Source organism: Nicotiana tabacum, chromosome 24, assembly GCF_000715075.1.
Source record: "Nicotiana tabacum cultivar K326 chromosome 24, ASM71507v2, whole genome shotgun sequence".
Classification (NCBI taxonomy): Eukaryota; Viridiplantae; Streptophyta; class Magnoliopsida; order Solanales; family Solanaceae; genus Nicotiana; species Nicotiana tabacum.
This window is the reverse complement of record NC_134103.1, coordinates 39588333-39732511: the sequence shown is the minus strand read 5'-3', so window position 1 is coordinate 39732511 and position 144179 is coordinate 39588333. Positions and strand designations below refer to the sequence as shown.

Sequence of the window (144179 nt, the reverse complement as noted above, 5' to 3'; positions counted from 1 at the left end):
ATACAATTTGTATACAATTATGTTAGTTATATATATTTTATATGCCGTTTCTGCACCCGACATACAAAATATATACTCATCAAGTTTCAATATGAAATTCTAACCAAAACCGCCTCGTAATTTTCTCAAAATTGAGATATAATTTTCAAAGGATATTTTCAATCATTTGCAACAATACTCAATCCAAACAAATAATAATTTTGCAAAATTTAATTTTCGAATTCAAAGCTTTGAAACTTTTTAATGGCTGACAATAGAGTTTAGACTCATGTCTTCAATTTCGTTGGCCCTTAAACTAAACTGGCATCCAAATTAGTAGAATCCAGTAGTCTAACTTTCAGCTTTAGATAATAGTTATCATATTGCAATCATCATTCAAATTTGAATAGGAATTGGTGTTGTTGGCAAGCATATTAATGGAATCAAAACCATAATAACCACGACTTTTGTTTCAGGTAATCTCAGTTCTGTATGATTGGTTTAATGATTTTTATACTATGTCTTCTTTTCTTTCCGAATGAACATTTGCCAATTTATGCTAATTATAGATTAACAATGTACTTATGACTCTAGGCATGATCTGGTTATCCTTTGAGAAGTAAGCTAAACGGGTGATCTTTAAGGAAGATTGGAGTCTAATACATTATTTTGTATATATATAGTAAACTGTATATTAATTTCTAATTAAATTAAAATTTCAATAGTAAGAATAAATAAATTTTAAAAATATTATAAATATGTAAAATTCTCTTTCCAGTTTCACCAGCAGAAGCCCAATATTATTTGCAACTTAATCTTTTACTCTCTTTTTTTACGTCTTTTTCATTCTCTATTCTAATTTGTTAGGAGAGGTACACTTGGAGTAAATGACAGGTGAAAGAAGGGAATGGTGAGATTGAACCTTGCCCCAACATATTACACCACAAAATAAGAAAAAGTACAATTGAATCTGTACATGTAGTTTATAAATACGTGGATTAAGTTGGTACGATTAGTAAATAACGAAGAATAAAGAAAATAAAACAAAGATAATTTAGGAATGAACTAACCTGAAATTCAGATTGATTCCACCGAAATCAAGGATAATTGGAAAACTTTGGCATTAGCCTTGTATAAAACTTAAGAAAATGAAAGAATGATTCTAGTATTAGTGTGTCTTAACAATGAGTACAAATGTTGCTATTTATATCTAAATAGAAGGAGACAAGGTCTCAAAATTACTCTCTCTTAAAGATGAATAAAACACCTCATGATAGCTGCATTACGTTGGGAATAAATAATGTGATTTTTTGTAACGGTTGCTCCTTTAATGCTGATCTTTTCAACCGTTACTTTACTTTCAAATTCTCTTCCTCAATCCTTGCGTTCTCGGAATCTACACGATACAGGTCACATGATTGTATCTGGTATTAACTATCTGCTGACTCATTTTCACCCTGTCATCACTGCTATATGTCTGCTTGAGAGACGCCCACGTGTTAACTGCAAATTTTACCCAATATGCTACACCATACTAAAAAATTTATATAAGGAGATTTTTAAAAAGTGCTAGAATATCATATGAGAGATTTGAATTTCTGATCTAAAAGAAATTTTCGAATCCCCTTTACTACAATACTAAACTTTTTGCTTATATCAGAATGAATTAAGAATTCAAATTCCACCCGCGATCTACACAATATTAAATTCACATATATCTATTCCAACTGAATTGATAATATGACGTAGCTAATCAAGATTCCAAGAAAGTACATTATGATCTAGCATTATTTGCTGAGAGAGTTTCTGGATTTTCAAACTTTCAATATACTCTCGCTCATCACAAAGTCCCAATTGATTTTAAGTACGTTTAGAATAAAGGGGGTGATTTTACAGAATACAACCATAAAGCTAGGGAACACATTCTCTAGCCTAGTGGAGAAATAACTAGTGGAAGAGAGGAATAAATACTCAGCAGAACCAAGCTCTTCTTCCCCTGAAAGAGTACAAGGTGCAGGGGAGCTAGGACTTGGCAAAGGTGGGAGGCCTCCCCCATCCTAATGGATAGCATTGGCTTCTGGAACACCAGAGGACAAAATAAACCTACCAAACAATAGGAGATAAAGATGTTCATTCATAATGCTAGGGTAGCGGTATTTGGTCTTCTGGAAACAAAAGTGAAGAGAGCAAAAGCCCAACAAGTCTCTTTTTACCTCTGTCAAGGCTGGTCGTTTGGCACAAACATATCCAAACATCCAGGTGGAAGGATATGGATCCTATGGAATCCTATGCTATATGGAGTCAATATAATCAAAGTAACAGCACAACTAATTCATTGTGAGTTACACTATAGAGAGGCTGATGAAACATTACATGTGACTATGATATATGCATTCAATGATGCTACACTCAGAAGAGATCTTTGGTGGGCAATTAAATATATTCATGATCAGATAAAAGTCCCCTAAGATATAATTGGGGGCTTTAATTGTGTTTTACATAAAGAAGAGAGAATGGGAAGCCCTGTCACATTGGCAGATATAAGAGACTTTAAGAAATGTGTTGAGGATTGTTCATTGTTGGACCTTAAATCCACTGGAGCTTTTTTCACATGGACAAACAAGCAAAGTGGAGGGGATATAGTACTCAGTAGAATTGATAGAGTAATGGTGAATGCTGGGCGGGGACTAAACCTACCTGCATCAGTAGTACATTACAGGAATGAGGGGTTGTTTGATCACTGTCCAGCCATTATCAGTTGGGACAATGGCAGCTAACCAAAGAATAAATTATTCAAATACTTCAATATGTGGAGCTTGGCCCCAGACTTCAAGGAGAAAATAAAAGCAGGGTGTTGGACTAATAGGAAGGCACTAAGATGTATGAATTAGTAGGAAAATTAAACAAAATCAAACGTACATTACAAGAGCTGAACAAGGACAGGTTTAGTGAGTTTGAAAGGAAGGAAGATGATGCAATGCAAAAGCTTCAAAAGTGCCAAGAAATAATACAATTGGATCCATGCAACATCTAATTGATAGTTGAAGAAACTAACCTGTCCTGAGAATGTAAAACTTGGAATAATGCTAGAGAGAAGTTCTTGAGGCAAAAATACAAAGTACAGTGGCTGACTCAAAAAGACATGAACACAAAATTCTTTCATAGTATGATGAAAGTAAGAAGGAACTCCAATAGAATATTCTATATTGATAATGTAGAAGGACAACACATCAATGATCTAGAGGGGATACCTAAGGCATTTACAACCTTCTATGAAGGGCTGTTGGGAACTAATAAAAGGAATATGGAGCATGTATGAAGCAGCTTGGTAAGACAGGGTCCTATTATTTCTGCTATACAAAGAACACAACTAGAAGAGCAATTCAATGAGAATGAACTAAAGAAAGCATTATGGGCTATTGCTGGAGATAAGGCACCAGGCCCAGATGGCTTTGATAGTCAATTCTTTAAAGATGGATGGGAAGTTGTAGGGAAGGATGTGGTTGAAGTTGTGCTAGAATGTTTTTAGAAACGAAAAAATGCTTAAAGCATAGAATAACACAGTAATTATATTGATACCAAAGAGTGCACATGCATCTAGTGTGGGGGATTACAGGCCAATAGCATGTTGCAATATAATCTACAAGATTATATCGAAAATACTTTGTAATAGGCTCAAACTAGTCCTCCTTCATCTAATATCTGATAGTCAAAGTGCATTTGTAGCTGGGAGAAGTAATGTGCAGAAGATTCTCATTTGTCAAGATTTAGTAAGACTTTATAATAGGAAAGCCACTACCAAGAGTTACTTAATTAAAATTGATCTCAATAAAGCATATGATTCAGTAGAATGGGGGTTTGTGGAGGAAATGTTATATGCTATGAATATTCCTGTGAAATTCATTAATTGGGTGATGAATTGTATATCTACAACACAGTACAATATTGCTTTGAATGGGGACTTGTATGGAAATATTCAGGGCAAACATGGATTGAGGTAGGGGGATCCATTCTCCCCACTTATTTTTGTCATTTGCATGGAATACTTCTCCAGAATAATAAAGAGAGTAGCAAGTATGTCAGGCTTTTTGTATCATACAAAATGTCAAGGGTTGAAGCTAAATCACTTATGCTTTGCTGACGATGTCCTTTTATTTTGCAAAGGGACTTACCAGTCAGTCTTGATGATGCTAAGAGGTCGTCAGTCCTTCTCAAGGGCTTCAGGATTATGCACCAATGCAGGGAAGTCTAATATTTTCAGTGCCAATATGGATGAATAATGCCTGATGGATTTATGTGACATAACAGGATACCAGAAGGGGTCTTTACCATTCAGATACTTGGGTGTTCCAATTTCAACTAAAAAGCTCACTGTCGTAGAATGTGAGATATTGGTTGACATGATGACAACAAAAATTAGAGTATGGAGATCAAGGCACCTATTATATGGAGGTCGAGTGCATCTTATTAACTCAATGTTGATGCATGTTCACACATATTGGGCTTCCATATTCCTCCTACCTAAAGCAATTTTGAAAACAATTATAGCAATCTGTAGAAACTTTCTATGGGACGGGAAGGATGTGAGTAACAAAGCACCACTGGTAGCATGGGACTTAGTATGTAGACCAAAGAAATGGGAGGACTGGGGTGGTATGGAATGAGGCTGCAATAACCAAGTATGTATGGAATATTGCATGCGAGGCACATGATCTATGGATAAAATGGATAGATCACATCTTGTCGCGCCCCATTTTTTTCTCTTCTCGCGAAAAAAGGGCTTCGACATTGTGACAACTCCTTTTTAGAATGGTAGATAGAGTGTTAAAGGAGAAGAGTCGCTGCCTAACGATTTTTAAAGGTGCGTTAGGACACCTATTACACAAATAACTCTATTTGACTAGTCAACGTCACTAAAGATCGGGTAAGGGCTCAAGTTACCTTAAAGAGAAGGTATTAGGCACTCCTCGAGGTCCACAACTGTGGGTCCCGACCGAACTTAAGATTATGTGGATTATGATTAAGCTAGGTGATCAAATAAATAAAGTGAGTTCAAAAGTCACAGAACTTTATTACAACATGATTAATACAGATCTTAGTGCGAACATGGGAATACAACTATTTAGATCGAATAACAACATATAAAGAGGAAGGGGGGTCCGAAGTTTTTTTAACCTAAAGGATCACCCCGTGCAACATAAATAATACTTCTTAACTCCCTCAAGATGGGGTGTTACACATATTATTCAGCGAGCACAGACTATCATCTTCAGCTACCCGATTACTATATTAAAGTTATTACCCAAAGCACACTAATTCAATTATAAGTCGTACCTGATGTATGCACTACCCGTCCTATACCTATGGTCCAGGAAGTATTGGACCTCTATTTTGGGTGATTCTAGACCTCACTTAGGCTGCTCAGAAATATTAAAACTAAGCGACATAAAAAAACACATTGGACTTCAAATATGGCAATTTAAGGCTCAAGTTTGCCTCCATACTTAAACAACAAATGTACGTGAAACATGTTTTTCATGTTAGGCAATTCAGAATTAAGGAACTTAACTCCCTATAGGCATGATTTCTAGGTGACAGGCATCAAGACACGCAAGCAGATTCAGGAACCAACGAGATTCATAGACAGGATTGCATAGGTTATTACACACTGGTTATTGAGAAGGCAAATTTCTTAATTACTAGCCCTATAATTGTTGCGCCTAGGTGAGTTATGTGATAGAGGGAGATGAAATTCAGAATTACACATACACTTGATAATGGCCTAAGTGGGTGATGTGTTTAAAGGGCGTCATTACCAGTTACTAAGGCGAGCGGTGGCGTCCTATAGGCAGGATTTCGAATGATTAACAATTGAGGAGTCTGATTTTATTGCTAGACCTTATAGGCAGTTTTCTCAAGGTGAAATAAGCAATACCATAACAAATGATATGATTAGAGTCCTATAGGCACGATCTCTAGTAATGCGAATTAACAGGAAATTCAACAATATTTCCTACGGGCAGGTTCTCTAATCAACATGTAGCTACAAAGATATTGAGACATTTGAGTTCGGACATTACTAATAAACAAGCAGTGCAAGTGTGTGTGTTTCCCTAATGGAATGCTTTCTACAGTGTACATAGTGAACGAACAACATAAGGCAAAGCATCATTCAATCCTATTGATATATTTTCTACCCATCATACGTTAATATTAGAATCTACCCCATCCCCTTTTACTAACATCTATATTGTTTATACAAAGATTATTATTACATATCCAAATTAATAATAAATTAATAATATTACATGGCAATAGACAGGCCTATAGCAGGCCCAAATAGAATAACTAAATACTTAGCCTTATTGGGCCTTCAAAACTTCTGGCATAGCGGACTTAGACCTTCAACAAAGAACCACACGATCACAGGTCCATAGGGGAGTTCAGACCCCTTTCAATGAGCCATAACATCAAATATTACATCACTTGGAGCAACCAATATAGAATACAGTACATGATAGGGAAGTAGAGCATTAGAGATAGTTTGGAGGTTAAGAGGAGTGACTAGGGTCGAGCTCCTAGTGCGTCAGAGTTCACAAGGGCCTCAATTGGACCCTAAGCGGTGCTCTCACTAGGGAAGCCAACAGAGAACCTAGGTAGCCTTGGCTTTCAGCCGGCTAAGAATAGGAATTCAGAATACCAAAGCAACAAGTAAAGAGAATGGACAGAAATTCCCAGAGTGATCATACAGCATAATTGGGCAGGTAGACCAGCAAAATTCAGCAAAGTTCAGTAGCAAAGCATCATATATACAAACATTATAGGAAAAGGAAAACAAGTTTGCAAACATACCTAGATTGCACTAGTTGACATTTAAGGGCCTAAATTAAGTCAAGTCTCTCCTATGGCCATATCAATACTTGGACATAATGGAGGTATACATATATTGATTATTACATAAAGGAAAAAGTAGCAAGTGAACCAAGGCATACTGAAAAAGCATGTTAACCTAGGAGCAAGGTCCTAGTTAGTTGAAATAGAATGTTTGCCTTTAGAAAAATCAGGGTAGCAAGACACAAATTTAAAACAGATTTTTGGGCAGTATTACAAAAGGCACTCCAACATACACAAGACTTAGTAAAAGTTCATTCAAGTAAAAGTTAGGGCATTATCTAAATACAATAGGCAGAAACAATATACAACCACAATATAAAAGTTCAAAATTAACATGTAAAGATGTTAGAGGGTGCAGAACTAGTCATAGGAGATAGGGAATTGCAAAGTGCAAATCATAGTGTGTCATGGCATGAACAGTAAACTACTCCCATGCGTCAATTAACACAGAATGACATAAAGTTGAACACCATCATAGTTGAACCAAAATTCAGATACATATGCAGAAAGAAGGGAAGAAAGCAAACATTATGGTTGTTTAAACACTAACCAGTAGAAGAATTAAAAGAGTGCAGAGTGTAATAGAAAAAACCCAAAATCCCTGATGCTTCAGAGTTCGCAAGAGCCTCGAAAATGAGCTCCGATCAGTGCTTGCACCAGAGAAGGTTATTCAACAATTTCAAACTGTTTTAGGGTAGTGAGTGAGAAAGTTGTGAAAAACAGTAGCCGAAATTAAGGTTCAGAAATCTCTCCCTTAAGGGGTTTCATGAGAGGGTTTTATATAGTGTAGAAATCAACCAAGTAAACAAGGAAAACAAATTATTCTAACACAAATAAGGAAAGATATACTAGAATCAATTAGAATCAGTTTTTAGGGCGTGAAACAAAGAGGTTCAGTAAATCAACAGGGAATAGAAATTATCACGCAAATAATACTAAAAATAGAGGAATACAGAAGAATAAATAGAGAATAAGAAAAATATGATACCAAAAATCATTTAGAGACAGATTTAGGGCAAACTAAAGTAGAAAATAGGGAAACATGGAATATTAAAAATAAATAAGGAAATAATAGTCAAACACAGAAAAGGAAAAGTTTCAATCAAGAATCAGTAAGGAACAAGGGATAAATTCAAACCCTAGTTTGAAAGGAAGCATAGATAGTTGAAGATCTCGCTAAATCGGGCCATATAGAGTGCATATAGATGAAATATTGTCTAAATCTCATAGATTGAAGGCGGTGGAATCCCGTTTGGGTACTGGTACTTGCCAAAATTGGGGCAACTACCATATAACATCATAATATTGCAGACAATAACGAGGTAACACATAAAAGGTAAGTAAATCATAGAGGGAGTCCATGATTTACTCGGATTTGGAGAAGATGGGGGAGGCGGCTAGGGTTTCTGAAGGAAGGAGATGGGAGGTTATAGAGGCGGCAGGCAAAGGGTGAATGGGGGTTAGGGTTAGGAGTTAGGATAGTTAAAGGGAGGGTTTAATTGTGGGTCGTTGATCTTGAGAGATCAACAGTCAGGATTAAAAGAAAGCAGGGACGGGTCGTGTAAAGAAGGTACCGACCGGGTTGGGGTTAGTGGGTTATTTGTGTTGGGCTTGGGGTAATTGGGCTAAGGTCTAGGTAGTTTTAGGTCCAAAAATTGGCCTGTTTTGGGCCAGCTATTAAATACACGATAATTATTTTAAAAATAGTTTATAAAATAACTAATAGATAATAAAATGTTACTTGTGCAATAAGATCACTGAAAATAATAAATCAATATTATAAAAATATAAAAATGATACTTCGGCATAAATAACATAATAAACGCAATTATTTGTAAAATATAGGTCATTATTGCAAAATTAGATAAATAGCTTAAAAATGCTAATGCAATTATAAAAATAGAAAAGAAATGTTTGAAACATGTATTATGGATGAAAACAATATTTTTTGCTAATTAAGTCATCACAAAATAATTTAAAGGATAATTACTAGATATTTATATAATAAAAATATAAGAAAATTAATTTATGGAACATTATGGAAATATGCTTGTACAAGTTTGTAAACTACCTCATGATGCAAATATGCCATTTTCAAAGTATATATGTATTTTTAAAAATATGAGGGAAATATTGGGTGTCAACAGCTGCCCCCCTTTACCCGGGAATGATGAAAGAGTTGCCGGATAAAGAAATGATGACCGATTTTGACCGAATGGGGTGATTTGAAAAAATGGAGGTCGAACCTAATTCCTGATTTGCCTACATATCCCTGGTATTACGAGAATCATGCCGTGTGTAGTTCTGGATCCAACGGCGAACGAAACCGATGGAGTTGTGATAAGAATGGTCGAATGTTTCGAAAAGGTTCTTTTGGGTAGGATATTATTGTAAGTAACGGAAAATTTTAGATGGGGTCATAAATATGAATTTTGGATGTTACGAGTGTATGAGGTAAATGTTCGAACAGTCATAGAGTAAAAGGTAGTCAATTACTGGTAGTCGGTTACGTTTGAAGCAATCGAAGGATGTGAATGCTGTGAACGGAAACCGGAGCGATGATTTCTCCCGTTTGTAGAACGGTTACCTCCTAGATTACCTACAAAACATAAAACACAGTGCGTGCAAATATATATATATGGGTTATTGCGAAAGTTTAAACATGATGCAAATTTCCTTTTGGACCATGAAGATTGTCTTTGGACGAGGAGGATGATATCCTTAGACCATGATTTCCTGGGCCATGAAGCATATGACAAGGGATTCGCAGGCCATGAAATGGTGTCCTCGGGCCATGAGGATGGTGCCTTTGGACTATGACACCTTTGAATAATGATGTGCAATTTTAAGAGATCCTCAGGCCATGGAATTGTGTCTCCCGGTTATGAGGATGATGCCTTCAGACTATGACACCTTTGGACAAAATGGCGATATTTCAGCCTATGAAATGCAAAGATAGGATGCTTAGTCATGTGCGGGGATGAGATAAGACAAGGCTTAGTCTCGTGTGAGACGAGGGCAGTGCTTAGCCCTGGGTGAGAAGAGGATAATGCCAAGTTTTAGATGGCGTAATGAAGAAAGCATTCAGTCTTGAGGAAAAGGCAATGCTTAGCCTTATGCAAAAAAGGGTAGGCAGGGCTTAGCCTCATGCAAAATAGGAGACAATGCTTAGTATCATGCAAATAAGGTAGTGCTTAGCCTTGTGCATGAAAGGTAGTGCTTAGCCTTATGCAATTAAGGAGGCACGACTTAGCCTCATGCAAATAGGAGACAATGATTAGTCTCATGCAAAGAAAGGCAGTTTTTAGCCTTATGCAGTTAAGGAGGAAATGCTTTGCCTCATGAAAATAGGAGACAATGCTTAGTCTCATCCAAAGAAAGACAATGCTTAGCCTTGTGCAGGAAAGGAAGTGCTTAGCCTTATGTAATTAAGGAGGCAGGGCTTAGCCTCATGCAAATAGGAGACAATACTTAGTCTCATGCAAAGAAAGGAAGTGCTTAGCCTTATGCGGTTAAGGAGGCAATGCTTAGCCTCATGCAAATAGGAGGCAATACTTAGTCTCATGCAGAGAAAGGCAGTGCTTAGCCTTATATGGTTAAGGAGGCAAGGCTTAGCCTCATGCGGGAAAACAATGAGTGATAGCAGAGCATTTCTTAGCTGAAGATGTGTTTGCGTTTGGCAATTTTGTCATTATGAAGGTAGTGATTCTGATGTGTGTATGTATTTGCGCATATTCCTGTTATGTTCATTGTGCCTACATCCAAAAAACAATCGTGTGTTTGCGGGGAAGGATGGTCCATTTTAGAGACATTGCAACCTCCTTGCTTTAGAATTTTGAGGGTCTTCCACAAAATTCTTCCCCAGTTTAAAAGCAATTCTTTTACTGTTCTGTGTATGACGATGTTGGCTGAACTTGCTTTAGAATTTTGAGGGTCCTCCTCAAAATTCTGCCCTAGTTTCTGACCATGGCAAAATGAAGATTTTATTGAGATGTGACCGAACCCATAGGGCTGCCTACGTATCCCCTCTTAAACGGGAATCGGGTCAAGCATAGTTCAGTTACATCAGATGAAGAAATGTAAACAATCTAAACATAGTATCTCTTGACTGCGTCTGAGTTGATAGGTTTTGGCCAACTTTCTCCATCCATTTATGCAAGTATAAGTGCTCCTCCTGTTAGTACTCTGTGAACCATGTAGGGCCCTTACCAATTGGGTGAAAATTTCCCTTTGGCTTCATCTTGATGCGGGAAGATTCGCTTTAGCACCAATAGCCCTAGCATGAATTGTCTAGGCTTGACCCTTTTGTTAAAAGCTCTGGACATCCTGTTCTGGTAAAGTTGACCGTGATATACTTCGTTCATTCCTTTTCCGTCAATGAGAGCCAGTTGTTCATAATGACTTCGTATCCACTTTGCATCACTGAGTTCAGCCTCTTGTATGATTCTTAAAGAAGGAATTTCTACTTCAGCGGGAATGACGGCTTCAGTACCATAGCCCAGCAAATAAAGAGTTGCCCCAGTTGATATGCGAACTGTGGTACGATATCCAAGTAGGGCAAATGGTAACTTCTCGTGCCATTGTTTGTGATTATCTACCATTTTCCTTAATATTTTCTTGATGTTCTTATTGGCGACTTCCACAGCTCCATTCGTTTGTGGCATGTACGTTGTGGAATTCTTATGCTGGATCTTGAAGGTTTCACACATGGATTTCATCAAATCACTGTTAAGGTTGGCGGCATTGTCGGTGATGATTGATTCTGGTACCCCGAATCGACAAATAATATGATTCCTAATGAAATGTGCTATGACCTTCTTAGTTACAGCCTTGTAAGATGCGGCTTCAACCTATTTTGTGAAGTAGTCTATGGCCACTAGAATGAATCTATGCCTATTCGAAGCGGCAGGCTCGATCAGGCCTATGACATCCATACCCCATGCCGAGAAAGGCCAAGGCGCACTTGTTGCATTGAGTTCATTGGGTGGCACTCGTATCATATTAGCATGTACTTGGTATTGATGACACTTTTGGACAAGACTAATGCAGTCTGTTTCCATAGTCATCCAAAAATACCCTGCTCTTAATATCTTCTTAGCTAAGATGAAGCCATTCATGTGTGGTCCGCAAGTTCCGGCATGTATCTCTTCGAGCAATTTGGATGCTTCCTTGACGTCGACACACCGTAATAACCCCAGATTTGGAGTCCTTCTATACAGAATTCCTCCGTTTTGGAAAAAGTGGTTAGATAACCTTCAGAGTGTGCGTTTCTGAGTATGATTTGCGTGCTCCGGGTATTATCCTTTTGCCAAATATTCTTTGATGTCATGGAACCATGGATTTCGATCAACTTCTTCTTAAACATTAGCATAATAAGCTCGCTGATTATGAATCCCTACCAGGATAGGGTCGATGAAATTCTTGTTTGGGTGTTATATCATGGAAGATAGAGTGGCCAATGCATCTGCGAACTCATTCTGGATTCTCGGAACATGTTTGAACTCTATCTTTGTGAATCTCTTCATTAATTCTTTTAAATAGTACAAATACGGCATTATTTTGGTATTCTTTGTAGCCCATTCTCCTAGAACCTGATGTACCAAAAGGTCTGAGTCACCAATTACTAGCAATTCCTGAACATTCATGTCAATGGCCAACTTGAGTCCTAAGATGCAAGCCTCATATTCTGCCATATTGTTGGTACATGTAAACCTGAGCTTTGCGGATACTGGATAACGTTGACCTGTTTCTAACACTAAAACTGCTCCAATACCTACTTCTTTGAAGTTTGTAGCTCCATCGAAGAACATTCTCCAACTGTCATAGGTTTCGGTGATATCTTCTCCTACGAATGATACCTCTTCATCGGGAAAATACATTTTCAGTGGTTCGTATTCTCCACCCACAGGATTTTCTGCCAGATAATCTGCCAACGCTTGCCCCTTGACCGCCTTCTGAGTTACATAGATGATGTCGAACTCACTCGGTAGTATCTGCCATTTTGCCAACTTTCCCGTAGGCATGGGCTTCTGGAAGATGTATTTTAGCGAATCTATCCTTGATATGAGTTATGTGGTGTAGGCACAGAAGTAGTGCCTCGACTTCTGAGCTATCCATGTCAAAGCACAACAGGTGCGCTCCAGCAAAGAATATCGTGCTTCGTAGGGTGTGAACTTCTTACTTAGATAGTATATGGCATATTCCTTTCTTCCCGTATCATAGTGTTGTTCCAAGACACAACCGAAAGCCCCATCCAGTACAGATAAATAGAGTAGCAGAGGTCTCCCAGGTTCCGGTGGGACTAGAACGGGTGGTTTGGATAAATATTCCTTGATCTTGTCAAAGGCTTTCTGGCATTCTTCAGTCCAACTTGTTGTAGCGTCTTTCTTCAACATTTTGAAAATCGGTTCACATATCATAGTTGATTTTATTATGAACTGTAGAGAAAAAATATAAAGAATAATAGTAAATACTAAAAATAACAATGCATTAGATAAATTTTGAAACGTCAAACAAGTACGGCTCGATGACTCGAGCAATTATTTCAAAACAAAATATGCTTAAAACAAAATACTGAAAATGTCTTAGATGCTCATAAAATTGCTTTCAAAATAAATGATGTTAATTTTCAGGCTACCCAGGAACTCGACGGGTCCTTGATGGTGCAACCGTCCAGTTCTTAAGAATAACTCCCTTCTCCACGGTCTGAATAATAAGGCATTCCTCCTCCTCCTCCTCAACTATTGCACTGCAGTCCATGTCTTCATCATCCAGAAACAAATTCCTTATGCCAACCAAAACTTCATCTTCTTCGGACCCCCACATCATGTCAGCTTGATGAAATGACTGGTGCAACTATGGTACCGGTTTTTCTAAAGGGTAATAAGGACCACTCCACGGTGGCGACCAATTCTGATACTCGTGCCAGGTGTATTCATACCCCAAGCCCAAAAGTTGTGCCGTCACGCTTTAGCTGTATCGATTTGGTGATCCCCTGGAGATTCTTACCGAGACCTTTGCCAGATTCATACCATGTCCATGCCAATATGCCTTCTAGATTATTGCTCTACCATTTGTCCATTTCAATTGCGTTGACGCGCTCGATGCGATGGTATGTTTCTCCACCCATCTTCCTTCTATTCTCGATGACCGGAACAGATTGATTGGTGTAAATGGGATTACTTCCATATCCATGGATGATCACTTACTGATGGTTCCATTCAAACTTCATGACCTGATGTAGAGTAGAAGCTACGGCCCCAGCGACATGTATCCAAGGTCGTCCCAACAATAGGTTGTAGGTAGCAGATATGTCCAACACTTGAAACTCAACATCAAACTAGGTTGGGCCCATTTGTAGGCTGAGGTTGGTCTCCCCAATTGTGGCCTTTTGGTACCCATCAAATGCTTTCACATTTATACTACCTGCTCGTATCCCGTGCAGGCCTTTACACAATCTTTTCAGAGTAGTTAGTGGACATATGTTGAGACTCGAACCCCCATATATCAGGACTCTGGCAATGAACTTGTCCTCAAACTGCACTGTGATATGCAATGTCTTGTTGTGACTTAGTCCTTCTGGTGGCAGCCCGTCTTCATGAAAAGTGATCTTGTGGACTTCCAACACTTGCCCTACCATGTTGGCCATTTCTCCGATGGTGATGTTATTGGGTACATAGGCTTCATTCAACACCTTCATCGGGGCATTCTTATATGCCTCGGAGTTTTGCAGCAGTGATAAAATGGATATTTGAGCAGGGTTTTGTTCAGATGATCGACTAGAGAATATTCTCTTGTATGCACCTTTCTCCAAAGGTCGTCTGGGCGAGTCTCAATGACAGGCGATTTAGATGTCGCTTCTTTGTTCGTTCCTCTCAAATGCTCGGGTGTATAAATCCTACCAGTTTTGGTCATGCCTTGCGTTGCACCTATTTCTTCCATTTTTGCCTTTCCTTTCCTTCTTGTTTCCGTAACATAATCCCACGGTATAGCATTAGACTTATAAGATGGCGTAGGTGCTACCATCACTGTGAAGAGCGTTGTTACTTCAACCTCAAATAGAGTTGGTGCAACTATCTCAACTTTAATTGGTGCCTAAGTTTATACCATGATAGGTGTGAGAGTGACTGGAGATGTTTCAGGATTATCCCCTTCTCAAATAAGTCCAATTGACCCCTCTAAGCCCCATTCTTCATCGGTCTCTATCATGTTTACCCATACACCTTTGTGATCCGGGAGAGGATTATTACAAACATTGGGTGCAGCCTCTTTTGCCTGTATGACTTTAGTGTCAATTAATATCTGAATCTTATCCTTCAAAGTACGACACTCATCAATAATATGACCTTTCATGCCTGAGTGATAGGCACATGTCTTATTTGGGTTATTCCACTGGGAGGAGTTTTCCCTATAAACATTGGGAATGGGAGTGATATAACCGGCAGCCTTCAGTCTCTCGTATAGTTGGTCTATGGGTTTAGCAATTGGGGTGTATTGTCTGGGTGGTCTGCGGACGAAATTTGATCTAGGTTTTTGGTAGTTTTGGCGGGCTGGTGGTGAGTGGTAGTATGCTGGTTGGGTGTTGTAGGTATGGTAAGTGGCGGTAGGTTGTTGGTATCTGGGAGGCGAAGATTGATATATGGGTGGAGGTGTTTGATATGTAAGGGGAGACTTTGGACTTTGGGCTACCATCACCGCACCTACTTCTTTTTTCTTAGATATACCTCCTGACTGTAAGGCTTTATTTGTGGCTTGGAGTGCTTAAAAATTTGTCACCATTCCGCTTTTCATCCCTTCTTTTATTCTTTCTCCCAATTTGATGATGTTAGAAAATTTGTGGTTTTCAATAACCATCAGTCTTTCATAGTATTGCGGGTCTTAAGCTCTGACGAAGAACTTATTCATCTGTTCCTTTTCCAGTGTTGGCCAAACTTTTGTAGCTTCAGACCTCCACCGAGTAGCATACTCGCGGAAAGTTTCCGTTGGCTTCTTTTTGAGATTCTGAATATAGAAAACACCTGGTGCATTTTCTGTGTTAAACCTGAATCTATTCATGAAATCCGATGCCATGCTCACCCAACTAACCCACTTCTTTGGGTTCTGATTGATGTACCAAGACAGAGCATCTCCAATGAGGCTCCTCATGAACAGCCTCATGTGGATTCTTTCATCCTTGCCAACTCCTACAAGCTTGTCACAATACGTTCTCAAGTGTACATTCGGATCACCAGTCCCGTCAAACATTTCAAACTTAGGAGGTTTGTAACCTTCTGGCAGTTCTACACCTGGTTTAATACACAAATCTTCATAATTCAAACCCTCAATGCATTTGCCCCCTTCGACACTTTGAACTCTGCCAGTAAGTTTCTTGAGTTCTTTCGCTATGTTCTTGATGAGTAGGTCCTTCTTGGTGGATTCGGGTATGTATAGGGTCTGTTGAGGGGTATGGGGGTAAAGTTTCCACATATATGGGATTGCTTTGGTGGACTCCGGGAATCTGGGCGTAATGGTGGTCATTGGTTGAGCTTTGCGGGTCAGCAGTAGACTGTGGTGCATTCTGAGAGGTGTGGTATGTGGTTGTTTGTGGGTATTGAGTTGGGTGGTGATGGTGTTGTTGAGGATTATGTACCGGTGGAGGGTTGTGGTTCTAAGAAGGTATGGCATATTGATGTGGTGTGGGAGGATCTTGCAGATTTTGTGTGTTTTGGGGAGGTACCGGGTTTTGGGCGTTTGTCTTTTGTTGGTTAAGGTCGGGGACATTTAGGGTAAGGGAAAGTTTTGCCAATTTTGGGACCTGCTCAAGTTCCCCATGTAGCTCCAATATTTTCTATTCGAGACGTAGGACCAATTCATTCTGTGCTGGAGTATTCCGACCGTCCGAGGTTTCAACGTTCTCTGCATTGTCCTTTCTGATACCGCTTAAATCGTCCATTTTTTCTTTATCTTTGCTTCTGCCTTTACGATCACTTGGTGGAGGAGGAGGTGGAGGACCTTTGGATCTAGTGTGATATGCGGATGATGCCAGTATGCACCAACCAACATTTGGGGAATGGGAATAAATAAAAGGAAATAAAAAACAAAAAGGTAACCAAGTAAGTAAGTGATATTAAAAGAATGCTTGCAATATTGAACATGCTTTGCAAAATCATGTAACAGACACGTGTACTAATTTGGGGGACCTCGTTGTGCCCGGGGAAGACCTAAGCGATACATAGACTTGGAGAAAATTGATGCCAATAATTGTGTCATATCATTAATGCGAAAATGGATTAGATCCATACTAAAACGACAATAATAAGAAAATTACTAATGGCATTTGCCTTATTACAGTCGAAATCTAAAACTAAGCTAAAAAGTAGTAAAGAACATCATTTCCTAATCTACTTGGCCCCGGAGGGACCTTCTCCGTGCTTGGCCTTCTTGGATCCATCAACCAAGTTCCTCAGGTCGTGCATGTCCAACAATAGGTAAGACCGTTCTAGATTCCCTCCCTCATTGCCTTCCGTATTATGACAATCCAAGAGCCTCTTCCTCATCCTCCCCTCAAGTTCCATTAACCCTTGCTCCAAATATTCCAATCTTTCTGTTGATTTAGTGGCAATTTCTTTCCATTAGCTGATGGCTTCTATATCCACTTTGTGTTGTTCCAAATGTCTAGCTTCAGACTCAAAAACCCTCTTGCGCAGCATCCTATACTTGACTTGTGCTTTAGCAGCGTTATCTATAACCTTATTTTTCAGATTAATCCCTGGCTTGACATCTCCCGCTATATCATCTACCACCATGATGGGTAGAAGTATACATGACCGGCATGGTACCTGTCTGGCTCAATAGTGTCTTTATCTATAATGACCTTTTGATTCTACATATGTTGTGCCTCCAACTTGAACGGAATGATGTTCCCTTTAAAGTCTGCTTTGTACTGGACCATGTTGGAAACTCGTGGTATAACCTGCTTTCTTCCCGCTTGCCTCATTACCCTTATAGGAGCATAAGGATAGATTCCTCTTAACCCGATCAGCACTAAATGGTTTCTCATGACCTGATGATGAATTCGCTACTAGGGAACCATTCGAACATCCAATGTACCTTTTCGTCAGTCAAATTGTTGAAGAAATGCACACAACTCACAGCATTTCCAGGTTGCGCGAACCTATCTGGGATAAATATCATTCTTTTTGGATGATGGTAGGCTATGTAGTCATTCAATGGTCATCGTAGAAGTTCCTGACAATATTCACCTCTCTAGAAATATTCTAATAACCAAGCCTGCAGCAACAGATTACAGCCCTCGAAATATCTGTATCCCTGCTTACATCGATCTAGAGCTCGGTACATTTCGTCCAAGATCATGGGGATGATAGTGTAAGTTTACCCTTCAATTCCTTCCTAGTGACCAAGGCTAAGCGAGTATGGATCCCCCCCCCCCCCCTTCATCGAAAATATCAGCAACCCCAAGAAACAGACAATGAACACAAAGACTCGGCGGTATGTCCAACCCAAAGAAGTAATGGTAAGTTCATCATGGTGAAGGCGATATACTTGCTATGCCTATAACATTCATAAAGGAATTCAAATGGCATGTAAGACTCCTTCAGATAGAGTAATTCATCATTTTTCTTGAAACCCATCATTTACAAAAAACCGCGGGGAGTGTGATTTTTTGGTACTAATAAACTTGGACTATCCCATAGCAGCCTAACGAAGCCTCCTATTTCCTCTAAGAGAGGAGTCATTTCTATATCACCAAAGCGGAAGACAGCTCTTTTATCATCCCAAAATATAGTGGCGGCCTCAATCAATGCGTTATTTGGCCGAATGTCCAATAAGGAAGGTAAATTTTCGAGGACCCTTTTCACATGATTCTTGTCACTAGGTGAGAGGTTGTTCCACCAATCAAGTAGCAAAGATGGGATGTTTTGAACCATGCCGAACCTAGGAACTTCGTACCTCATTTTTTGCAAAACAAATCGAGTTAGACCTTTCTCCCTCCGGGTCTGACTATTTACACATTAATGATCAACATATCGGCATGTTTTCTCCAAGTAATGCACATAACGTGATGCTGTCAATTGAGATTATGGAAATCCCGTCGGACTTTGGACAAGGCTTATCTTAGTGGATTATCTTTGGAATTTGACATGATGCATGCACAGTTGATATTGGAGTGAGGTTTCTAGAAGGGTCTACAACGGTACCCTCAAGTGGACAACTTGAGAGAGAAAGGCACGGAACCATCGACTGCACCGTTGATCGACTAATTTACCGCAAATAAGCCTTTCCAATTTAAAGGATAATTTTGGAAGACCGCGGACGCTCATCAAGTGTCGCTATGGTACTAGTTGGGCACGAGTGGAATATGATGTGGAGCATGCTTTATGCAAAGATAATAACACATTGCCAAGTATTTGCATGATAGATATGTGAAAGCAATAAATGCAGTATTAAGATAAAATATAAAGGACGTAAAAAGAAAGACAAAAGAAGAAGTTAGTTCGTGGAACATAGGAAATATAATAAAGTAAACAGGGGAGTAGGGGTGGGAGAGACGTGATATAGCTAATAAATAGCAGTTAGAGCAACTAAGGGTGAATAGGCAAAGGGATGTGCATGTTATAACAAATTTAAGAAAATAAAGGTGGAGAAAGGAAGGGATGTACATGTTATAACGGTGTTAAACAGGTAAAGGTGAACGGGAAAGGGATGTGCGTGTTATAGCAAATCTAACAAATAAAGATGAAAAAGGAATGTGCGTTTTATAACAAAGAAAACTAATCCACATAAGCCAAGTTCATTATGGTAAGAGCCTAAGTGTAAATCCCAACAGAGTCGCCATGCTGTCGCACCCCATTTTTTTTAATTCTCACGAAAAGCGGGCTTCGACATTGTGACAACTCCTTTTTGGAATGGGAGATATAGTGCTAAAGCAGAAGAGTCGCCACCTAACAATTTTTAAAGGTGCGTTAGGGCACCTATTATGCAAATAACTCTGTTTGACTAGTCAACGCCACCAAAGATCAGGTAAGGGCTCAAGTTATCTCAAAGAGAAGGTCTTAGGCACTCCTCGAGGTCCACAACTGTGGGTCCCTGCCGAACTTAAGATTATGTGGATTATGAGTAAGCTAGGTGATCAAATAAACAAAGGGAGTTCAGAAGTCACAGAACTTTATTACAACATGATTAATACAGATCTTAGTGCGAACATGGGGATACAACTATTTAGATCTAATAACAGCATATAAAGAGGAAAGGGGGTCCTGAGTTTTATAGCCTAAAGGATCACCCCGTGCAATATAAATAATACTTCGTAACTCCCTTAAGATGGGATGTTACTCATATTATTCAGCGGGCACAGACTATCATCTCCGGCTACCCTATTACTATGTTAAAGTTGTTACCTAAAGCGCACTAATTCAATTATAAGTCGTACCTGATGTGTGCACTACCCGTCCCATACCTATAGTCCAGGAGGTATTGGACCTCTATTTTGGGTGGTTTTAGACCTCACTTAGGCTGCTCAAAAATGTTAAAACTAAGCGACATAAAAAAATACATTGGACTTCAAATATGGCAATTTAAGGCTCAAGTTTGCCTCCACACTTAAACAACAAATGCACGTGAAACAGGTTTTTCATGTTAGGCAATTCAGAATTAAGGAACTTAACTCCCTATAGGCATGATTTCTAGGTGACAGGCATCAAGGCACGTAAGAAGATTCAGGAACCAACGAGATTCATAGACATGATTGCATAGGTTATTACACACTGGTTATTGAGAAGGAAAATTCCTCAATTACTAGCCCTATAATTGTGGTGCCTGGGTGAGTTATGTGATAGAGGGAGTGGAAATTCAGAATTACTCATACACTTGATGATGGCCTAAGTGAGTGATGAACAGTGTTTAAAGGGCGTCATTACCAGTTACTAAGGCGAGCGGTGGCGACCTGTAGGCAGGATTTCTAACGATTAACAATTGATGATCCCGATTTTATTGTTAGACCTTATAGGCAGGTTTATTTAGGTGAAATATGCAATACCATAACAAATGATATGATTAGAGTCCTATAGGCACGATCTCTAGTAATGCGAATTAATAGGAAATTCAACAATATTTCCTACGGGCAGGTTCCCTAATCAACATATAACTACAAAGATATTGAGACATTTGAGTTCGGACATTACTAATAAACAAGCAGTGCAAGTGTGTGTGTTTCCCTGATGGCAGGCTTTCTACAGTGTACATAGAGAATGAAAAACATAAGGCAAAGCATCATTCAATCCTATAGACATGTTTTCTACCCATCATACGTTAATATTAGAATCTACCCCATCCCCTTTTACTAACACCCCAATCGTTTATACAAAGACCTTATATACATGTGTTGATTGATCCAGGTATCTCGGCCAACATCATTTGGGCGAGGGTCGTGGAACAACTCGGTCTATGAGACAAAGTCGTGCCTGCAGCCCGAATTCTAAACGGGTTCAACATGGCATGTGAAACCACTAAGGGGGAGATACCATTATCGGTCAATATTACTGGAACCATACGAGAGGCCAAGTTTTATGTACTTGAAGGAGACATGAGGTACAACGCCCTTCTAGGAAGGCAGTGGATCCATAACATGAGGGCAGTGCCCTCAACTCTTCACTAAGTGTTAAAATTCCCAACTCCGAAAGGGATTAAGACAGTCTACAGGGAACAACCGGCCACAAAAGAGATTTTTGCAGTCAAAGACGTGATTCCAATATCAATACTCACAACATCGAAGGAACCAAATTCGAGCGCAAACCAAGAGGCCAAATAGCAGTCACCGACACTGGCGGCGACCAAATCGGATAAGCGGGGAACTTATGAAGACGATGATTACGGGGTCCCCCAATTTTTTATAATCCCCGATGACTCCGACGCAACCAAATCAATGGTCGAAGAACTGGAACTGGTTATATTGGTCGAGCATCTGCCCTATCGGAAGGTATACCTGGGCACGGGGTTAACTCCCGAGCTCAAGAAAAAACTTATTCAATTCCTTGTAACTAATCTAGATTATTTCGCTTGGTCCCATCTTGATATGACAGGGATCCCACCAGAGATAACCACTCACAAACTAAGCCTGGACCCAAAAATCAATCCGGTCAAGCAGAAGATGAGGCCGCAGTCTGAGGTCAAACATGCTTTCATCAAGGACGAGGTATCTAAACTCCTTAAAATAGGGTCCATTCGGGAGGTTAAATACGCGCATTGGTTAGCAAACGTAGTGGTAGTCCCTAAAAAGGGAATAAACTAAGAATGTGTGTAGATTGTAAAGATTTGAATAAAGCATGCCCCAAAACTCATTTCCTTTGCCCAACATCGACCGTATGATCGATACCATGGCCGGCCACGAGATCCTTAGTTTTCTCGATGCATATTTCGGGTACAACCAAATACGGATAAACCCAGGTGATCGGGAAAAAAACCTCCTTCATCACTAAATACGGCACATACTGTTATAATGTAATGTCATTTGGATTAAAAAATACCGGCGCCATATACCAACACTTATTAAATCGGATGTTCGAAGAACAAATAGGAAAATCGATGGAATTTTACATTAAGGATATGTTGGTTAAGTCCCTGTTAGCAGAGGACCATTTAAAACATTTGCAGGAAACCTTCAATATATTGAAGAAGTACAATATGAAGCTGAACCCGGAAAAATATGCGTTCGGAGTTGGATCGGGTAAATTCCTCGGGTTCATGGTATCCAACCGAAGAATCGAGATCAACCCCAACAAGATCAAAGCCATAGAATATATCACGGTCGTAGACAACGTAAATGTCGTGCAAAGGCTAACCGAGCGCATAGCCGCTCTGGGGTGATTTATTTCAAGGTCGTCCGACAAGAGCCACCGATTATTCGCACTGTTGAAAAAGAAGAATAAATTCTGATGGAATCCTGAATGTCAACGAGCTCTGGAGGAGCTCAAAAGATACCTTTCGAGCCCACAGCTGCTTCACACTCCAAAGATAGATGAATAACTGTACTTGTACTTTGCGGTCTCAGAGATAGAGGTAAGTGGAGTCCTAGTTCGGGAGGAACGAGGTACGCAATTTCCGATTTATTATGTTAGTAGGACCTTAAGTGAGGCCAAAACTAGGTACCCTCACCTAGAAAAACTGGCGCTCGCCTTACTAAGCGCCTTCAAGAAAATAAAACCATACTTCCAATGTCACCCTATATGTGTCGTAACAACTTACCCGTTAAGGAACGTGATGCATAAGCCCAAACTCTCGAGCCGATTGGCCAAATGGGTCGTGGAAGTAAGTGATTACGATGTTGAGTACCGACCCCGGACCTCCATTAAGTCCTAATTTTTGGCTGACTTTGTGGCCGACTTTACGCCGACCTTAATACCCGAGGTCGAAAGAGAATTATTAATTAATTCGGGGACTTCCTCGGGAATCTAGACCCTCTTTACGGACGGCGCTTCAAACGCAAAAGGGTCCGATCTTGGCATCGTACTAAAGCCACCAACATGTAAAATAATTAGGCAATCTATTAGGACTGTGAAATTGACTATCAACGACGCCGAATATGAGGCCATGATTACAAGCCTTGAATTAGCCAAAAGCTTGGGGGCAGAGGTGATTGAAGCCAAGTGCGACTCACTCCTTGTGGTAAACCAAGTTAATGGGACATTTGAGGTCAGGGAAGAACGAATGCAGAGATACTTGGATAAGTTACATGAGACATTACGTCGGTTCAAAAATGGACTTTGCAATATGTACCTCGGGATCAAAAAAGCGAAGCTGATGCCCTCGCTAACTTGGGATTGTCGATCGAAGACAACGAGATCAACTCGGGAGAAATTATACAACTTATAAGATCGGTGGTGGAACAAAGACATGGCAAGATCAACTCAACGAGCCTAACTTGGGACTCGAGGAATAAGTACGTGGAATATCTCAAGATCGGAAAACTGCCCTCGAGCCCAAAGGAATCGAGGGCCCTACAAATGAAGGTAGCCCGGTTTAGTTTGTCGAAGGATGGAACCTTAGTCAGAAGAACGTTCAACGGCCCGATCGCAATATGTTTGGGACCAGGAGACACCAAATACATTTTGAGGGAAATCCACGAAGGTACTTGTGAAAATCATTTAGGCGCCGAATCATTGGTTCAGAAAATAATCAAAGCTGGTTACTACTGGATCGATATGGAAAAAGACAAGAAGGAGTTTGTTCGAGAATCTGATGGATGACAAAGGCATGCTTCGATGATTCATCGAACAGGAGAGCCACTACATTCGATTTTGTCACCATGGATGTTCATGAAATGGGTGATAGACATCGTTGGCCCCCTTCCACGGGACCCAGTAAGGCTCAATTTATTTTATTTAAGACTGACTATTTTTCAAAATGGGTGGAAGCATAGGAATATGAAAAAGTCAGAGAAAAAGAAGTCATCGATTTTATCGGGGACCACATTATATGTCAATTCGGAATACCGACCGAGATTGTGTGCGACAACGGAAAATAGTTTATTGGCAGCAAAGTAAGCAAGTGTTTTGAAGACTATAAGATCAAAGGGATCTTAGCCACTCCTTACCACCCTAGTGGGAACAGACAAACAGAATCCACCAATAAAACCATAATCCAAAACCTCAGAAAGAGTTTGATCGACACCAAAGGAAAATGGAAGGAAATGCTATCTGAGGTCCTATGGGCGTACCGTACAACCTCGAAATCTAGTACCGGATCCACACCGTTTTCTTTGGTTTATGGCACCGAAGCTTTAATACCAGTCGAGATCGGAGAACCAAGCATCAAATTTCAACATGCAACAAAGGAATCGAACGACAAGGTTATGAGTACGAGCCTGGAACTATTAGATGAAAGGCGCGAAGCAGCCCTTGTTCGGTTGGCCGCCCAAAAACGGTGGATTGAGAGATATTATAATCGAAGGGCCAACCTTCGATATTTCAATACCGGGGATTTAGTACTAAGAAAAGTTACACTGAACACCTGAAATCCGAACGAAGGGAAATTGGGGCCAAATTTGGAAGCATCGTACCAAATTATCAAGATCACCGGAAAAGGTTCCTAGAAGCTCGAAACAATAGGTGGCGAATAATTGCCGAACAACTGGAAGATAACTCACTTAAAGCGATATTACTGCTAAGGTAAAACACTATTCTTTCTTTTATTTTATATTTCAAACTAACACTTGCAGGCGACCAACAAAGGATGGTGCGTGATCCTAGGTCTGAAAGCACGGGTTGCACTCTTTTTCTCTTAAACCGGCTTTTTCCCAAATGGGATTTTCGGCAAGGTTTTTAACAAGGCAACAAGTAAATCATGCTAACTTAGAATCGAAAGCCGGCTACATTTTGGTGCCAATGGTCGCAACAGCATTCGAGGCTTTCTTCAGTCAATTGCGAACACTGGGGGCAATATCCTCAGATATCGAATTTAACAAAGGAAGATACTTCGTGATTGAAAGGTCTCGATCAATAGGATTTATTGTAAGAGCCAAACGGTCAAATTAACCATGCCCGCTCAAACCGCTCGAGCCCTGGCACAAAACATGTATACATGTACTACTATTATGCACAAGAATAAAAAAGAAGACTCTTCTTTGCACATAAACATCTTGTCCTCAAAAAATGTTTCTTGCATTTCTCAAGGAATTTCCTACACCCGAGCCCCTAAAGATATCGAGCCCAAGGGACACCTTAATCCGAGTTCGAACATTCACTTCACTCGAGGACTATAGGAATTTCCTAAATTAAAAGGCTAAGGTCATTCCGAGTTAATAACACTCGAGGGCATGAAGCTTATTTGGCATTACCCGAATTAAATTGTTAAGTTGTTCCGAGTTAAAAACACTCGAGGGAATGAAGCCTATTTGGCATTGCCCGAATTAAAAGGCTAAGGTCATTCCAAGTTAAAAGCACTTGAGGGCATGAAGCTTTTTTGGCATTGCCCTAATTAAAAGGCTAAGGCCATTCCGAGTTAAAAACACTCGAGGGCATGAAGCTTATTTGGCATTTCCCGAATTAAAAGGCTAAGGCCGTTCCAAGTTAAAAACACTCAAGGGCATGAAGCTTATTTAGCATTTCCAGAATTAAAAGGCTAAGGTCGTTCCGAGTTAAAAACACTCGAGGGCATGAAGCTTATTTAGCATTACCCGAATTAAAATGCTAAGGACATTCCGAGTTAATAAAACTCGAAGGCATAAAGATTATTTGGCATTTACAGAATTAAAAAGGCGAAGGCCATTCCTAGTTAATAAAACTCTAAGGCATGAAGCTTATTCGGCATTGCCCGAATTAAAAAGCTAAGGTCGTTCCGAGTTAATAACATTCGAGGGCATGAAGCTTATTTGGCATTGCCCGAACTAAAAAGGCCACGGCTATATTAACACGGCTCGGATACATCCAAGACTCGTAACGAAAACAAGGCCTTCAAAAAATTCTTATAACCGGTTCTAAAGGTTACCCTCGACGATCTATAAACCTAAATTATTTTGGGGAAACGTTTTCGGTAACACCGAATCCCTATAATGCCTTGACACAAAGTAATGTTAAAGGCAACGTTTGTTCGAACCTTCGAACATAACCTAATTATTTCATGCCAGACATTTCAACCTTTGCGAAGACATATAAAAAAGCAAAGGAAAAATCCAAAAGTGATGAAAGGGAAAAGCCTTATATATGTATATCAAAATTTCTTTACAAGAGTTGAATAGCCCTGATACGTATTTTTTACAAAGGTCGGACGGCCTCAACAAAAAGATAGTACAAAAAGCAAAAAGATCCTAAATGGCCTAATCTTCATCGGGTGCTACATCATCGCCTACGGGGTCTTCGCCATCATCAGACCCACAGGACTCTTCAGACCCCTCGGAATACTCCTCGGGATACGCAAGCTTCCAGGCCTTGGCTTCGCATATATTGGCATTCTCGATTTTAGCCAATATGTCAAAATTCTGAGTATGGACTCCCTCGAGGGCCTCCCTTCGGTATTGCCACCTTACATGTTTAACATGTTTCTTGCTTGCTCCTAAATGGCCTCGACATCGGCCTTAAATTGGGCCACTTTATCATCGGCCTCAGTCTTGGCCACGACGACCTCTAACTTGGCCGCCTCAAGCTCCTTGGCCAGGTTCTCTTGACCAGAAACAGCCGAGTTTAACTAAGATTGGAGTCCCTCGATCGTATTGACCTGCACCGAGTATTTTTTTCCCTTATGGCCCGAAGCTGAACCTCAGCCGAAGCCAACTATGCCCAGGCAGTCTCTTTTTTCGAGGCCAGGCAGTCCATATTTTTCTTCCATTCTTCGGCCTCAGCCTTCACCATGTCCACCTCCACCTGGAGCTGCTCGACCAAATCGATATGTTCGTTCCGAGATGCTTCTAACTCGGCATGGAGCCTCTCACTAAGAAGCATGTAAGCATCCTTCTTCTCAGCAAGCTCCCGAGTTACGGCCTCGTGACGCTTGAACTGCTGCCGATATCGGAGAAAGTCCTCGTGATGAATCATTGAGACCTGCGAGCACAAAGGAAATTTTACGATTCGTGATTAAATCTAAGTACATAATGGAGGGACATTCGAAATTACCCGATTCAGCGTCTGTTGAGCTTTGTTGAATTGGTAAGGCGCTTCTACCTCGTTCATTCTAGCTTGATCCTCTTCGCTCACCAAGCATTGAAGGTAACTAGAAATCCCCACCGGGGCAGAGAGAACTCGGGTGTCCTCCGAAATGGACATATAAATTGCTCGTCTCAGAATAGGATCAACACTCGGAGCTAGGAACTGATTCACTAATTTTGGGATTGAAGAATACCCGCCAGCTCCCGGGGATGGTATCTTCTTTGGTACCGGTAAGTCGCCCAACTCGGTGACATCCTACGAAGTAGTAGAATCCAGGCTATCAAAGAAATTATAGAAAGAATCAGCTACTCTTGGGCCCCTTCGCAGGTTACCTTTCAACGTCTGAGCCTCGTTTATCATAGAATCGGTAAACGAAGTCGATCCAGAGAGATCGATCACCCCAAGAGCCTCCTTAGGCACATTACCTTCTGACCGAGAAGTACCTGTCACAATTTCTTTTTGACCTCCCTAGCTCGGGGCAAAAAGATCGAGACCCTCCCTAGTTCGGAAACTTCAGCCACTACTTCTTCTACGGCTTTCATGGCTTGAGGAAGTTCGGAACTGCTTCTCACACGGGTCACCAATTCATAGTCTTCTTCTTCTTCAGACTCATCCCTCAACTAATGGAGTGAGTCCGATGAGAGTTCTCAGGCGCTGGCATTCTTAGGTTTGCACGCCAGCCGCTTCCTCGGTCTCTTCTTTTCAGGGCTCGAGGAACTCGGAGCTTTTACTCTTTTCTTCTCTTTATCCTGCTTCAGAGCAGGGGGATCGGCGTATATGTCATCGTCGGCTGATGGAGGCCTCATTTTGACATCTTTTGGTAAACCTGCAAAATGAAAGTAAAACGATTCAGAGATCGATGATGTGAAAGTAAGATCAAATATAACTTAGAGAAAACATTCTCACCATGTTTACGGGCCTCCCATCGGCCCTTCGAGAGCTCATGCCATAAGTGCTCGGAATACGTTCTCTGTGTCGCAATGCCCTAGACCCACTCCTTGAGTCGAGGAACGGCATCCAGCATCTGGGCAACAGCTGCATCATCACATAACATCGATGAGAAGGGAGGGAAACGAAAAGAAATAAAAGAAATTTTGAAGGCGAAGTTACATTTACGTTTCATGTTCCATTTCTCGGGAAATGGCATGTTCGCAGCAGGGATTAAGTCTGAGGTCCTCACTCGAAAAAATCGGCCCAACCAGTCCCGGTCCCGATCCTCGTCGATGCTCGAGAATAAGGCCTTAGTGGATCGATGTGCGAGATTGATTAATCCCCCTCGGTAAAGTCGAGGGCTATACAGGTGCATTAGGTGGTCGAAGGTAAATGGACACCCCTCTAGCTTGCTCACAAAGAAACGAAGCAGAATAACAATCCTACAAAATGAAGGATGGATCTTCCCGAGCGTCACTTTATACCTTTTACAAAAGGCTATAATAACTGGGTCTAAAGGACCCAGCGTGAAAGGGTAAGTGTAAACACTTAAAAAACCCTCCACGTATGTGATGATCGATTCCTCGAGGGTAGGGACCACTACAAGTTTATCTTCCCAGTTATAGTCCTCTTTGACCTTATCGAGGATGCTGGCAGTAATAGTACCTATATACCTCGAAACTGGCTCGTACCGACACGGTACCAAGGGGGTTTTCTCGATCTTGAAGTCGGACCCGGTTGGGCACCCCGAAGGGACAAACAAATTTAGAGAGGGTTCTGGTATTGGTTCCTCAGTAGCAGCAGGCAAAACATTTTCAGATGGTTTCAAGGAAGAAGGGATTTCTTTTTTAGGAACATATTTTGAAGTCTTTGCCATTTTTTATAAACAATGTAAAAGAAAGTGTTGGTAAAAGAGGAGGCGTGCTTAGCGAAATAACTTATGTAAACTTTCAAAACTACTAGAAAAGAAGGTATAATTATCAGATAACTTATAAGAACTCTCAGAAAACTAGAAGGGAAGAAGTTTGAACTTAAGCTTTCATAAAACCAGTAGATGAGAGTGATGAAGTTTTCTCAAAACACAAGAGCAAATATTTAAATGAAAGTTATAATGAATGAATGAATGAAGGGGGTATTTATAGTTTTCTCAAACGGCGGTTCGCTTCCTGTAGCGGCCGACCATCAACTCACACCCATTTAATTCCCTGAAGACTGGACCGACAGGACGTTTTCAACTGTTCTTATCACTTACATCATGAATCTATCGTCATGATTTATCGGAGTGAGAATCGGGAGCGCATATCGTTTCTCATCATTTACTCTCCGAAAAACAAGGGGATTTTACTACTAAAAATCTGCTAAAAACCGACCAAATATTTCCGACCAACGTTGGTCTGTCAAAAAAAGCGACCAAAAATCGTCCAGCTTGGACGGAAACTGGAGAAAAAAAATTTACATTTTTTTTAAACTAAATACTGACCAACGTTGGTCGGTAAATTGGTCAACGAATTGACCCAGCTGGTCAGACAAGAAAATTTTGGATTACCGACCAACGTTGGTCGGTAATCTAGACCCAATTTTTAAATTTTAATAATTATTTTATTATTTAAAATATTTTATAATATTTAAGAATTTATATTTAAAATTACCGATCAACGTTGGTCGGTTAATGCAGGGGAAGCATTTACCGACCAACTTTGATCGGTAATTGTTATTTTTCGCAAAATAACCGACCAAAGTTGGTCGGTTATTATGTCAACATTGGTCAAACTTTCGAATTACTTTTATATTTACTATCTAAATAATATAAATGTAATTCGTTAACACTTTTGTAATACAAATAATGAATACACTAACATTGTCACGACCCCAAATTCCCTTCGTAGGATGTCGTGATGGCAACTAGTCTTTAAGACTATGTAAGCCTATCAATGCAGAATAATAATAAATATCTTAAATAAATAAACTACAATTCAAACAATTTTAACTCCCAAAACCAGGTAGAAATAAGTCACAAGCTTCTAAGAATTTATTCTTTATGTCTCTATACATCAGAGTCTAAAGCAAATAAGGAAGACAACATAGTAAGATAGAAGGGGACTCCGGGGTCTGCAGACGCTGGCAGATATACCTCGAAGTCTCCTCGTATAGCTAGTTTATTGATGCATGGTCCGATAAAATGTACCTGGATCGGCACAAAAAGATGTGCAGAAGCGTAGTATGAGTACACCACAGCGGTACCCAATAAGTGCCAAGCCTAACCTCGGTAGAGTAGTGACGGGGTCAGGTCAGGCCCTGCTGGAGAATAAATAATGGCATGGTAAAATGTTTAAACAATATTATAAGATAAAATGACAATGAAAATAAATCAAGTAGTATGTCACATTTAATTACATCAAATAATGACAAATAAATACCTCGTTGAAACAAAACAGAATTCTTTTCAACTTTAAGAAAATCACAACAATAATCAAAGGCAACTACGTCCATAAATCAATATCAACAAGGGCACTCCCGAGGTACCGTCTCGTAGTCCCAAATCATAAATAAATTCACAATATCTCATTTCCTTATATCACCGCGGGAGCTTTCACAATTTATTTAAAGAAAACATTTTTTCCCGAAATAGCATCCCACGTTTTAGCCACCCTTATCACACCGCATGACTTCTAGTAGTCACCCGTACTAGCCACGCGTATCAAGCCACCCTTATCTCACCGCATGCGTTTCAACACCCAGACCTTATACCACCGCATGCGTATCAATATCACAATATATCACAATTTGCATCTCAAGTGCTCAAATAATTTAACTTGCCAAAATAATTCAACAACAATATTTTTCCACAATAAAGAGCTCACGGCTCATGCCAAAATAAATCATCAATAATAGTTTTTCACAATAAAGAGCTCACGGCTCATGTCAAAATAATTCATCAATAATATTTTTCCACAATAAAGAGCTCACGGCTCATGTCAAAATAATTCAATAATAATATTTTTCCACAATAAAGAGCTCACGGCTCATGTCAAAATAATTCAACAACAATATTTTTCCACAATAAAGAGCTCATGGCTCATGCCAAAATAAATCATCAATAATAGTTTTTCACAATAAAGAGCTCACAGCTCATGTCAAAATAATTCAACAATAATATTTTTTCACAATAAAGAGCTCACGGCTCATGTCAAAATAATTCAACAATAATATTCTTCCACAATAAAGAGCTCATGGCTCCCTCACAATGAGTATAAAAATATTCAGGAGTAAATAATTTAGGAAAATAATATTTTAAAATCTTTACTACGTTGCTTCAATATCAAGTTTAAAATGTCAAATACTTCATATTAATAATATTTAATTTAAAGAAAATCAACCTTCAAATAATGCACAGAATAAAAGAAACCAAGTTTCAACTAAACAGGTAAAACAATTAGTAAGAAAAGATCAAATAAATTTGAAGTATATATCTCAGATCAATGATGAAGAATATAACAAGATAAAATAATTTAATAAATGCGCAACAGTGATCTACACAATTTAAAAATATAATCTTTCGTAATTTAGCCCGTGTACACACTTGTCACCTCGTGCACACGACTTTCAACATATTTCAATAATCACATCAATACCAATCCTAGGGAAAATTCTCACACACAAGGTTAGACAAGTCACTTACCTCGACTTGCTCCAATTTAATCAAGTATTATATTTTTTCCTTGATTTTTCGACTCCGATCGACTCGTATCTAGTCATAATTAATTCGATACAGTCAACAAAAATTATAGTAATCAATTTCAAAAGAAAATATTACATTTTCATTAAAATCCAAAATTTGCTCAAAATTTGCCCGTGGGACCCACATCTCGGAATCCGGCGAAACTTATAAAATCCGATAACCCATTCAATTGCGAGTCCACCCATACCAATTTTACCAAAATCCGATAACAACTCGACCTCCAAATCTTAAATTTTCGTTTTTGGAAGATTTTGCAAAAATCTTGATTTTTCTTCCATAAATTCACGGATTCATGATATAAATGAGTATGGAATCATAAAATATAATCAATATAGGATAAGGAACACTTACCCCAATATTTTCCCGTGAAAATCGCCCAAAAATCGCTCAAGAACCGTGCTCCAAAAATCCAAAACGAAATGAATAAAATGACCATTTTTGGTTTTTAAATTTCTGTCAATCCGTCACTAAAAGTCCATTTTCCGTCACTAAAAGTCCATCAGAAACTGCTCTACCAGCCTTCTTTCAATCCGTCATAACTTTATGTACAAATGTCCAAATAATTCATGGTTTAACTTTCTGGAAACTAGAATCCAACGACTACAACTTTCGTGTTTTACAACTTTTCTGATTCCTTATGAATTGCGAGATATAAGCTCCCAAAGTCGGCTCCATGCATCAGAATTTCTGGCGAAACTGCTCTACTAGCCTTCATTCAATCCGTCATACCTTTCTGTACAAATGTCCAAATAATGAATGGTTTAACTTTCTGGAAACTATAATCAAACGACTACAACTTTCATGTTTTGAAAATGTTCTGATTCCTTATGAATAGCGAAATATAAGCTTCCAAAATTGGCTCCACGCACGAAATTTCTGCAACAGAAATATCCAACACTCTTTGTCCGAAATCCATTCCGTTTACCTTTCGAAATCCACCTGAGACCCTCGGGACCTTAACCAATTATTCCAACATGTCCCAGAATACCATACGAACTTAGTCGAGTCTTCAAACTACATCAAACAACATCAAAACGACAAATCGCACCTCAAATCAAAATCAATGAACTTTAAACTTTCAAATTTTATATCTTGTGTCGAAACACATCAAATCAATTTGGAATAACTTCAATTTTTGCACACAAATCATAAATGACATAACTGAGTTATGAAAATTTTCAGAATCGGATTTCGACCCCGATATCAAAAAGTCAACCCCTCGGTCAAACTTCCCAAAAATTCAACTTTCGGCATTTCAAGCCTAATTCCACTACGGACTTCCAAATAAAATTCCGATCATGCTCCTAAATCCAAAATCACCATACGGAGCTGTTGGAATCATCAAAATTCTATTCCGGGGTTGTTTGCACAAAATTCGACATCCGATCACTATTTGAACTTAAACTTTTAATTTTTCATCAAAATTCCATATCTCGGGCTAGGGACCTCGGAATTTGATTCCGGGCATACGCCCATATCCCAATTCACGATACGGACCTATCGGAACTATCAAAACACTAATCCGAGTCCTTTTGCTCAAAATATTGACCAAAGTCAACTCAGTTGTGTTTCAAACATCTAATTCACATTTTAATCCATTTTTCACGTGAAAACTTTTCGGAAACTTTTTACGGATTGCACACTCAAGTCGAGTAATGAAAAATAGTGCTTTTCGAGGTCTTAGAACACAGAATTAATTATTAAATTTAAAGATGACATTTTGGGTCATCACATTCTCCACCTCTAAAACAAACGTTCATCCTCGAACGGAGTTAGAAAAAATACTTGAGCTTGTGAATAAGTGTGGATAACGGCTACGTATATCATGCTCGGTCTCCCAAGTCGCCTCCTCTACCGGATGACCCCTCCACTGAACCTTCACGGAAGCAATGTTCTTTGACATCAGCTTTCGAACCTGCCTATCTAAAATAGCCACTGGTCCTCAATATAAGATAGATCCTTGTCCAACTGAACCGAACTGAAGTCTAACACATGAGACGGATCCCCGTGATATTTTCAAAGCATAAAAACATGGAATACCGGATGAAATGCAGAGAGACTAGGTGGTAGCGCAAGTCTGTAAGCCATCTCTCCAACTCTTTCAAGAATCTCTAAAGGCCCAATATACCTAGGGCTCAAATTGTCCTTCTTCCCAAACCTCATCACACCCTTCATAGGCGAAACCCGGAGCAATACCCGCTCACCAACCATGAATGCAACATCATGAACCTTCCGATTCGCATAACTCTTCTATCTAGATTGGGCTGTACGAAGTCAATCCTGAATCAACTTAAACTTTTCCAAGGCATCCTGAACTAAGTCTGTACCCAATAGCCTAGCCTCGCCAGGTTCGAACCAACCCACTAGGGATCGGCACCGCCTACCATACAAGGCCTTATACGGAGCCATCTAAATGCTTGATTGGCAACTGTTGTTGTAAGAAAACTTCGCAAGTGGTAAGAACTGATCCCAAGCACCCCCAAAATCTATCACACATGCACGAAGCATATCCTCCAGTATCTGAATAGTGCGTTCGAACTGCTCGTCCGTCTGAGGGTGAAATGTTGTACTGAACTCTACCCGAGTACCCAACTCACGTTGTACTGCCCTCTAGAACCGTAATAAAAACTGTGTACCCCGGTCAGAGATGATAGATACCGATATGCCGTGAAATCTGACAATCTCGCGAATATAGATTCGAGCCAACTGCTCGGAAGAGTAGGTAGTCATCATAGGATTGCAATGAGCTGACTTGGTCCATCTATCCACAATCCCCAAGCTGCATTGAACTTCCTCTGAGTCCGTGGGAGCCCAACAACGAAATCCATAGTGATCCTCTCCCATTTCCATTCTGGAATCACTAACTTCTGAAGCAATCCACTCGGTCGTTGATGCTCATATTTCACTTGTTGACAATTTAGACACCGAGCTACATACTCCACTATGTCTTTCTTAATATTCCTCCACCAATAATATTGCCTCAAGTCCTGCTACATCTTTGCAGCACCCGGATGTATGGAGTACCGCGAATTATTAGCCTCCTGGAGAATCAATTCACGAAAACCATCTACATTAGGCACACATAGCCTGCCCTACATCCGTAATACACCGTCATCTCCAATTGTGACTTCTTTGGCATCACAGTGTTGAACTGTATCCTTAAGGACCAGCAAATAGGGGTCATCATACTGACGCTCCCTAATACGATCATAAAGAGAAGACTGAGAAACCACACAAGCCAAAACTCGACTCGGCTCGGAAACATCCAATCTGACAAACTGGTTGGCCAAGACCTGAATATCCAAGGCCAAAGGCCTCTCTGCTACCGGTAAATATGCTAAGCTGCCTAAACTCTCTGCCTTATGACTCAAGGCATCGGTCACTACATTGGCCTTCCCAAGATGATAGAGAATGGTGATATTATAATCCTTAAGCAACTCAAACCATCTCCGTTGCCGCAAATTAAGATCCTTCTATTTAAACAAATGTTGTAGACTTCGGTGATCGATGTAGACCTCACAATGGACACCGTACAAATAATGCCGCCAAATTCTTCAAGGCACGAATAATAGCTGCTAACTCAAGGCCGTGGGCCAATTTTTTTTTTTTCATGTACCTTTAACTGTCTGGACGCGTAGGCAATCACCCTACCGTCTTGCATCAACATCGCGCCGAGACCAATACGCGACGCGTCACAATACACAGTATAAGACCTTGAACATGTAGGTAATACCAACGCTTGTGTCGGAATCAAAGTGATCTTGAGCTTCTAAAAGATTAACTCACACTCGTCTGACCCTGTAAATGGGGCACCCTCTTGGATCAATTTGGTCTTAATAGTTGTTCATAATCAATTACAGAATCATCATTTAACCTCAAGTTAACAAAAATCTCGTTGCAAACCTTCACAATACTGATAACTAGATGCGGGGCATGAAGACCTCATAATTAGTTATCCGAATTAACGAGTCACATTTAACGCCACCTGGGCGAGAACCTACCTCATAGGTTAAAACTCAATAATTACAACACAAAATTGGCAAGTATGCATAGAGAATTTCATATAAAATTTTCAAATAAGCCTAACAGGCATGACTCCCTATTAGTACTATAGTACAAATTTAATTTCACAAGGGAGAACTTAAACACAAGAATTTTCCTCACAAGGATCTCGTCCTTATATAACTTCCACCGTAGCTCGTAGCCCGGTTTAAACATATCAATTTATATAAAAATGTGAGGATCTCGTCCTCAGTTCTGAATCACAAGTAATATGCACATCGTGCCAATTGAAAATTTTCATTTTCTCCTTTTAAATAATTTTGGTTATACGAAATCACAACACATAATGAACCCCACACACTAGGACATATAATTCACAATTTGCAATTAATTATTCGGAATGTACATCAAAATTTACCGAAATGAGTAACAGAAAGGCACATTTAGACTCGCAACTCTTATTATGACCAACACGAAATGATAGGCATAGTTATCTCCATAAAATCTCCCAACAAGGGTAAACACATAAGTAGATTATAGAATTATGAAGCTCACTCATAAGTGGAGCACAATAGGAGGACTCGTCTCGATACTCAAAACCGAATCAAGTTAAGAAAATTATTCCTTTATATAATATCAAGGTCGTACCTGTAACGACACCAACTGATGTAGCGACCTCCGCCATACCATAAACGAAATATATCAATGGATGGGTCTCCACCTCTAGGACGCCTTCTACCCGTCTGTCCTCCACCCCTAACTGGTCGTGTGGGTGGTGTAGTAACTGCAATGGGGCACATAGCCAGAGTGCTTTGATGAAATAAGTCTCTCCCAAGTTTGAAATAATTTTCTCATGATGTGCCTAGTATCACCGTATTCATAACAACCCTTTTGCGGGTTAGGCTGCTCATATTGAGTCTGTGCAGATAACTGGAATAACCATTGTAGGAACTCATGTCGGTGGTGCATTAAAAGAACTTACTGGAGCACCCCGAGTAATCCGATGTGCGGACTGGGCTGGACGACTGCCTGAGCCCCCGCCATAATGATTTATACTTGTAGAGTAGAATCTACTAAATCCCCCAAAACCTCGAGATGTCTTGGTCTCCTTAGTTTCCTTTTTTCTTACCCCAAACACGCTCTAATATCTTGGCAATTTGAACAACAAGCATAAATGAAGTATCAGCTTGTAGCTCCCGAGTCGTACAAAATTTTACGATTATAATTAAGTCCTTTAATGAGTCTGTGGACTCGCCCTCTGGCTGTAGGAAGCAAAGTAGGAGTATGACGGGCTAACTTATTAAACTTGATGGCATATTCTGACATCGTCAATGGTGACATGACGCAACCGTTCAAACCATATGCGTCACGCATTACGGAGAGTCCGGGAAACAAACTCTTTCAAAAGCGTTTCTGAGAACTAAGCCAAGTGGGCAGTGTTGCATTGGATGGTCTGCCCTCTTCATAGGCTTACCACGAACACCGGTGGTGAATTATCTCTCCCAAGGCAAATTTCTTCTTTTGTTATGCTGACTCAACACTGTTGAGCTGACCCATTTCTTAACATACTCTTCGACTCTTCTTTGGGGTAACCCTTACCGCTATTTATACACAACGATCACAAAAGTAGAGCTCCATACAGACAAATCTTGTTATGAACCACATAGTCCAGACTCTCGTCAAAAGTGTACTTACTCCGAAGCACCCCAAAATCTGCAACAGTGACGTCCACGCTGAGTAGACCTTCTACAAATTTAAAGTTGTTTCTATAACTCCTTTGATATTGAAGTATAGGATTATTAAGGAGGCGTACATACCGCAAGTCCTAACCTTATCCTCTACAAAATCCCAGGTCTTAAACATGTATAAATTTTAGGGAACCTTTCAGTACCACATATATACATTTCAGGCCAAAACTGATATAATACATGACCCCGCAATCCACCCATTGGTAGTGGACTCCCCCCACTCGGCGCGAAGTCATAGGTCACAATGTCCAATGATCCTCAATAATAACTTTCACAGCTTGTATAAATCAACCAAACGCCAACGTCCGTTGCACCCCCACATAATTCACTAGGTGATCTCTCAATACGTCCACATCTTCAGTCGGAACCACACGTTGAGGCAATGTTTGAGCATCTCTGGCTCCCTAATAGTCCATATACGGCATTACAACCGTCGACGCACAATTGATACCGAGTGCACAATGTCATACACGAGTGGATACAAAGGAATATAAGATATATGTTTCAACCTAAATCAATGTCGTACGATAAGGAGTCAAAGAAGTGAATATTTTCTAACAATTCCATAGCCTCTCGAAGATAAGTACAGACGTCTCCGTAACGATCCGCAAGACTCTACTAAACCTGCTTGTGACTCATAACACCTATGAACCTAGTGCTCTGATACCAACTTGTCACGACCCCAAATTCCCTCCATAGGATGTCGTGATGGCACCTAGTCTCTAAGACTAGGTAAGCCTATCAATGCGGAATAATAATAAATATCTTAAATAAATAAACTACAATTCAAACAATTTTAACTCCCAAAACCCGGTAGAAATAAGTCACAAGCTTCTAAGAATTTATTCTTTATGTCTCTATACATCAGAGTCTAAAGCAAATAAGGAAGACAACATAGTAAGATAGAAGGGGACTCCGGAGTCTGCGGACGCTGGCAGATATACCTCGAAGTCTCCTCGTATAGCTAGTTTACTGATGTGTGGTCTGATAAGATGTACCTTGGATCTGCACAAAAAGATGTGCAGAAGCATAGTATGAGTACACCACAGCGGTACCCAATAAGTGCCAAGCCTAACCTCGGTAGAGTAGTGACGAGATCAGGTCAGGCCCTGCTGGAGAATAAATAATGGCATGGTAAAATGTTTAAACAATATTATAAGATAAAATGACAATAAAAATAAATCAAGTAGTATATCACATTTAATTACATCAAATAATGGCAAATAAATACCTCGTTGAAATAAAACAGAATTCTTTTCAACTTTAAGAAAATCACAACAATAATCAAAGGCAACTACGGCCATAAATCAATATCAACAAGGGCACTCCCGAGGTACCGTCTCGTAGTCCCAAATCATAAATAAATTCACAATATCTCATTTTCTTATATCACCGCGGGAGCCTTCACAATTTATTTAAAGAAAACTTTTTTCCCGAAATAGCATCCCGCGTTTTAGCCACCCTTATCACACCGCATGACTTCTAGTAGTTACCCCTACTAGCCACGCGTATCAGGCCACCCTTATCTCACCGCATGCATTTCAACATCCAGACCTTATACCACCGCATGCGTATCAATATCACAATATATCACAATTTGCACCTCAAGTGCTCAAATAATTTAACTTGCCAAAATAATTCAACAACAATATTTTTTCATAATAAAGAGCTCACGGCTCATGCCAAAATAAATCATCAATAATAGTTTTCCACAATAAAGAGCTTACGGCTCATGTCAAAATAATTCATCAATAATATTTTTCCACAATAAAGAGCTCACGGCTCATGTCAAAATAATTCAATAATAATATTTTTCCACAATAAAGAGCTCACGGCTCATGTCAAAATAATTCAACAATAATATATTTTTCCACAATAAAGAGCTCACGGCTCATGCCAAAATAAATCATCAATAATAGTTTTCCACAATAAAGAGCTCACGGCTCATGTCAAAATAATTCATCAATAATATTTTTCCACAATAAAGAGCTCACGGCTCATGTCAAAATAATTCAACAATAATATTTTTCCACAATAAAGAGCTCACGGCTCATGTCTAAATAATTCAACAATAATATTCTTCCTCAATAAAGAGCTCACGGCTCCCGCACAATGAGTATAAAAATATTCAGGAGTAAATAATTTAGGAAAATAATATTTTAAAATCTTTACTACGTTGCTTCAATATCAAGTTTTAAAATGTCAAATACTTCATATTAATAATATTTAATTTAAAGAAAATCAACCTTCAAATAATGCACAGAATAAAAGAAACCAAGTGTCAACTAAACAGGTAAAACAATTAGTAAGAAAAGATCAAACAAATTTGAAGTATATATCTTAGATCAATGATGAAGAATATAACAAGATAAAATAATTTAATAAATGCGCAACAGTGATCTACACAATTTAAAAATATAATCTTTCATAATTTAGCCCGTGTACACACTCGTCACCTCATGCACACGACTTTCAACATATTTAAATAATCACATCAATACCAATCCTAGGGGAAATTTCCCTCACACAAGGTTAGACAAGTCACTTACCTCGACTTGCTCCAATTTAACCAAGTATTATATTTTTTCCTTGATGTTTCGACTCTGATCGACTCGTATCTAGTCATAATTAATTCGATACAGTCAACAAAAATTATAGTAATCAATTTCAAAAGAAAATATTATATTTTCATTAAAATCTGAAATTAGCTCAAAATTTTTCCGTGGGGCCCACACATCAGAATCTGGCGAACTTATAAAATCCGACAACCCATTCAATTACGAATCCACCCATACCAATTTTACCAAAATCCGATAACAACTCGACCTCCAAATCTTAAATTTTTGTTTTTGGAAGATTTTGCAAAAATCTTGATTTTTCTTCCATAAATTCACGTATTCATGATGTAAATGAGTATGGAATCATGAAATATAATCAATATAGGATAAGGAACACTTACCCTAATATTTTTCCGTGAAAATCGTCCAAAAATCCAAAACGAAATGAATTAAATGACCATTTTTGGTCCTTAAGTTTCTGTCAATCCGTCACTAAAAGTCCATTTTCCGTCACTAAAAGTCCATTTTCCGTCACTAACGTTATGTACAAATGTCCAAATGATACGTGGTTTAACTTTCAGAAAACTAGAATCCAAAGACTACAACTTTCATGTTTTGCAAATTTTCTAATTCCTTATGAATTGCGAGATATAAGCTCCCAAAGTCGGCTCCATGCATCAGAATTTCTGGCGAAATTTCTGGCGAAACGGCTCTACTAGCCTTCATTCAATCCGTCATAACTTTCTGTAAAAATGTCCAAATAATGAATGGTTTAACTTTCTGGAAACTATAATCAAATGACTACAACTTTCATGTTTTGAAAATATTCTGATTCCTTATGAATAGCGAAATATAAGCTTCTAAAATTAGCTCCACGCACGACATTTCTGCAACAGAAATTTCCAGCACTCTTTGTCCGAAATCCATTCCGTTTACCTTCCGAAATCCACCTGAGACCCTCGGGACCTTAACCAATTATTCCAACATGTCCCAAAATACCATACGAACTTAGTCGAGTCTTCAAACTACATCAAACAACATCAAAACGACAAATCGCACCTCAAATCAAAATCAATGAACTTTGAACTTTTAAATTCTATATCTTGTGTCGAAACACATCAAATCAATTCGGAATGACTTCAATTTTTGTACACAAGTCATAAATGACATAACTAAGCTATGAAAATTTTCAGAATCGGATTTCAACCCCGATATCAAAAAGTCAACCCCTCGGTCAAACCTCCCAAAAAATTCAACTTTCGGCATTTCAAGCCTAATTCCACTACGGACTTCCAAATAAAATTGCGATCATGCTCCTAAATCCAAAATCACCATACGAAGCTGTTGGAATTATCAAAATTCTATTCCGGGGTCGTTTGCACTAAATTCGACATCCGGTCACTATTTGAACTTAAACTTTTAATTTTTCATCAAAATTCCATATCTCGGGCTAGGGACCTCGAAGTTTGATTCCGGGCATACGCCCAAGTCCCAATTCACGATACGGACCTACCGGAACTGTCAAAACACTGATCCGAGTCCTTTTGCTCAAAATATTGACCAAAGACAACTCAGTTGTTTTTTAAACATCTAGTTCACATTTTAATCCATTTTTCACCTGAAAACTTTCCGGAAACTTTTTACGGACTGCACACGCAAGTCGAGTAATGATAAATAGTACTTTTTGAGGTCTTAAAACATAGAATTAATTATTAAATTTAAAGATGATATTTTGGGTCATCACAAATATATACTATATATAACATGCTACCAACGTTGGTCGGTTAATGTAGGGGAAGCATTTACCGACCAACTTTGGTCGGTAATTATTATTTTCTGCAAAATAACCGACCAAAGTTGGTTGGTTATTACGTCAACATTGGTCAAACTTTCGAATTACTTTTATATTTACTATCTAAATAATATAAATGTAATTCGTTAACACTTTTGTAATACAAATAATGAATACACTAACATATACTATATATAACATGCTATTTGTAAATTGATTCATCGACTTATAACTTACTTAGATGCATCGATGAATATTAAAAACAAAATGTTTGACCTATATCGACTAATAGTAAAAACAAAACGTCTCGACCTATATCGATTAATCTAGTTATGCCATGCATTATTAGTGATGAATGAATGAAAAATAAAAGAATTAATACTAAACATCTTTGACATATATATATATATATATATTAGTATTAAGTAAACGAGTTAACAAATTAAATAAATGAAAGAAGTTATTAGTATTAAGTAAACGAGTTAAATTAATAGGTCAAACATGGTCAAACTTTAACAAGCTATATATATACACACTAACATATACTATAACAAGCTATATATATAGTTAAAGTATTACAGTGAAGTGTGTTTGTGTGTGTGTGTGTGTGTGTGTGTGTGTGTGTGTGTGTGTATAGGTATAGCCGTATATATATAAGAACACGAAGCGCTAGGACTACAAGGTCAGGTTCTTTTAGGGATAGACTTGAGAAGATACTAATTAGTATATATACTTTATCATCAAATATATCTATTTGTAAATTGATTCATCGACTTATAACTTACTTAGATGTACCGATGAATATTAATCGATTATTCATCAAAACGTCTCGACCTATATATCGATTAATCTATGTCATGCATTATTAGTGATGAACGAATAAAAAAAGAAGTTATTAGCATCAATTACAATATAGTGTATGTGTGTGTGTGAGAGAAATTACTCACATACTTAATTATAACTTAGAAAATTTACTTAGATAGATGCTATTATAATTTATTAAAATTAAATAGTTAATATAATTATTTATAAAGATTATGCTTATAGTTTATAATTATTTATAATAATTGCATAGTTAAATAAAATAAATTCTTGTAGTTTATAATATATTTTTTATAGTTTATAATATTTTAAGAAAACAAAACACACAAAAAAAAGAATTTAATTTTGTTTTTTAAAAAACGACCAAAGTTGGTCGGTTTTTGGTCAAATGGTCAACACTTAATGTACCGACCAAAATTACTGACCAACTTTGATCGGTAATTCTGAAATCAGAATTGAAAAACGGGGGAACCCCCATTTCTCTCTTATTTTCCCCTCTCCTTCTCTATTTCCCTCATTCAAAACCTTCCCCTCTCCTTCTCTATTTTCCTCACATAAATCTCATTCCCCACCCCACGTCGCCACCGCCCAGCCCTCGGCGTCGCCGCTGCCACTACCACTGCCGCCCCTCTCCTTCTCCATCTCCTAAAAATTTTAGGTTTGAATTACAACTCATTTATTTATTATTTCTAGGTTTTTTTAATTAGTTATAAATTAGTTTCAATTGATTAGTGTTTCAATTATTTGAACATTGCATTTTATTGAGGATTAGGGTTTAGGTCTTGTTTTAATTAGTTTTGTTAATTAGTTTTAATAACTAATTAATTTTGTTAATTAGTCAATTAGTTATGAATTAGTTTTAATTGATGAGTGTTTCAATTTTGAGTTTGTATTGTCTTGAATAGTTTAGTTAGAATTGAATTATTAACTTTGTATTGTCTTGAATAGTTTAGTTAGAATCTAGGGTTTACGATTGTTCTTGTGAATCAAACTTTTAGGGTATGGGTTGAATTTCTTTAGTTTAGTTAGTTTATGTTTAAACTCGTAGGATATGAATTGAAATTTTAGTTTTTAGGATTTGTTCTTGTGAATTGAACTTTTAGGATATGAATGAACTTATAAGATATGAATTGAACCTTTTGGATATGAATTGAACTTTTAGGATATAAATTTGTGTAATTAGGAAAAAATAATTATCTTGAATTAACTAAAAAAGATATAATTAATTTATAATTATAGAATAAATTAATTTATTCTTGTGAATCGAACTTTTAGGGTATGGGTTGAATTTCTTTAGTTTAGTTAGTTTATGTTTAAACTCATAGGATATGAATTGAAATTTTAGTTTTTAGGATTTGTTCTTGTGAATTGAACTTTTAGGATATGAATTGAACTTTTAAGATATGAATTGGACCTTTTGGATATGAATTGAACTTTTAGGATATAAATTTGTGTAATTAGGAAAAAATAATTATCTTGAATTAACTAAAAAAGATATAATTAATTTATAATTGTAGAATAAATTAATTTATTCTTGTGAATCGAACTTTTAGGGTATGGGTTGAATTTCTTTAGTTTAGTTAGTTTATGTTTAAACTCATAGGATATGAATTGAAATTTTAGTTTTTAGGATTTGTTCTTGTGAATTGAACTTTTAGGATATGAATTGAACTTTTAAGATATGAATTGGACCTTTTGGATATGAATTGAACTTTTAGGATATAAATTGGTGTAATTAGGAAAAAATAATTATCTTGAATTAACTAAAAAAGATATAATTAATTTATAATTATAGAATAAATTAATTTGTTCTTGTGAATCGAACTTTTAGGGTATGGGTTGAATTTCTTTAGTTTAGTTAGTTTATGTTTAAACTCGTAGGATATGAATTGAAATTTTAGTTTTTAGGATTTGTTCTTGTGAATTGAACTTTTAGGATATGAATTGAACTTTTAAGATATGAATTGGACCTTTTGGATATGAATTGAACTTTTAGGATATAAATTGGTGTAATTAGGAAAAAATAATTATCTTGAATTAACTAAAAAAGATATAATTAATTTATAATTGTAGAATAAATTAATTTGTTCTTGTGAATCGAACTTTTAGGGTATGGGTTGAATTTTTTTAGTTTAGTTAGTTTATGTTTAAACTCGTAGGATATGAATTGAAATTTTAGTTTTTAGGATTTGTTCTTGTGAATTAAACTTTTAGGATATGAATTGAACTTGTAAGATATGAATTGGACCTTTTGGATATGAATTGAACTTTTAGGATATAAATTGGTGTAATTAGGAAAAAATAATTATCTTGAATTAACTAAAAAGATATAATTAATTTATAATTGTAGAATAAATTAATTTGTTCTTGTGAATCGAACTTTTAGGGTATGGGTTGAATTTCTTTAGTTTAGTTAGTTTATGTTTAAACTCATAGGATATGAATTGAAATTTTAGTTTTTAGGATTTGTTCTTGTGAATTGAACTTTTAGGATATGAATTGAACTTTTAAGATATGAATTGGACCTTTTGGATATGAATTGAACTTTTAGGATACAAATTGGTGTAATTAGGAAAAAATAATTATCTTGAATTAACTAAAAAAGATATAATTAATTTATAATTGTAGAATAAATTAATTTGTTCTTGTGAATCGAACTTTTAGGGTATAGGTTGAATTTCTTTAGTTTAGTTAGTTTATGTTTAAACTCGTAGGATATGAATTGAAATTTTAGTTTTTAGAATTTGTTCATGTGAATTGAACTTTTAGGATATGAATTAAACTTTTAAGATATGAATTGGACCTTTTGGATATGAATTAAACTTTTAGGATATAAATTGGTGTAATAGGAGCCAATTATTATCTTGAATTAACTTAAAAATATATAATTAATTTATAATTGTAGAATAAATTAATTTGTTCTTGTTTTATTTGTATAGATGGAACATCGTACTTGGATGTACAATAGGAATTATCCTAATCGGCGGGGATTGCGGGAGAATTTTGTAGAAAGGGTTGATGACTTTATTAGACATGCAATGTCACTTCCACCATACCAAAGTGAAGGAGTAATTAGGTGCCCTTGTGTCAGGTGCGATTGTATGAAGTTTAAAAAATCGGAGGAAGTTAAGCTTCATCTTTATAGGAAGGGGTTTATAGAGAATTACTTTGTGTGGACTAATCATGGAGAGATCGATGGTAGCCGTGGGATATTTCATAACATGGTTGTTGGTGAAAGTAGTAGGTCGGTGGAGAATACAAATCTTGATTCTAGAATTCAGGATATGGTTGCGGATGCTTTTGGGATGCACTTCGGGGGTGAGCCCAATGAAAATGTTGAACAAACTCCTAATGATGACGCAAAACGTTTTTATGAACAGTTAGAGGAAGCTAGTCATCCACTACGTGAAGGAAGTCCGCACTCTGAGTTGTCTGTTGCAGTTAGATTACTAAGTAGCAAATCTGATTGGAATATTTCTCAAGCAGCCATGGACTCTTTCATTGACCTTATGAGTGAACTAGTTGACCTTAATATCAACTTACCTGGTGATTTCTATAAGGCAAAGAGATTAGTTTCTAAGTTAGGACTTTCGTCAATGAGAAATGATTGTTGTGAAGATGGTTGCATGTTATATTATAAAGATGATGCAACTTTAGACAATTGTAAATTTTGCAAAAAGCCTCGTTTTAAGAGGCTTTCCAGCGGGAATATAATCACTGTCAAGGCGATGCATTATTTACCTCTTATACCTAGGTTAAAGAGGTTATATGCGTCGATGAGTTTTGCTCCTCATATGAGATGGCACTTTGAAAATAGAAGACCACCTGGTGTTATGTGTCATCCTTCAGATGGAGAAGCTTGGAAGCACTTTGATAGGACATATCCAGATTTTGCTAGTGAACCAAAGAACATTCGGTTAGGTCTGTGTGCGGATGGCTTCACGTCTTTCTCTATATCTGGGACACCATATTCATGTTGGCCTGTCTTTCTTACACCTTATAATCTACCACCTGAGTTGTGTATGACTAGTCCATATATATTCTTAAATTGTATTATCCCCGGTCCACGTAATCCAAAAAGTTTGATATATGTATATTTGCAACCTTTGATTGATGAGCTAAAACAATTGTGGTATGATGGTGTTGAAACGTATGATATATCAACCAAGCAGAATTTCAATTTGCGTGCTAATATAATGTGGACTATTAATGATTTTCCTGCGTATGGAATGTTGTCTGGGTGGATGACTGCTGGAAAGCTAGCTTGTCCTTACTGCATGGAAAATAGTAAAGCGTTCACTTTGAAAGATGGCCGAAAGCAATCATGGTTTGATTGTCACCATCAATTCTTGCCTGATGATCATGAGTTTAGAAGGATGAAAAATGCATTCAAAAAGAATAAAGTGTAATAAGATTCTCCACCTCCGATACTTTCAGGTGAGGAAATTTGGGAGAGGGTCCAGAACTTCAGTAAAATTACTGAGGCTCCACCTTATAGATTCCCCGAATATGGTGTTAATCATAATTGGACGAAACAGAGTATATTTTGGGAGTTGCCTTATTGGAAGGATAATTTTCTCCGACACAACTTTGATGTCATGCATATTGAGAAGAATTATTTTGACAATTTGTTCAACATAATGATGGATGTTAAAGGTAAGACAAAAGATAACCCGAAGGCTAGAATGGACTTACAAGAATATTGCAGGCGGCCTGAATTATACTTGCAGACAGCAAAAAATGGTAAGGTGTTCAAGCCCAAAGCAAGTTACACATTCACTTTGGAGGAAAGACGACAAATTTGGGATTGGGTTACGAAATTGAAGATGCCTGAGGGTTATGCGTCGAATCTTGGAAAAAAAGTAGATATGGAGGTAGGGAAGTTGAGCCATTTGAAAAGTCATGACTACCATGTTTTCATGGAGACCTTAGTGCCTATTGCATTTTGTGGTTTGCCTGAAAGAATCTGGAAACCCATCACAGAGATTAGTTTGTTTTTCAAAGACTTGTGTTCTACCACATTAAGGGAAGAAAACCTACTTCGGATGGACCAGAACATCCGTGTAATTTCTAGTAAGATGGAAAAAATATTCCCATGTGGTTTCTTTGATGTGATAGAACACCTTCCAATACACCTTGTACACGAGGCACGACTTGGAGGGCCTGTTCAATGCAGATGGATGTATCCCTTTGAGAGGTAATATTATAAGTTTGATGTAATATTCTATTTTATTTGAATGTTCTTGGCTAACATGACATTATGTAGGACAATTGGTAAATGCAAACAATTTGTTAAGCAGAGGAATAAGATTGAAGGATCTATATGTGAAGCCTATCTTGCAAAGGAAACTGCACATTTTTTGTTCTTATTATTTTGAGAGTAACGTGCCATGTTCTAGGAATAGGCCCAATAGGCACACGGTCGAATGTGTGAATGATCCATTATATCCACCAATGTCCATATTCAATCAACCAGGCCGATATTCTAAGGATTTTAGAAAGAGAAGTTTGTGTGATATGGAGTACAAGTCAGCTACACTTCATGTGTTGCTAAATTGTCCCGAAGTTGTACCATTTCTCAAGTAAGTATTGATTTATTAGTTATCAAAATGTAAAATTTACTGTGACTACATATTGATTTGTGTAAAATATTTGATGTGTCACAGTCACTTCGTGGGTCAATTTGGCCATGATACTGTATATACGAGATTTGATACGTGGTTCAAACAATTTGTAAGTTTCTCCTTAAAATATTCTAACACTATGTAGGTAAACAATGTTGAAAGTTATGCTATAAGTTGTGCTAATTTTGAATTTTTTTAACACTATGTAGGTAAATAATCCAAATAATGGTGTAAATCAATTTTTGAAAGATATATCTTGGGGACATGGGCTTCAGGTCACAACAATGTCTAAGTACGTAGTGAATGGTTATAAGTTTCATACAGAGGATTGCTCTAAAAATAAAAATAGCAACAACAGCGGGGTGTGGGTTCAAGGTGGTAATGGCAACCAAGTTGGAGATATTGATTATTATGGTGTGGTCAAAGAAATATTACAACTAGAATATATAGGTTGGCCATATAAGAAATTGATACTCTTTAGATGCAAGTAGTTTGACCCAAATCCAACAAGAGGTACAAGAGTACACAACCAATACAACATAATTGAGGTTAATCATACGAGGGAGTATGATCGCTATGATCCTTTCATAATTGCACATAACGTTAGGCAAGTGTATTATGCTCCTTATCCATTGCGGCGGAATAAGTCCGATTGGTGGGTTATAATAAAAACTAAGCCTGTAGGTAGGGTGGAAGTCGAGAATGTGTTAGATGTTGCAAATCAAAATGATATCTCCAATGTTCACCAAATAGTGGACGATCAGTTAGAAAATGATTTGGAACATCCTGAACGCATATTGGAAGAAGTTGATATAAATGAAGTAACAATTATAGAAAATGAGGACGAAGAATCAACTGATAAAGCTCAAACAAGTGAGGACGAAGAATTCTCGGACAAGGAACAATACGTCGATGAGGATTAAAAAGTTGGTTTTTTAAAGGACTCTCATTTTATAGCTAGTTTCTTATATGTTTCAATCTAAATGTGTATTATATTATGCAGATGGCAGTCAAGGGTCAAGGTAACAATGACCCTACTAGTTCTCGGGGTCGAGAAAAGGGTAGGAAGGGAAAGAGGAGGGTAGAAAATAATACTCCCTCTTGTCCACTCTTTTTAGAGATGCCTATGTCTTATCCTCCACCACACGGCTATACTGAGCTGCCACAGCATCATGAGCCGTACACCTTCATTCAGACACCAAGTCTTCCATCACAGGGCCATAGGACTATACATCCGACATATAATTCAGCTGCCTCACAGCTATCTGCATCGCAGCCATCTACATCACATCCACATGGATCACATCCCTGCATATCACAGCCACATGGATCGCATCTATCCATATCACAGCCACTCCGGTCACAGCCATCGGTATCACATCCACTTGGGTCGTATCCAGCTATGTCGCAGTCACAAGGATCGCAACCATCTTCATCATCGACTCCATCTATTACAGGCCTTCACGTGCGAGGCAGTAGCTCTGACCCGCCTACACCGTCTTCACATGCCTCTGATACACATGCTTCGGATGGTGATGACGAGGTAGTGCATTATGATCAATATGGCAAGATCATCATAGTCCCTGAGGGTGATGGGTAAGTGTTATTCATTATTTTTGCATCTATTGATTTGTAACATTTTTACTAAGATATTAATGTATTTTTATTGTTAAATTGCAGGTTTAGGCCGGGTAATAAGAATATGAAGATAATCACCAATGCCATCAGAAAGCTTTATGATGGCCCTTATGCGACTTGGACTGATTGTTCATTCTCACTGAAAGAGCAAATTTTAAATCAATTTAAGGTATAAATGTTCTTTTAAACAGTTTAATAATTTATATTTATGATGTTTCCATCTAATATTTAACTTTTGAAATACAGAGCAAGTGTGTATGGGAAGACCGCTATAGCGCGGAAGTGGATGCAAATTTTCATCATAAAGCTCGCAAGAGATTGGCGGATGCTTTCTCGGATGCTAGAAAGAAGATCAAGAGGCCTGGCTGGATACTTGAGAATTTATGGAATGATTTGCAAAGGCAATGGCTTACCGCAGAGTTCTTAGAGAGGAACGAAAAAGAAAAAAAAAAGCTCGCGCATCCGAGAAGGGAGGCTCCTTGCACACTGGAGGTGCGATCAGCCTAGGGACAATAAAAAGAAGATTGGTACGTAATTGCTTAAATTATTTTACTTTTCTAAGTATATCTATTTTGTTTATTAACTAAATTAATTTGTTTTCAGGAAAAGAAGTATGGGCGTCCAATGAGTCATGATGAGCTATTCAAGGAGACGCATATTGTGAAGAAGAAGAAAGAGGGGGATCAAGATAGGTGGGTCGAGGACCGGGCCTCGACTGCATATGTAAGCTTTCAATTTTCTTTAAGTATTATAATTTACTTTTATAAAAATTTTGAAATACTGATTTAATTTAAAATAATATAGGGTCGCTACCAAAATAACGTGGAGGAATTCATCCGTAGTCATCCAGCTGGTGAATCGGGTGAGCCAACCCAACCTTCGGACGAGGATGCTGAAAGAATATGGTTGGAGTCTGTTGGCGGTCCAAAATGGGGGAAGATATACGGGCTTCCTACTAAAAACTTCCATCGCTATAAGTGTGGAATGCGAGGAATAGGGACTTCCTCGCAAGGCGAGCAACTTAATAGGAAGAGCCTCTCCGCTATGCGGGAGACAGTGACAAAGCTCACATCCGAGCTAGAAGCGACCAAGGAAAGAGAAAGGCTTAGAGATGCTCAATTCCTTGGCATGCAAGCTCAGATCAGAACTCTCCTATCTAGTGGAGCTTTTCTGTTGCCCCGATCTCGTGAGTCATCTCCAGAGGGTCGACCTTCACGTGATCATTCCTCCCGTCCTGCTCGTGATCGTTCCTCCCGTCCTCCCCGTGATCGTGCTTCCCGTCCTCCACAAGACCGTTCTCTATATCGTCTTGTAAATGAAAGTTCATCAGACGGTGATGATGATGTTGTAGAAAACACTCCTTGACTTTTATATACTTTGAACTAGACAAATAGAACCAGTTTTGAACTAGTTGTAATTAGTTTTAACTTGGTTTTAAATTTTTATGTTCAATTGAACTTTAATTTGTTAGTTTTAAAGTATTTATTGAATGTTTTGGTTGTTGTTGTGTTGTTGTTGTTGTTGTTGTTGCTGCTGCTGTTGTTGTTGTTGTGTTGTTGTTATTGTTGTTGTTGTGTTGTTGTTGTTGTTATTAGGTGTATTGGTATGCTGGCAGGTGGTGTCGCTGCCAAAATAGGTATTTTATGCCAAAATTAAACCCAGAAAAACCGACCAAAGTTGGTCGGTTTTTAATAAAAAAATAAATTATTCCGAAATACTGACCAAAGTTGGTCGGTTAATGAACATTGAATTCCCAGAATTCAACATTACCGACCAACTTTGGTCGGTATTTTGCCTGCACTGTTGAGATTACCGACCATAGTTGGTCGGTAATGTTTAATTTTAATTATTTTAAAAATATATATATTTTCAATTACCGACCAAAGTTGGTCGATTTTTTTAAATTTTAATAATTAATAAAAAAACATAATTTAGTTACAACCGACCAACTTTGATCGGTAAAATTAAATTAATAAAATATGTTTCCGACCAAAGTTGGTCGGTAAGTACTTAAACTTGTCAGATGGTCGTTTTAAGTTACCGACCAAAGTTGGTCGGTAATTTCCGACCAACTTTGATCGGTAAGCCATTCCGATCATCAAAACACCGTCCACACCCTAATGGTCGCGTTTTGGTCGGTAATTGGCCATAACCGACCAAATTTGATCGGTTTTTAACGAATTTCTAATAGTGTTTGGCGTCGTATTTTGTCTCTTACATCATGATATGTCGAAATGAGAATCTGAGACTCATATCTTTTTTCGTCACCTACTCTCCAAAAAACAAGGGGACTATCTTTGTACAGGTAAAACCGAGCTAGGTGTTCAATCGAGCTTGAGAAACGGAGGGCCAAGGTCGGTACATCTGTAATAGGGTAAAAATCGAAGTCCAAGGTTCGATCTGACATCCAACATGGTCAGCCGAGGGCGGAATATAATATTCAAGATGGGATCCAAAGCATCATCAAAACTAGCCATCAAGATTATCAGCTTTGCCCTCGAGTCTACAGAAGGCGTAACCGGTCCTGTTTCTAATGGTCTCGAAGAAAGCTCTGCCAACTCATCCGACAAGGGTCCGTGATTCTTGCTATTAACCAATCATTATGGCAGAAATTACAGAATTAGTCAAAAAGGGAACCAACGGTCTTGAAAATCAAGGACTTTTATTTTTTATAGTACAATTAAATAATACCCTAAAGGGTAGGTCTCCCTCAATATATAAAGGGGACTTGATAATCCATGAAGGACATTGTAACATATACTGATAAGCAATACATTCTTTAAGTTCGTATTCTTTGATATTTTGGTGTCAAATAAAGTGCATTCAATTCAAGGGTGACTTGCTTTCTTAAGCCGAAATCATCCAACTCACGTGTTTTGCGGTTAATCTATCGTTATTTATTTCAATTACAATCTAATTTATCGCTTTGTATTAAGTTAATCCACGTGTTCTTATAACCACTAACAAATTCAGTTGTTATCCGATTTTGAGGGTAAAATACTGTGATTAAAAATTAATACTTTATAAAATAAACATCAATTTGATATAGGAATTAAATCGTTACTGGCCATAATACACAAACATGAAGTAAAATATATACTTTAACTCTGACAGGTTTCCCTTTATAACCACAACAACCGCAAGAATAAATTTAAGATAAGATAATTGAAAAGGCAACATGAAAATGAAGGTCTATGCAGTAACTAGGAAAGTAACTTTGACTATTCCAAATGCTTCTTGACCCAATTATCGTCTGTTTCAACAACCAATGAGCTACAACTTCATGCCAGCAAAAGGTAAAACCAATCAACATGAAGATCAGAATTTTCCCAATGTTATGCTTTCTTTAGACAAATTGTTGAGGGATGCAGAAATAAAGGTTAAAGGTGCAACAATTATTCCTCTTATTAAAAGTTAATGGCATGTTTTATTCATCAAAAATATACATAACTACATATTAATAAATTTAGTTCGTGGCATTTCCAAACACTAATAATAGGAGTTGAAGACTAAAGTCATAGAAATATTAGAGCTTAGCAAGCCAGCAAAATACTGTATGCTCCATTTACTTTATTTTGGTGTGGGATATTTCTTTCAATCGTTGACAAAAAGGTTCTTTCCATATAAGAGCAAAAAAGAAATCGAAACACAACTTTTTAGGTCACCGAATTTAGAACGTGGCTTAACGATAGTCGTGTTTTGTGCATTTGAGTTAGTAAGATAATTAGTAAATTAAGTTAGCCAAAACCAACAAAAGTTTCTTTGTTTGAAGGTATCCTTTGATAATGACTCTCCCTCAATTCAAAGACTGCCACGAGAGTTTTGACTTAACGATTCAACTTTAAAGGGTGACAATCACTTACTTTTTCTCTTAATGCTTCTCCATTGTTGTGGGGATTTTACCTTTTTGCTTGACTAATCGGAATTTTTAGTATATCGAAGTCACTAGTTTGGCCATGATAGTGTGTTATTTTTTTATTTGAAAAATTAATCAAAACAAGCGGTCATCCCATAGTTTAAATGAAAAATAGCTAGCGGATAAAAAATAATAGTATATAATTAGTATATAAACTATGTATATATACCTGCTATAAAAATAAAGAGTCAATTTGGTCGGTTGTCCGTAAAAATCTCTTTTTATTTTCCAATTGAGCATGCTAATAACATTATTACTTTTTTCAACAGTATAGTGATATGGCTTACTTCTTTATTTGGATTATCATATATATTGGGAAAAGGAGAATTAAGATTCTGGAGAAACTAGTTCAACGTCTGTTGACTTTAATTTTCCAGTGAAACCAAATATATTCTATTAAATTGTACTAATATACTTTGTGTAAGCGCGTAAACTATCACGAAACCACTTAGAGTTCGTTTGGATTGGCTTATTTTAAGTGTTTTAAAGTCAAAATAACTTTTAAGTCATTTTATAGTGTTTGGTTAGAGTAAAAAAGTATTTTTAAACACTTATTTTTAAGCTAAAATGACAAAAACAAGCCAAAAATAAAAAGCTAGAATTCTAACTTATGACTTAAAAGCTATTTTGACTTAAAAGTCACTTAAAATAAGCTCATCCAAATGGACTCTTAGTTTTATATATTTTAGTTTTGCAGCACATCCAGTCATGTAAAGATATAATTTCCTTTTTTTTTAACTAAGCAAAGACTAAAGACATAATTTCTTTACATGCTATTATATATATCTCACATGTAGATTTATATGATATCATGTTTTATTCGTTGGAAGGTATTTGTGAAATCTTTTAAAAGCAATTTTTTTCTACGGTCCAAAGTAGGCATTTGACTTCCATTTATGAAACACTTTCTATAAATAATGAACCCAAGCCAACGCACTAGAAAAATATAAGGAACTCCAACAACCATCCGAGTCTCGAGTGTTCTTTCCTTCTTCACCCCAACAAAAATAACTTCTGTAATAATATATCTTGTTCGGAGAAGAATCCATGAGTTAAAGTCAACACGATTTAGAGTACGTATGATTTATATACGCTTTACACTAATGCAATATATATATATATATATATATATATATATATATATACACACTATCTAACAGGCGTAGTTGTACCTACTCGAACACTAGATTTGTCCCTTATTTTTTTGAGTAATGCTAATAAATATGATCTTTTATATCACTTCTTTGCTTTTCTATTTTTGTTTTCCCCTTTTTTGCAGCGTATAAACTTTTCCTACCTTTTACAGAACTTCTGAAGAAGGCCTCTGCTCTTGTATTTCTTTCATCAAGACATGAAGTAACACAACATTTAGGTACGTAACTTCTACATGCATGCATTTTTTCCTTTTCTGATCAAAACCATCTCATGCATCCAAAATGAATTGGCTGCATGTTCAAAATGAGAACTCTTTTTCCAGTGCTAGTAGATCATCTCGAAAAACACTGTGGGCCATATAGTTTGACGTTTGTCGAATATGTAGAAGGAATTTTCTAGTAGAAGGAATTTTCTAGAATGTGAAAGAAAGGTTCCACAAGCTTTGGCCATTGGGATCAAGAGAGATGAAAACGGAAAAAAGAAAAATAATCCAAAAAGAAAATTTAGCTAAAACCCTCCCAACGGTGAGAGCAAGAGTATTTTACTGTTTTAGCTAAAATTTAGGCAAAAACAGTAATTATTTCACAATATTAGTAGTTTGGAAGCATCCGAGCCAAGACCATAAAAAGGAGTAAAAACTGAATATGATTAGTAAAAACACTTCAATGCTGTAGGAAATTTTGGATCCACTCATGAGGTTGCTTTAAGGCCTAATAGGGTTATTAGTTAACCCTAATATTTTATATATAAGTACACATACATTATACAACAAAAAGAAACAAAAAAACATTATTTTTCCACGCTCTCTTCTCCCAAATCAGACGAGGGGTTTAGATTGTGATATAGGGGATTGCTCCGTCACAACGTGACAAGCACCACCGACCAGTGATTCCAGACGCAGTTCTGCTTCCGCTCACGAAGAACAAGTAATTTCTCGTTTTACGATTTACGCGCAAATCTAATGTGTTTAGTTTATTGCGTTCCTTCAAATGAAATTAAAAAAAATGTATAATAAGAATTTATACTATGAGAGTGTTTGAGTGGTCATGGAGTTTGAATAAAAGAATTTCAATAGTGGTCCAAATTAGCAACCCAATTCATTGTTGTGGCTATAATTAAAAGTATTTCGTTAAAAATAAATGAGAAATTTCAAGGAGAAGCTTAAAATTATAGCTAATTTGATTCGTGGTCCGGTGGTCGTGACCTTCTCAAAATGCTAAAGCTCAGAATAAGCCTGTAAAAGTTCTGGTCAGCTCGTGACGTAATGAAACGTCTTTCTGCATGAGGGAGCAAAACCTTGTTCACCATCTCGAACAACAATTGGTACATGGGAAGGAGGGCCTTCTTGTGTACCCATTCCCCTGATGTACTGCATCATCCTTCAAAATGGCACTTCTGAAGTTTGATGAGAAAGTCCCATCAACGGATGATATGCCACCAGTAGGCACTCCCATAATTGTGCACAGTACAACCTTATCCATCACAAAATCAACACCATTCACCTTCAGGCATATGTTATCATCTTCTACATTGAGCATATCAGTATAGAAACTGCGCACCTTCGCCTCATACACCTTAGGGATCTCAGTAGTGAACAAATGTGTCCATTGTTTAAATTCACAGATATCAACCAGTTGGCGCATCCCTGTCATATCAAGAATATCGGGAGCAAATATTCTGCCCCACAACACTTTCTGGTTTCTCAGATTTTCTCTTCCTTCATCCTTGGCCACACCCACCCTGGCCTTCTTGGAGGAACCTGGTTCCTCATTTGCACCAGCCTTTCGTTTCACAGATTTTCACACTTTTTTCTTTCTTTGCAGATTTCTCAGACACCTTCTTACCAGACTCCTCTGTCACATTTTCACGAGACTTTTCCACTTAAACATTGCTAAACTCCTTCATTCTCACAGAGGACTCTTTCCTAGATTTTGGAACAGTAGGTTTCTTAGAGGACGTACGAATTAAGAAACTAGGTTCCTCATTCACCTTGTCATCAACGTCAACAATAAGTGGTGGAGGCACTACCTCTTCATTTATTAACTTTCCACCCTTCACCAACCTCCTCTTCTTCTTTTCTTCCTTATTTTTCTTCAAAACTGATTCAAGAGCTTGTTTCTTTTGCAGCCTAGTAGTAGGTCCTTTAGGAGTGAACGTTTTGAGAGTTGCCCTACTACTTCTAGCAGCAATAAAACTAGCAACGGAGATATTGTCATAATCTTCCTCTCTATCTGCATTCTCTTCCTCAAAGAGAGATTTCATCTCAGGAACAACAATGATTAATGGCTCAACATCGAAATGCGGAGAGGGAGCGGGATCAGTACTGACCTTGGATTCTTTTGAAGAACATGGGGTTTTATCCCAAGTAGGAGAAGAGTGCTCATCTTGAGTTGAGGGATCAGGTCCCTCATGTAGTTCCACACTAGTACTTTGAGGTGCCTGATTTTCAACAAACACCAGTTCCCTACCCTCTACCTGTAGACTATCACCTTCCCCCTGAGACCCAATAGTTTTAGAAGCACCTTCAAAACAACCAACTAAACTCCTCTCGGAAGCTATTAACAACATATTCTCTATGGCCTCTTGTTCATTCAACCCCAAAGTAGATTTAGAAGGCACATGAAGAGTATTACATGTAGGGTTGGCAGCATTCAAGTCAAGATTTAGGGTAATCGGTGTTGATTCATCACCACTACGAATCACACACTGTTGTGCCTTGGTGCTTTCTTTAACTTGTAGACTAAAAACTCCTGATTTTCATCTTCCTTTACTGTTTCTCCCTAAGGCATTTTTTCCGGAGAGGCAGAGGGAGAGGTCGCAACCACAAACCTTTTTGGGTTCGATGTTTTGTGACTCCGATGAGAATCAGAACTTGATTGGGTTGGAGAAGAAGCAGAGGATAGTTGAGAATCTTGTTGGGGGTTTGGATTGGATTACATGGGAGACTTAGACTTTATTGCCTATGCTTTTTGAGATGGAGAGACAGTGGGGACGACATCTGGAAGATTTGAGGCTTCTAGAATTTTAGACATGGTGGGGTTTTGTAGTAAGAAGAAGGAGTATTTGGTTTGGAGAGAAAAAAAAGGGTTTTAGCTTTTGATGTGAATAGTGGTGATAAAGACACCTTTTGGATTTATTTAAGGAAGGTGAGGGACCGGTTGGAATGGGTATTAATATTTTTGGGTAGACGGGTCGCTTACTAACAGGTACGACTATTGGGTTCCAAAAAGGGAAAAAGGAGAAACTAATATTTTAATGATATGGCACTTTCTCAGCCGTTAAAAAGTTATGCGTGAGAGTACAAAGGAACTACTAACCTGTGTCACGGGAACCAGTTTCCCTGACTGCTTTTGTAAATATTAGTCACATCCTTTTTCCAACATGCAATACCATTGGCTTCTTGTGTGCTCTGTAATTAACTTGTGTGTCTGCCTGTAACGGTATAGAAATGAGTTAGAGCTTGCCAGAAAATACTTTTTATTTGTTTTACCTATTCATTTCTTTCATAGCCAATCATTGAGGGACCAGGTGCTCAACTTGATTTCATCAACCCCAGTACCAATCGATTTCTTTCAAAATGATCTCTACTCAGTGCTTTGGTGAAGATATCTGCAATTTGATCTTCTGTACTATAAAACTTCATCCAGATAAGCCCTTTTTCAACATTATCTCTGAGAAAGTAACGGCGCACATCAATGTGCTGTCTTGTGTTGAACTGGATTCTTTGCCATATTGAGAGCATTGGTGTTGTCACACAGTAATTGCACACAATCAGAAAATATATCAAAGTCCTCTAATTGCTTCTTGATCCACAACAGTTAAGCACATCAAGAGGCAACTGTCGCATACTCAGCTTCTGCAGTTGAAAGAGACACTGAGTTTTATTTCCTCGTACCCCATGAAATTAGACACGATCCCAGAAAGTGTGCCATGCCATAAGTGTTTTTTCTATCCACCAGATAACCAGCATAATCAGCGTCAGCATACCCAATCAAGTCGAAGTTATCTCCTAAGGGATAGTAGAGAACCAGGTCCTGCATTCCTTTGAGATACCTCAGGATTCTCTTGGCAGCCTTCAGATGATATTCCTTTTGATTTGATTGAAACCTAGCACATAATCCTACGTTGAATACAATATGTGGTCTGCTTGCTGTGAGATACAGGAGTGACCCAATGATGCCTCTATACATGGTCTCGTTCATAGGAGAACCAGGTTCATCCAGGTCCAGACGAGTGGCAGTGGCAATAGAAGTATCAATAATTTTTTAACTTTCCATCTCAACCCATTTTAGAAGCTCTTTGATGTACTTCGTCTGACTTATCATTATTCCCTTATAAGTTTGCTTAACTTGTAGACCCAAGAAGAAATTTAATTCCCCCATCATGCTCGTTTTAAACTCACCTCCCATGAGCTTTGCAAACTCCTCACACAGAGAATCATTTGTTGCACAAAAGATGATGTCGTCAACATAAACCTACACAATGAGCAGGTTCCTCCCTTGTTTCTTCAGAAATAGGGTATTGTCGACTTTTCCTCCTGTAAAGCCATTTTCTAGGAGAACTTTTGACAGCCTTTCATACCATGCACGAGGAGCCTACTTCATCCCATATAAAGCTTTATCAAGTTTAAAAATATGCTCAGGATGCTCATGGCATTTGAAGCCATGAGATTGCTTGACGGAGACTTCTTCTTTTAGAAAACCATTCAGAAATGCACTTTTGACATCCATTGGGAACAATTTGAATTCCATTCGGGGTACAAAGGCAATGAGAATTCTGATGGTTTACATTCGAGCAACTGAGGCAAAAGTTTCATCATAGTTGATCCCTTCTTCTTGATTATAGCCTTGAACTACTAGCCTTGACTTGTTCCTTGTTGTGTTTCCAAACTCATCAAGTTTATGTCTGAATACCCACCTGGTTCCTATGACAGTTCTGTCAGTAGGTCGAGGGACCAGGTGCCACACGCTATTCCTCTCAAATTAATGGAGTTCATCTTGCATGGCAGTAATCCAGTCAACATCTTTCAATGCTTCCTTGATATGTTTTAGCTCAATTTGAGAGAGAAAGGCTAAGAAGGCAAGTGAGTTTCTTGACTTTGATCTAGTTTGAATCCCTGAGTCAAGAGGAGTGATCACATTCTGAAGAGGGTGTGAACTTTTGTGCTTCCAGTTAGACACCTGAAACTCATTGTGAGAGGGTCTAGGTTCTTCTCAATGTGACCCATTGTTGACTTGAGTCCCGCTTCTCAGCTCAACATCCGGGGTTCCTTGCACAGCATCAACGACTCTGTTCTTCACTTCAGTTGTTGTGATGGAGGAACCAAGTTCCTCTGCATCAGCTGGAGATACATATGCATTATCATCATTTGATTCCTTGACGTGACTCATCATGTCAGCCTTTCCATTTGCCATATCAATGACTTCACCAGGAACTGTTGACTGCTCTACTTCTTGATCAATCTTATCATGTGAATCTTTCCCAAATAGGTGATGTGATTCATCAAAGATCACATGTGCTCTCCTCGACACATTGAATTCTTTTGTTGTAGACTTTGTAGGCTTTGCCTTGTGATGAATAGACCAGAAAGATTCCCTCATCACTCTTAGCATCAAATTTTCCAAGTGCTTACTTGCCATTGTTGAGGACAAAACATTTGAATCCAAATGTCCTTAAACGTGTTAGCTTGGGTTTCCTCCCGTTCAGCAGTTCATACGGGGTTTTGTTTAGGAGGGACCTGATCATGCACCTGGTCACCAAGTAGCATGCAGTGCTAACTACTTCTGCCCAGAAGCTTTTTGCAATGCCACTATCAATCAACATTGTCCTTGCCATGTCTTCAAGAGTCCTATTTTTTTTCTCTACAACACCATTTTGTTGAGGTGTTCTTGGAGCTGAAATATTGTGACTTAAGCCATATTCAGCACAGAATTCATCGAATTTTGCATTGTCAAACTCTGTGTCGTGATCAGATCTTATACACACAACATTATGGCTCATCTTCACCTGGATCTTCTTCACAAATGCAGCAAACATTGGAAAAGCTTCATCCTTGGTTCTGAGGAACAAGATCCAGGTGAATCTAGAATAGTCATCCACTATAACAAAAATGTACTCCTTTCCTTTTCAACTTGGCACCGTCATAGGTCCACACAGATCCATATGGAGAAGATCAAGTGGCCTTGAGGTGTTGACTTCCTTTTTGGGCTTGAATGAGGACCTGACTTGCTTTCCTTTTACACATGTATCACACACCTTGTGATCTTTGAAGCTTGACTTAGGCAAGCCGCGAACCAGGTCCTTCTTGACCAATTTGTTAAGCAAAGTAAAACTTGCATGACCCAATATTCTGTGCCATAGTTCAGTAGCATCATCAGCAGCGCTCAGACATGTGAGATCCCCATTTTGCAAGGACTCAAAATCAGCAACATAAATGTTTTTGTACCTTTTTGCCATCAGGACCACTTCACCAGTCATAAGAATTGTGACTGTGCAGACTTTTGACACAAATTCCACTTTGTTTTCTTTGTCGCAGATTTGGGAAACACTCAGTAGGCTATATTTTAAGCCACTCACATAGTACACATTTTCAATTGAGTGAGTGAATGACTTCCCAATTCTTCCTACTCTTAGAACGTATCCCTTTTTGCCATTGCCAAAGGACACACTCCCTCCTTGCAGGGCTTTGAGTGAAAGAAAATCATCGATTCTTCCAGTCATATGCTTATAACAGCCACTATCCATGTACCATTTTTGGTTGCTTCCTTTTACTGCTCCCTGCACAAGAGAATAAAGGATTAGACTTAGGAACCCAAATAAGTTTGGGTCCCTTGTAGTGAGGAAAAGGACGAATTCAACTTCTTTTTGTCCAGGTAGGCAATGCACGTTTTTTAACAGAGGGGCCAGGTTCTTTAGCAGCAGTTACCTTTTCAATAAAAACCTTATTTTTCTGTTAGGACTGAATTCTAGCCTTACAGTTTTCTTTAAAGTGACCAATGTTGTCACAGTGAGTGCAAAGTCAGTTATCAGGGACAGTAACATACTTGCTATGTGGATTGTAGGGAGTCTTTTCCTTTTGAAACCTGACTCCTTGTCTGTTCCCACCATTACTTGTATACATGACAGCAATTGTGTCAGAGGACCAAGTCCACTATAGAGATTTTTTTAGGTCATTTTTAACTCTTCCTAGATCTTCTTGAAGTTGTCTGTTTCTTTCAAGTTCAGCACACTGACTAGATTTCACAGATTTGAGTTCATTTTCAAGCTTAATATGTGCCTCACTTGCAACTTCCTTTCTCTTTTGGACAGTCCCAGAACTGTTTCCCCTTTTTAGTTCCTCTATTGTTTCTTTTAGGTCTATGACGACCACCAACAAGTCATCTCTCTCATTTTTTATGTCTTCACTTTTTTTAATCAGAATACTCTTTTCTCTCATTAGATCCTCGATGGTTATTTTTAGGTCAGCCACTACAATTTTCAAATCATCTCTCTCATTTCTACCTCTCCTAGCTCAATAGTTAAAGCATTTTGTTTGTTGCAGAGTTAATGAGTTGATATTTTGGTGTGTCACAGTCTCACAGACATAGGAAATTAGTCAATAAGGTGTAATTCCGTAGGTTAGGTGTAATTCCTCTTGTTTAGGCATGATAGTATTAGTACACCGACAAAAGTCACCTAGAAAAGAATAAATTTAAAAAAATAAAAATGCTTAATATATGCAACAGAAAATAATCCAAACGGTCCAGATTTGATATAGGCTGCTTTAAGTTCTAGGTCCTTTTCAGCAATTTTAAACTGAAAATCAAATCAATATTTCAATAATTCCTTCAAACTTAGCTATCGTTTGTCACACCATACCCTTAAAAATAACCCACCAATAGATGTAATATCATTTCACAACGTAAAATCTTTGTACCTGCTACTATAAAAAATTTATGCCTTTCTCCAAAAAGAAATGAAGAGAGAGGAAAGAAAATTTATGTCACAGTTTCCACTGGGAATAGCTATTCACAAATTTTGCACGTTGCACCTATGGAGTAATAAAATGTGCAAATTATTTACTATCGAATTGCTCTTGATGTACCTATCAAAAAATTGTGACAGTTTTTCTATCTTAATTTACTACTACTATTTTTACAATTTTGTGAAATCATTCTGAAATCTAACTAGATCAGCTATTTAAGATTAAATAATAACATCTAAAACAAGAAAAAATGAGTAATAGTATCAATAAAGCGGGTCAGTGAAGTAAATAAAGGGGATTTGGCATGGCCTCATTTGGCATTGCATAACAACTTAGTCCAATAATTGGCAATTAAAGGTCTATCTTTTAGCATTTAACACACGTAGCCTAAATTTAACATTTAATGGTCTTCTCTCTCTTCTAATGGTCCAACCATCTCCCTAAAAATAGGCTTTCATTTCCTTTTTGTTAGAATTCAAAAATCTTTCAAGATTTTCTCCCAAATCCCTACAATCTTTTTTCTAGGTTTTTAAATTATTTCTCACAAGCATTAAAAATATAAAATATTATGAATATAGTTTGTATATCATAGTATATAACACAAAAATAATTATATTTTTTTGTATATCATACTGTATAACATGTTAAATAACGTGTATACCAACATATACATTGCAACTTTATTTTTCTTCTTTGTGTATATCAAAATTTTATTTTCCTTCAGTGTATATCTTAGGGTATAATACATAATTTCTTGGAGATATACACAAATATATGTGCTAAAAATACATTGATATACAAAATGAGAATTTCCTAAAATAAAATTAATTCTCAAAACATGCTGGCGATAAACATTAATAAAGGTATGTGTGTTGGAAAAGTTATGTTGTTGAGTTCCCTTCGTGCTGGCTGTAAAGAACAACGGAGGGAAGTATTGATGGTAGAATAAGAGTATTGTGTGGGTATGCGGTGAGATGAGGTTAAGTACTATAGAGAAGCAAATAAAGAGGGGGAAGGGACAAGCAACGCACAAGGGGTGAGGAGGGGTGTGGGGTAGCAAAGAAAGAGGGGGGGGGGGGAGAGAAGTAGCGAACAAGAAGGGGAGAGGCAGCAAACGGTGGAGAGAAAATAAATAAAACATATTTTTTTTAAGAATGAGATATATAATGCCAATTGTTTGGGGGATGCCTTTGTCAAACCTAATATAATGCTAAAAATTGGCAATTCCTCTTATGTGTTGTCATGTGGTACCATTTTTTCGTAAATATAGGGTAAATACCTAAAGGGGTAAAGAAGGGGAAAAAATCATAATTAGCCTGATTTACAAGTGCTAACTGAAAATTAACCATTGTTTTAAAAGTAATCGAAATTTTACCACTTTTTTATGTAAAAATAAAATCTGAACAAAAACACCTTTAAAATATAGAAATTTTCAGCATAATATGTTGGAGTTCGAAATTTTAACATAGGATATTCCAGCAAAATGTGTTGGAATTTCATAATGTGCTGGAGTTCCAACATAATATGCTGGAAATTTATAAACAGCCACTAATATTTGCATTAGGTTACATTGTCTACATCACACCCTTAAGGGGCGGCCTTCCCCCGACCCCTGCGAGAATGTGAGATGTCATGTGTACCGAGCTGGATTTTTTATATATATACGTAGGAGCTCCATAATCTAGCATATTATGGTGGAACTTTCCATTTTCAGTAAGGATATTTTTGTCCAGATTTTATCTCTGCATAAAACAATGACTATTTTTCAATAACTTTAAAAACGATGACTATTTTTTAATTACTAATTCGAAATCTAACCCATTTTATTTTCACGTAAAGAACTTGGTAGGAAGGATTTATGCCCAGTATTGTTAAAAGGAAAACTTGGACTAACCTCGGAAGTCTTAGTTAGTTTCTACCCAAACTCGTCCGAGGCGACCAAGTTTCATAGGAATAACGTCTCGATAGGTGGAGCTATTATCCTATGCATTTCACACAGAAAAGTTTACGCTAGGCAGCTTATTTGCACAGTTTTTAAAGAATTATGCATTCGGTACTAAGGAATTTTTGCATTAAAATCACTATTATTGCCGGGGCGGCACTAAAACTTTGGTTAGTGAGGTCATTGCCTTATGCCTCCAAAATTTGAAGGACCCAAATTTATTTTAAATTATTATTATTATTATTATATAATTTATATAAATAATTAGTATTAAGAAAAGTGATACAATATATTTTTTTGTTACTTGATTGAGATTATTTTATGCAACAAATTGATAAATTATGATAATTTTCTTCTATCATTAATTAGTTTATTTGCTTCACTCTTCAATTTTAATTTTATTATTTTTATATATGAATTAAGTTATATATATCGACAACATAATGAATTTCTTTTACAATATTCTCTGAAACTGCATGAACACAAAAGCATTCATGCACTATATTTTTTATGCGTGTAATTCGATATATTATATTAGGTCATTTATAATTTATTGGAGATATTCACCAATAAGTGCTACTTAATAGAATAAACTACAATTATCATTTAAATTGATCAGAAGGAGTACATATTTTTGACACCATTAACGCTCAAAACTTAAGCTATAATATTATGTACGTTTATGTCACGACCCCAAATTTCCTCTGTAGGATGTCGTGATGGCACCTAGTCTCTAAGACTAGGTAAGCATATCAATGCGGAATAACAATAGAAATATGAAATAAATAAGTCTGCAATTCAGATAATTACAACTCCTAAAATCCGGTAGAAATAAGTCACAAGTTTCTAAGAATTTATCCTCAATGTCTCTATATATGTCAGAGTCTAAAGAAAATAAGGAAGCAACATAATAAGGGTAGATGGGGACTCCGGAGTCTGCGGACGCTGACAGATATACCTCGAAGTCTCCGTACATATGTAGCTCACCGATGTCTGGGCTGGTAGGATGTACCTGGATCTGCACCAAAAGATGTGCAGAAGCGTAGTATGAGTACACCACGGCGGTACCCAGTAAGTGCCAAGCCTAACCCCGGTAGAGTAGTGACGAGGTCAAGTCAGGCCCTACTGGAATAATAAAAGACATAGTGAAATGTATAACAATATAATAAAAATAAAATGACAATGGAAATGAATCAAGTAAATAGTATGTCACCATTTAACTACACAGAATAAGGGCAAATAATATCAACTTTAAGAAAATCACAACAATAATCAAAGGCAACTGCGGCCATAAATAAATATCAACAAGGGCACTCTCGAGATATCGCCTCGTAGTCCCAAATCATAAATAAATTCACAATATCTCATTTCCTTATATCACCGTGAGAGTCTTCACAATTTATTTTAAACACCCTTATCACACCACATGACGTCTAGTAGTTACCCCTACTAGGCACGCGTATCAAGCCACCCTTATCTCACCGCATGCGTTTCAACACCCAGACCTTATACCACCGCATGCGTGATATATCACAATATATTACAATTTGCACCTCAAGTGCCCAAGTATTTTAATTTGCCAAAATAAATAATATCAATAATATTTTCCATATCAGGGAGCTCACAGCTCAATCACAAAGAGTACAAAATCTCACAAAATATTCGAGAATAAATAACTCAACAAAAAAGTAATATTTCAAATTTTTTAATACATTGCCTCAATACCAAATTTAAAATATCAAATACTTCATATTAATAATATTTAAATTAAAGAAATTTCCACCTTCAAATAATGCACAGAATAAAAGAAATCAAGTTTCAACTAAACAGGTAAAATAATTAGTAGGAAAAGGTCAAGCAAATTTAAAGTATAAAAAAATCAGATCAATGATGAAGAATATAACAAGATAAAATAATTTAATTAATATGCAATAGTGATCTATACAATTTAAAAATATAATCTTCCACATTTAGCCCGAGTACACACTCGTCACCTCGTGTATGCGACTTTCAACACATTACAATTATCACATCAATACCAATCCTAGGGAAAATTTCCCCCACACAAGGTTAGACAAGTCACCTACCTCAGACCACGCTCAATTAGTCAAGTAGAATGCATTTTCCTCGAATTTTCGACTCCAATCGAATAGAATCTAGTCATAATTAATTCGATTCAATCAATGCAAATTATAGGAATAAATTCCATAAAACAAATACAATTTTCCCATAAAAATTCGATATTTCATCCAAAAATCGATAGTGGAGCCCACGTATCAGAACGCGACAAAAGTTAGGAAATATGAACGCTCGTCCAACCATGAGTCCAATCATACAAATTTTACCAAATTCCGACATCAACTCGACCTCTAAATCCTCAATTAACTTCTATGAAAATATTTACCATTTTCAACTCAATTCACTGATTTAGGGATAAAAATAACAATGGATTCGGGTATTTTAACCAAAATTGAGTTAAGAATACTTACCCCGTTATTTTTCTTCAAATTCTCCCAAAAATCGCTTCTTTCCGAGCTCCAATTCGTCAAACATGAATTCAGATCTTAAACATTCTGTCCAGGTTCGCATTTACGGACAAAAACTTCGCATTTGCGAATGACAATACCTCCCATGAACAGTGTTCGTAATTGCGAGTGAACAGTGTTTTCGCAATTGTGATAAATGGTTCGCAATTGCGAATGAACAACGTTTTCGCAATTGCGAATGAACAGTACCTCACCAGAAACCAGCAAACTCAAACTTCTCCGAAATGATCCGAAACAATCCTGAAACTCATCTGGAACCTCCCGCACACAAACTATATATGAATTTCAATCATAAAATATGCTACGGACCTACTCGCGCACTCAAAACACTTAAATGAGGTCATCTTGACCCGATATTGACCGTGGTCAAACCCCAAATTTCTTAACTTTACCAGTCTCTCAACCAATGATCCAAAAATACAACCAAGCCCCTCGGGACCGGTCAAATCATACGAACAAGTCCTAAAACATCATACGGATTTTTTTAAAACCTCAAATCACGCAAAACAATGCTAAAACCATGAATCATACCTCAACTCAAGCTTAAGGAACTTAAGAATTTTCAACTTCTACATTCGATAACGAAACATATCAAATCAAGTCCGATTGACCTCAAATTTTGCACACAAGTCATAAATGAATTGGATTCTGATCCCGAAATCAAAAAGTCACTCTCTCCCCCTCCCCCCCCCTCCCCCCTCCCCAAAACTTCCCAAAAATTCAACTTTCACCATTTCAAGCCTAATTTCACTATGGACTTCCAAATAATTTTTCGGGCACGCTCCTAAGTCCAAAATCACCCTGCAGAGCTATTGGAATCATCAAAATTCTATTTCGGGACCGTTTACCCATAAGTCGATATCCGGTCACTATTTCAACTTAAATTGTAAACTTTGGAACTAAGTGTCCCAATTCATTCCTAAACCTCACCGGATCAGAACTAACCACCCCGACGAGTCACATAACAATTATAAAGCATAAATTGAGTAGTAAATGGGGGAACATGGGTTGTAATACTCAAAACGATCGGTCGGGTCGTTACAATTTATTTTTTATCTTGTTTGTAATGATAGCCAAATCAAAATTTTCGTTTTAAGTTCTGGACCTCAACATCCGATAGTCCACCACTTTATTTTTTGTGCTCTTCTTCCTATCTTTTTAAATTTTTTTGAAATTCGCTTTTTTGTCTTAACTAATTAATTTGTTATTTAAGAAGCAAATTTTGTTGTTAGTGTAAATATTTTATAAAAAAAAAATTAAGGATCTCTCAATATGGTTTCGCCTTAGGCCACGATATCCGTTGAGCCGCCCTGATTATCGCAAACTTGACGAAGTCAGACTTAAATTTTAAATATGAAGAGTGAGATTAAATTAAGTGAATTATCAAAACTTTTTATGTAGCGGCAACATTGTACTGTAGCTCATATATGACGGACTAGGCATCGAGCGAGAAATATATAAAATTACCATTAAAGAACTACATACGATGTACTGTAGCTCATATATGACGGAACAAGTTTACGGGAAACTTTGTGCTCGGAGTTTCTTCTTCTTCTTAGTTACAAAATAGGTTTGTTAAATTTATTGTTGTTTTGACAATTTGATGATTGCGATTTGTTCTTATGATATTTGAAAGTTATGTTTCAAATTTAAGCTCATTTGAAGTAAATTTGGTCATTGAACCATGTATAGGATTGTTAAAATTCGTAAAATAAGTTTATGTTTCAGAACTTAAGATTTGAAATCTGAAGTTGCATTCAATAGATTGAACTACTTAAGATTCGAATTTCTGAATTTGCATTTGAAAGATCGAAGAACCTTAGATTTGACTTCTGAAATTGCATTAAAGAGATTGAATTGTGATCACAAAATCTATTATCTGTGCACTTGGCCCAATTTCACACCTTAATTAAGCTGTTAGAAGAAGACGAAGAAAATTAAGCTGTTTGTTCGAAGATGCATCTTGAGCATGCTTTACACCTTCGATTTTTCCCGCTTAACAGTTAACACTCCAGTAATTTTAATATAAATATTTGACTAACTTATCTAATAAGTTATTTCTTGTTAAAGAATTTGAGACTTAGACTATTATTTATATAAATATTTATTTTATGAATAGATAATTAATAAAATTCCTCTATATTTTTCCTATTGTATTTGATATAATTTTTTATGTATTTTTGAAATATTCTTATTTTAATACATTTCAGATTTTTAAAAAGTCTTGAGGCTTATATCTTGTGCTTTTCGACATTTATCTCACATATTTAACACCTTAATCCTCATCAACGCCGTAATAAGTTCAAATAAACATTCTCGATTGTTTCTTATTAATTTTTTAGTTTAAAAATTAATAAATATTTTAAATGATATTTTGTATAACTAATTTAGTGGAGTGAATCAAACACCTAGCTAACAAAAAATAATTCGAGCATTACTAATACATATATTATTAATTTATGTATTACTTGTCTTAGATCCAAATCCACTCTCAACCAATCCAAAGGTTCTTGCAGCTTGACTAAATAAGTGATTTCTTTTTCTTTTTTTTCCTTCTTCCGAGCAGCTTTATATGTCTAATATAAATCAAAATCAAATCAAATCCATCAATCAATCACAAGTCTCTATCCTTACTTTACTCCAGAAAAGTCCTGCAAATTTTGCAGGTATATTCCCCAGCAAAAATTATTGGCTCATCCTAAACTACACGGAGTAGTAATTATTGCACCACATTCTGTTACCAAATTATCTTAGTCTAATAATAAGATGCCAGCGGGCTTAAACAGTGCAATATGCTCCACCTTTTTAGTCAGTACATAACGAACTTGATTAAGGTGGTGTTTGGACTAAAAACGTTTTAACTTTGTTTTGTTGACATTTTCCTTTATCAGTGATTTATTATGGAGATATTTTGAGAGAAGGGGTTATTTAATTATATGGATACGGAATAATAGAATAAAATATGAAATTGTTTCGAAGAAATTAGAAAAAGAAAGAGATGAAAAATATTAGTTATACTAGAATTCTAGTTCTATTTTAGTATAGGCACTTTATGTGGGATAACAATTCCAAGATTATTAATTGCAGGATAAAGCAATAAAATGACATGTTTGCCCTTCTTCAAAAAATTTCTCCTAAATTCTTTTAAGAAAGCCAAGGTCAAAATTCTTATAGTACTATTTGATGCCTTATTAGGCTGGCCCCAGAGTAAATCGTACATAGCGGCAGTGATGGTAAAGCCTAATTGGACATTGAGCCATTCCATTAAACTTTGGAATTTTTTCGTTTTTATATACTATTTGAAACTTTATTACGAAAAATGTTTATGTTTTTGAATTTATCCGACCTAAATACGGTTTAGCTACAAAATATATACAATCTATTATTAGTACTTTAAATTAGGAATTTTGTTATATTTTTTTCTTATTTTCTCTTCATTCCTCTTTTAATCAGACTCGTTCCAGTTGTGTATTACTTATTTTAAGCCATAACAAACAGAAATTCAGTTACAAGTACCTAGAACAGAAATTGCTACAATCAGAACAGAAAAGCCTTAAAGGCATAGAAGAAAACTCATTTTTGCTCATTATAAGAACAGAAATTGCTACAATAACAAAAGCCAAGTTCCATATGATATCTAATATCACTATAGGTTTTGAGTACGCCTAGTCGCTTTGTCGTTCGATTAATAGGTCTATTACCACTATTATTATGTTCCAAAATATTTGATTAAATAAACTTTGACTAACATGTTAAAATACATATTTCTTTTCATCATTCTCTACTTTTTTTTCCTTAATAAATTAATTGAGAAAAAGAACAATGTATGGTACATCAGCATAAAAATTAAAAATAAATTTCATACAACTAATTATATATTATACAACTTATTTGCAATTTATCTACAATTTTCATACATTATTTCTACATAGTTAAATACAACTACAATATCATACAACTTAAATATAATTTTTATACAAATTTTATACGATATGTCTTTTGTATATTTTGTATCTGATTTATACATAGTAAAAATAAATTTCATACAACTAATTATATATTATACAACCTATTTACAACTTATCTACAACTTGCATACATTATTTCTACCCAGTTAAATATAACTACAATATCATACAACTTAAATACAATGTTTATACAAATTTTATACAATATGTCTTTTGTATATATTTTGTATCTGATTTGTATATGTTTTGTCTGTGGTGTGTGCTTCTTCCTCTTTAAAATTTCAATCAAAACTTACTCTCTTAATACAATTTTGATACATATCAACAACTTTATGTAAAAAGATAGTATTGATATCTTAAATACAAATTTTATACAACGATTCATACATTATATAACTATTTTTCAACTTTCATACAACATTCAAATAAAAAATATATATAATTACAACAGAATACAATTTACATACAATTATACTACAATTTCGTAAGTATATTGTATGTCATGTGTTCTTCTTCTTCGAGTTTCAATCTGAAATTCTGTCTTCTTCTTCTTCTTCTTCTTTTTTGAGTTTTAATCTGAAATTCAGCCAAAATCAAGTCTAATCTTCACCAAAACACGCTCAAAATTGAGATATAAACTCCAAATAATATTCTCAATTGTTTGCAACAACACCCAATCCAAACAAATAATAGTTTTTGAAAACCCAAATTCGATTTCAAAGTTTCAAAGCTTTTTAATGGCTGTCAATGGTGGAGAGACATACCTTCAAAATTATAATCCTAAATAGAATTAGGAGAGATTAAAGTCTCTGCATATGTTATAGCCCAACTAAAACGAAGCGAATCTTCAGGCTTTGCAATTCAACTTCCTTGAGCATTCATCTTTTCAAATCATAAACTGATATTCCTTATAAGTCTTTAGGCTTAGACAGAGAGAGACATATGACCAACTAAAGCAAAGTAAAACTTCAGGCTTCGCGAGAGAGAGAGAGAGAGAGAGAGAGAGAGAGAGAGAGAGAGAGAGAGAGAGAGAGAGAGAGAGAGAGAGAGAGAGAGAGAGAGAGAGAGAGAGAGAGAGAGAGAGACGGAGAGAGAGAGTGGGCAAGTATAAAGGGATAAGAAAATAACTGATATTCCTTATTCAATTCCTAATATTGTTTACCCGAAAAATCGGATAAAGTTAAATTTGAGTATGGTTCTAAAGATATGTGATATAGTTTGATACAAACCGTATAGAGAAATAGTAATACCTATGTTCTTGACTATGAGAATGAGAATAGTGAGCAAGAAGAATGAATAAGATAAAGTAAAACGAGCACAAAGGGATATCTTTCAATATGAGAAGTGACCTTTTGTTACAGTGTGTGAGACTGCTTTATGCTTACAAAGATTTTCCCTTTTATAGTAGAGGGATCCTACTTTATTTACAATAAAAAAAATATATAGTGAAGAACCTATGATGAATTGTCTCTTCCTCGATTCCCGTCAAGATTCTCTCCCTTAGTGCGATTGTAACGGCTCTTGTCTGCGAGCTCGATACTGGCTTGAACTCGTTATTGGGTCGAGCCCTCGGCTTTGGCTTGAGTTCAACCTTCGGGATGTAGCGCATTTCCGACCAGCCTCACGTTACCTTGCAGATCGATTTGGTCATGGGCTTGATAATAGCATCGAGCCGACTCCTCGATCAGTCTTTGGGACTCGAGGCTCGTTTGTACTGTCTTCGGAACTCATCCCAAAATCCCACTCCGGTTGCTTACCATTCGAACTCGATCAAACGTAAGAAGGCCGAAATCTATTTTGACCGTATACAAATATAAAAGGGATACTCATTTAAAACTTATTTGTATATAATTGGTAAATTGTATATGACCATGTAATTAAATTGAAACTTGAGTAGAGAGGGTAATAAGGTTTCAAATAGTGTATAGGAAGGAAAAAATCTCTCAAATCTTTTAATTAGTTTGAGTCACTGTAATTAGAATATGATAAAATACTTGGTTTTAGCCCACATGATCGTTGTTGACTATCAAAGAAAAAAATGAAGAAAAATATGCTGATTGTAGGATGATTAAGTCGAGGTTATGTTATATACCGTTTGTTTTGGCAAATATGCCACGAATTCAAATCCCGAGCAATTTATTTGTTTTGAAATAGTACATGCTCAAATTGTGTCTAGACAACTTGTACTACTGAGGAATATGAAATTGATTAAAAAATATGCAGAACTTCAAATGTTTTTCATTTTTAATTTTATCCGATAATATATGTAATTAATTAAGATGAATTTACATGGAGAGATATTAAGAGTAAAAATTCATATTGCTCTGAGGTTCTTGTTTGAAGTCGTTTATTTATTAAAATTATGAGTCTATTTATTGTCGCGACTGTTGTTATGAACAACAAGGTTACAATTTCAAAACCTCCGAATTAGTAGGGCAATCCTCGGAGTGAACTAAGGGTTTACAGGAGATTCAGAGGCTCACTCGGATAGTCTACTATACCATCATACCTCAAACCCGAAAAAGAAAAAGATATTAGGGCGCTTGAGAAAATTATGTCGAAGGAATTCAGGGAAACAACCTGTTACTTAGTGGGCGTTTGGACATAAGAATTGTAAAAATTTGAAAAAGTGATTTTTTTTTCAAGTGAACATGGTATTTGAAAATTAGAGTTGTGTTTGGACATAAATATAATTTTGGGTTGTTTTTGAATTTTTGTGAGTGATCTGAGTGAAAATTTTGAAAGACAGTTATTTGGAATTTTTTAATTTTTTGAAAAAATTCAAAATTCATTTTCAAGTGAAAATTAAAAATTTTATGGCTAAACACTGACTTCGAAAAATAGTGAAATTTTTTCGAAAAAAGGTGAAATTTGTTTATGGCCAAACGGGCTCTTAGTTGTTGTTGCATAAAATAAGAATTGAAGTTTCTCACAATATTCAAATACTAGAGGAATTTACTATACATATGAACTACGAGAGATTCTGTCTCTATACCCCAATCTTCTCTATATACTTTAATTCCCTTTCTTTCTTTGCTTTTTCTTTTCTGTTTTTGTACGAATATATCTAGAGGAAAACTAACTACTTTTATTAAATTTAATATAGCACGTTTGAACTTCAAAATCTTAAAATACCGAGAGGAGCTAGGGTTTGATCTCTGAGAGGAAGCAAGTAATCAATCAATCCACAGTTTTCAGTGCAGAGAATGATATTGACCTTAGACAACATCTATGACTGCGGTTTGAGGTAATTCGAAAGCATTTAGTAACTTTTACTAATTCTGTTATATCTATTACAGCACACGTGTTGTCGTATATGATTATGGTCGAATATGCCATTTCAAGTTACTTTAATGCATCAATTGATCATGCAAAGCAACTTAAAAAAAAGAAGGTTTTACTATTAACTTTTGAACGAGAATATAAAAAATAATTTTAAATTTGCATGCAAAGTAAGATGTGGAAATGCTTGGGAAAATTTTAAAAAGAGCATTTTTTATAAAGTTTAAAAAGAACATTCTTCTCTATTTCCAGCGTCAAGTAGGGCTTCCATTGGTAGCAAGTTTATCCCACGAAAAATGCGAATTTTCTTAAAATCGACCCTTATAAAAGACAAAAGATAATGTGACTGTCTCCAATTTCCTCGCATATATAAAATTGTGCTTGAGCTATACTTGAGCGGGTTAAAACAAATTATTAATAAATGTCTAGGGTTGCAGTACCCTGAAAATTTGATTGGGTCACTATAGCTTATAGGCGGATCAATATAGGTTAAATAATGGTATTAATCTATCATACCTAACTCAAAGTTGTTTAATTACCAAATTAAATCAATAAAACCTTTTTCTTTTATTTATCATTATATATAACCAATCAAACCTTTAAGAAATTTATCACTATATCATTTTTTGGGCTATATAAGCGGTTCAAATTGGCCCCAACTTTTGACATAGACTAAATTGCGTAAATTGAGGTAATCTTACGGAAATGTCCCAAATAAGTCATAACTTACCAACTTTTAGCCACTAATTATAGATTTACTAAAACTAGCCAAACACAAACAAAAATTAAAAACCCAAATAAATAAGGATTCTTTCTCTCCAAGAACCACACACAAAGATCTCCTTATGTGTTTTTAATCGTGATCAGCAACATTAGATGCACGATGGAAAGAAAATTTTATGAACGAGTAGCAAATAAGATGATGAAATACAAAAATATATATATACGTACCAGATTCCAAAATCTAAGCAAAAAGATATCTTTTTCAATGGGTATGGCTGATATTCATTGAAAACATATAGATGAGTCAATATACAAAATTTGAGTAAGATTGGAGGTGATTTGGACTGATTTGATATCAAAATTCATAGTTAAAATTGAGTTAAAAATATTCTTATGCGACACATTTATCAAACATGTATCACGCATGTATCTCACACATATGTATACATGGATATACATGTGATACGCATTTGATACAAATATGATACATATGTGATACATACATGATACACATATCATCTTTTTCCATGTTCATCTTCTACTTCGTATTTTCAATTCAAACCACTTCAAAACTCTCCCAAATCATCCCAAAATTGAGATTTAAACTCCTTAAGATGTTTTCAATCTATTCCAACAAAATTCACTCAAAAAAAGTAAAAAATTAATATTTCTTAGCTATAAATAGCTAATTAACCAATATTGATAATATGTTATGAATTGACTAATTTTTATACTAATTTACTTATGGACTGACATAACTGGTAAATTCTCTAAATTGAGCTACCACCGAATATATGTTTAACTCAACTTTCCCAACTTAGATGAATCAGACGTATTTTTAGAAAATTTGCACAAATTGCAGCTCAAAACAACACATTGCACTCACGTGTAACTAATATTTTTTGGAACAGTATATACTCTTATACATTATTATATAATATTTTTACACCGATATAAGCAATATATTTACCTTTGGATAAAAGTATATAATAGTGTATAAATATGTATAACTATTGTATAAAAGTATATAATAGTGTATAAACATATATAACTATTGTATAAAAGTATATAACAATATATACAAGTGTATGAAAGTAGCAAGCTAGAGTGACAAACTTCTTTTATGTTTTTCAGCTGCGATTGTTGTTTAAAAGCAGTCTAAATCTTCATAAAATGGCTTAAAATTTTGTAGACCACCTCCTTAGACTATCTTCAACAAGTTTAAATAACACCACTTCGAATATAATTTTGTGAAAATTATATTCGAAATTCAAACTTAAGTCTTCACACTTGTTCAATAATGGTGGGTAACCTTAATTTCTAACATGATTTTCGCCACCTAAATCTTAGATACCAGTTTCTAACCATGATTTGAGCTCCAAACACAATAATATATTAGAGTTTGTCAACTAACAATCAATATGACTCACAATTTTCAGATTCAACTTTGGAGGTATGAACTAAAAAAATTTAACAATGAAGATTTTGAGAGTTTCTCCTCCTGATCTGAATTGGAATACAAAACAATGATGAATACATTGCTTGCATAAACAAGGATAAATTTGTGAAGAAATTAGGCAAAACAACTCTAAAATCCAAGCAAAAAGAAAAGAATATAAGAGAAAAGGAGTAACAAATGCTTTGTTAATATATATTAGTTAAATAAAAGAAAAAATATTTCCAATTATACGCAAAATAAGCTAAATTAGGTATGATCTGAAAATATGGACCAATTATGGTTATAAACTTGGTCCAAGTGATATGGAGAGTAAAACTTCCAATTATTTATGAGCTAAATTTGGCATCCTAGGTTTCAGCAGAAACTTCAAACAGAGCTTCTAAATGACATTTTACACTTCCAAATTAGTTTTATCGATATCCGACTGTTTACGAGTCATTCCTCCTACTCCACCCAAAAAAGTACTCCATATTTTACTAGATTGGGATGGATGAATCCTTTTGTTGTGCTACTTTAGAAACGTGTTACAGCTTAAAAAATAGTACTAAAAGACAACGAATTACTATTAATTAATCAAAGCAAACAATCTTTTAGGAAAGTGACATGTACATATATCTTCCCTCACTTATCTCTTCAAAATTAAATATTCAAATTAAATATTAGGATTACCTAATATTTTCCATTTATAGCCACATGACTAAACTGCTGTCATGTCCAGATTAAGCAAAAGTACAATAGAAAATGGGAATCAATCCTGTTGGCCATTATAAAACAGTCAAAATCATTATTGCAATTCTTTAATTTTTGAGAATAATTTTTGTTACTAGAGTATACCTTAGTAAGACGTTTATCGAACTTGGCAAAGGAAAAAGGAAAAGAATATTGTCATTTCTTGATACAAAACCAAATGGAGAAGCGGAATAATGTCGGCCATCTATAAAACAGTGAAAATCAAAATGGGTTTTACTGTAGATCCTTATGAGTCCAATATATTACCAAAAAGGGTCAAATTTATCCTTAAACTTACAAAATGATTCAAACTTACCATTAGTTAATAATTGGAATTAGATATATCTTTATCATTATTAAAATAAGTTAGATTTGTCTTTATTAACTAACAAAAGAAATTTTCGACACCTGAAAGGCTGAAACTATATTACAAGGGAAAATCATCAAATTTACCCTTGAATTACGCAAAATGATCTAGATTTGCCCATGAACTTTAAAGAACATAATCATTGTCATCTCTTTATCCTCCAAGTTCAAATGAACCACCCTCAAGCCAGCTTTAATCGAACTCAAAACAATAATCAATTGTATAAGTCAGTTTACACCTCTGTCGGGACTCCATCGCACAACTCCATCTCGAATCCTTCTCGTATCACTAACTTGCGATGCCATATCTCTACGTCTGTTGGGAAAAATAATATCCAGCCAAGGAATAATGTCTACGGTAAATAACAATAACACAAGAGAGTAATAACGACATCAAATTTTTTAACGAGGTAAAATACAATATCCGAGTTGAACAATATAAAATCACTATAATATTACAACTTGATAGTGTCAAGAGACTACTACAACTTCGAAAGAAATAAACACTCTATATTTTAAACATCTCACTACAATATTACTCTCACTCAATATTTCTCTCAGAGACTATAATCTGTGGATTACTCTCTCAAACTCTCTCTGGCTTCTCTCGATTTTGATGTGTTTGATCTGAGAAGCAAATGTTTCTATTTATAGTAAGAGAACCACCCTCTTTAACCAATCAGATGCGCCGGTTTTGAAATTTGCAAGTTTGCAAGTTGCCAACTTATTTTGTCTCTGGTTGCAACTTGTTGCCAGCTTTCTCTTTTTATTTTATTTTGTTTGTTCAAACGAGTTCTACAAATCTCCCCCTTAATTTTAATTTTTCTTCTTCATTTCAAGTATTGATCTCAATCTCTGAAAATCTTCAAACTTGAGAGGCATGGTAAAAATATCCGCAACTTGATCATGAGATTTCACATACTTGAGCTCGACTTCCTTCTTGGCAATGCATTCTCTGATGAAGAGATACCTTGTATCAATATGCTTGCATCGATCATGATACACTGGATTCTTCGCGAGTGCTTGTGCGGATTTGTTGTCAATACAAATATCTGTAGCTTCAATTTGTGGCAAATTGAGCTCTTTCAATAATTTTCTTAGCCAAATAGCATGAAAGATAAAGGATGTTGCTGCAACATATTTGGCTTCACAAGTCGAGAGAGTAACTACAGACTGTTTCTTTAAACTCCAAGAAATAACAGAATCACCCAAGAAAAATACAGAACCAGTTTTGCTTTTTCTATCATCAATATCTTCCGCGTAATCACTATCACAAAATCCAACAAGGTTGAAATCACTAGAAGAAGAATAAAATAGCCCAACGTCAATCATACCTTTTAGGTAACGAAGAATTCTTCTAGTGACCTTTAAGTGAGTGGAAGTAGGAGCTTCCATGAAGCGACTTACTACTCCAACTGCAAAGAGTATATCTGACATGGTACAAGTCAAGTACCTCAAACTTCCCACAAGACTTTTAAAAAATGTGGGATCCGCTTTTTCTCCTTCATCAAACTTGGACAATTTTATCCCGCTCTCCATCGGTGTGTTCACGGGATTGCAATCGAGCACGTTGAACTTCTTCAATATCTCCTTCGTATAGCTTTCTTGAGAGATGAAAATTCCATCCTCCATCTGATTCACTTCTAGGCCCAAGTAGTATGACATGAGCCCTATGTCCGTCATCTCGAGCTCACGGGACATATCTTTCTTAAAAGCTTCAAACAAACTTGGGTTATTACCCGTAAAAATAAGATCATCAACATAAAGACAAACAAGCAAGATATCTCCATTAGTATGAACTTTAAGGTAAAGATTATATTCATGGAGACAACGAATAAACCTATTTTCTTGAAAATATATAAAGCTTTTTTCAACTTCAACATTGTATCTTCGAATTGTCTCCATGCGGGCAACAGGTGCATAGACTTCTTCATAGTCAATGCCTTGTCTTTTCTTGTAGCCTTTAGCCACAAGTCGTGCCTTGTATCTCTCCACATTTCCATCAACATTCTTCTTTGTCTTGTATACCTATTTCACTCCAATTGCTCGATGACCCGTGGGAAGAGTTGTTAACTCCCAAGTGTTGTTCTTCTCTATTGACTCGATCTCCTCCTCCATGGATTGTCTCCACTTTTTGTCTATAACAGCTTCATCAAAATTCATTGGTTCACTATCATCCAAGAGACAATATAAAAAATCAAAATTAATAACTTCTTCTGTGTCCTCATAGAGCTCTTGAATACTCCTTGTCCTTTGCGCTTGTTCATTTGAACTTTCTTAAGAAGAGGGGGATGCAACATTGATTGGAGAAGGAGGTGGAGTTGTATCCTGCACAGGTTCCACGGTCTCTGGCTCTTCTTCATCACCAAAGTATGGAAGAAAATTATATGAAATTTCTTCCTGATCTTCCCAATTCCATGCAATTCTTCATCAAATTCAACATCACGACTCAACCACCACCTTGCCGCTGCTTGGATTGTATAACTTGTAGCCTTTTGAACTCGTATCATAGCCAACAAACACATGCTTGACACTTCGATCGTCAAGCTTCGCTTTCCCTTGTTGTGGCACATGAGCATATGCTATGCTCCCAAAGATTCTCAAATGCTTTATACTTGGCTTTCCTCCACTCCATGCTTCTTGAGGAGTTTGATCTCTAACATTTCTTGTTGGAGACCTGTTGGTCAAATAAATTGCACAAGAAACAACTTCGACCCAAAATTCCTTGGGCATACTTTTAGCTTTCAACATGTATCTAGCCATATTAAGAATCGTTTGATTCTTTCTCTCTGCAATTCTATTTTGTTGTGGTGAATAAGGTACCGTTAGAGAGCGACGAATTCCATGAGATTGACAAAAGTCATTAAATTTTTTTGAAGTGAATTCGCCTTCTCTATCGGACCTTAAATCTTTTATTTCATAGCCACTTTCTTTTTTCACAAGTACTTTGGAATTTTTAAAAGCAGCAAAAGCTTCAGATTTTTGGTTTAAGAATTAAACCCAAGTCTTTCTACTAAAGTTATCAATGAAGAGCATAAATATTTACTTTTACTAAAGGAAGGTGTATTGATTGGTTCACACACATCAGTATGAACAAGCTGAAGCGGTTTGGTTGATCTTGACATGGACTCCTTTGGAAAGCTCCTCCTTGCATAGGATACCATCAATCAACCATCCCAATCAATTGTGTGAAGTTTGTCTTCTTGATGGTATCCTATGCACCATGTTCTTTTCTCCTATTGATTTGAGTGCTTCAAAATTTAAGTGCCCAAATCGCATGTGCCAACACCATGATTCATCTTGCATAATAGCCTTCAAACACTTTACATCAATTGTTTGAAGAATCAGAGAAAATAATCTATTCTTTGCCATATGCACTTTAGCAATTAGAATTCCACTTGAATCTCTAAGCCAGAGATGCATATTGTTTATGTGGATTTCATATTCCTTTTCAAGAAGTTGGCCCAAACTCAAAATATTACTTTATAATTTTGGCACATAATAAATATCTTGAATTAGCTTGTGACTACCATCTTTACAGGAGATCAGAATCGTACCTATCCCTTCAAATTGAATCTTTGAGGTATCTCCAAATGACACATTACCTCTCACCATTTTATTGATCTTCACAAACTTGTCTATGCATCCACACATATGATTGCTTGCTCCATTGTCCAAATACCACGAGCTACAATCATCCCTGTCTTCTCCTTGAGTGCCAGCAACAACGTTGGTTCATCTTCTTCTTTCTTGTCATCAACAAGGTTAGCTTTTTCTTCAACATTGCTACGACATTCTCAAGATTAATGGCCAAATTTATGACAATTATAACACTCAATTTTTAATTTGTCATACCTTTGTCCATTATTTTCTTGGTAGTAGCCACGTCCTCTTCCTCCTCTTTATCCACGGCCACGACCTCTGAATGTTTGGTGGATTTTAACTTCATTATTTAAGTTGTTACCATTACTTCTTCCTCTTCCATGACCGCCACGACCTCGTCCCTGTCCATTCCCTCGATAGCTCTTTTCACCTACATAATCCTTGAAGGATGCCTGAGTTTTAAGAAGTTTCTCCAATGACACTTCTTGTCTCCTCTTGATCTTTTCTTCATGGGCTTATAAAGAACCCTCCAATTTCTCCACCATCATAGAGTCTAAATCTTTAGACTCCTCAATAGCACACACCACAAAATCAAATTTAGGTGTTAAAGTGCGAATGATCTTTTCTACCACATGGACATCTTCTATGTCCTCCCTGTATCTTCTTAATTGATTCACAACAGCCTTCACTTTTGAACAATAATCCGAAATGCATTCGGATTCTTTCATTTTTTAAACTTCAAAATCAGCCCTTAGAGTTTGAAGTTTTACCTTCCTCACCTTGTCAACTCCTTGAAAATATTTTTGTAAAATCTCTCAAGCTTCCTTTGAGGTAATAGCATCTGTCACTTTCTCAAACATAGCATCATCCAAACATTGGTGGATGAGCGTGAGGGCTTTTTGATCCTTCTTCCTTGTCTTTGTCAAGACATTTTTTTTATTTTGAGGCAGATCTTTCTCATTACCGGGTTTTGCATACCCTCAATCTACAATTTTCCATACATCCTGAGAGCCAAGAATGACTTTCATACGTAGACACCATTTCTCATAATTATCTTTTGTGAGACAGGGGTACTGAAAAGACATCGGATCATTATTCGCCATGGCTTTGATACCACATTGTTGGAAAAAATAATATCCCGCCCATGAATAATATCTACAGTAAATAACAATAACACAAGAGAGTAACAACGACACCAATTTTTTTTTAATGGGATAAAATATAATATCCGAGTGGAAAAATATAAAACCACTATAATATTACAACTTGGTAGTGTCAAGAGACTACTACAATTTCGAAAGAAATAAACACTCTTTATTTTAAACACCTCACTACAATATTACTCTCATTCAACATTTATCTCACAGACTACAATCTGTGGATTACTCTCTCTAACTCTCTCTGGCTTCTCTCGATTTTGGTGTGTTTGATCTGAGAAGCAAATGTTTCTATATATAGGAAGAGAACCACCCTCTTTAACCAATCAGATGCGCTGGTTTTGCAATTTGCAAGTTTGCAAGTTGCCAACTTGTTTTGTCTCTGGTTGCAACTTGTTGCCAGCTTTCTCTTTTTATTTTATTTTATTTATTCAACTGAGTTCTACAACATCAACCTCATTATTCTAAAACAAATCATAGGTATACAAAATTCAGCTCCTAAATCATATGCAGTATTATGGAGGTCGAGATGATATTTTGTATGAGAGAGATTATCCGAATAGGGTAACTTTTGAGTGAAACTTTTGTGTATTCTTTGTGAATGTCATAGGAGTGAAAAACAGTGGAGGAGTAACGGTGGTCTTCGAGTTGTACTTTCGAAAGTGAAGAAAATCAATTGTTATGGTGGTGATCGATATAGAGGGTTTGAGAGAGGTTGACTGCAAAAATGGGTGGTCAAATATATATATATATATATATATATATATATATATATATATATATATATATATATATATATATATATTATATCATCAGCAACTAATTTAGTTATTTTCCCATGTAAAAAAGCCAACATGTCAAAAAGTTTTTTCTAGTCAATAAGGACAAATTTAGCCCCCTATTGTTTTTACGTCAAAGGTATATCCAATCCTAACTATTAGTGGAGAAAAAATCATTTCACAAAGTTCAGGGCAGATTTTGGACCTTTTTCCTTTTTAGAGTAATATAATATTTAAAGATTATTAGCTCGATTACTATAAATTTGCACCAAGCAAGGCCCATTAAACAGGAAATATCTTATATTTCAAGACCGAACCTAAGATTTTTGGTAAAATGTGCAAATTCTCATCTATTCTATCACATTTCCTAGTAACAAACTACCAATCATGCTTACTAGAAATGCTTCTTACTTAAATTAATCAACGACATATGAAAAATAAAACATAAAGAGAAAAGAGAAGCAAACACAAGCTTTAATAAATTATCTAATTTCACCATTCTAACCTAGAATTTCACATCCAGAATTTCAAAGTGTTGGGTGCATGAGTCTGTTCATCTCCTGCACAGTCAAATAAATATAAAACTCTGATGTAGAATTAATAAATTCAAGATAAATACTTTTTATATTATAAAAACACACACATATTTGATTTGAATGTTCCACAATGATAACACGCACACTAGCTCCTCTAGATCCTAAAGGGGAGCTATGTGATATTACCCCTTTTTAGAAAATTGTATAACTGAACATAGTTAAGTATAACTAATTCACTTAAACTAACATTCTTCGGTTTGAAAACAAAGTTACAACAAGTACTCATATGGAAGATATAAACGTCGATATCATAAAAGAAATCAAATTAAGTTATTTCGACAAGGTCAGTCACTGGATAAGGAAGGAAGCACACTCAAAAGTGAATTTATAGGTGGACTTTTACCTTTATCAAATGTGAGATCATTTTTATTTTCACTACTGGTTATAGTTCAGTGGAGAATTGCCATGAAAGTATAGAGGAATAATAAGCTGTGAAGATTCATAATCAATTAAACCTTGACATTTTAGTGATTTTTAAATCCTTTCAGGAGGAAGTAAAAAGAGAATCAGGGGTATACCTTATTTCTCTAAAATTATATTTTCTAATTGGTCTAATTCCTTCCATTATTTATTTCTATCTAATTTTCTGGTAAATAATAAGAAGAGGGTGTTGAAGATACTGATAAGGATCATGAATAGAGTTAGTGATTGATAATGATTGAGTCTATTCTATTACTTGTAGCAGTTACACTATGACTCTTTATTTGCATGCATTGTAGCTTAGATAGGACTCCAAAATGTATAGAACTCCTCAAGTATAATCTGTATAAATTGGCTCACAAGTGTGTAAATGATATATCAACAAAAGCAATCTCCTTCTACTCGAATTCTACTGTATTTCTCAGTATTGTATCGGAGTAGTAGTAAGATGTGCCACACAACAACCTTCCCAGATCCTTCTACTAAAAACTAAAGGCCCCAACCTCATCCTCTAATGTCCCCTTGTCACTATCAACATCTTCACTACATCACCTTATTGTTGCCTGTCCAATCAAACTTAAGCCCATTAATTATTTTATATGAAGAACACATATGTTACAACTCACGCAGGCCATAGAAGTAATCAATGAAAGCATTCCTGATGTAAGTGATTTCGCTACTGCAGGGGATAGTGCATTGGCTGCTAAAGCCAGTAGTGGAAAAGCAGTTGATGATGACTAGGAGGAGAAGGATGTATTTCTAAGGACTTGGATTTCAGGAACCAAGACTAAAGAGAGCATATATCTTATTATAGGATACTCAACACCCAAGGAGATGTAGGAATGCTCAGAGGAAGCCTACCTTCAAGCAACTAAGGACGAAGAGTTCCAACTTAAATAACAGTTGCAAAATATTAAGTTGGGAACAAAAACTCTTGATGAATATATGAAGGAATTTAAGGGCATCTGTGATGGACTTGCATCCATACATAAGCCAATTGATGAAGACAACAAAGTTATTAACTTTGTCAGAGAAACAGGTCCTAAATATAGAACTTTTAGGACAGTGATGCTACTTAGAGGCTTTGACATGAGAGAAGAGAAGAAGAAGAAGAAGAAAAAGAAATGCCTCAACAAAACTACAACATGGCATTTACTGCACAAAGAGGTAGAGGTCAAGGAAACTTTAATCAGAAGAGAGGCAACAACAACTTCAATTCAAGGGGTAGAGGTTTCAGGCCTACTGGTCAAGGCAACACTAACCAGAATAATCAAACTGTGCAATCTACAAATTCTGAAAAGGGAAAGGTTTTCACTGATGCTTGTCAAATTTGTGGTAGAAATAACCTTACTGCCTTGAAATATTTTTACAGGTGGGACTATTCCTATCAATATGCAGAAGATCTTCTATAAGCTTTAGTAGTTGTTAATCTACAAAACACTGCTGGTGAGAATGATACAATGTATGTGAATTCTAGTGCAATTTTCCATATGACCAACTCAACGGGGAATTTATCCAGCCTTCAGACTTACAAATGGAACATGCAAGATAGTCGTGGGGGATAGCTCACAATTAGCAATCACACATGTGGGAAATACCGTGGAGTCAGGATTGAAAGTTAAGGAAATGCTTGTTGTTCCTAATATAAAAAAGAATCTTCTGTCAGTAGACAATTTTTGTACTCTTGAGTTTGATGATTCTGGTTTTCTTGTTAAGGACAAGAAGTCGGGGAAACCAATGACCAGGGGAGATAAGAGAGGAGGACTATATGCATTAGAAGATAACAACATCTATGCCTTGACTGCATCACAGGATTGGAAGAAGACAGATAGTATTTAACATTCTAGATTGGGGCACCCTAGTTTAAAGTCTTTAAAGTTTTTGAGTAGCAATAAATCTATTGATATTAGAAGTTGGAATAAATTGCCTACTATTTGTACCAGTTACAAGTTAGGAAAAAGTTGTAAGCTTCTTTTTGAATTGAGAAATAAAATTGAGAAGGGAACTTTGCATAAAATTCATAATGATATCTGGGGTCCAGCTTCTGTTCACACTACTAGAAATTCGGTAAAAATTGACAAACGTTGGTCGGTAATGGCCAAAAATCAATCAAAACGCGACCATTTACATGTGGACGGTATTTTTGTGGTCGGAAAGGAATACCGACCAAAGTTGGTTGGAAATTACCGACCAAAGTTGGTCGGTATTTTAATTATGTAATAAAAAATTCACCATCTGGGAATCGAACCGGGGTCTGTACTGTGGCAGAATACTAATATACCACTAGACCATTGGTACATTTTGTTTTAAGACTGTCTTTTATTTGATTTATACTCTTTAATTATATTTTCGCACGAAAATAACCGACCAAAGTTGGTTGGTTTTATTAAAAAGTAAAATTACCGACCAAAGTTGGTCGGTTTTTTTAAATGACCCGCCGAATTAACCGACCAATTTTGGTCAGATTTTTTAATATTAATTTTTATTTATTTTAATTGAAAAACCGACCAAAGTTGGTCGGTTTCTTGAAACATAAATTTTACGGGACTCAAAAATAGTTTCTCGTATTTTTGCACCAAAGAAAACTGACCAAAGTTGGTCGGTTTCGTAAATTTTTTTTTTTTTTGAAAAACCGACCAACTTTGGTCGGTTTTTGCCGAATTTCTAGTAGTGTCAATCTTCTCTGAGATATTATGTGATATTTGTGGATGATAATAAAAGATACACCTGGTTTTATCCCATGAAGAAAAAATTTGAGCTCTTTGAAAACTTCCTTAAATTCCAGAAAATGGTACAAAGAGAGTTTTCAAAGACTATTAAAAAATTTCAAAGTGATGGAGGTGGTGAATTCATCAGTAGTGAGTTTGTTAAGCATTGGAAAAATGTAAAATTATTAGGTGAATATCTTGTCCTAATATCCCTGAACAAAATGAAATTTCTGAGAGAAAACACAAATATATAGTGGAAACTGGCTTGATAATGTTGTTTCATGCTAAGAAGACTCAGTTTTTGTGGGTTGAAGCTTTTCTAATGGTTGTATTTTTAGTAAACATGCTACACTCATTAACAACAACAATAACGAACCCAGTGTAATCTCATAAATGAGGTCTGGGGTAGAAAGTGTATACGCGGACCTCACCATTACATTATAAAGATAAAGAGGTTATTTTCGATAGACCCTCGACTCAAAGAACAATGAAAATAAAGCAACGAAGCAACAAACAATAGTATCAATAATGTAATATGGTAATGGACACGAATGACACAACCTGTAATAATAAAGAACAATGAATAATAAAAAACTGAAATAGTCCTAGTACTACTGGTAAGCCTAGGAAAAATACATTACTACCTATCAACCTTCAACCCTAATCCTCGACCTTCACATCTTCATATCGTGGGTCTTATTCTCGGTAAGCTGAAGAAATGACATATCCTGCCTAATTATCTCCCCCCAATACTTCTTTGGCCTACCTCTATCCTTCCTCAGACCCGCCATGGTCAATCTCTCATACCTCATAACTGGAGCATCTGTGTCTCTCATCTTCACATACCCGAACCATCTTAGCCTCAATTTTTGCAACTTTTCCTTCACAGATGTCACTCCCACCTTATCCTTAATAACTTCATTCCTAATCCCGTCTTTCCAGGTATGTTCATAAATCCATCTCAATATCCTCATTTCAGCTAATTTTATCTTCTAGACATGGAACTTCTTGACGGGCCAGCACTCAGCCCCATATAATATAGTCGGTCTAACCACCGCTTTGTATAACTTACCCTTAAGTCTAGGTGGCACATTCTTATCACACAAAACCCTTGTCGTGAGCCTTTATTTTATCTGTCCCGCTCTAATATGATTGAGTAACATCCTCGTCAATCTCTCCAATTTTCTTGGATAATATACCCAAGATACTTGAAACTATCTTTTTGGGGGGTGGCTTGAGAATTAATCTTCACTTTCACTTCTGCTTCATGCAACACATCACTGAACTTGCACTCCAATTACTCAATTTTTGTCCTACTCAACTTAAGATCTTTAGACTCTATCGTCTATCTCCAAACATCTAACCTAGCGTTCCGCCTCGCATCTCGTCAATCAAAGCTATGTCATCAGCAATTAGCATACACTATGGAACCTCCCCTTGTATGTGTCGTGTCAACACATCCAAAGATAGGGCAAACAAAAATAGGCTAAGAGGCGATCTCTGATGCAACCACATCTCTACTAGGAAATGATCTAAGTCTCCTCCTACAGCCCTTACCCGAGTCTTTGCTCCCTCGTACATATCCTTAATCATCATTATGTACACTACCGGGACACCGCTAGCCTCCATACATCTCCATAGGACCTATCTCAATGCTTTATCATAGGCTTTCTCTAGGTCAATAAACACCATATGCAAGTCCTTCTTCCTCTCCCTATACTGCTCCATCAATCTCCTCACAAGGTGAATGGATTCTGTAGTTGACCGTCCCAGTATAAAGCCGAACTGTTTCTCGAAAATAGTTACACTTCGCTGCACCCTTCTCTCTACCACCCTCTCCCAAACTTTTATAGTGTGACTCAGCAGCTTGATACCCCTATAGTTGTTACAGTTTTGGATATCACCATTATTTTTATACAACGGGATCGTCAAACTCTATGGCCAATCTTCAGGTATCTTCTTCATTCTGAAAATAACATTAAACAAACCAGTAAGCCACTCCGAGCTTGACCGACCCACTTCCTTATGAAATTCCATTGGGATCTCGTCAGACCCAGTTGCCTTACCCCTGCTCATCTTCTGCATTGCCCCCTCAACCTCCTCGCTTTTAATACGCCTACAAAACCCAAAATCTATTTGCCTCTTTGAGTTTTCTAACCCTTCCATCACGATGTTCCTGTCCCTTTCCTCATTCAAGGGTCTATGTAAGTACTTATGCCATTTACGTCTGATAAATGCCACTTCCACCAATACCTTACCATTCTCCGTCTTTGATGCACCTCACTTGATCCAAATTCCGAGCCTTTCTCTCCCTAATCTTGGCTAACCCGTACAACTTTCGATTACCTCCTTTGCCCCCATGATTCTCATACAATTGCTCAAAAGCTGTATTCTTAGCCACCATAATTTTGCCTCTTTCCTTGCGTTCTTATAACACTCCCTACACGTTGCATACAAAAGATACAGTGACTCAACTAATGGTAGAGAAAGGTAAGCAAGCCGAAGTAAATGCAATAGTTAAGGGTAAAAGGCAGACAACAAAGATATTAACAAGTGAGATTATAAATTCTAAGCAAGAACGATAGAACCTGGAATATAAACAGATGCCAAAAAAATGATTCTGACCAACAACAACTATATTCTAGAAATTCCCACGCGCCGCTCGCCTCTTGCTGCCCGCGCATGAGACTCACGCGCCTGCTTAGGATCGCCGAAAAGCTGCCTCTGTACAAAAACTTTTGCGGCCGCTGATAGGTCTATAAATTCAACGAGCAACAAGCAAGAAAAGGGTGGGAGAAGAAGATAAAGAAGGTGCCTCCCATTGTTGCCGCTGCTGCTAGGGTAGTGAGACTCGGCGAAAGAAAAAAAGGAGAAAAAAGAAGATGGGAGTAGAAGAGAAGAGGGATAGGGGAGGAGGAAGAAAGAGGAAGAATAAAAAAATGGGAAGATAAATAGACGGGACATGCTACCCTCATTAGTTCTAAAAAATGAGACCCCTTATATAAAGTTATATGGTGCTTCCCCAAATTATAAAAACTTGAAGGTCTTTGGTTGCAGATGTTATCCCTGTGTAAAGGGACAAAATAAGTTCTCACCAAAAATATATCCATGTGTGTTTATTGGTTACAACAGCCTACACAAAGGATATATGTGTTTTCATCCACCATTTATGAGGGTCTTTATATCGAGGCATGTGGTATTTGATGAAGTTGCATTTCCCCATGAGCAGCCTGAACAGTCTCACACTGATACTTCGACTTACTTAGCCACTTTTCTTGAGTTTTTTCCTAATCTACAGGACAATGCTGAGACAACAGAGGAGACAATTGCTTAAGAGGAAGTGTTACACACAGATATATGACATGATCATGTTATTCATGATGATGCAACTAATGTTCATACAGTTGCAGGACATGATTATGTTGTTCTTGATGATACAACTGATGTCCACACTCCTCATGACAGTCATCTTTCTAATCAAGACTAGTATGTAGACTTGAACAATACAATTAGTAAGGACAATGGTAGTGCTGAGCAGAACGAAGACCTGGAAAGTTAGTCTACGACAAGTGCATATGTTAAGGGCTCATATTGTGAGATGTAAACAAACTATCTTAGTTTATGATCCATAAGGTATACAACTTGAAGTTGATCTATCAAAATGGTTTAATAGTGAGCACAACATACTGCGCCATCTCCCTCAGATGAAAATGACCTCACACAAGAGCAAGGTACTCATAATTCCTTACTGGTATGCAACAATGCAGGAGGAAATTGATGCATTACACAAGAACAAGACTTGGATGTGTGTCCCAAAACTTGCACACATGAATATAGTTGGCTCAAAGTGGGTTTTTAAAACCAAGGTGAAGTCGATTTCACTATAGATAGGTATAAAGCCAGGCTTGTTGTAAAGGGGTACTCTCAACAAAAAGAAGTTAACTTTGAAGAGACATTCGGTCTTGTGATCAAGGCAACTACCATAAGAGTGATCCTCTTAGTTGCAGTCAGTTTACACAGCCCCATCTGACAACTTAGGGCATGTTTGGCCATAAGAATAGTTTTACTTTTTTTTTTTGAATTTATTTTGGAATAAGTATTTGGGCACAAAAATTTTAAATTTTACTTGAAGTTGAATTTCAGAATTTTTTGAAAATTTTAAAAACTGTAAAAAGCTGTTTTTCAAAATTTTCACTTCAAATTACTTATAATAATTCAAAAAATAACTCCAAATTGTATTCATATCCAAACACAACTCTAATTTTTAATGTACCATTTTTACTTGAATTTTTGAATTACTTTTTTAGAATTTTATAATTCTTATGTCCAAACGTCCACTTAATGTCAAAAATGTATTTCTACATGGGCATTTTTAGGAGGAAGCCAACATGAGCCAACCCCCAAGTTTTGTTGATTCAAATAACCCAAATCATTTTTGCTTTCTAAAAAGGGTATTGTATGGCCATAAGCAGGCACTTGGGGTCTGGTTTGATAGGTTTAGTTTCTATCTACTCCACCTTGGTTTTAAGTGTGGTAGAGCAGACTCTTCATTATTTGTACTACAATGCAAGAGAGGAATAATCTTGTTGCTTCTGTGTGTGGATGACATAGTGGTTACAGGGAACTCTTCTGAGTTCATTGTAGAGTTAGTTATAGGTCTTGGAAAGGAGTTTGCCATGAAAGACCTTAGACCTTTGCATTTCTTTCTAGGTATAGAAGTTAGATACTTCAATGGAGGTATTCATCTGAATCAAGGCAAGTATGCTGCAGAATTTCTAAAAAAGACTGGCATGGCTCTTGCTAAGGCAGTCAGTGCACTATTGGCACAAAAGCATGGACTACAACAGGCTACAGGAGCAGTTGATGCCTTTGCATACAAAAGTATTTTAGGAAGCCTTTAATATCTCACAATAACCAGGCCTGACTTATCACATGATGTGAACCTAGCAAGTCAGTTCATGCAAAATTCAAATAGTGAACATCTTCAAGCTGTAAAAAGGATTCTCTGGTATGTAAATGGAACCACTCAGTATGGGCTCAGGCTGCTTGCAGGGTCACCTCTAAGGCTATATGCCTTCTCTGATGCAGACTGGGGAAGATGTGCCACAACAAGGAGGTCAACTACATGGTATACAATTTATCTGGGTGCAAATTATATCTTGGGAATCTAAGAAGCAGAATACAGCGGTAAAGTCCAGTGCTGAGGCTGAATATAAGGCACTAGCCTCGACTGCAACTGGAGTTACTTAGATAACTTATATTCTTAGAGATATTGGTGTGTCCTTAAAGACAACTCCGGTCTTGTTTTGTGATAATCTCAGTGCATTGTATATGACAGTAAATCCAATCTTACATCCAGAACAAAACTTGTAGAGATGGATTATCATTTTGTGATAGCAAAGGTAGCTAGTGGACAACTTGTCACACACTTTATTCGATAAAAGGATCAGCTGGCATACATTCATACCAAGGCAGTGTCTAAGAAATATTTTGTAACTTTTCGGAGCAAGCTAGGAGTGGATATTCTTGGAGGAAAGTGTTGAAGACACTAATAAGGATCATGGATAGAGTTAGTGATTGACAGTGATCGAGTCTGTTCTATTACTTGTAGTAGTTACACTAGGACTCTTTACTTGTATGTATTGTAGCTAGATAGGACTAAATAAGTAGGTCTCCTCAAGTTAAATATGTAGAACTCCTCAAGTGTAATCTGTATAAATTGGTGCACAAGTATGCAGATGATATATCAACAAAAGTAATCTCCTTCTACTTGACTTCTATTGTGTTTCTCTGCAGAGAGCATTGTAAATCACGTGGAGATTGTTAATCTGGCAAACTCTGCGGTCCAAATATGCCCTTGTACTATACAAAATTGAGCACAATTACCCTTCGTTAATACTTTAGCTCAAGTATGCCCTTACCGTCACATAGTTGGTCCATATATGACCTTAGAGTTACACAGTTGGCCCATATATGGCCTTTTCGAAACGGAATTCACCCTAACTAATTAGCTCTTTCGTTAATTATATTAAAGCGTATAACAAACACTATTTCCTTTTTATTAGTACTTTTTTCTTTACCTTTCTCTTTTCTTTCTTCTCTTTTCTTTTCTTCTCTTTTTTTTTCACTTTTTTTTTCTCCCTTATCCGTTTCCTCCTTTACTGATGTCTTCTCCATTTTCGTCACCAATTTCACTTGACAAAACTCATGAATTCCAATTACTAAGAAAATTCTCCCATAAGGTAATCAAGTTTCAATTTCACTAGCCCTCTAAATGAATGAAATTAAATTATTCCAAAAATTATGGTTTAAACGTTAAAATAATAAAAACATCTCAACCTTTAACAATACTCAAAAGACCAAAATATTTAAATTGTTTCCAGAAAGATAATTTAATGATTAAAAGCCTAGAGTTCAAGTTGTAGTGTTATAAATTTGAGTTGTTAGTCTTTTTTCATCTTTTTTCAGCTGGACATTTTCTATTTTTTTATTAATTATGTAAATTAGGGGTGTACATGGGACGACTTGGTTCGATTTTTATCAAAATCAAACCAAACCAATTATATCGGTTTTGGATTGTTCGGTTTTGTTGGATTTTTCGAGTTTTTTGTTACATAATTATTATTTCAATCTTACTTTGTTAAATTTTTTAGAACTAAATATATGTTCAGTAAAAATTTAAAAATTGACAAACATATGATCTATTAAAATATTCTTATGCGAGAATTTTTTTTAGTAATTGGAATTTATGAGTTTTGTCAAATGAAATTGGTGACGAAAATGGAGAAGACATCAGTAATGGAGGAACTCTGATAAGGGAGAAAGAAAAAAGAAAAAAAAAGAGAAGAAAAGAAAAAAGAAGAAAGAAAAGAGATATGTAAAGAAAAAAAGTACTAATAAAAAGGAAATAGTGTTTGTAATACAATTTAATACAATTAACGAAAGAGCTAATTAGTTTGGGTGAATTCCGTTTCGAAAAGGGCATATATGGGCCAACTGTGTAACTCTAAGGGCATATATGGACCAACTATGTGACGGTAAGGGCATATTTGAGCTAAAGTATTAACGAAGGGCAAATGTGTTCAATTTCGTATAGTATAAGGGCATATTTGGACCTTTTCCGTAGAATATATGATGCCTCTTTCTTTTGCAGTGACGATAATGTCCCTTAAATTTCTTTAAGGCAATACACACAATTTCTTCTTCTTTTTTCTCCTTAATCTTGTAAAAACTGAGAGAAAATTGTAAACCATTATTTGGGCTTTTTCTTTTATAAAATAACCAATCTTTGAAAGTTTGTTGAAAAGTAACCATTTTTTATGCGGAAACATCATGAAAGTGCCACCAATTTCGAATTTAAACATGAAATATCCTGAATTTCACACATAATTATATCATGAAGTTTTACCTTTATAAGTTTGAAATTTATAACACTCTCATAGATATAAAAAATTTAGCTATTTTGTAATGATTTTTGAAGCCGTGACTGTTTTTTCAATTACAAGTACAAAAAATATTTATTTTTAAACTTTACCCCTGCTTTGGAGACCAAAAACTTATTTTCGTCGCGTCCATCAAATAAGCCTTTGGGGCTAATATTTTTCTAATGTGAACGATTAATCTTCTAATTACAAAGAACATGAAAACCTTTTTAATCCCTTGATTAAATAAAGGAATGCAGTAGCTCCTAAAGTTTGATTCCCTTTTAAGGCATCATTTTTCTTAAAAAATTGCTCTTCCTAAATCTTAAGATTAGACTTATATAAACGGATCAAGGTTCTCTTTTACTATTTGGTAAAGTTATTCCTATAATATCACTGATCTGAATTGTCTGATTAAATATCATTATCATACTCTTTATAAGTGATTATTGTCGCACCTTCCCGACTTCTATGTTCCAGCTTTTTACCATCTGACGTCATATCCGAATTTCTTTATGTTCTAACCTTCCACTTTCATGTAATATTATATGCCAATTGTATTTTTAATATGACCGTAGTATTCAGATTTACTTACACTTCTCCGGTTATTTTTATTTCATCGAATACTTGCTAGATCCATTTATATTATTTAAGATACTCCATCTCCCACTAAATTTTGTTGATCTTTTCTATCAAACTTGTGTCTGAATTATTTCACTTCTAATACGAGGTTCTCTGTTTTAAACAATTAGCTCAACTTTTTATTTTAACCAACTTGCACCTAAGAGTATATAAGCTTCGTTTAAATATGTAAATCTAGGCTATCAAGCAAGGAAAAATACATTATGAACTTGTTTCTGGGTCAAATTTGATCAATTTTTAGTCAACAGGACCATGTGGATTTGAGTATGGAGCGAGACTGCAAGAGACACGTTCTTGAGGGCATTTTTGGCATTAAAAGACGATGGCTTTGACTCTGCGAGGACTACTTGATCATGGCCGTTTGGTTGCTTGTGAAAACGAAACAGAAGGTAATAAAGAATAAAATATCTAGAATTTGGATAATACACATGGAAAAAGCACTAAGAATGGCCATATTATCTTGTGATAATTGTATATATATAGCACCTATTGGCTATAATGCTTTAAGAATGCGCCTTTATATATATATATATATATATATAAGATCTCTTTTCTCTATGACTCCTAACAATAGTGAGAGGATTGTTTTACTAATTTTATTTAACTCTACCACATGCCTCTTCATATGTGCGCTTGATTTTTTTTTCTTGGTCAGATTATAATAATATTTTTGTTATGTTGTACTAGACAAGAAATTAGAACCTTTCTCTGTCTCTGAGATGATAAGATTCAAATAGTATGCATCTCCTCGTCCAATATTTAAGGTAATTGGACGACTAATTCATCCAACGTCATGAAAAATCTAAATGAGTTCCTTGGGCTATTATCGAGCCCAAATACATGCGTATTATGTGAACTTCTATAATATTTTATAAAACTATTCATTTTTCGTTTTAATGTGAGAGTTGCCTAAGATATTCTTAAAAAGCGTCACAACCTAAAAATTTGTCAACCCTGCTTGACCCGTCCCCGTCGGTCTGCCATCCGATACGGAGGTCACATTATATATCCCTGACATATTTATGTAAAATATGATTTTGTGCTAGAATTTATTTGGACAAATGATTTCTCTTTGGTTTCTTGACTAACTTTAATTTTTTAACAACCGTCATAGGTTTAAGGGTATATCTAATACTTAGTGTAATTTATCAGGTTAAAGCGCACGAACTAGAGAAAATAAACTTAGCTCTTGTTTGGTCATAAATTTTGGCAACCTTTTTTTTAATTTCTTTTAAAAAATTATTTGCTCATGGAATATGATCAGTTTTTGAAAAAATATTCAAGTTCTCAAAACTGATTTAGGCTAGTTTTTTGGTGAAAATTTTTCTTCCACTCACAAAAATTCAACTTTTTTTTCCAAATAAAATGCATGTCCAAATACAACTTTTCAGCTTCCAAAAATTATTTTTCTAACACAACTTCAAAACTCTTTCTTCAAGTTTCAACCAAATCTATGTCCAAATACTAGCTAATTTAATAAGTGGAAGAAGAAGCTTGGAGCACACTGAATACGCTCAACGTGTTAAGAAGCGAACATCAGAACAAACAACTTAATGAGTAATTGGTAGAAATAGAAGTAATTGTGTTTGAACGTGAACTTACGAGCTTAAATTTTAAAAAAGATTTCTGAAATTACCAGAATATTTGTGTGTGAAAACTAATATTTCACTTAAAATACTAGTCAAACCAATATTTCAATATTTATCAATATGTTAGATATTGATTTCAACATTGAAAAGCAATAAGTAGATTTTTTTTAGAAGAAAGTAGTTGCGAGAAGTTATTTACAATTATTTGGCTTTGTTAAACCCCATGGATGCCCGCACTTACATATTTGGAATACTCCTTATGTCTTAATTTATGTGAAAAGATTTGACGTAGGTAGATAAAGATATCTAATTTTCATTGTGAATTTGGCCATAAATTTTACTCCTTTAGATGTTCTACGTTATATTCTTTTTATTTATTTTCTTTTCAACTTTTACAGGCGTAAGATCGGACTACCCCAAATGTTAGATTCGCTATCTCTAACAAGTATGGGACCTATCTTGGTCTTGGAACCTCTTCTTCGGCCTTCCCTACTTTTCCTCTTCTCCTTTATTTTATTTTCTCCCTTAAAATATAAGTTAAAAAAAAAGAAAGAAAGAATACCCCACTTCAAAATAGCAAACAAAACCACCAGCTCTCTTCTTCTCACTCCAATTCCAAGCCAATAACATCTTTTATAAAAATAGTAAATTAGTATTTTGATTATTTCTTTACTAATTCACATAACTTTGGTTTTCAAGAGTGATATGGATGATGAAATATATGGTTTCCATTCAACAAGTGAATACGCGGACAAGGCGTTGATGTCACCGGAGAATTTAATGATGCAAACTGAGTACAACATGACTTACCACAACTACAACACTTTGAGTACTCCTCCTATGATGTTTGGATCCGATGATGTTCAATTATCATCTGAAGCTGCTAATTCTGAAAATAATAATATTCATCATCAAATTAGAGGCAGCTGTAGCAGACGCGATGATACTGAAGATGCTTCAAATATTATCAAGGCTAAAGTCGTCTCCCATCCTTTTTATCCAAAATTGCTCCGCGCTTATATTGATTGCCAAAAGGTTAAAATACAACTCATATATACAAGCTTTTAATCTGTATGGATTAAAATTCTGAGTGTTTTCGGAAAATATAGTAATTTTCAGTGTTTTCTCACATGTACTTCTATGATCTAAATTAGAAGACTGTGAATTTTCTTTAAACTGCACATCCGCCACTGACTGTTTAACCTAAATATCTTTTCATCATCACTTCTTAGAGATATGTTTTTTCAAAAGTTTCCGAAAATTTATGATTTGCTTTCTTTACGAAGAGGGTTATATATGGCTTTCGAAATCTTTAATTAGCTTCTGCAAATTTGGATATCGATCTTATCTTCTTCTTTTAATTTTCCTTTTTTTTTCCAGTACTTGTGATAATTCTTTTGGCTTGTATTTAGGCTTTAGGTTCTGATTAGGTTTCAATGGTTCGTTTATTTTTCAGGTAGGAGCACCACCAGAGATAGCAACTGTACTAGAAGAGATAAGGCAACAAAACGACTTTCGTAAACCAAACGCTACTTCCATATGCATAGGAGCTGATCCTGAACTCGACGAGTTTATGGTTAGTTCTTAATTCTTTCTGTTTGTAGAGTTTATAATTGTTAGCTGTTATTGACTTTTCTTGCTACGACTTGTTAAGTTCTTGCTGGGGACAGTTTGTTTGAAATTTTGATCATATATGCTTATTATATGTGAAATAGGAAACGTACTGTGATATATTGGTGAAGTATAAGTCGGATCTGTCTAGGCCTTTCGATGAAGCAACTACGTTCCTCAGCAAGATTGAACTGCAACTCAGTAATCTTTGCAAAGGTTAGTCCAATACTACGTGCTTTCTTTCTCTTGCAAGTTTTATTTATTTATTTCGTTGATGATGATGGTGGCCGTACCAATTAATTTGCCCGCAACTATTTCTTTCCGTCTCTTTTCTTTTCCTTGTTTTTTTCCCTTCTAAATGAAATTCTTTTACATGAATGATGAAGAAATTAAAGACAATGAGAATTGTGAACACATATATATTGTGATGTTGCAAACTAATCTACCAGACCACTGGACTATAAACCTCAAAATCACATATTTTCCTTGAGTTATAGTTGTCGTACTTATTTCTTGTGTTACTGCAAATTAAGGAAAAGAACAATTAAATAGCACTTGGGTGGACGCGATAATAATATAGCATAGAGCTCCAAAAAATGACTAAAAAGGTGTCAGAAATAAAAATTGATATGTTGGAGTGAGAGCTTCTTGCCTTATGGTTCAGGCCCTGGCTGAGTATATGATTTTGGAAACTTTGCTTATTTTGTTGCATGTAATTCACTGAATACAAAATACTATAGCAAACTTAGTAAAGGGCTAGCCATATTTTTCCTCAGGGTTAGATCTGTTTTAGTGCAACTGGGACCTTTCATCCTAGTTTTACTCATAGTGTTTTGTGGTGCTTCACTTGTCTCTCTTGCCTTTTGTTTGGTGTCAGAGAAATTTTCTTCTTTTTTTTCATTTAAACCACTTTAGCTCAGAGATTCTGATTTTGACGTATCACAGACTGAGGTGACATGCTATAGTAGCTATAACATTATTTCAAGAACAGTGACATATGTCCTCTATATCTACCCTAGCCTTGCTATCCTAGATTCACTGCTGATTATAGGGAGGACATTTGTAGCTGACCGTAACTATATATATTTTGGGCATTTATGTGACTATGGTACTAGTATGATTGGAGTTTTAAGGGTTTTTGTCTGTAGCAAATATATCTTAGAATTATTTAGTTTTCTGTTAAATCAAGAAAGATTTTGCAACTTATGGAACTTAATGCAATTACCATCTGTTTGATCAATGTGCTGATCCATGAAAAAAATCATGCAAGTCATGACAATCATGTGTCTATTATGTAGAAATTCATTACTTAACCATTGATTCAATGGTATGTAATCTCACACAGATTTTTAGTTGCTAAAGTTGATTGATTTGATGTAAATACTAAGTGTGAGTTATTTTGACCATATATATGAAACATGCCTGTAATTTTTGTTCCTACAAACTAATTAGAGTATCACATTAACGAGAAGACACCGGGTAAAATCTTAGAATATAGATAGAAAATATAATCAGCTAACTTCCTATCAAGTAGTATGAAAATAGGGTTTATAATTCTTGTTCTACTAGTTTTGTTGCGGGAGCTGGCTCACGCATATGATAGAGCATAGACTTTGGTAATAACACTATTTTCAGTTTTCAGTTTTCTCTCGGATATATTCTCATTGCAAGATATTTCATCTTGATCAAGGTAGTTATTGTAGCATTATTTACCTTCATCTTCGTGACTACACTTTTAATCTATGTTACTCGAATTTTTAAAAAATGTTACCGCGCCTATGTTGCATCCTATAAAAGTACATTATTTTTTGAGGATCTAAAACGCACCTAACAATATTTTTGAATAATTCGAGCAACATATTTTTTAATTAACTAGGATTGAAGTACAGTAATGTTGGTTGGCCTTTACTTTCTCTTATGTCGAACAAAGACCATGTTGAGTACAGTCTACAATGTTGCATGTATTCTCCGAATGTGTATTGCATGTGTAACTGCAATTAATTGGACTTTTGCAAAAGGATGTCCAATTTAGTTCCTCTCTTGTTTTCCTAGTATTCTATGAAAGATCCGATTTTAAATTCTACTCATTATTTTTGAAATAAATAGATGTTCGGGCCTTCAAAGCCTTAAATGGTTTTTTTTTCTTTCTTAGTTTCAAGTTCCGATATTATAGCATGTGTATTTGGCAGACTCATTGGGAAGTGTTTGATTTCTCATTGATGTGCAGTGAAAGTGATCTTCTTGAGGAAGAAAACTCTTCTAAGAATTCAGCTTAATGATTTGTCACCCTTTGTTCTTATCGTAAGAGATTAAATCTAGAATCTTAACTAACGTGTCACGTGACAGCATTGATCTTTTGTTCAATTCTTTCTCTTTGATCTAACTCTCATGATCTTCTGTCCTAGCCTGGCAGCCTTAACTATACATGCCAAGTACAATTGGAACTTTTTTTTTTATGTTGTTTTACAAAAGTCTTTAGCTTTGTTCTGGACTTAAGGCTTAGAGTAATATATTAAACTAATTAAATAGGATAAAGTTGTGTTAATATATGCTTCGCCACCCATTAGAAGCTGTCATTGTCTACTTCAACAAAGGTTTGAGTTGAGGCAAATGGCATTTGATCTGTAGAGAGCAGCAGCCTTACACTAAAGAATGGCAAAAAATGGCAGTCTTAAGGTGGAAAAAAGAAGTTGTCAATCAATGTGTGAAATAGATAAATTCTTTGTGTTTGACAACTATAATTGTTTTTTGTTTCAAAGTACAACTTAACTTTTCAGTGATGCTTGGCTATCAATACAAGTATACATATAATTTATTAATTAGCTAGCCTCGTGTGCCTTTATTTTTAACTTGCCAGTTCAGAAATTTGTTTAATTTCCAATCAAGATAACTTTTAGTGGAAGTGCTGTATGACTGCATATGTTGGTTCATGTGCTTAGATTGCATTAAACATGTTTAACTGATAACTGCTGGATGCTGTTTTCCATATGGCTGCTGCTTTTCTTTGTGGTCTGTTTTGCTATCTTTGTGGCTGGCTTTACCTCGTGTGCCTATGTTGATGCATACTGTATGATTTTTGAGAATTAAATGTTATATTATGGTCTTGATGCTTGAGATGTAAGCTGAATACCTGTGATTTCTACATTAACGATATACTCCTCTTATTTGACATATATATAAAGGTCGTATAATTTCTAGTATCATTGATGTATAGAGGATTATATGGAATATTACTAGAAGGTCCATCTATTTCTTTTTGGTCCTGATGTTTGATGGCAATTTTACTCGTGCCACTCTTAATGAGGTTAACAGAGTTTCTGTTTTAGAGCAAGTTTCTCTCCCTTTGTTTTCGCCCTAAACTATCTCTTCCCTTAGACTGTTGTGTATTCGGTTCTTCAAATTAAGGAAACTTGTAGACTTTTCCTACGTGTTATAAGTCAGCAAGCATTCCATTCAATTTTTTTTATGACACCCTAAGTAATATTCATGATGAGAAATGAATTCTGCATCTTCAACTATAGCATCATTCCAACCGTTGTGACATACAAAATTTGTTAATTTAAGTAGTCTACTTTTTATTTTTTCAAAAACAATAAATGGACTACATTTTTCCCTTTATGTACATGTCTATATATTTTCCAAGCATATTTCTAACTTTCTTATGATTTTGGAATTGGTTTCTGAAACCTTTCCAATCATTAAAAAAGAAAAAATCATATCGTGATTGTAAGATGAATGTCACACTTATGCAATTAATTCAAATTTTAAAATAGGCATACATAATATATGAGTTGTTAAATTCATTTCATTTGCTTAAATTTTAGTTGATAAATGTATTTGGTATTTGTGTTGTGGATGAAAGAAAGTATTAAGTGTAGTAGTGCATATCATTGACGCCTACCTTGTAAGGAAAAAATAAAATTAATGTCACCAAATTGCAAAGTTGAAGTATTAACCAAAAGCAGAAATGGAAGAGTAAGGTGGGGTTGGGAAGTGATATAAAAAGAATGAAGAAAAACTTTAATTAATGGAGAGAAAACCCGTGTAGAGCGGGTGGTCTAAATACTTATCACATGGACTCCCGTACTTTCCGCTGCCAATCCTAACTCTTTTCTTTTGTTCTTTCTTTATACAAGTAAGTACTACTTGCACACGGACACAATTTTCTGTCACTACTTTAACTTTTTCTTTTAACTTGTGCTAATGTACCTGTGCTACTACAACAGTTATTGAATAACTTTGGTTATTAAAGTTTGACAGTTAAAAAATTAATGATATTTTTGATTTGAAGTTTTGAACTATAATCTCTAGTGAATATTCATCTCATTAATCACTATATACTTTTCTTATACTATTGAAAAACCCACTGAGACTGAAAGAAGCAGGCTGCAGCTGCTTCTGGCTTCTGCCTTCTGCCATTTGCAACTGCTTTGCAGCATATATAGTGGATGTCAAATCTTGGTGGGTCAGTGTCGAGTCATGGGCCTTTGTGCTCCCCAATGTCTCTTTCCTCAATGCTCCCATATCTTTCTATCATCTGTGGGTCACACAACTTAACGCTTCTTTCTTTTATTTTATCGGTTTCACTTATATAACGCTATTTTTTTAAATATTAAAATCTACTTAATTCTAATATTCTTTTTAAAATTTCTAATGATGTGCTCTTTTAAGAATAAAACGTGTTTAAGATCATAATAGTTTTCATAATATTTTTGGTATGATGTATATATTTAACTTATACGCAGAGGCGGATCCAGGATTTGATGGTTGCGGGTGCCACAACATTTAATGTATATTAACCAGTAGTCACTGCAGTTGAATTTGGGTATACATGCATTTTGTCGGTTCGCTCTATTTTAAATTAATTTAGTTCAATTCGATCTATTTTGAATTAATTTGGTTTGTTTTACAAGATCTTTTGGTGCATAAATAAACACACGATAACCAAACTGAATATATTTGGTCCTTTCAAGGAAAAAATAATACTAACTAAATTAAAAAAAATGATTGAAAGCATATGAAAAGAAGAAAAGAAATTGAGATCTAGAACAAAAGAACATAAGCAAATATACTTTTTTAATCTAAATAACTAATAAAAATGGAATTGTACATAGAGAGAAAATACAAAACACAACAACAACGACCTAGTGAAATCTCACTAGTGGGGCACAGAAAATACAAAAATAAAGATAAAAGAATTCAAGAAAAAGAAAAAAAAAAAGTAATATGGAAAGAGGTAACACAATAAAGTAAAATTACAATATGAGCAAAATGAGGGTCAATCTTGGGTATTGGGCCTGCCAAGAGTTACCTTGACCATGACACCTATAACCATTTTGTTATTTGGGGTGCCATTTATTTTTTAGCTATCTTTTTCACGTGAAATACTAGTAAAATACCCATGGGTACATGAAATTTTACCGGAGCAATTGGGTGACGTTCCACCCTCTTTCCACATCATAGATCCGCCCAGCATATACGTAAAAATAGAAAAGTAGGAGTAATATAAATGCATGGTCTGAGCAGGATCTCAAGTTGACCCTTTGCCCAAAGTTTATGTCTGCACTTTTTATTTTAACTTTAAAACATCAATTGCATTATTTGTAATTACTCTTTGTTAGTTCTTTGTACCCCAAAATAAGAAATACAAATGTTTAACAAAAAAAGAACTTTTTCACACTTTGGCTTCCAAATAATAAATAAATATCTGAATATCACCCTATTAACTGCTTTTTTGATTAACAAATCGGTATTGTACAATTTAAAGCAGAATCTAGAGCAGTAAATTCTAGGTGGGTTGTGGAAGAATTCATGGGTACCATCCATATATACACATAAAAATGATTTACGTACATTTATTTGTTGCTATTGGTGTCACTCCCATTAGACTTATTGCAGTACCCTTTCTTTCAGTACTGACTTTGAAACGACTCAACATGTCAAAGCTTGAAACAAAACCATCTTATCACCTCTAGTTCCCAAATTAAAAAACCAAAAAAAATTAAACAAGAGAAAGCAGAATAAAGTAGAAAGAAAGAAAGAAAGAAAGAAAGGGTGCTGATAAATAACATAAATAGCCCTCGAAATGTATCTGTTTCATTTTGACTCTGAATTAAGTGGTGATTTATTTGAAGGAGTTAAGTTATATGTAATTATTTCTTTTACATTATTAGTGTAGTATTTTCTTACATGTGATAGCCTGTTAATTAGTAAGTAAAATATATAAGTACCCCCAAACATGTCTAGAACTTACTATTACACACTTATATTTTGTAGAGATCCTATTATCCCCTTGAATATTCTCGAAGTGAAATGTACCCTCTTGACGTAAAAGCTTCATTTGTAAAAGATAGAACACTTTTATTAATTTAATTAACATGGCTTTTCACGTGTTATTTCATTACTCAAAACACGTAAATATTCTTTGTAACACATGAGGATTAAATTCATTTTCATAAGCCAAACACGTGATTTTCTTTTAAAAATGATGGTGGTGGTAAGAGTTAAGCTTAGGTTTCGTGCAACTCTAATACAATATTGAAGTGCTATCTATTTCTTGTAAAAGCTTTAGTTCTTATAAAGAGTTAGGTATGATTTTTCCTTGCCTCTTTCTGATAGAAAAAATAAATTTCAATTCTGATATATACTTGAGATTGAATGTACTTTTATACTAGGTAAAAACAAATCTTAAATCACATGTAGTAGGATGGGAGTCGATCGCGATTTACTTGCAAGTACTTTATCTTCGAATATAAGCCAACTAAGATGATAATTAAATTGCATGTTAGTAATATTGTACTTCCAGCAAAATGAAATTATCATTATTAACAACAATAATGACAACAACAAAAAATTCAGTTTAATCTCATAAGTGAGGTATGAGGAAGGTAGTGTGTACGCAGTCTTTATCCCTACCCTATAATGGTAGAAAGATTATTTCCGATAGACCATCGGCTCAAGGAACATTCAAAATAAAGCAATAAACAATAGCAACAACAATATAATAGGGTAATGAAAGCTAATGACACAACATGTAATAAAGAACTAGGAATAAGAGAATACAAGAATAGTACTAGTACTACTGGTAAGTCTAGGAGAAACTCACGACTACCTGTCAACCTTCAACCCTAATCCTCGACCTTCACACCTTCTTATCTTGGGTAATATCCTTGGTAAGTTGAAGCAATGACATGTTCTACCTAATCACCTCTCCCCAATACTCTTTGGCCTACCCCTACCCTTCCTCAGACCCACTATGGTCAACCTCTCATACCTCCTGACCGAGGCATCTATGTCGCTTCTTTACATGCCCGAACCATCTCAGTCTCGATTCTCGCAACTTGTCCTCCACAGAGGCTACTCCCTCCTTGTCCCTAATAACTTTATTCTCAATCTTGTCTTTCCTTGTCTGTCCACACATCCATTTCAACATCCTCATTTCAACTACTTTCATTTTCTAGACACGGGGCTTTTTGATAGGCCAACACTGAGCTCCATACAACATAGTCGGTCTAATCACCATTCTTTGAAATTTTCCCTTATGTCTAGGTGGCGTATCCTTATCATACAAAATCCCCGAAGCGGGCCTCCATTTTATCTACTCTGCTCCAATAGTATGAGTAACATCCTCGTCAATCTACTTGTTGCCTTGTATTATAGATCCAAGATACTTAAAACTATCTCTTTTGGCGATGACTTGAGTATCGGTCTTCACTTTCACTTCTACTTCATGCATCGCATCACTGAACGTGCACTCCAAGTATTCTGTTTCGACCTATTCAACTTGAAACCTTTAGACTCTAGCGTCTGTTTTCAAACTTTCAACCTAGCGTTAACTTTGCCTCATGTCTCGTCAATTAGTACTATGCCATCAGCAAATAACATGGACCATGGCATCTTCCTTTATATGTATCGCGTCGGCACATCCAATGCTAGGGCAAACAAAAATGAGCTTAGAGCTGATCCATGATGCAATCCCATCTCCACTGAAAAATGTTCTGAGTCTCCTCCCGCAGTCCCCATTCGAGTCTTAGCTGCCCCGTGCATGTATTTAATCACCCTAATGTACGTTATCGGGACACCGCTAACTTCTAAACATCTCCGTAGAACCTCCCTTGAGACTTTGTTATAGGCTTTGTCAAGGTCAATGAATACCATATGCAAGTCTTTTTTCCTCTCCCTATGCTGCTCCACCAATCATCTTACAAGGTGAATGATTTTTGTAGTTGACTGTCCCGGTATAAACTCGAACTAGTTTTCGTAAATAGATACACTTCTCCTCACCAAACTTTCCACCACCACCTCCCAAACTTTCATAGTATGACTCAGCAACTTAATACCCCTATATTTGTTACAGTTCTGGATATCAACTTTTGTTTTTGTACAACGGAATCAACAAATTCTTCCTCCAATCTTCGGGTATCCTTTTCGTCTTGAAAATGACATTAAACAAGCTAGTAAGCCACTCCAAACTTGTCCTTCCCGCTTCTTTCTAAAATTCTACCGGAATCTCATTAGGCCCAGTCGCCTTACTCCTTCTCATCTTTCGCTTTGCCTCCTCAACCTCCTCACTCTGAATATGTCTACAAAACCCAAAATCTCTCCGACTCTCTGAGTTCTGCAAAATACCCAGCACGATGTTCCTGTCCCCTTCCTCGTTCAAGAGTCTATGGAAGTATTCCTGCCATCTACGCTTGATATATGCCTCTTCCACTAATACCTTACCATCTTCGTCATTGATGAACCTCACTTGATCCAAGTCCCGAGCCTTCCTCTCCCTAATCTTGGCTAATCTGTACAGCTTCCTGTCACCTCATTTATCCCCAAGATCCTCATACAATCTTTTAAATGATGCAGTCTTAGTCCCCGTGACCGCTAATTTTGCCTATCTCCTTGCCTTCTTATAACACTCCAAACACATCCTCTTCTCTTCCTCATCCGTACTCCCCACTAGCTTCAAACATGCAGCTTTCAGGAGTGTTAGCAATTTCATCCTTTATCATTGAGGTCTCTTAGGTTATGTTGATCGGATTCTTCAAAAATATCGTGAGGAGTTCGTCGGATCCTTCAAAATGGGTGCATTTTGGAGAATCCCAACATGAGATGCGGTAATATTTTGGAGATTCCAAGCAACATAGCTCTTAGCTTTCTAGCTTCTTGATATGTAGTATCCAGGGTGATAAAATTTTATTTTTTTTACACAACCTGAACTAAAATTCTACATTTGTTCCTTTTTTAAAAGTATATTTACTGGTACTTCTAACGTTCTGGTTTATCGATATTTTCTAATAAAATAACTACTTCATCTGAATTCTTTTGTGAAGCAGCCATACTTGAACTAGAATATGTGCTCAAGTACGAGTATGAACCTCATTCCTTTTTCCCACTTTCACTTCCATTTATTTCTCAATTAAGAAAATGAACGAGAATAAATAAATGCACTTAGCTCGTCTAGAAGGATTGACTTTTTTAACCTTCAATCTTACTTTGAGTAATAAAGAAAACTTCAAAGATAAATTTTCTGTTTATTTGTGTCTTTTTTGTTGGATAATTTGGAAAAGAGGAGTATTCTTAATCAATCAAATTCTCATGATCGATAAGTGGAGGAAAGTTTCTTTATTTACTTCTCCTCAAGAGGAGGGGTGAATTGTAATCTATTTAAAAATCTTAGTTGATTAAGTATGAATTTAGTCGACTAGATTTTGCGCAGGATTGATTGCAGTGGAGATAAACTAAGGAAATAGAAAGGTAAAGAAGACACGACAATTTTTATACTAGTTCGGTACCGGTGTGGTACCTACGTCTAGTTCCCTTGAATCACAAAGGTTCTCTTAGATCTTTAATGAATGTTTACAGCAATGATGGTTTTAGTACGTTCACCGCCAATGATATACAACAACAGTGATTCTTTCTAATGTTAACACAACTCTCGTTTTGTGTTCTAACTCTTCCTATCTTTTGTGACACTTATAGACTCGGGAATACAATGTTTGTACTAAGAACTAGAAAGGCTTGTGATGTAAGTTGCGTGCCTTTCTATGTTCTTCTACTTCTTCCTTTATAGCTTGAAGAGACTTCTGTTTCCTTGTCTTCTGGGATTGTATGGCAGCAATTTTAGGAGTCCTTTCCTTGTGAGGCATATACATCCAAGAGAAAGACCCAAGGATAGCCTCATGAATCTAGTTTGAAATGGTAGCTATATTCATTCTTAATCTTGACGAATTGCTTCATTCATTTCTCCTTGATTTGAGCTTCTGCAGATTCTTCTGGATTTGATCTCTAGCCGTGATTAGCTCTCTTCCCATTCTTGCGCGCTTGAGAATCTTTGACAAGGCTGACTGATTGACTTTCCTTCTTTGTTCTTTGACTGATTGATTCATATTTCATGTGAAGCAAAGTTCAAAATACATAGCCGTTGCATAGGATCTTCTTTCCTTTTGTCAACATCGTTCCTTACCAAATCTGTACACAAGGAGATGTCATTAGTCAAGGCTTGTTTGAGATTATTGATCATTATTAAAATTCTAAACTTAACAAAGTTCACTTGTATAAAATAGCTATAGTATATATAGTTGTTCCCCAGACCCCACTTGTGAAAAATTACTGGGTTTGTTATTGTTGTTGTTGTTGTAAGTTCACGTGTACAAAATAGCTATAGTATATATAGCTGTTATCAATATGTAGTATCCTAACATGCACCTCGTTTAGTAGATATATCATAATTTAATTCTTAACTATACATGCTCCTTACGTACTCTCCTAAATACATGAACTAAGAAAATCCATGTAGAGGAATCTAGTTTATTTTTCCAACAGTCGTTACAGCTTACAAGCAAGAGGTTTCCTCTCCCCTTGTATAAATAAGATTTCAATTCTTTTTGGATTATCTCATAGGACATAAAAGAGAAGAGTACTGCTTCCTATAGTTTTCTTTTAACTCGTGTGTGAGTGCAAGATGTTACAAAAACAAGTTTAATTGAGAACTTTTTGGAACGCATTCTCTATTCTGATCCTGTATACAACTAACAAAGTCCATCTTGATCTAAAATGGAGTTAATTGTGCATTTGATTTTTGCAGATGATGGTGGTGTATCATCAGATGAAGAGTTGAGTTGTGGGGAGGTAGAAGGACAAGATGCATCACAGAGAAGTGAGGATAATGAACTTAAGGACAGACTCCTACGTAAGTTTGGGAGTCACCTAAGTACTCTAAAATTGGAGTTCTCAAAGAAAAAGAAGAAAGGAAAGCTACCAAAAGAGGCAAGGCAAATGTTACTTGCATGGTGGAATGACCACTATAGATGGCCTTACCCTACGGTTTGTACTTCTAATTTTATCCCTCTTTTACGTTTTGCATTGAACTAATTAATGCCTTTTTGTTCTTGTTGTTCGGTATCTATAAAAATGTAGCTGGATGTGTGTTGTATCCTCTAAATATAGTGTATTTTTGGAGGATTCGACATAGGTATGCCAATAATTTTAGTGAGTCCGAGCAACATAGCATCAAACTGCTTTTTTCGTAGTTCTATGAGTTTAACGTTTATACACTGATTATTTTAAAAAGTAATTACACAATTAGTTTTCTTTTAAATCAATTACAAGTAAGTTTTTACGATAAATCTTTATGGCAGAATAACCTAGTAGACTCTTATACTTGTTTCGGTTTGACATCCCGGCCTCCTACTTCACTTGTTATCATCGAGTCTCTTTAATTTGATCAAAGCATATATTTTAAATCCCTCTAACTATTTGTGTTTTTCACTTGCTTGACGTGGATAACACATCATATTCCACACCATTTTTTATATTCTAACTATTAAAAATGCTTATTATATACTATTTTCTTAAAGAAAAAGAAAAAGAAAATTAATGCCTCCATCTCATCTCCCTTCTCTCAAATTAGTGTTGCCTTGTGATTAGCGGTGCACATATTTCTTCCCCCTTGTCCGTCTCATATCCTTTCTGCATTCTCATCTCCCTTCTACATCTCACCATTCCGTCGATGAATAATCATTTAGGTATTTTTAATTAGGCAGATCAGCGCCGCATTGTTCTTAGTAACGGCTATCAAGGCATCGACGGACTCGGATATTATCTGCTTGCGAAGCTGGATTGTGGGGGGGGGGGGGGGTGTTCACAACCAGATAGGGGAGGGGAGAAAGGAGAAGTTTGGTTGGGATTTTCACGACCAGAAAAAATCAAATTAAATGAAAACAGAAGAAAATAAGTTTTTCATAGCAAAAACGGTCACTTTTAGTAAGGGATTTTCAGGGATTAGATTGTTTTTCTTTTTTGGAGGGGGCAGCGGCAGCGGGGAAGAAGAAAAAGAATCGTACAGGAAAAAAAAGAAATGAAGATGGGGTGCGGGGAAGAAGAGAAAGAGACATGTCTCTTTTGCTTTTTTTTTTTTACTTATTTTATCTTTATCTTTTTATTTTATTTTTCATTCTTATTTTAATAATATTTTTCTTCTTATTTAATTATTTCTTGTTCAAAATGTTCATATTCACGCTCGTTGTCCGCGTGAATTACACATATTTTGTCCAGCTCAACCATTTTGTTGCCACATGTGCTTGGTCAACGGTCAGAGAGGTTTAAAATATAAGTTTTGATGAAGTTAAAGTGTCTGCATGAAAACAAGTGAAGTATGAGGACCGGGATATCAAACCGGAAAAAGTACAAAGGCCTACTAGGCTATTCTGCCAACATTAATTAATAGCTTGATAAAAATAATAAATATCCGGCTATTTCAGGTTAAACTATAACGATAATGAAAAAACTCTTTAATTTGTCGAACTTAAATCCTAGTTCTGTTGGTAATTGATAACATGCCCTTGATAAGCATGCAAAACTAATATTTCTAACTGAAAAAACTAATATCATGTTATTAATGCATATTTTCACTATTCCTTCATGGCATACACTTTTTCTTGAACATATCAACCTAATAAATCTAAGGAGTTTAGAAAATAAACGAGTACAGACAGTAGTTTGGCTAGTCTATCGTTGGCAAATTTTAAAATCATTGGTCTAATTTCACTCACTTTTTTTAAGTTTCGTTTTGTTGTTTCTTATAAAACCCTTATATTATTCTTGCTAATTAAGCCCTCAAGAGGAAGGGTGGGACCAATTCATTTTTTCCCAATATATATATATAATTATGTGGCTGATGTTATATAGGAAGCAGATAAAAATTCGCTAGCAGAATCAACGGGACTAGATCCGAAGCAGATCAACAATTGGTTTATAAACCAAAGGAAGAGACATTGGAAACCGTCAGAGAATATGCAGTTAGCTGTTATGGATAATCTTAGTGGCCAATTCTTCTCAGATGATTGAGTTGAAATTGCATCCCTGATTTCCCTTTACATGTTATATATTTTTGGATAATTACTAGAAAAAGAAAGAAGATATTTTGCTAATACTGATTAATTAATCCAGTCTCTATAAAAATAATGGTAGATATTAATGTTGAATTCAGCTTCATGTAAATATTCAAGCTAACTGCTAAAATGCTTACCCAATATCAGAAAATGACTGCTCTTTTTTTTTTTTTTTTTTTTTGATAACATGAGTCTTGCTCATATTAGAATGAGAACGGAGGCTAAAATGGTCTTAAGAGATCCTTTGCATTTTTAAGCTTGGATAATCTTTGGATTGGCTATGTGGATATGAGTTCTGTCAATACATTATTTAAATTAAAATTCCATCTTTTTAGAGAAAAAAGAAGCTATTGGAATTTATTAAAACTCTCTTTACAAGAGTACTCTTGCTAGGGACATGTTATTTCCAGTGAAATTGGCCAATTTGTCTGAAATAAACTGAGTGTTACAAAAGCTCCCAAGTTCTAAGTCCTAAAAATATATAGTATTACATATGAACCTCACATCGGTGGGATAGGACCGTTCAGCCTTGCAACTATCTCTTTTAATTTTCTGCCTTTTATTTAACAAAATCCCATCCTGTGTAAATGCATAAATATTTCTTTGTGCACAGTTTGTCTTTTCTTTTGTTTACCCTTAAAATCGGATAACAATTAAATTTGTAAATGGTTTTAAGGATATGTGATTTCACTTGGCACAAACTGGGAAATATAAGAATTGAAGTTAGAAATTAACTGTAAAATGAAGCAAACCAATGTAACGCACAACTTTGGTCCTCGAGCTAGGTCGCCCTCGAACCAACTGAGTATATTATTAAGAAGCAAGAACTGAACAACTGAATAAGAGAGCTTAAGAGAGAAAATATAATATATTGCTTTGTTATACGTGAATCTCCCCTTTCAAAATGATTGGAACCCCCTTTATATAGTAGAAGAGTTCTACATATGGTACAATTCTAAATACAGAAGGAAATCTTTTGATTGGCTAATGAACCGGTCTTGACTTGATATATGCCGATATCTCCGCCACAATCCTCGCCTGGTCACGGATTCCCCGGCTTTCTGTTATTCGACTTAGCAGGCCTCCTTCGATCTCGCTAGATGCATATCCTTCTCGGTCTCGACCTTAGCTAGTCTCGATCTCGATCAATCCCTGAATCACGAGCTAGGCAATATTTATTCATGCAACGATCCAATATAACTTGAGATTGAACCTCGGTTTGCCACCCCGGTCTCGATTAACCATACAAAATCGGGTAAGCATGATTTTGACCGTATACAGATAGTCCCCTTATTTTTTGGAGAGTAATGATAAGAAACGATTTGAGCCTTCGATCATGACGTAATCGTCATGGCATAAACAGTAGAAGTGACAGAAACGTCTCGTCGGTACAGTTTTCCAGGTATTTAATGCGCGTCAGTCGATGGTCGGCCACTATCAGTTTTGAACCATCGTTGTGAAAACGATAAATAGCCCCCTTCTTTATTATTTCAAACTTTTACTTTCAGATCTTCTTCATTCCAATCTCCATAGTTCTTTGCTTTCTTCAGAGCTTCATATCTTCAAATTTTTGAGTTTCTTTGCTTGTTCTTCCTAAAACACCAAATACTTCAATCTCCATTCTTCTTTTTCCACAAAAACTAAATGACCAAAACATCTAAAACTGTTCCGCAGAAAGAGGCTGCTTCCTCATCTCGGTCGGCCGGCGAGAAACTAGTGGTGGAGCCACGCCCTGAAGAACTTATTCTCGGGGGGTGTGTCATAGATTTTGACTTTAGGGTCGAGAAAACCTCATCAGTTCCTGGTCGATGCGAGCCGATATCGAGATATATATGCGCTATACCCAAAAGCCTCCTCGACCAGGTGAAGAAAGATTGCAACTAGGAAACAAAGAGGTTGTGATACCGGCACCAGAAGAAGCGATCACCACCCACGTGGAAGGGTTCCTGAGCGCTTACACTTATCCTTTCATGCTGGGTCTCCTCGATCCAATTATCGTAGACTTTTGCAAGAAATACCAAGTGACCCTCGGCTAAATTCACCCCTCTTTCTGGAGGATCGTGATACTGCTCCGTTTCTTCGTGAGCAAAATCGACGGGCTTGCTTTCACCCTTGACCACCTCATAAGGTTATATAGCCCTCGACTCTATCGAGGTGGGCTGATAAAGCTTCAATGTCGGGCCATCAAGGCGCTCATCTCGAGTATAGATGAAGACAAAGATCGGGGTTGGATGGGCCGGTTCGTTCGAGTGAAGACCACGGACCTAATCCCGGCTGAGAGCATGCTATTTCCTGAGAAGTGGAATAGGAAGTGTAAGTACGATTCCGTCTTTAATTTCTGTTCGTTGTTTTTACTCTTTTATCCTTTCTTATCAGTGTGTTTCTCGATGCAGTCGTTGCTTGCATGCTGGGTGCGATTCCCCACCTCAAGAACTGGGTTAGGAGCCTGGTTTCGACATCAACATACGCCGAGCGCGTATGGCATGATTTGTCAAAGGGTCGGTGGGAGGCTCGTACTCATGGTAAGCCTTCTTCCTAACTTACCGATTTGCCTATCGTTCAAGCATCTTCTCAAATAAGAGTTTACTTACTTTCTCCTTTTGCAGGTCTCGGAAAGGATGCGACTATGAGACCCCCGCCCGGTGATGAAGATGTTTCACCACCTATTTCGAAACCGGCGAAGGAGAATAAGAGGAAAAGGGCCTCGAACTCCGAGGGTCAAAAACCTAGGAAGAGAACAGACCGTAAATCCAAGGGGAACACAATTCCGCTGACTATGGAGTTAGTCCAAAGACTAAGGGAAGAAGAAGAAGAAGAAGAAGAAGAAGAGAAAGAAGATGATTGCGGGATGGTGGCCCGTGCGCGAGGTAGCACCGAGGTTCGGAGATCTTCAGAACTGGTGGGAGTTGATACTGCTCCGTCTAGGCTTGATGAGGTCGAGGAGGAGACTTCGGCTCAAGTCCCCGAGCCGAGAGAAACCGAAGATGTTTTATCTCTGGGCGAAGAGACCGTTGAAGAGGCAGTGGATGCCGGTGCAGAAACCGGGCTTGAGGCCCCCCAAGACGGAGGCGGCCCCAAAAGACCCACTTGGGGTAATAGAGATCGGGGATTCCCCCTCATTTTCTTCATTTTATGAGTTGATGATATGCGATGCTCAGGCCGTGGAGACTTGTCACGGGGAGGGAGCCCACGGAGAGGAAGATCCTTTCCGTGGTTATTTTGTTGGGTAGAAGACGTCACCGATCTGAATGACTTGGAGGCTCCGAAGAAGAGCTCGGGCGAGGCTTCCTCGAGTTTTAAACTGACCAATCGATTTTTGGCCCCTAGTGCCAATCCCGGGCATAAGCGAACATTCGTTATCATGGTCTTGGATGATGCCCGGGTTCTTGCTGCCCCTTGTAGGGGTGGCTAGCTACCTCCGATGTTTGGTCACAGAAGAAGACCAAGCCCAAATGGACGAGGTGGGAGTGCCTTGTCTTTTCAACGAATCCCAACAAGCCTTGAACCGGGTAATTTCATATTTTCTTTATCAATTTTCATACTTGTACTTCTCTCCCCTTGTATAATTTCTTCTTTCTATTTTTGTAGGCTTCTGTGCTTCATCACGAGGGTTTCTTTTAATCCCGAGGGGAGCTAAGCCGGTACGAAGCTGAAAACCGAGGGCTTACTGAGGAGAGAGATGCCTTCAAGTTTCTTAGTGAGCAGAGAGAAGGGGAAGCAAAAGGACTTCAAGCTGAGCTAGAAGCATCTCAGAAAGAACAAACTGATCTGGCCGAGTAGGTAAAAAGAATCTTTGAAGATAATGATACTGACTCGGGCGTGGTAGCTAACTGTTCGGTCCCACAGGTCCAGCGAAAGCTAGATGTGATTGGGCGGCTTCGTGAGGAAGTGGACGCAGTGAAAGCGGAGGCCGAGGCGTGGACGAAGAATATAGACCGCCTTGCCTCAGAAAAGGAAGTTGCCCGAGCTCAACTGGCCTCGGCTGAGACCCAACTCCAAAGCTTGAAAGAGAAAGCCTTGGTGCAAACCAAGAAAATTGAGGAGTTCCAGTATCGGTTGGGTTCAGCAACTTCCGATCGAGAGAAGCTGGCCACAGAACTTGCAGCGGCTAAATTGGAGGTCGAAACGGCCACGACTAATGCTGATGCAATGGTGGCCGTCTATCGGTTCGACTCTAAAGCTGCTCAGGTTTGAGCAAAGGAGGTTACCAAAGGTTCTCAGGCTCGAGCAAACTGGGTTGCCGAGCATGCTAAATGCCACTCTCGAAGAGATCCATGCTCGTGGATTCGATCTTACCGCCGAGATTGAAAATGCTAAGGAGCTCGAAGCTGAGGCCAGAGTGTTGGCCTTTCCTAATGATGATGATTCTGGGAGTATGAGCGGATCTGAAAGCGGAGAAGGCCTCGAGAGCGAAGATGTTGTTCCCGGAGAAGACTAAGTCCTTTAGTGTTTTTTGTATTTCTTTTAACACTGTTTTAGTTTTTTGTAGAGAAATCTGATCGGGCCATGTTGCCTTTGTAAATGATTTTTGACGTGTATATATATATAAACTTTCTTCCTTCTGCCTTATAAAATTAAGAAGTTATATTCTAGGGTCCGAGGTTTTGACAATTTGATTGAAACCGAACTAGTATAGCCCTTAGGCTTTACGATCGAGTGAGTGCTTGCTTGGACTCGAAGTAAGGTAATCCTTAGGTTTTTTATTTGAGCGAGGATGGTCTCTCGAACTCAAAGCAAAAACAGCCCTTAGGCTTTTATATTAGGCCGATATGGCCTTTGTAAAAAGATTGTTTATGGCTTTCTCCCCTTTTCGGCTTGAAAACATTTTTTATCATTTACATTTGCAAAACTTGTAATGCCTTAGCATGCAATAAGGAACTGTTCGGGAGTTCGAACAATTTTGTACTCATTAGAGTTTTCGAGGCTTGATATTATCGAAACCTTTTATGATTTTGCCGGGGGTAGCCCTTTTAACTAGTTTTATGAGGGAATTCGAAGGCCTATTTTGTTACGGAATTCAGACGTCTCCGAAACGTGTTAGTCCGGTCATAGCCTTTTTAGTTTGGAATTTACCCCTTGGGTTTATTTTTCCATTTTACTTCGAGCTTGCCCGAAGTGTCAATCCCCGAGTGAGGTGGCTGTGGCCTATAAAAATCGAGGGTTGCCTAAAAGGTTTTATGATCTCAAAGTTTTAATGATTAGATCTCGTTTATTTTTGGGACGGCAGTCCCCGAGCGTGGGGGTAATTGTCTGAATTCTGGTTATGGTCGGCCCTTAAGCCTGTTTACATAATAGATCGAAAGTATAAAATTGTAAAGTATAAATTATTTTTAAGGCAAGAGATATCGGCAAAGAAAAATACTTCTCTTTATAAATGATTAAACATGTGTACATGTTCTGTGTCAGGGCTTGAGCAAACTACGCGGGCACAGTTCATTTGACCGTTTGGCCCTTACAAATTTTTTCCTATCGAGACCCTGCTGCCATGGAGTGATTTCTTCGCATCAAAGTTGACATTCGACGGCACTGCCCCCCCACTATTCGAGGTTGATTGTAAAGAAACCTCGAAAACTATTGAATTGTTCTAAGTTAGCACGATCAATGGTTGGCTCATTAAAAACCTCGCTGAAAAACCCATTTGAGACAAAACCGGTCTAAGAGAAAAAGAGTGCAACGCGTGCTTTTAGACCTAAAGGCTTCGTGTGGAAGAATCCATCGATGTTTCTGGTCGAACACCTTCAAGGGTTAGTTTAAAATATAAATAAAAATGAAAGGGCCCGTACCTTAGCAGTAGTATCGTTTTAGGTGCGATATGTTCCAATTGCTCAGCAGTTGTTCGCCATTCATCATGCCGAGCTTATAGGATCCTTTTCTGATGATTTCGAGAACCTGGTACGGTCCTTCCCAGTTGGGGCCCAATTTCCCTTCATTCGTATTTCAGGTGTTGAGGGTGACTTTTCTTAGCACCAAGTCCCTTGTGTTAAAATATCGAAGATTGGCTCTTCGATTGTAGTACCTTTCGATCCGCTATTTTTGAGCGGCCAATCGGACGAGAGCGGCTTTGCCTCTTTCATCCAACAATTCTAGAATCGTGTTCATGGTCTTGTTATTCGACTCCTCTGTTGCATATCGAAACCTGATACTAGGTTCTCTGACCTCGATCAGGATCAGAGCTTCAGCGCTATAAACTAACGAGAACGACGTTGCTCTGGTGCTGGATTTCGATGTTGTGCGGTATGCCCATAGAACCTCGGGTAGTATTTCTCTCCATTTTCCTTTGGCGTCGGTCAATCTCTTCTTAAAATTTTGGATGATGGTTTTGTTGATCAATTCGGCTTGTCCGTTCCCACTAGGATGATAAGGTGTTGATAGGATCCTTTTGATCTTGTGATCCTCGAGAAATTTAGTTACTTTGCTGCCAATGAATTGTTTTCCATTATCACATACAATTTCGGAGGGCATCCCGAATCAACATATGATGTGGTCCCAAATGAAATCTATGGCTTCCTTTTCTCTGACTTTCTCATAAGCCTGTGCTTCAACCCATTTAGAGAAATAATCATTCATAAACAAAATAAATTGAACTTTACCTGGGGCCGACGGGAGAGGGCCAACGATGTCCATTCCCCATTTAATGAAGGGCCATGGGGACAAGACCGAGTGGAGTAGTTCCCCGATTGATGAATCATGGGCACATGCCTTTGGCATTTGTCGCATTTTCGAACGAACTCCTTTGCGTCCTTCCCCATATCGGTCCACTAGTACCCTACTCTGATTACTTTGTGGATCAGCGATTCGGCACCAGAATAATTTCCACAAGTTCCCTCGTGAACTTCCTGTAGGATGTAGTCGGTATCTCCCGGTCCCAAACATATTGCCAACGGTCCATCGAATGTCTTTCTAAACAGCATTTCGTCTTCGGACAAAGTGAACCGTGCTGCCTTTGTGCGCAGAGCTCTCGACTCCTTTGGATCTGATGGAAGCTTCCCGTTCTTTAAGTACTCTATGTATTTGTTTATCCAATCCCAGGTTAAACTTGTGGAGTTTATCTCGGCGTGACTTTCTTCGATTACCGATCTCATGAGTTGTATGATAGTCCCCGAGTTGAGTTCGTCGTCTTTGACTGATGAACCTAAGTCTGCAAGAGCGTCGGCCTTGCTGTTCTGTTCTCGAGGTACATGTTGCAAGGTCCATTCCCTAAATCGAAGTAGAGTTACCTATAGTTTATCCAAGTACCTCTACTTTCGGTCTTCTCGGACTTCAAAAGTTCTGTTAACTTGGTTTACCATGAAGAGGGAATCACACTTAGCCTCTATGACCTCCGCCCCAAATCTTCTAGCTAGTTCAAGACCTGCAATCATGGCCTCATACTCGGCCTTATTGTTAGTCAATTTTATAGTTCTGATAGACTATCTAACTACATTACCTGTGGGTGATTTTAGTACGATGCCTAATCCGTACCCCTTCGTATTCGAAGCACTGTCCGCAAAGAGGGTCCAGACTCTCGAAGATATACCCAATTTTATCAGTAGTTCTTTTTCAACCTCGGGTATGAGAGCCGGCATAAAGTCAGCCACGAAGTCCGTCAAGATTTGAGACTTGATGGCGGTTCGGGGTAGATACTCAATATCATACCCACTGATTTCTACGGCCCATTTGGCCAATCGACCCAAAAGTTCGGGTTTGTGCAAAATATTTCTAAGAGGATAAGTCGTTACAACACATATTGGATGACATTGGAAATATGGTTTTAGTTTAAGTTTCCTAGAGGCGCTTATTAAAGCAAGCTATAATTTTTCTATGTATGGATATCTAGTTTCGGCCTCAGCTAAGGTCCGACTAGCATAATAGACAGGGAATTGTGTACCTTGTTCTTCTCGGACCAAGACTCCACTTACCGCTATCTCCGAGCCTGCCAAGTATAGGTAAAACTGGTCGTCCAGTTTCAAGGTGTGAAGCAGCGGTGTGCTCGATAAATACAACTTTAGTTCCTCCAAGGCATGCTGGCATTCCGGAGTCCATGCAAAATTGCTCTTCTTCTTAAGCAGCGAGAAGAATCGGTGGCTCCTATCTGAGGATCTTGAAATGAATCGTCCTAGGGTGGCTATCCATCCTATCAGCCTCTGCACGACCTTTACATTATCCACTACCGTGATATCCTCGATAGTTTTGATTTTATCGGGGTTGATCTCGATTCCCCGATTGGACACCATGAAACCAAGAAACTTCCCCGAGCCAACCCCGAGTGCACACTTTTCGGGGTTGAGCTTCATATTATACTTCCTCAGTATATCGAAAGTCTCCTGCAAATGCTTTAAATGGTCCTCTGCTCGCAGGGACTTAACTAACATGTCATCAATATAAACTTCCATTGATTTTCCTATTTGTTCTTAGAACATTTGGTTTACTAGGCGTTGATAAGTTGCACCATCATTTTTTAGACCAAATGGCATTACAATATAACAGTAGGTACTGTACTTAGTGATAAACGAGGTCTTTCCTGATCTTCCGGGTTCATCTGTATCTAGTTGTACCCGGAGTAGGCATCGAGAAAACTGAGAATCTCGTGGCCGGTCATGGCATCGATCATACGATCGATATTAGGCAAAGGAAAAGAATCCTTGGGGCATGTTTTATTCAGGTCTTTATAATCTACACACATTCTAAGTTTGTTTCCTTTCTTAGGGACTACCACTACGTTTTCTAACCATTCGGAATACTTTACTTCCCTAATGGATCCTATTTTGAGAAGTTTGGTTACCTCGTCCTTGATGAAGGCATGTTTGACCTCGGACTGGGGCCTTCTTTTTTGCTTCACCAGGCGGAATTTAGGGTCCAGGCTTAGTTTGTGAGTGGTAATTTCTAGTGGGATCCTTGTCATATCGAGGTGGGACCAAGCAAAGCAATCCATGTTAGCTTTAAGGAAATGAATAAGTTTTTTCCTGAGCTCGGGGGTTAGCCCTTGCCCAGGTATATCTTTCGTTCGGGCTGATGCTCGGCCGGTGTGACTTGTTCCAACTCTTCGACCGTCGATTTGGTGGCATCGGAGTTATCGGGAATTATGAAGGATCGAGGGATCCAGTAGTCGTCTTCCTCGTCGATCTCTTGCTTTTGTAATTGGGTCGAGGCCGGTGTCTGTGGTTGCTATTTGGCTTCCTGCTTTCCCTTCAAATCTGATCCCTTCATTTATGAGAGCGTTGATATCAGTATCACTTCATCGACTGCAAATATTTCCTTGGCGGCGGGTTGTTCCCCGTACACGTTTTTGACTCCCTCCGATGTCGGGAACATCAGCACTTGGGGAAGGGTCGAGGGTACTACCCTAATGTTATGGATCTAAAGCCTTCCAAGCAGGGCGTTATACCTCATGTCACCCTCGATCACATAGAACTTTGTTTCTTGGATGGTCCCGACCACGTTCGCATGCAGAGTAATTTCACCTTTGGTGGTTTCGCTCGCCATATTAAAGCCATTAAGTACTCGGGTTGCGGGCATAATTTGATCATGTAGGCCGAGCTGTTCTACGACACTCGATCAAATAATGTTGACCGAGCTACCTATATCAATCAAAACACGTTTAACTTGATTTTTATTCATAAGGGAAGATATTACTAGTGCGTCGTTGTGGGGTTGTAAAATCCCCCCTGCATCCTTGTTATTGAAAGACAAGGTCCCTTCCGGTACGTAATCTCGAGTCCGTTTTCCCTCGTGACCGACACCTTGGTGCATTTGAATACGGCCCCCTGAGGAATATCGACCCCTCCAACAATCATGTGGTTCACGTGCTGCGGCTCTTCTTGCTCATTCTGTCTGTTTGAATATATATTCTTGAAGTAGTTTTTAGCCCAATCGCTTAAGAATTCTCGAAGATGCCCTTCGTTGAACAAACGGGCTACCTCCTCCCTTAGATGTCTGCAATCTTCTGTTCTATGACCATGGGTAGCATGATATTTGAACATTTGATTAGGATTTCTATGGGCCGGATCAGTCTGTAATGGTCGGGGCCACCTGGTGTCTTTGATGCGCCCAATGGCCGATATAATAGCTGATGCATTAATGTTGAAGTTGTATTTCGATAGTCATGGTGCTTCTTTGGGTTCGACATTCCTGTCGAAACCGCTCTTACTCATGAGCCCTCGAGAGCCCTGTCCTCGATCAATTCGTCTATCAATTCAAACGAGGTTACGTCCAGGCCCGTTGTTTCTCCGATCTCCACTGTATGGCTGATATCGATCTTTGTTTGAGCATGGTTCCCGGTTAATATCCCTTTTACCTATGTTGATGGTCCTGTTTGGATAGACGAACCCGGAGGAGTACCCAACTGGTCATCCTTGACGCTAATCTTTAATTGTTGTGAGATTACCGAACTTCGTATGTTTAGGCCTTGAGTGAAAGCCTGAATGACCCAATCGTCGGTGACCGGGGACAGATCCATTCACTCCATTTGGAACCGGGATACGAACTCTCTGAGCATCTCGTTGTCTTTCTGTTTTACTTTGAAGAGGTCTAACTTTCTAGTCTCGACCTTTATTGCTCCGACGTGTGATTTAACGAAGGAATCTGCGAGCATGGCAAAAGAATTAATGAAGTTAGGTGGCAAATTATGGTACCATATCATCGCCCCTTTTGATAAAGTTTTTCCGAATTTCTTCAGCAGTACGGACTCGATCTCATCGTCCTCTAGATCGTTCCCCTTTATTGTGCATGTGTAAGAAGTGACATGCTCGTTAGGGTCGGTAGTTCCATTATACTTGGGAATTTCTGGCATACAGAATTTGTTCGGAATGGGGTTAGGAGCCACGCTCGGGGGGAAGGGCTTTTGTACGAACTTCTTTGAATTCAAACCCTTCAAAATCGGTGGTGCCGCCGGAATTTGATCAACTCGGGAGTTATATGTTTCCACTTTTTTGTCATTCGCTTCAATCTTCTTCTTCCCCGATTCAATTTGCTTTGTCAGCTTGAACATTTTCAAGATAACGGGGTCACTCCCTGACTCATTCACATTTGACCTCCCCGGTACTGGTTCGGCCCTGTGAACAACTTCCCGTGATGGCTCGGGTTCGACCTTACTCGGTGCGTGGTTCTTATTTTGGAGTTGTGCTATTGCAACTTATTGAGCCTGCAGCATTTTGAATATTATTCGAAGGATGATTCCGCCTTCTTCACCGCCCTTTGCGTTCTGACCGGCTGATCGAACGTCTCTGCGGATTCTATTTTCGGGGTCGACGCCCAAATTTGCATTCAGGGCAACATGGGAACTGATGTTGATGGGGTCTGCAACTGGTACTCCTTCCAGATCAACTGGAGGCACTTCGTTTCCTGGGGCGGCTACGTTGTCGTTTTCGCCGTGAAATCCAAGACCATTGTCGATGTGTGTGGGTACTACTTGAGAGTTCGACATGCTGATCCTAGAATCAAAAACGCTTACAAGAACAAGTGTAAAGAAGTATGTGTTATTAAAATTAGCACCAGGCAATCACTATTATCCTTAGCCCCACGGAGGGCGCCAAACTGTTTACCCTTAAAATCGGATAACAATTAAATTTCTAAGTGGTTTTAAGGATATGTGATTTCACTTGGCACAAACTGAAAAATATAAGAATTGAAGTTAGAAATTAACTGTAAAAGGAAGCAAACCAATGTAACGCGCAACTTTAGCCCTCAAGCTAGGTCGTCCTCGAACCAACTGAGTATATTATTGAGAAGCAAGAACTAAACAACTGAATAAGAGAGCTTAAGGGAGAAAACATAATATATTTCTTTGTTATGCGTGAATCTCCCCCTTCAAAATGATTGGAACCCCCCTTTATATAGTAGAGGAGTTCTACATATGGTACAATTCTAAATACACAAGGAAATCTTCTGATTGGCTAATCAACCGGTCTTGACTTGATATATGCCGAGATCTCCGCCACAATCCTCGCCTGATCACGGATTCCTCGGTTTTTTGTTATTCGACTTAGCAGGCCTCCTTCGATCTCGCTAGATCCCTATCCTTCTCGGTCTCGACCTTAGCTGGTCTCGGTCTCGATCGATCCCTGAATCACGAGTTAGGCAATATTTATTCACGCAACGATCCAATATAACTTGAGATTGAACCTCGGTTTGCCACCCCGGTCTCGATTTACCATACAAAATCGGGTAAGCATGATTTTGACCGTATACATATTTATTTAACAAACTCATCTTCTCAATAACCACCAAGTTAGCTCCATTAAAGCAGATTCATTGGTATATATAACTTAATTATATATAAAAAAGAATTTAGTTATTTTATTTTCTCTTGATATATTCTTGCAGCTTAAAGATGAAGGTGTATAAAGTCGTAAAATAAGCCTAGGGCCAACTAAAGTGCAAAAGTTAGGAAGTTGTGAGACTTAATTTATGGATCAGATCTCCTGTTGTTCCTCATCGGTAGAGCAGTTGGTCGTAACCAGTTGGTCAAAGTTTTTTTTAAATTAATTCCTACGACCCGGGCTTTCACCTCCTGTGGTGATGGGGATTTGGCATTGACCCCTACCTTGTTTGTTATAAAATCAAGAAAATATATAATAGGAGGGGAGCATAAAACCAAAACTTTCCGATAAATTACATAATTGAAAATCTACAAATAAGACATATCTAATACATATAGCAAATCCAACAATAGAGCCATATGATCATAGATTTGTTATATGTGCTTATATGTCCAAAAAAAAAATAAAACTTTTTTTTGCCTCATTGGGGACATAAAAGCACTTTAAAAGGATACAAATAAGGTTAGCTAGCTTGCATAAAAAAGTAGACTATCATCTCGCAATACAATGGTTCTTGACAACTTTATGTCTTAGATTAGGCAATTGTATCCTGTCAAGTTTATAATATCCGAAAGCCTGCTTAGGGAGATTAATGTCATTGAAGATCATAATCTCATGTATTTCATGGCTCCATTTAGCGAGTATGTCTGCCACATTATTAGACTCTCAGTAGCAATGCCTAATAACACTATTGTGAGTTTGTATGAGTTGTTGTGCCTCTTTGATGATACTATCGATATGCCAGGGTGGTTTCAAAGTATTATTCAACATATTGATAACCAGTTTGGAGTCACATTAAAGCATAATTCTATCATATCCATTTGAGTGACACCATTGCATGCCTAACAAAGCAGCCTTAGCTTTGCCATATTACTAGTACCACGCCCTAAACTTTGTGAGAAGGCCATAATCATATTGCCTCTATGATCTCTTAATATACCACCGGCACCAATCGATTCATTATCTTGTTTGCTACCATCTGTATTAAGCTTGGCCCAACCAAGTAAAGGCCTTTCCCATCTTACAGGAATGCAAATTATTTTAGTAGTTAAATTTCTTAGCTTGTCACATATCAAATACTATGGAACAAAACCTTCTATAGAGATGTTATGCTTAGAGACCACCTAGCTCAAGTGAGAAAGTACATGAAATTAAACTCTAGCAAAAGAAATTTTAATACCTCCATACTTTGACGCACATCTAGCTTTCCACAACTCCCAGCATATAACTATAGGGGTGATCTTTATGATGATCTGAGTAATTTTGTTATTAGATTTTGAGTTCCACCAACTGCTAAGTATGTTAAGAATAGGCATGTCTTCCCAACGAATTCCCAGCGGAGCACCAAAGTGCTTCCAGGTGTTTTGAGCCATTTAGCTAGTGACAAATGTGTGTTGCATAGTCTTTATCTATGGGGTTCTGCAGCAGTTACACGTAGAAATAATTTGCTGACCAAAAAAAATTATTACATCATCAAAAGGTAAATTTTTTAAGCAATCTCCACATTAAAAAGGACATTTTATAGGGAAGATATTTATGCCATACTCCCTGAAGTAATGGGATTGTACCTCTTGACTGTCTAACAACTTGCCAAACTGATTTAGTAGTAAAGAAACCAGTGAAAGAAGGCATCCAAATAGAAGTATTAACACTATTAGGATCTCCAAACTTGGAAGATTGAATTAACTCAATAATATATTCAGGCAATTGCTGGAGTTCTTCAAAATGGAAATGAGAGCCTATCCTAACTTGTTTAATCTTCTTCATATCATGAGGTTGATCTAGTTGGACAATATTTGCTAAAGCACTAATGCCTAGCCAATTATCCCACCATAGACTAATATCTCCGGCGTTGCATCTCCAAAGAATGTGTTTCTCTGCTTGATCTCTAATTCCCATCAAGTTCTTCCAAGAGTGAGAGTTTTTTTTATTCTTCTTCTTCTTGACAGGGTGTATTCTACTACAATATTTAACTCTAAGAAATTCAGCCCACAGGGACTTAGATGTTCTTAATCACCACCACCCTTTCATAGAGAAGGAGTTGCTCCCATCAATCAAGCTTCTGAAACCCTTACCCCTTTCCTCCTTAGGATAACACATATTATTCTAAGAACTCCAGTGGTATCTTTGTTTGCCATCAGAAGTACCCCAATAAAATCTGGCCATGTACTTCTTAATTTGTTTAAAAATAGTTTATGGAGGCACAATAGCTGCTAGAAGATGTAGAGGTTGAGACTGAAGAACATGTTTAATCAAAATAACTCTCCCCCTATAGATAGTAATTTTCCTTGCCAACCATTTGTCTTCCTCACAATCTTAGTTATAGACTCATTAAAATAAGAAATATTTTTCATTCTCACATAGAGTGGACATCCCAAATAGGTGATAGAGAACTTAGTGTGCCTGAAGCTTGTAATCTCTTTAATCTCAGCAATTTGACTTGGCTCAGCATTAGGCGCCACCAAAAAATATCTTTTATTACAATTAATAGATTGACCTGAGAACTTCTCATAGATCCTCAACTGCTGCATGAACAAATCGAGTGAATTCTTGGATCCAGATGTAAAAATCATAACATCATCAGCATAAGCTAGATGAGTAACCCGAGGTCCTGTTCTATGCATTGAGAAACCTTTAAAAAGACAATTGGATGACAAGTGATTAGGCATTCTAGAAAGGATTTCAGTTCCAATAATGAATAATGCTGGAGATAGGGGTTCACCTTGTTTAAGCGCCCGAGTGGAATGAAAAAACCTTTTCTTTTACCATTAATAAGAATGAAATACCATTTGTTCGATATGGATCTCCATATCATGTCAATGCATGCTTCGGAGAAACCAAACTTCCTCAAAGCTGCTAATATGAAGTCCCGGTTAACCCCATCATAAGCCGTGGCCATGTCCAATTTAATTATTATGTTGCCCCCCTCATTCTCCTTATTAATATCATGAATAACTTCTTGAGCAAGGAGTACGTTCTCAGTATAGTTTCTTCAGTCTTTAACCATCTAGTGTACTGAGCTTGGGCCTTATGTAACTCTGTCCTATGTTCTTCATCCTCACTATCAATGTATTGCATCTCTATTTGTATCATTTTGTGCTCCTATACTTTAACATTCAGAAAAACATCACCAATTTGCTCTTTGGACCACATGCTCAATTTTCTAGCAACCTGCTTATTTTTTGTTGGAACCTCCACATAACATTTTCAACAATTTGAGTACCCCAGGCTTGCTCCACAATAATGGAAAAATTAGGTTGATCAACCCAAAAATTTGAAAATCTCAAGTATCTGATAAAATTATGATCAGTAGCACCACATTTCATAAGCATTGGAGTGTGATCTGAGCATGTACTAGCTAAGTGAACAATTTCATTTCTGGGTAATAAACTGGTTCATTCATGATTGAGTAAAACTCTGTCCAATCTTTTTCAAATTCTATGCCCATTACCTCGGCCATTACAACATGTAAATCTAGGTCCACTGAACCCCGCATCCACCATGCCGCATTCTTCAATGCATGAGATAAATTCCCAACTTTTTTCCATCCTATGAGGTACGCCTCCCTTCTTTTCCTCAACTTCCACTATAACATTGAAGTCACCAGAGGTACACCAAGGACCATTGATACTTTGTTGCATTATCTCAAACTATCCCACAGAGATGTTCTTAGAATTCTCTTAGTTTTGGCATAGACAATAGTCATCCAAAAAATTATGTCCTCTGCTCTCTGGCTCATTTGAATTGTAACCTGTTGCTCATCTTCATAAAAAATAGTAGCATTGAGTTGTGCATTCCAGAAAATTTAGATTTTTCCATTGCTATTAGAGTGACAATTTTCAAACCCCAACATCCTTTCATAGGATTCAATGCGAGTAGAATCCACAAATGGTTCTTGGATAGCAATAAATTGGAGTTTGTACATGTTGGATATGAATTGTATTCTTTCAAACCACCCCCGGGGGCGGACTTTACCCCTCTAATATTCCATATAATGGAACTAATCATTAAATGGATGAGATTGGGGAACAATTTGTTTGGCTTTGATCTTTGCCCTAGTGAGAGGGGCGAGATCTCCAGTAGCATTTTTCTCTTTTTTCTTATTTTTCTCACCCTGCCTAGGTGATAAACTCCCTTTCATGATGAGATCCTTTGTCTGATCTTCCACTGCAATCTCTCCAGACTGGTCTTTCCATGAGGTTCTTGGAGCAAAAGCATTTAAAAGCTCTTCTTCATCCGTAGAATTGCACTCTTCATATTTGTCTTCTTCATCCCTTATGTCTTCATCGGATTCATCAGATGCATATTCACTAGTGTTGTCTTCATCGGACTCACCATGTTCTGTTATCATTAATGGTCCAGTTTTATCTTTCTCTGCCTGAGGTATCTGTTGGTTAGTACTATAATAATTGTCACCCTTTTGTATTCTACTGTTGATCTTCCTCTATTTACCTTGATATTGCAGTTTCTCCATTGATGTTTGAGGACCCGGAGGTGTACACCAAGAGTGATGCCCCTTATCTCTTTAGTCATAGTATGGATAATAACTTCGGGATTAGAAGAAACTATATTGGAGTTGTTTGTGATATGTGTTTCAGAAAATTTCTGAATCTCCACTGCTATACCCTTTCCCTTAAGATGTTCCATGGTATCCCACCTCTGTATAAGTGGTTATAGCCTTTGAACTATCATTTACAGTATTTTGGGGAGATAAGCATGCTTCAACATGTTTCTCACCCTCCTTGTTTTGTGCCAAATTATCTTCTTTATCGTTGGACTCCAACTCCTTGGAACTACTTTTATTAGTTTTCTGAGCAGACTTCACAACCTCAGTAGATTTCCCATTTTCGTTCAGGTGCAACAAATGTTGGAAAGAGTTAGCCACGGGTACAGGAGAATTATTGTACATACCTTTACGAATTTGAAATACAAAGTGACATAACACGTGACATCAACATCAGAGTTGGTCTGAATCTAATAGTACTATGTTTGAAAAATGAACCTTGGACTAGTGGCGGATCTAAGTGGAGTGAAGGAGTTCAACCAAACCCTTTCGTGGGAAAATTTACACCACTGTGTAACATTTAGTAGTTTGCATTATTTGAACAAATTAACACCAAAACTGTAACCCAAAAGAACAGAGAAAGTTTCAGCAAAACCATGGTATTTAAGTTTCCTAATGTAAAGAACAATGTTAGTTTGCTTAATTCTTTACGACCCTGTATTAGCTTTTCTTTGGAAATGAATAATAGCATTTCTCTGAATGTCTTCAAGATAAGTAGCACTAACTTATTTTTAATTCAAAAGAAAACAAATATAAACTTCTAATATGCAAAATAAGAATAATAATATATGATATCAAGTATCTCCAGAAGATTCAGAAAATAAATATATGAGCTCTTGCTCATGAAGTCATGATCACAAGTCAATGGTTGACATTTATTCAAAACACAAAGTTCTGAACTACAAATTGTTTGGTAGCCAATGACAATCATTTAAAATTTCCAATATTTCCATAAGATTCAGAAGAAAATATATGAGTCATGAGATGGACAAATAATTAAGCATCAAAATATTTAGATTTGAGTACTATAGCATATACATATAAAATATGCAAGTCCGGCCTAGTACCATATCATTTAATCTCAACTTATCTAGTTGAAGATACGAGAATGCATAAGAGCTCAAAACATAGGCATGTATATGATAAAACGCACAATTTGTAGGATACTAGCAATTTCCATAACCCCGATAAATACTCAGTCTCTATGTATACACTCGTCTCCTTGTATACATCGTCACCCCTTAAAAGTAGTCCATTAACTCTGTTTAAACATGCTTATCTTAGGAAAACCACATTTAGAGATCAAAGTCTCAACATACCTGGTATCCAAGTAAGATAAAAGTCCACAACTGCTTTTCCTCGTTCCATATACGTCAAACGTTCCCAATCCATTGAAATCAATGATTCTCTGGATTTTTTATTGTTGGCCTAAGTGAAGGTTAGTTTTGAAGATTGATAAAGGAAGTTCAGGCATGAACCAGGTCCATCCCTTGTGTGCATAGACACTGGCAGATTCGAGCATATGGGATGCACGTGAAGGAGATAAGCTTAACTTGGTATAATTGATATCTCCTGATTGAAAAGGGTTGCATAATTGAGAAGGAGAAGGACTCCTTAATTAGTATCTCCTGATCAAAAAGGGTTGCATAATTGATAAGGAGAAGGACTCCTTAATCAAAGAGAATACTATCCAAGATAAAGAAAAGAGTTAGAGGTTGAGATCAACTAGAACTCTTCCACCAAGGAAGAGTAACATTAAAACTCTAGTTATTTTTTACTCTACTAACTCTATAAATCGCAGGATGTTCTCATTAAACAGGGACGCACAAAAGTAGAAGTTAAACGTGAATTGAGAGCAAAATAGCAAGGTATTTTGCAAGCAGTTCGTGTGTGATTCAAGTGTGCGAACCTGAAGCTACATGAACCAGATAGAAGAATCAGTTCCAAGTGTTTATCTTTTATTCTAGTTCAATTATAATAAGTATTTTCATATTATACCTTTAACCTTTATCTAGAGGCAATTTTAATTGGTACTCCGAGTATTCAAGTTAGAGTTAACTTGAAGTTATCACAACAGTTAAAGGATGTGTGCCACAACGGGATTAGAGTTAATCCTAGGTTTACAAAAGTATTTTGTAAATGCAGTTTTTGGCTCAGTGATTTAGTGGAGAGTTTGGAAAAATCCTACTGAGAAGTAGGTCGTAATTTTTTCATATTTTGAGCAAGGTGTTTTCCACGTAAAATACTTGTGTTCTTTAATTTCTGCATTTATTATTCCGCAACAGTAGTATAAGAAATACATAGAAGAATCAGGTCCTTCTATAATCTGTGCATGCGAAAAATTGAATGCCACACAAATCACCCCCCTATTGTGTGATATTGAAGTTAAAACATTAATTGGTATCATAGCGGGTTATCCTTGAAGAGGCTAATACCTTAGGAGAAGATCAAGATGAGTGCACCACCTGGAAACTAGGAAGGGCAATCCACTGCTAGGCCACCACTCTTCAACGACCAGTATTACTCTTGGTGGAAAAACAGGATGAGAGATCACATCATAGGAGAAAACTATAAGCTATGGGACATTATCACAGATGGTCCACCGGCTACCATGAAGATAAATGTCGAAGGAGAAAAGGTGCCGAAAACAAGAGCCGACTGCACTGCTGACGATTTGAGGAAATGGGAGAAGAATGCTAAAGCCAAGAAATTGTTTGTTTGTGGACTCGGTCTAGATGAGTACAGTAGAATGCAAAGGTGTACCATTGCTAAGAAAATCTGGGACACTTTGTAAATGGCCCATGAAGGAACACCTCAAGTGAAGAGGTCCAGAGGAACCCTACTATATACTCAATATGAGAATTTTACCATGAAGGAAGGGGGAACCATCCAAGAGATGTATACAAGGTTCACCACACTGACAAATGAACTTAAGTCTCTTGGAAGGATTATTTCTGAAGAAGACAGAGTTGAGAAGATTTTGACAAGAGTTCTGCCAGTTACTTGGGAGAGCAAAATCACTGCCATTCAAGAATCAAAGAACATTTTCACTCTTAGGTTGGATGAGCTAATTGGAAATATCACTACTTATGAACTTAGAAGGCAAACCATGAAGATGGATGTACCCAAGAAGGAAAGGAGCTTGGCACTCAGAATCACTGAAGGTTCTGATCTAGAAGATAATGAAATGGCTATGATCACAAAGGATGTCAAGAAGTACCTAATGAGAGGAAAGGGTTCTTCATGAAGTGGAGGCTACAACAAACCAAGGGTTCCTGAAAAATAGACCAATGAGGGCTGCTACAAGTGTGGGAAGACTGATCACCACATCAAAAACTGCCCTCAATGGGAGATTGAATGGAAGAAGGAAAGAGCTGAACGAAGAAAAAGAAAGAAGGAACAGGTTCATCCCAAGAAGAACAAAGGATCAACAAAGGCTATGGTTGCTGCTTGGGGAGAAAGCTCAAATGAGGACTCAGATGATGAAGATGAAGATGAACAAGCACTTATGGCAATTGGAGAATCCGATGAGGAATCTGAAGTAAGTATAATCCATCTAAAAGACAAGATTAAGTTTTTATCTAAAGAAAGGCTATCTGAGTTACTTCTAGATTTCATTGATGAATCTGAGGATATAAACAATTAAAAGAAACAACTGTCTAAGGAATGTGTGATTTTAAAAGCAAAGTGTAAAAACCTGGAACTCAGAGTTAGTGAGATTGTAAGTGAAAATTCTACACTAAAGAACCAGGTTCATGCATTTGAATCAAATGTCCTAGAACTTAGATCTGGAAACCTAAAACTGAAATTAGTAACAAGTAAGAAGACAGCTGATTGCACACAACTCACTCTAGAAGAAAATGTAGGTAAACTAAAAGATGAGTTGTATAGGAAGGATGAACAGGTAAGAATTTTGACAGAGGATCTAGGCAAGGTCAAGCATGAACTAGACATAACTTGTAAATGGAACAGGTCTTCCGATGGACTGTCATGGCTGCAGGAACATCACAATAGCAATAGAAGAGGAATTGGCTTTGGGAATCTGCCACCTAAATGGGATCCCAAAAGCAAGTATCTCACACTTCCTGAGAACAAAATTTTCACACGCTGTGGTAAGACTGGTCACTATAAAAGTGAATGCACTGCAAAAGAAAAGGCTAGTCAAAAGAATAAAAAGTTTGTTCAAGGAAAAAATAGGCTGTCAGGTTGGGCTAAAAAGAATTTGATTCATCCTTTTGCCTATAGAAAGGGACCCAAACTAGTTTAGATTCCTAAGACTAGCCCCTAATTTCCTTTTACAAGTCCAAATGAAGGGGAGCAGCCAAATATGGTATATGGATAGTGGCTGCTCAAAGCACATGACAGGAAGCAAGAACCAGTTCCTTTCACTTGAGGACCTCAAAAGAGGTAATGTCTCCTTTGAAAATGGGAAAAAAGATGAGATCATTGGGGTTGGTAAGGTAGGTAAGACTGACTCTCACTTGATTGAGAATGTCTATTTGATAGAAGGCTTAAAATACAGTCTAATTAGTGTATCACAACTGTGTGATAGAGGTAACTTGGTAGCATTCACCTCTACTAAATGCTTTGTGATTAATCTTACCACTGACAAGATTGTTTTGTAGGGAAAAAGAGTGAATAATATATATATATATATATATATATATATATATATATATATATATATATATATATATATATATATATTGTAGATCTATCCACACTATCAGAAAATGAACTCACTTGCTTAAGTGTGTTAGACAATGATCCCCTCCTTTGGCATAAGAGGCTTGGACATGCCAGTCTGAGTCAACTCAACAAATTAGTCTCTAAGAACTTGGTGATAGGAATGCCTAATATCAAGTTCAAGGAAGACAAAGTTTATGAGGCTTGTGCAAGGGGGAAGCAGGTAATATCCTCTTTTAAATATAAGAAAGTGGTAAGTACCACCAGAACAATGGAACTAGTCCATATGGATCTCTGTGGTCCAATGAGAACATTAAGCAGATGTGGTAAAAGATATGTGATGGTGCTTGTTGATGATTACTCTAGGTTTACTTGGACATTGTTTTTAACATCTAAAGATGAAGCATTTGACATGTTCACTTTTTTTGTTAGAAAAACTCCGAAACAACTAGGTAATCAACTTTCATCAATTAAGTCTGATTATGGCACTGAATTTGAAAATGCTAAATTTGCTGAATTTTGTGATAAGCATGGCATGGATCATAATTTTTCTGCTCCTAGGACTCCACAACAAAATGGAGTAGTTGAAAGAAAGAATAGGACACTTGAAGATATGGCTAGGACTATGCTTCTTTCTAGTAAACTACCCTATAGCTTCTGGGCAGAAGCTGTAAATACTGCATGCTACATCATAAATAGGTGCATGACTAGACCTCTTGTAGAGAAGACCCCCTATGAGTTACTTAAAGGGAGAAAACCAAATATATTCCATCTTAGGGCATTTAGATGCAAGTGATTTGTGCACAACAATGGTAAAGACTTCCTAGGTAAGTTTGATCCCAGAAGTGATGAGGGAGTATTCTTGGGATATTCTTCACACAACAAAGCTTATAAAGTCTATAACAAAAGAACTATGTGTGTTGAAGAAAGTGTTCATGTGGTTTTTGATGAAACTAACATTTTTTCTGAGAGACAGGAACATGATGATGAAGCAATTGGGCCAGTAAGAAACTTAAATGAAACCACATCCCAGACTGAAGCTGCACTGGAAGAAGGAACATGTGATGGAACAGGTTCTTCCACCCAGAGCAACATGAAAGGGGGAATAGAACAAAGAGGAAAGGATTCTCAAACCTCAAGGGAACCTGTCCATGAACCTGTTCCACAGCAACAAAGCATTGAAGAAACATCAAAGAGAAACCAGTTGGTTGTGAAATCCTACAATTATCGAAGTTCTCATCCCATTGAGAACATAATTACTGATCCAACCTCTGGAATCAAAACCAGATCTTCATTAAAGAATCTTTGTGCTTTTGATGCTTTCTTATCTCTTATTGAACCTAAAAATATTGCTGAAGCTTTGCAGGATGCAGACTGGGTAAATGCAATACATGATGAACTCAACCAATTTGAAAGGAGTCAAGTTTGGCATCTGGTACCAAGACCCTTGGACAGATCAGTAATTGGCACAAAATGGGTCTTCAGAAACAAACTTGATGAAGATGGAACTGTTACAAGGAACAAGGCAAGATTGGTGGTTCAAGGATATAGCCAAGAGGAGGGCATAGACTACGATGAAACTTTTGCTCCAGTTGCAAGGTTGGAAGTAATAAGACTCCTTATAGACTTTGCTGCTTACATGGAATTCACCCTTCACCAGATGGATGTCAAGAGTGCCTTCTTCAATGGCTATCTAAAGGAAGAAGTGTTTGTCAAGTAACCTCCAAGGTTTGAAAGCAAGGAGAGTCCTGATCATATGTACAAACTTGACAAAGCACTTTATGGGCTCAAGCAGGCGCCAAGAGCACGGTATGAAATATTATCAAAGTTTTTGCTTGAGAATGACTACAAGAGAGGTAAAATTGACAATATTTTGTTCTTGAAAGAAAAAGGTAAAGATCTCTTGGTAGTTCAGATATATGTTGATGATATAATCGTTGAAGCAACTACTGATAAGTTAAGTAAAGAATTTGCTAAACTAATGGGGAGTGAATTTAAAATGAGCAGGATAGGTGAGCTTAATTTCTTTTTAGGCTTACAAATTAAACAAAATTCAAATGGAACTATGATCCATCAACAAAAGTATGTAAAAGAGTTTCTTAAAAGGTTTAAAATGGAAGATTCCAAAGAAATTGACACTCTTATTGCAACAGCTACAAAGTTGGATATAGATGAACCTGGTTCATCTGTTGATCAGAAGTTGTATAGGGGAATGATTGGTTCATTGTTAGTAGACCTGACATTGTTTTCAGTGTAGGCCTTTGTGCAAGATTTCAGGCAAATCCAAAGGAGTCTCACTTGACTGCTGTCAAGAGAATTTTAAGATATCTAAAAGGCACCACTGATCTCTGTCTATGGTATCCAAAAGGTAGCAATTTCAATCTAGTGGGATATGTTGATGCTGATTATGCAGGTTTTCTAGTGGATAGAAAGACCACCTCAGGTATGGCACACTTTCTTGGCTCATGTCTTGTGTCTTGGGCCACCAAAAAGCAAAATTCAGTGGCCTTATCTACTGCTGAAGCTAAGTATGTTGTTGCTTCCTCATGTTGTGCTCAATTGTTATGGATCAGACAACAATTAATGGATTTTGGAATTGATGTTGGTTGTATCGCCATTTTCTGTGATGACACTAGTGCAATTAGTATGACCAAGAACCTGTTTCATCACAAGAGAACTAAGCACATAGATGTTAGGCATCACTTTTTGAGGGATAACTATGAAAAGGGGTTGATCACTGTGAAATTTTGTGCTACTGACAAGCAAATAGCTGACATCTTCACAAAAGCCTTAAGTAGAGATTACTTTGAAAGGAACAGGTTAGAATTAGGAATGATTAAGATCACCTAACAGGACCAGTTCAGAATTCACAAGGAAAAAACATATTGAAAAAAAAAAATTTGCTCAGACTTATACTTTTAACAGTATACTCTTGTGCCATGTGTTAAAATGACTTATTAATCTCTAATGATATTTTCTCTATTTTGGCAAATTTAGACTTACACAAGATAATTATCAGTGAAGAACCTGGTTCATCAAGATAACACGGTATGTTTTCTACACTTTGCATAATTTGAAATAATAATATTTGGATCAGGAGCTACCGTTAAATACTCTCATCTTCCAAACACAATCCAATTCTCTTCTCTCCCATACCCAAGCACAAAAATAACTAACACTCCTGAAAATCCTTCATCCCCACCCAAGGAAATCTGAAGACTCATTTAAATCTGCTACTAAGGGGGAAGAAACAGTTTCTTCTGAAACCAAACATGTATCTTCTGGCCCTAAAGTTACTCCTGAGATAATTTCTGAAGTTGATACAAATTTAGAGAGTAGGTTTGTGCTGGTAGGGTCTATAGCAGGTGTTGAAACTATAGAGTCTGGAGGAATTGGTGGTAAAAATAAAAAAGAAAAAGAGAGCAAGGGTGTTCGAAGTGTTGTGAAGGGAAAGGGTAAAACAGTGGTTGATGCTTCACCCACTCCTGTGAGTTTAACCAAAGACATATGTGCAATGGTTGTTTGGGGAGAAAAATCCGCTGGACTAGAGGAGAGTGTAAAGAAAACAGGGGGAAGTGGGTCTGGCGAAGCCACTGAAGGGCTGGTTCAACTTGGGAAAAATATAGATGAACTTGTTTCATCTGAACAAGAAACCCTCGCAGACCTACTGAAGAGAGTGACTGAAAGTTATAATCCAAAGAAGAGAGGGAGGTTGGTACAAGCAAGGATTATTTTGGGGAAAATATGCTGCCTGCTTATGACTATGAAATCCATATCACTCCTAAAGAACCTGGTTCATCTAAGAAGGTACCAGTGAATAGCAAGGTGCGAGCCTTGGTGCAAGAAAGTAGGGCTAAGGATGCTGAGATTGAGAGGTTGAAGAAGAGGTTGGCAAAGGTGGAGACTGAGAGAGATGCTCTCAGAACTGAGCCGGCAAGAGAAATGGAGAAGAATGATGGCATTCTTCAGGATATGCTGAAACTCCTCCAAGCCAAAAACCAAGCACCTAGTTCTTCCCAGCCTTACGCCTCCCAGCCTAGTGTAGATCAACCAGTGACCCAGTTCGGGATTGTTTTTGCTCATGTTTCCAGTGTTTTTATTTCTTCTTATGTGTTGTGATAGGATCTTATCAATCAATAAAGGAATTCACTGTCTTTTGCTCTAACTGTTTGTTTATATTTCTTTGATGGTTAAAATTCTTAGCTTGATCTATGATGATTAATCCATGATTGAATTTGAAGTAGCCCCAGTGGTCATGAGTAAGTTTTAAAATCTGAGAATCACACATTTGTTTATGCAACTTTTCGATGATGCCAAAAGGGGGAAAAAGGTTGTTCTTTACACTTTGAACAGTGATGTTTATAACCTAATGAATCGGGTCCTTGATGATAAGTGATAAAAAGGAAAAATATTTCTAACGTTGTGTTGATGTTGAGCTAAGTTGAAACAGGGGCTAAGCTTATGAAAAGCACAGAGTTTGTCATCATCAAAAAGGGGAAATTTGTTGGCCTAAGTGAAGGTTAGTTTTAAAGATTGACAAAGGAAGCTCAGGCATGAACCATGTCCATCACTTGTGTGCCTAGACACAGGCAGATTCGAGCATATGGGATGCACATGAAGGAGATAAGCTTAACTTGGTATAATTGATATCTCCTGATCGAAAAGGGTTGCATAATTGAGAAGGAGAAGGACTCCTTAATTAATATCTCCTGATCGAAAAAGGTTGCATAATTGATAGGGAGAAGGACCCCTTAATCAAAGAGAACACTATCCAAGATAAAGGAAAGAGTTAGAGGTTGAGATCAACTAGAACTCTTCCACCAAGGAAGAGTAGTATTAGAACACTAGTTATTTTCTACTCTACTAACTCTATAAATCGCAGGATGTTCTCATTAAACAGAGACGCACAAAAGCAGAAGTTAAACGTGAATTGAGAGCAAAATAGCAAGGCATTTTGCAAGCAGTTCGTGTGTGATTCAAGTGTGCGAACCTAAAGCTACATGAAACAGATAGAAGAATCAGTTTCAAGTGTCTGTCTTTTATTCTAGTTCAATTGTAGTAGGTGTTTTCATATTGTACCATTCAGCTTTATCTAGAGGCAATTGTAATAGGTACTCAGAGTATTCAAGTTAGAGTTAACTTGAAGTTGTCGCAACAGTTAGAGGTTGTGTGCCACAACGGGATTAGAGTTAATCCTAGGTTTACAAAAGTGTTTTGTAAATGCAGTTTTTGGCTCAGTGATTTAGTGAAGAGTTTTGAAAAAATCCTACTGGGAAGTAGGTTGTGGTTTTTTTACCTTTTGAGCCGAGTGTTTTCCACGTAAAATACTTGTGTTCTTTAATTTCTGCATTTCTTATTCCGCAACAGTAGTATAAGGAACACATAGAAGAACCAGGTCCTTCTATAATCTGTTCACGCAAAAAATTGGACGCCACATAAATCACCCCCCTCTTGTGTGGTATTGAAGTTAAAATATTATTTATATCTATTGGACCCATCTCTAAAATCTAGTATTTGGTCAACGTCACTTAAAAAGTCAATTACTAGACAGTTTGGTCAAAATCTAGAGCAAGCTTCACAAAGAGATTAACCATAAGCTAAGGAGTCAAAATCTATGTTCAAAATCCAATCTTCATCTATCTTTGTCAAATCTCAAAAATAGTCATTTGGCGACATAGGTTTTAAACCGACCATAGAGCACTTGAAATCTCAAGTTTTGATCTTAAAAATCCATGGGCAGTCACAAGTCAAATAATGTCTTAGGAATGCTATCTTAATAATTACTGTTGATTCCTCTTCAAAAAAGGTAAATATCCATAGCTTAGAGCACCCAAAATATGTACATAAAGGTCCACGTGCGATCGTGAAGGCTAAATTTTCTGGGCAAGGAGGGCACGGCGCGCTGAGTAAATCACTGGGCTGGCTTACCGTGATCAAAATGAAGAGACTGGTCACTCACCACTATCACACTCAGGTTGCTTCCGATCGTGCTGCTTTGGTAGACCTGTGATCATGCCCAACTATGCCTTGTAAAAAGGACTAAGCGGTCGCTCCAAATATAACCCGGTTCAAGTCCAGAGTCGAATCCCACATGGAACTAACCTATTTACTACAACTTTAAATAATGCTAATGATAAGCTCAGAAAACTTTCGGATGCAAGAGTTTTATGAATAATCAGTGGAATTTATTTAGCTAAGGAAAAATGACAATAAAATTAGCAATAATCAAGACTAAAATTGAATCCAAGGGTAAAAGGATCTAGGGCTATTGATTTCCCCAATTGCCAGATTAATTCTTAACTCTTTAGCTATAATCTCGCCGTAATACTCTATGAGGATTATGAGTTCCGGGCTACCGTAATTATCTCTCAATCAATTACGATAATTTACTAGAAGCATTCTCTCGAACTACTCTATTTAAAAATTTATGCAATTCAGAATTATCCCACCAAAAATTCGTTATTTCTAACCCCACTTTTAAATTCAAGTAAGTAATCTCTTTACTTACCCAAAAGTGGTGTTGTTCAACAACAATCTAACCAAGTATTTTTTTCTCAAGCAACACAAGGTAACTAGATACGATTAATCAAGGGCCCCATTCAATTAATCACAATACAATACGTAGTTGAACAATCATAGAACAAACACGGCTCAATTATAATAAAATACAGTCAAGACTTCATCCAACAATTGGTTCCATCAACCCTAGATAATAGATTTAGCTACTCATACTAATGGAAAACAAATCACTAAAATAATTCATAATCAACAAATAGAAGTATGAAGAAGAAGATGAAAACTCTTAGGAAATTATCCGTCTTCTCTCCCTTGTTCTTGCCTCTAAAATCTTCTAAAACCAATTATCTCTGACTTCTGGACAAGTTTAGGCTTCATATAAGTTTAGGTTAGTTGCCTAGGAAATTACATAATTAACCCTTCGTGTTTGGCTTTCGTCCGCCCGTCCGCGGCCGCGGATTCGACTGCGGATCCGACCGCGGATTTCCACTGCATCACTGCCTTGAGTTCGCGGGCCAATGCACGGCCGCACACCTGGAGGGGTCGTCTCGCTTGCTTTTCTCGCTCCTTTTCGACCGGGCTAACCTTCGATTGGCCTTCCACACTCCATGTTGACTCCAAAACACTCGTTAGCTCCCTCCTAGCTCGGAGTAGCTCCTGCAAAGCATCAAATTCTTAATTAGAGCATTTTGTAATCTTTTAGCATTCAAATATCAATTAAGTGCGGCTAAATTAGAGTGTAAATAGTGTCTAAATTGCATAAATATAGCCTACTATCAAAACCTCACACTTAAACTATTACTCGTCCCCGAGCAATCAAACCACACTCTAAGAGGCCTAATTTCACTGAGCAATTTCCCTACTCATCACACCAAGAATATTTCATATAAATTGAGGACATTAGTGCAACATCTACACCCTCTAGCCACACAATGTTCTTAACCTACTTATTTACTCTAATTCAGAGGTCCAGACTTATCTCTCCTTCATGAATCAAGTGCCTGCTCACAACAAAAGAGACTCATTTCACAATCAGTAAAATTCTCACACACCGAGGAGCTTTAAAAGGAACAAAATTCACTCACCCTTAGAAATGACATTCTTGTGCTACAGAAAACGCACCATATGCTTGCCCGTAGTGTACTACTCTACTAATTGAGCTCACTCAGTCTAGGATCAAGTATGACTTTATTTGGATGTAATGTAGGCTGCAGGTTGGGTAGGATATTTTACAATCAAGTCCACACCTCCCTAAGTACTTTAATACATTTATTTTACAATCAAGTCCACACCTAAGTTAAACCAATATTTTCATCTTTAACACCACATATACCACCCCACACTTCTTCTTTGAGCACAATCACCTTAAAAGCCACCAAAGAATTATTACCAATCAACATGATACACTATTAACAATGTTCTTTTTTTTTCACAAGTTTTTTTTCACAAGTGGCTTTTCCAACAAGATATACCTTTCTCCTTATTTTCCTAGTTCCACTCAAAAGATCCACCAACTACTCCACACTTTATCCTTTCTAAATTCATAGTATTTCAAGTACTTACGAGAGGTAAAGGGTTCAAAAAGATGGTCAATTCAAACAAGGGATAGGGCTTGTAATGTGGTTGCCAAGGAAACAGGATTACAGGCTCAACGGGGTTAACTATGGTACATAGCAAATAGGTGGGTGGAGTATGTATATATATGGTTCAACAAATAAATGCCTATATCACTTCCCAGACTAAACAAGACTACCATTTCGCTTTGCAGACACACAGGGCAAGTTCTAGGCGTTAAATGTCGTGCACAGAATATAACAAGCCTCACACACACATGGCACATGACTCATTCCAGATTAGATCATCAAACACTCAGATCAGGGTACTTAAGCCAAATTAAGAACATACATTTTAAGGCCTTCTTACAAGAGTCAACAAATGAGCCTAAGCGTCACACGAAATTAAACTGCTATATTCAAGGCATTACGAAATTAAGGGATCCTATTCTAATTCTGCCCATAGCCCATAAGTTTCTAACTAAAAATAAAAAGCTAACTACATCCGGTTCAAACAAAACCCTTGAAAAAGAACCGTGGTTTAAAGAAAAACCAAGGGGGAATTGATACACTACTACAAAAGAAACTCTTTTTTTTCTTTTTTTTTCTTTCGACTTTAGTGCCTCAAGAAATCTGTCGAATGCTATCCATCGTCGGGCCAAGTCAAAATTGATTTATACAAATAAACTACGAAACTATCTACATACAACATACAAAAAAGTATCCCCCACCCCACACTTAAAAAGATGGCATGTCACCATGTCATATAAAGTAAAGTAATGTGAGGTAAAAAGAACTTCCCTGATGGATCAGTCTTGATCGGAGACAGTGCCAGGGTCGAGATGACATACTCTCCCCAGCGCACGCAGCCAGCCCATGATTTTCTTCTCTGACTTCGCATTTTGGGTGGCCAAGGCATCAACTCTAGTCCCCAATTCCGTGACGGAAGTGCACAGCCCTGCCATATCCTGTTCTAAGGCTGTCATCCGTGTACTCCGTCTGACCTGGGATGGTCCTTCAGCTGTTGCAGCTTGTTCCTGTGGAGGTGAGGCAAGTTCAACCTCCTCCTACCCTTCATCGCCCTCTTCCGACGCATTAGAATCGTCATTATGAGTTTCCCCTGGTGCCACCGGGTCTTTCCCGATGGTCACTTTGTCTGCCCGGAACTTTTCTTCTTTCTTTACCATGCCATCCACCTTTGGGTTTTCAGGCACCCTTGTTTCCCGACAGAATCTAGTGATCAGAGAGGGAAAAAAGAATCCATACCTCTTTTGTGGTGAACGGACAAACATCTCAAACTGAATAATCTTGGCCACATCAAAGTCTTGGCCATTCACAAAGCACTAGATCAAGGCAACTCTCGGACCATTTACCTCCGTGGTGTTGTGGGATGGCAGCAAGCGACTGTTGATGATATACAACCAGTACTTTCCTTCAAAAGTGAGTGAGGCAGAGTGTAGCTTAGATCCCGGCACAACCCACACTACCTTTTTGTCTGGTGCACAGATAGTTCTGAAAATCCTGTTCCATGTGATGGATTCTCTCCTGTAAGTATCATAGAAATCCTCCTCCCCATTGAATTCAGGCAATCGATACACTCTCCTGATGGCTTCTATCGAGGCATCCACCCTCATGTGTCGCACAGTGCATATTCTATCCTCATGTTCGGGGCAGTTGGCATAGAACTCCCGGACAAGCATTAAGCTACCCTCCTCCGGCTCTTCGAAAAAGCTGTCCAACCTGCGCCTGATCAACTCCCGATACATATTAGGGCACTCATCCTAGAGGGACGCCCTGTCAATACCCCTTTCTGGTACATGTGTTTTTAGTTGCCTTCAAACTGAAATGGTCTTGGGCAGCTTTGGAGACAAACCTGGTATGATCAAACTGAGCTGCACTGGCCGCTGCCCATATCTAGGATAAGCCTCCATGACCACTTGATGAGGCTTCGGTAGCGCGTCTCTTCCTTGAAGGTTGCATATTACCTACACAATAAATACTACTATCATTGGAGAGCGGAATATGTGACCCAATGGCTGTTACTCAGACTTCACTCGCACAATTGGTCAAAATTTATATTCAACACTCATTAAGGAAAATCAACAAACAGGTAGTGTGCATATGTCCCCCCAAGTCACCCAAATACCCAATTAGACTACTATTCCTCACAAACCCAACAATGCTTTCCCCCAAATCAACCAATTCAAATAGCCTCCATATACCACATATAAACCACAATTCAAATCCC

The 144179-nt window shown here is 37.0% G+C and overlaps 3 protein-coding genes and 1 long non-coding RNA gene across 4 annotated transcripts; 3 read left to right on the top strand and 1 right to left on the bottom strand.

Moving 5' to 3' along the window:
• The first annotated feature begins 2857 nt into the window (after nt 1–2857).
• LOC142178112 (uncharacterized) lies at nt 2858–4259 on the top strand. The gene is made up of 4 exons (XM_075247442.1): nt 2858–2973; nt 3304–3500; nt 3706–3976; nt 4034–4259. The coding sequence occupies exons 1-4, from the start codon at nt 2858–2860 to the stop codon at nt 4257–4259; spliced, it is 810 nt and encodes a 269-aa protein (XP_075103543.1).
• A 50976-nt stretch (nt 4260–55235) lies between these two features.
• On the top strand, nt 55236–86960 carry LOC142178499 (uncharacterized). Its single transcript, XR_012706665.1, has 4 exons — nt 55236–55348; nt 55582–55647; nt 74956–75096; nt 85649–86960. It is a non-coding gene; the product is annotated as an uncharacterized LOC142178499 (long non-coding RNA).
• Nucleotides 86961–89606: 2646 nt separating this feature from the next.
• On the bottom strand, nt 89607–90075 carry LOC142178111 (uncharacterized). The gene is made up of 2 exons (XM_075247441.1): nt 89930–90075; nt 89607–89787 (listed from the first exon to the last, which is right to left on the bottom strand). The coding sequence occupies exons 1-2, from the start codon at nt 90073–90075 to the stop codon at nt 89607–89609; spliced, it is 327 nt and encodes a 108-aa protein (XP_075103542.1).
• A 7871-nt stretch (nt 90076–97946) lies between these two features.
• LOC107781949 (homeobox protein knotted-1-like 6) lies at nt 97947–112467 on the top strand. The gene is given in 5 exon segments (NM_001325327.1): nt 97947–98358; nt 98780–98899; nt 99039–99150; nt 110012–110250; nt 112114–112467. Coding segments are annotated over 5 exon segments (960 nt in total). The 5' UTR covers nt 97947–98028; the 3' UTR covers nt 112273–112467.
• Nucleotides 112468–144179: the final 31712 nt, after the last annotated feature.

Coding starts and splice junctions, on each gene's coding strand:
- LOC142178112 (XM_075247442.1), top strand. CDS start 2,858: ATGTATGAATTAGTAGGAAAATTAAACAAAATCAAACGTACATTACAA. Junction 2,974..3,303: donor GCAATGCAAAAGCTTCAAAA/GTGCCAAGAAAT, acceptor TGTATGAAGCAG/CTTGGTAAGACAGGGTCCTA. Junction 3,977..4,033: donor CAGGGCAAACATGGATTGAG/GTAGGGGGATCC, acceptor ATACTTCTCCAG/AATAATAAAGAGAGTAGCAA.
- LOC142178111 (XM_075247441.1), bottom strand. CDS start 90,075: ATGGTGGCTAAGAATACAGCTTTTGAGCAATTGTATGAGAATCATGGG. Junction 89,788..89,929: donor TGCATCAAAGACGGAGAATG/GTAAGGTATTGG, acceptor TGGGTTTTGTAG/GCGTATTAAAAGCGAGGAGG.